The sequence below is a fragment of the Cupressus sempervirens genome, chromosome 5 (assembly GCF_028749045.1).
Source record: "Cupressus sempervirens isolate cs-2001-9-10 chromosome 5, ASM2874904v1, whole genome shotgun sequence".
In the NCBI taxonomy this organism is placed as follows: Eukaryota; Viridiplantae; Streptophyta; class Pinopsida; order Cupressales; family Cupressaceae; genus Cupressus; species Cupressus sempervirens.
In genome coordinates, this window is record NC_143122.1 from 710,976,670 (window position 1) to 711,120,848 (window position 144,179).

Below are 144,179 nucleotides of genomic sequence, written 5' to 3' on the forward strand. Positions count from 1 at the left end.
GTGTGTCTGACTGGCAGAGTAGTCTGCATCCTTGGGTTTATGAGTCTTGAGATTTGTGATCCATTTTAATGTTTATATTTGAGAAGTTTTTAGGATGTTACTGAGGTACTTATTTCATCTCATATCCCAAGAGTAAAATGCTATTAGTATTTTTGTTGGAGTCTACTTATTCTTTTATGGTAATTATGAAGTACATGGTTCTAAATTTTTTAGTTCGCAACTTATTTTTTGATACTTGAAGTTGTATGTTCACAAGTATATCATCAATTATAATACATGGTTTTAGCAATAATAGATTAATGAATGGTGGTTTGGCATATGGTGTTGATGTTTATCTTGCTCCTGAAGATTTCTCCTACCTGATTTATGAAAGATTATGTTCAAGGATGATGTCTTGGTGGGGATTTTTTTAAATGTTTGAATTCTAGAATATTCTTTCCTTTAATATGCATATTCTTTATTTAAGAAGGAATGTTTGACTTACTATTATTGCTTATTCTTTATAGTGTTCCATTTTTAGACCCGAACATTAATGAGGAATAGTATGATGTGTTGTGCTGAGTTATTTTGGGGAATGTTGAGGAAGTTCCTCTTGGTTCTCTTTAGTTTCATTTGAGTTGTGAAAAGTTTGATTTCGGCATTAACGATATCGCCATTCCAAAGCATTACATTATTTGGAGCACTCACATGAATACACACATTCTTCCAGAATATGTTGTCAATTTTAAGCCTCCTCACCAGTCTCAAGGGGAATAAAACCTCCATATTCCTCATTTTCAAGAGGTTCTTTCTCATTTTGAAAGTTAAATACAAAGGAGAAATTCCTTTGATTCTTGTTGCTATTTTTGATCTAGTGAAACCGGTTCAATGCCTTAGAATCAATGAAATTACCTTGTTCTCATCTCCTCACACTCTTTGTGTTGTTTAATTATTTTTACCTTCACATATGAATGAGTTGATTGCTATTTTAGATATGTATGTTGTCTATAAACTATTTGCAGGAAATTCCTATGGTTTTCTCTTTCTCTTGGTATTTGTAGATTCTTTACATATTTGGTGTTATCCATGAACATTCCTTGACATTCTACTTGGACATGGATATTGATGGTAGAGACAACTCCTTTGTTCAGGTGAAGATGGAAAAGCATAGGGTGAAGGATGGATCAACTCCAAGTAAAAGTTTCTAGATAGCAAAGATACACATTGCCAAAATAGAGAAGGATGCTCAAATTAAGCTGAACCTCGATCATCCATCCAAGTTTCATATGATCAATCCATTGAGGAAGACAAAGATAGGATATCTAGTAGGATACAAAATTGTCCCTGGGGGCATAGCCACAAGCTTGCTTGATCACAATGATCCTCCTCAACTCCGAGGTTCCTTCACTAACAACCAGGTCTACACCAGACTTTGAATTTCATTTTTCTTTTAAATGTTGGTGAAATTTTTCAGTAATCAATGATGCTAGCATGGAACCCTTCCCATACATGAAAGGTTTTTGACCTAAGCTATGAATCAGTGAGGTCACAAACAAGGGACCTCATCCCCAATTATCAATACCTATGCTCAAACCTGCGAGCACATTAGAGCATTGAAGGTGACTAGTGATGTTGGCATGACACTCTTCCAATACATGAAACATGAAATGCTTTTGACCTAGATCTATAAATCAGTGAGGCCACAAAAAATGAACCTCATTCCCAATTATCAATATTGATGCTCAAACCTACTAGCACATTAGATTGTTAAAGGTACAAAACTATGAACACAATGAGTCAATAGGAGTTTGAGCCTTTATGGTCAGCTTGTTGGAAGGAGTGTACTTGAATTGTCAACTTGGCGAGCTGACTAGGGGAGTCAGCTTGGTGAGTTGACATGGCGAGTTGACTTAAAGTGGTGAGTTGGTGGGGCAAGTGGGGGTGACTTGGTGAGCTAACCTGGAGAGTTGGCCTAGGGGGAAGACTTGGTGAGTGAACTTAGAGAGTCAACTTGGAGAGCGTACTTCATTTTTCAGCTTCACGAGATGACTAGGGGAGCCGACCTGATGAGCTAACATGGTGAGTGGGCTTAAAGTGGTAATTTGGTGAGCCGACTTAGCGAGGCCACTTAGAGACATGACATGGTGAGCTGACTTGGTGAGCAAGATAAGTGAGTAGACCTAAAGACTAACCTTGATGAGGCACTTTGGTGGTGTGACTTGATGATCAAACTCAAAGAGTCAACTTGGCGAGCATACTTGAATAGTTGACTTGGTGGGGCAAGTTGGTGAGATGACTTAGGGAGTCCACTAGGTGAGGCAAGATGCTAAGTCAACTTGGTGCAATGACTTGGCAAGTTGAGTTGGTGAGGGGACTTAAAGACTGACCTTGATGAGGTGCTTTGGTGGGGTGACTTAATGAGTGAACTTAAAGAGTCAACTTTGTGAGCATACTCGAATAGTCGACTTGGTGACATGACTTGGTGGGTTGGCTTGATGATCCAACCTAACATGTGTACTTGAATAGTAGACTTGGTCAAATGACTAAAAGAGTCAAATCACTGAGGTGACTAGGTGGGAGTGACTCGGTAAGTTGACTTGGAGAGTTGACCTAGGGGATGGGCTTGGTGAGCAAACTTAAAGAGTCAATTTGGTGAACGCACTTGAATTGTCAGCTTGGCGAGTGGACTTGGGGACTTGGTGGGATATGTGGGCAAGCCAACTTGGTGAGGTGACTTGATGAGCTGACTTGGTGAGTAGATTTAACTACTAACCTTGATGGGGCACTTTAGTGGGGTGACTTGATGAACGAACTCTGAGTCAACTTGGAAAGTGCACTTGAACAGTCGACTTGGCGAGCGTACTTCAATTGTCAGCTTGGCGAGTTGACTTGGGGAGTCGGCATGGTGATCTAACATGGTGAGTGGGCTTAAAGTGGCAACTTGGTGGGGCAAGTTGGCAAGCTAACTTAACAAGGCCACTTAGAGACGCGACATGGTGAGCAGACTTGGTGAGCAAGCTAAATGAGCAGACCTAAAGACTGACCTTGATGAGACACTTTGGTGGGGTGACCTGATGACTGAACTCAAAGAGTCAACTTGGAAAGCATACTTGCACTAGTACATTTTGGTTCATTTTTCAACCTTTGTTGGTTGAATTTTTTACCCAATTTTTGACCAAATTCAACCAACCCATTGGTCGATATTTTTCTGCTCAAAATTTTGACCAATTCACTAGTACATGATTTTTCTCAATCATATAACTAATCATATATTCTTCATATTAGTTATTTTTGGTGCTTTTTAGGCATTCTATAAAATAGTTCACATGCCTTGCATATGATATGACATTTTGCATGCATCCTGCACTCTCTCTCATTCGACTAATGATGGATAACACAGAGTGATCTAAAACCATGATGCTAAAAAAAACACAATCAAATCCAAAATGAACTTGCACTACAAATGGATTGTGGAAATATGATATTGGTAAAATTGCATGCATGTCTACCAGGACAATCACAACTTAAACATATATTTGTCCTAGTAGACATGCATGCAAAATTAACAATATCATATTTCCATAATTCATTTGTAGTGCAAGTTCATTTTGGATTTGATTGTGTGTGTTTTTTAGAATTATGGTTTCAGATCACTCTACATAATCCATCATCAGCTAGATGAGAGAGTGTAGGATGCATGTAAAATTTCATATCATAGGCAAGACATGTGAACTATTTTATAGAATGCCTAAAAAACATTTACACCTACCTGTTGGTGGAAATTTCCACCTTCATTGGTTGAAATTTCCACCAATGCTTGGGTTTTTTCTACCTTAGTTGGCGGAAATTTCCACCAACGCTTAAATTTTTTTCTACCTTTGTTGGTGGAAATTTCCACCAATGCCTAAATCTTTTTCTACCTTTTTTGGTCAAAATTTCCACCTTCATTGGTCAAAATTTCCACCAACACCTAACTTTTTTTCTACCTTTGTTGGTGGAAATTTCCACCAACGCCTAAATTTTTTTCTACCTTTGTTGGTCAAAATTTCCACCTTCATTGGTCAAAATTTCCACCAATGCCTAAATTTGTTTCTACCTTTGTTGGTCAAAATTTCCACCAATGCGCAAATTTTTTTCTACCTTTGTTGGTTGAAATTTTGACCAATTCCTATATGAAGTTATACAATGGCTTTGGTGGGTTTTTGACCAATCGATTGGTCAAAATTTCAACCAACCAATAAGTTGGTCAAAATTTTGACCAAAAAAATATTGACCAATGGGTTGGTTGAATTTGGTCAAAATTTGGGTCGAAAATTTGACCAATAAAGGTCAAAAATTGAACCCAAATGTACTAGTGTAGTAATTACTCCTCCTAATTCTCAACACATTTCAAACAAGACAAAACATAATAGATCTACTAATGAACATCGTAAGAAGTGTCATTCTCAAGCTAAAGGTCATAATTCTATTCTTCAAAAATGTTTTCCTTCTTCAGATAAAACTATACATGATGTGTTAGCAGAAGTTGTTACTATAACGATGTTAAGATGTCTAATTATGATGATTTCATTTGTATTTTAAATCTTATTTTGATTAATCTAGATGAAAATATACTCTTGATGATACTAATTATGTTAATGATGAATATTAAACTATTGACATTGACATTGATTTACCTAATATTCTTTCATCACAATTGACACTTGCATCTAGTATCAAACATTATGATTCTTAAGAGGATCCTTGTTTGGAACTAGCTACCATTCCTACTATGTTGGATATAGTCCCTCTTGTGAGTTACCCACCTTCCCTAAATGATATAGATGAGATGGGGAGAGTAAGCGGCATGATTGATTGGCTTGTCCTTTATGGTAGCTCCTTTGTGTGTTTGTTTGTTGTCTGGGGCTTATCCCGTGATGTGTTTTCTAAATGTTGTTACATTCTTTTATACAAATCTTGTTTCTATGTTGGTGAAAGGTGACAATGGAATCAAACCTAATGTACTATTCCTCTCTATGTATCTCTATTCTTCCATATGTTGTTTCATGTTATGTTGTACTTGTACTATTTTTCATAAATGTTTCCTTTCGTAATCTACTTGGATTTGCGACTTGGCAGCATTGATTCTTTTTAGTCTCTAGGTCATGGACCAAAAAGATTATTTTTCATATATCTTTTGTGATCTTTCCTACTATTTTAATTATAGTTCTACTTTCTTTTGGGGAATGATGTCAATTCATTACCAATAATATCATATATATATATATATAAGATCATACTGACCCCATAGTAGGTAGATCCCTTTATGGTTCTTTGTATGTTTATGTGGTATTTCCCTTGATTTGTTTTCCTCTAGGGGCATTTTGTAGTGGAAATCTAATCACTGGAGTTTTCTATGTTTCTGTTAAATCCAATTCTCTTGTTAAAGTGTTAGAAATGACTTTAACATGAGGCATACACTCTGCGTACCTATTCCACACATGTAATTTTTGATACACATATAATATTTTTCAAGATACCTTTTCTCCCTTTCTAGATTAGTGACTAATTCTTAAAGAATAGATTTATATTTTAAGATCTCTTGATCTCTCAAATTTCAATTGTTTTTGATCCCTAAAGTTCAAAGGTTTCCTTAAGATTGGATCTCTTTTTCTTTTTAGTTTTACTATTGGGGAATAGAATATTCTTGAGGGTGATTCCTTGATGGGTTGACTAGTGAGTAGCCATATTCACCAATTCTATCTTTCCTATTCCACCATTTCCTTGTGTGGTTCACAATGTGACATAAGTTATCATTGGATGAGATAATCTCTTTCTCTTTTTCTAGAAATGTCTTTGTTATTGTGATCTTGGATTTGAGGAAGACTTGAATCCATGGAAGCTTGAGGATCCCCTTTGTCCCTTTCATTATAATAAGATTATCTTTTCATTATGATATCCTTTACCAAGAGTTTACATTGAGTCCATACTCTTGCTAAAGATGGGGCTTAATGTATCATATTAAAAAGGAATAACTTACTTAGTAAGAACATTTAGACCTCTAAATAAGTGGTCTGGGGTCATGTCAAGCACCTTGATTAGGTCTTTACATGGATTAGGTCTTTAGGTCTTTACTTCTCTCCCACTATCTCTAGCCTCTTTCTAACAACTTTCACTATGAAACTAAAGACTGAGACATTTTGGTTCAATGATGACTTGATGGGTCGAGGTCAACCTCAACCTTAACCCTAGGTCCAAATTTCATGTTCTGGAGGTTTCAGGATATCAGGCTTCAGAAAGTTTTATTTTCCCACTTTTGGGTAAACTGTTTTGGGTTTTAGAATGGTAAAACCTTAAATTGCATTTAATCTAGGTCCAATTCTAGGGGTTAATATTAATTGGGATTTAATTCTTCAATGTCAGCCTCTCTAGAAGTTTGTGCCTTATATCACTATATAAAGAAGCCTCCTCCTCTCATTTTCTCTAAGACTATCCATTATCTAGACATTCTATGATATTGGATGATCCATTATCAAGAATTCAAGAAGTCAAATATTCAACCATTCAAGCATTCAAGATCCAATTCATCGAGGAGATCCATTGTTAGCCATTGAAGGATTCAATCTCTATGGAGCCCTCTTGTTGAAGATTTCTCCATCCACATTCATCCAAGCCTCTTCCTATGCTAAGATCTATTCAAAATTGGTGTTGAAGATCTAATGCCACTAATTTAAGATATCCTACATTCATTTGGAGCATCCATACTTATGGATTCAAGGATTCAAATCCTCCACAAGGATTTCAACATAAGAAGGTGAATAGTTTCATTTACTTTGTTTATACATATTACAATTTCAATTACTTTTCAAGGTTGATTCCAAACTAGGGTTTGACCTAGGAAAATTGCCCATCCAAATAAAAAAATCATTTTTCTTGTAGGTATAGGTATAGAATAGTAAATTGAAGTTTAGATTTGGATATCCTTTTTGGTGAACTTCCAAGATCCAACAATAGAATTTCTATAAATTTTGTTCAGCTCAGGGATGACCTTTAGTGAGGGGTAAGATTGGGCCCTATGGTAAGATTGTGCCCTGCCATCTAGGTCAAAGGTGATCTAACCTTAGAAGGACAAAAAATTTCTAGGTTTTCTCGATCTTGGTGTTTCTAGTCTAGAGCAGGTGGCAGAATTCCCCAAAACCATGCACAGACATTAGAAATTAGAATTTTCTAGATTTTTCCTACTTGAGGTTAGTATTCATATTCTATTCAATTATAATTTCAAGTACATACTTTCTATAGTAGATTATAAGATTTGTTCATGTTAGGATAAACCATAGACAGAAATAAAAAACTACATGCAAATATAACCAATAACAAAAAATAATAGAACAAACAGAAATGAACACAAGGCACCAAGATTTAACGTGGTTCACCCAATCCCTGGGCTACATCCACCAAACAGCAAGTCCGATCTTATTACAATCCAATGATTACAACCTGATTACAATCTGTAATCCCTTACAGCTCAATACCGCCGCAAGAACCAATTTCGTATCACCACATATGAAAAAATACCCAACCCTAAGCCCTTTTTATACAAGTATTAAACCGCTTTAGGGTTATAACATGTCGGCCATATGTCGGCCATAATATGTCGGCTACCATGTTGGCTACTTCCAAAAAAAAAAAAATTTCAAACCCCACTATTTATGAAGTATGTACAGTACTTTCCTGATCAGTCACCACAATCTAACAATCTCCCACTTGGGGACTGATCAGGCTCCACACTAAACAACAATCTCCCACTTGGAGACTGATCCTGTAGCAATACAACTACCGCATGGGGCTCCCACTGGATCAAACCACCCTAGACTCTATTGTTCTTTTATTCACATTTAGTCTAAAAGACCAACTAAAGCTGAAGAGGAGTTCAGCTTCTCCCTTGTTACAACCTTTGTCAACATATCTACTAGATTTTCATTGGTATGTATCTTCTCCAGCTTTAACTGTCCATCCTCCAAAACTGACCGAATGAAATGGTACCTCAACTGTATGTGTTTGGTCTTAGAATGCAGAGCTGAATTCTTAGCAAGATGAATGGCACTCTGACTATCTATGAACAAATAATTATCCTTCTGAGGATGTCCCAATTCTTCCAAGAAGAACTGAAGCCATATCATCTCTTTGGTTGCCTCTGTAGCAGCAACATACTCTGCCTCTGTAGTGGAGAGAGCATTAATCTTCTGTAGCCTAGAAACCCAGCTCACGGCTGCCCCACCAACAGTAAAGACATAACTTGTAGTACTCCGCCTGGTATCAATATCTCCAGCCAAATCTGAGTCAACATAGCCCTGTAAATGAGTAGTAGAGCCCCCAAAGTGTAAACACTTATTGGATGTTCCTCTCAAATATCTGAGAATCCACTTGACAGCATTCCAATGCTCAAAACCTGGATGACTCATATACCTGCTAACGACTCCCACTGCATGTGCAATATCTGGCCTAGTGCATACCATAGCATACATCAAACTTCCTATAGCTGAAGCATAGGATACCTTGGACATCTTATCCTCCTCTTCCTATGTCTTGGGACACATCTCCTTAGTCAATTTCAAATGACCAGGTAAAGGTGTGCTGACAGCTTTAGCATTCTCCATAGAGAAACGTTGCAACACCTTCTCAACATAATCAGCTTGAGATAGCGTCAATGTTCTGTTCTTCCTATCTCTGCAAATCTTCATACCAAGGATTTGTTTTGCTGCCCCCAAATCCTTCATAGCAAATGCATGTGTTAATTGGCGTTTCAGTGCCTTAATATGATCCATGTTAGACCCAGCTACAAGCATATCATCAACATATAAACATAAAATAATGTAGCTATCATCATCCAACCTCTTAAAATAAACACAGTAATCTGAATGACACCTATTATATCCATGCTCATGCATAAAACTATCAAATTTTAGATACCATTGCCGAGGTGCTTGCTTCAAGCCATATAAACTTTTCTTCAATTTGCACACTAAGTTCTCCTTACCTTTGACCTCAAAACCCTGTGGCTGAGCCATATATATTTCTTCATCCAAATCACCATGAAGAAAGGTTGTTTTAACATCCATCTGCTCTAAATGAAAATCTTCAGTAGCCACAAGACTTAAAACAGTACGAATAGAAGTCATTTTAACAACAGGAGAAAATATCTCATCAAAATCAATTCCCTTTTTCTGTGCAAATCCTTTTACAACTAACCTGGCCTTAAATCTTTTCTTACCTCCTTCCTCTTCTTTCAACCTGTAAACCCATTTATTCTGTAAAGCTTTTTTACCTGTAGGCAACTTGCACAAATCCCATGTCTTACTTTTCAGCAAAGAGTCCATTTCATCTTTCATTGCAGACTCCCACTGAATCTTAGTATCCACCTGCACAACTTCATCATAACTTTCAGGTTCACCAGCATCAGTAAGTAAAATAGAATACAAAGAGGGAGAAAACCTTTGTGGAGGTCTAATTGGCCTTGTTGACCGTCTAACATTCACTGGTGTGTGTGGTATTTTTTGTTGCAGTTGTTGCACATCATGAGGAATGGATGGAACATCAACTTTTGGAGTATCATCCAACACTACATAATCATCTTCTTTCTTCTCATGTTGCTGCAACAGATCTTTGTACAACACTTTTTCATTTAATATGACATCCCGACTTCTTATAATTTTATGATTTTGAAAATCCCAAAGCCTATAGCCAAATTCATTAATGCCATATCCAACAAAGACACATTTCTTTGATTTAGCTTCTAGCTTGGTTCTATTTTCAGAGTCTATATGAGCAAAAGCTTCACAACTGAAGGTCTTGAGAAAAGAATAACTCACCTTCTTACCAGTCCATGCTTCCTCTAGAATACCACAGCCCAAAGGAGTAGAGGGGCCTCTATTAATCAAATATACTGCAGTATTGACAGCCTCTGCCCACATGTGTAAGGGCAACCCAGCATGCAACCTCATGCTCCTTGCGCGCTCCATTATAGTCATGTTCATGCGTTCAACCACTCCATTTTCCTGTGGAGTCCTTGGAACAGTTTTTTGTCTACGAATACCATTAGTGGAGCAATAATCTTCAAATTCATGACTGCAATACTCACCACCATTATCAGATCTGAGACATTTTAATTTCTTACCAGTCTCATTTTCAACCAAGCATTTCCATTTCTTAAAAGTTTGAAATACATCAGATTTCTGTCTAAGGAAATAAACCCATACTTTTCTAGTTGTGTCATCAATAAATGTAACATAATAATGAGAGCCACCAAGGGAAGATACCTGAGCCGGTCCCCATACATCTGTATGCACAAGCTCTAATTTCTCCTTATTGTTTTCCTTCCTTGTCTTTACAAAACTCACTCTCTTTTGTTTTCAAAACACACAACTTTCGCAGAAATCCATATTCACACATTTTAGACCTGGTAAAACTTTCCTTGAATGAAGTACTTTCATACCTTTCTCACTCATGTGCCCAAGTCTATTGTGCCACAGCACTATATCAGAATCTACAGCAGCTATTTGTTCTCCCTGCTCAACTGCAGTAATTGTTCTTGAATATTCATTTTTCTCTAAAACAATCAAAGTAGAAGGAAAAATGTGACCTGTACAAAGATATAAGGTGCCTACTTTCAAACCTTTTGCTACTACAAGGGAACCTTTTGAAACCTTCCAATTTGTATCATTAAAAGTAACTACACAACCCTCATCACCGAGTTGCCCTGCTGAAATTAAATTTCTACTTAGTTTTGGAACATGTCTTACCTCATGTAGTAGCCAATGATTCCCATTCTGCAACTTAATCTTAATTTTTCCCTTTCCAACAATCTGACAGGGTTCATTATCCCCCAAATAAACAAGCCCAAAATCCCCTTGGACATAATCAATGAAATAACCTCTATGAGGTGTAGCATGAAAACAAGCACCAGAATCTAAAACCCATGAATCATCAACACTCTCTAAAGACAGAAGCAAAGCATCCTCTTCGGATTTGTTACCACATTTGCCTCTTTGTCTCCATCTGATTTATCTCCTTCATTTTTTTTTTCGAGTCCAGCAATCTTTCTTTTTGTGCCCTGGTTTCCCACAGTACCAGCAATCATTTGGTCCTCTCAATTGAGACCTCCTCCCCTTTGACTTTCCTCTTGATTTCCCACGATTTCCAGAGTTACTTCCTCTTTCAGTCGTTCTGCCCCTGCTTTGTGCATTTAAAGAACTTCCTGATGTAGATCCACCTAAGGATTTTCTACGAGTTTCCTCACTTAAAATAACACCGATCACATCATCATATTTTAGGGTACTAGATCCAGGAACAGAATTACTCACCGCCATTACCAAGCCATTCTAGCTTTCAAGCAAAGAACACAAAATCAAGAGAGCCCTAATTTCTTCATCAAAATTGATACCCACAGAAGATAATTGACTATTAATAGTATTAAACTCATTTAAATGATCTGCAACAGATCCACCTTCTACCATTTTCATATTAAATAAACGCTTCATGAGAAATACCTTATTTGAAGCGGAGGGCTTTTCATACAGTGTCGCTAGGGTTTTCATCAAATCTTCTATCGTCTTTTCTTTTGTAATATTAAATGCCACCGATGGTGCCAAGCATAAACGAATGCTTCTGAGTGCCTTTCTATCCAAAAGATCCCATTCAGCCTCTGACATAGTTCCTTGATTCTTGGCTTTTCCTTCCAACGGCTTCCATAAATCCTTCTGATATAAATAGTCTTCCATTTGCATCTTCCATAACTGGAAGTTCTTCCCATTAAACCTGTCAACCCTCAACTTACCCTCATCTGCCATCGCTCCCACTCAACTATGAGACTCCCACTTAACCGTGAGACTTTCCTGCAGAGGATAAGTGAAAGACAACCTTGCTCTGATACCACTTGTTAGGATAAACCATAGACAGAAATAAAAAACTACATGCAAATATAACCAATAACAAAAAATAATAGAACACACAGAAATGAACACAAGGCACCAAGATTTAACATGGTTCACCCAATCCCTGGGCTACGTCCACCAAACAACAAGTCTGATCTTATTACAATCTAATGATTACAACCTGATTACAATCTGTAATCCCTTACAGCTCAATACCACCGCAAGAACCAATTTCGTATCACCATATATGAAAAAATACCCAACCCTAAGCCCTTTTTATACAAGTATTAAACCGCTTTAGGGTTATAACATGTCAGCCATATGTCGGCCATAATATGTCACCACAATCTAACAGTTCCTTTCTTCATATTCTTCATCATTTGATTCATTTGTGCATTGATCACTTCTTTGTGGTTTATCAATTTGGATCTTTCCTTTTGAGAATTGGATTAAGGGTAGGTCCTATATTCCCCAGTTTATATTATACCCTTATTTTTACCCTATTCAACTATAAGAAATGAGAAGAGATATATGAAAGAACATGTACAAGAGTGTAATGGAATAATTTTCAAAGCTAAGGATCCAACAAGTTGGAAGTTGTAGTAAAAAATCAATCAAATCCAACACTTGAGAATGAGCTTAAGTTATTTATAGTTTCTAATCCATCCTAATCAAATTAAGTAACTTATTTCATGATGAAATTTGCATCAGAAAGTTATTTGTACCTCTAGGTGAAGAATTAATGTTTGCATAGTACTTATAACTTAGATAGACATGGATGAGTAGAAGATATGTTTAAGTCTACATGAGTTTTAGAGGTCATATCTAAGCATGCGAAAGAAATTATTTTTATTATAAATTAAGGAAAGACATTTTTGTGTTTGCGTACTTGCACAGTTAATGCAAAAGTCAATTCGAGAAGATTTAAGGATCAGAATCTAATTTATGAGTCCCCCTTGATTATGTGTGAATATAAGAATTCAATTAAGAGAGAATTGAATGCTATCAAGGAAAATTTGAAGTGTGTGTAATAGAAAACCCTATTTCTATGGTATTTGAGCTATCTTACAATCTTGTGAAGGTTAAATTATGGGATTGTGTTTAGTTGTTTTTTTCAGTAAAGCTGAATAATTTTATGATTCATAATATAGAAGATATACCTTGAAGTAAGTTGAAGTTGATTCCTACTTCACCTCTAGAAGATGACCCTATACCCACATTTTTTTTAATTCTAGATAGTTTATTATACATTAAAGATATTGGTAGTTATATTAGAACTAAATATGAGAGTTTAGGAGAAGAAAAAAATTGAAAAGAATTTGACTATTTTTATAAACAATATATGTCATTCAAGGAAGGTTATGAGCACCTATGGATGAATGAACTAGTTAGATCTACTTATTTCAATATGAGTTTGACAAGGAAGAATGGACTAAGATCATATAGAGTAGAATTCAAGATGCAAAGTTTTGGTTACGAGAAAATATGATAGAGATTTTATATAACCTAATTCATGATATCATTGGATTTATTTATGAAGGAGCCATCCCTCTTAATGAGAAAAATATAAAGAAAACAATACTTGAGAATACTAAATCTGAGTATAATGATAGATGAATTGTGTTAAGTAAGATAAAAAATTATGATGTGAGGTTTGTGCTATATTGTTTTATGGCTACAAAGATTTTTTCTAGTTCTAGAAAAGATTACATGGAAACAATATCCATACACACAACATACTAGATATATGTTAAGAAAACTGAGGTCAATTTTTGTGAGATATTAAGAGTACACTTGATAGAAAAATTTAAAATTCAATTGAAAAAGTGGAAAATGGGAGATTTAGGCTTCAATGATTAATTATCTATAATATGATTTTTCACTTTGAAGGAGATCTCCTTTTCTATCTATTTCTAATATTAATAACAATGACAAATACATAGTGGAGAAAATTATCAATTTGTATAAGAGGCATCCGATGATAGAATTATGAATAAACCATAACTAATTGTCAAGATATTTCACACTAATTTAAAATAGAGATTCAAGGTTCCTTCATTAGTAGTGAGTAAGTACATGAAAGGTATATGTTTCATGGTTGATTTAGATTCCAAATATGATGTGGCAGTTGAACCAAATATTCTATACCTTGACCCTCTTGGCTATGATGTTAAAGAAGAGGAGATTGAAGGGTATGTGAAGGAATTTCTTAAGTCAAATAAAAATGAAGAGTTTAACAAGTTTGGAATATTTTAGATAAAATTTAGTTGGCTTAGCAATCCAAGCTTGAAAAATTAGTTAGAAGACAACTTGAGAGTACCAAGAAGAATATTATGGAAGTAGCCTAGATGACACCCCAAGAGTTTGCAACAGTCAAGAAAACTATCTCTAGAATGATGTTGGTTAGTCAAAAAAATCTAATGTATGTGCAAGTATTGGTAGTAGTAGGACCTAGCTTTGAATCAATACCCTTGGCAATGGGATTTATAGTTGTTGAGCTACTAGAAAAAGCACAATCAACTCCATATGCAACACTTGCATTAGTGCAACCAAAGTTTATGCCACCAATTCATCCTAGAAGAGATGTTTAGAGGAAGAATTTAGCATCACTAAGTTTAGGTCAGCCAAAGAAACAAGGAAGTCTACTAGATTGGCATAAGTAAAACACCAAGAAATTGAAGAAATGAAGTACAAAAGAGTAAGAATGTTTGCCAATGGACCAAGAAAAATGCCAAAAAATAAATATAAAATTATAGAGGGGGAGATCAAAAGTAGTAGAGTCTAAATCTGAGCCTGAGGAATTAGATAGAGAGGAAATAGATGTAGTAGAAGTAGAGATAGTAAAAGAAATAGAAAAAAAATAGGAAAAGAGAAACAAAAGGAGAAAGAAAATGAAGAGAGGTAAAAGTAAAAGGGCATGTCACCTTTCATGCTAACTTGTTAGAAAAAATTAGTTTGATTATTTCTATTTAAAAATCAATTTTTTTTAGACATATAATCTAGATAAATTGATTCTAGCTAAGTTATACACGTTCTCACACTTTTCCAATTGAAAATGTCTATTAAATTCATGTTTTATACTAGTTTGCATCCAATTACTAAATAAAGACAATTATATCTGAAACATCATGTTTCACAAACTCTTACTCATTTTAATATTTATTTTTTAATAATATATAAACACTATTTTATAGAGCTCAAAGTTAAGAATATTCTCATATAGTGTTTACAATGTTTTAGTTAGATATACTATATTGTATTCAAAAAATACCAGAAGTGCATATTTTAACACTTGAGAAGATGTTGATTTTGAGAAATAAAAAAATAGTAAATCTTATTAAAGTTTTTTAAAAAGAATAAGATGTTCTAGAAGAGAGAGCCCCCTTCCAAAATGCATAATTTTTCTTTTGGTTAGAATAGAATGTTTTAATAAATGTCGTAGGAGATGAAAACTATCAATTTCAAGCATGTTGAAATTTGAATTATTATAAAAGAGAAAAAATAGGTCAAAAGGCTTTTTTTTTTATTGATCTAGCTATATATGTCATCTATAACATAATTTGAGATCAAAGGAAAAAAAGTGTTTATTTACATATAGTTTTCTGGTGGGAACTAGACCCCTCATTTTCAACATTTAAAAAAACTAAAAATCCATCCTTAAAAATTAAGAAAAATTATATATTCTTGTTCCCAATAATCACTAAAAATAATAATTCTAAACTTTTCACATTTCTACACATTTCGTTAGTTTACTTCATTTCCAAATTCTAAATAATAATACTATGTTTATATCACTGAAGTTGAATAGTTATATTTTTGCCAGCCTTTACATTTATAAAAGGTGACATAGGTTTGTGCCTTTACCTAGAGTTAGCCAACAAATAGAGGAAAAAATGGAAACAAAGGATAGAGAAGATAAGTTGTTCAACTATTAATGAAGATAAATTTTTACAATTAAACAAGCAATATGATTGGAACAATAATTTTGAAACATTTCAGCTAGAAAATATTGTAATAAGATATGTGATTGTAAAGAATTAAAAAGTTCGTTGAAATACAAATACTTTTTCCTAAGGACTTGTATGCAAGATTTGTGAATTGGAAGATGAGAGTACATGAAAAATATAAGAAAATTACAAAAAAAATGATAAGAAAATTGTGTGAAGTAAATAGTGAAGAGAACTTAGAAGGTTTGATGAAAAGTTCTAAACCATATCTGAGGAACAAGACAAGAGATATTTTGATTATGGGAGTAACTATGAGGAAGTGAATAAAGAAACTAGGGTAGCCATAATAAAGGTGCTAATAGAACTTAAGTCACGAGGTCCCCATCAAACAATAGTTAAGGAGATGTTTGACTAAAGGGAAATCATAATATGGAAAATATATTTTGTCACATAATTTTATCAATGATATCTCATAAGAGCTAAAGGATAATCTCTAAGAATTGAAGACTTTTGGCAATGAGCTACAAAGTGTGAATGTACAGATTATTTACTTGGAAAGTAGAATTAGCAAATTTCATGATGATATTACATTGTTAGAGCTTAAGAAAGAAAGGATAGTGGGAAAAAAAAATATTTTTATGGGAGAACCTAAAGTAGATAATTTGCAAAGACAATTGGATGAATTACTTGTAGCCAAGGCATCATATGACACATTTACACTCACAAACTTAAATGTAGTCTAGATTATGACTTATGGACTTGTTGGATACAATTGATAATTGCATGATTGTCTTTGATGTTACACAAATGTCATATCAGTCATCAAACAGAGTCTACCGAGCTCAGAAGGTAAGTACAGCTATTGACAGAGTTTACCGAGCTTGCAAGGTAAACAAAGGAAGTTCAGTGTTTACCGAGCTCACTCGGTAATCAAAGGATTTGTTGCCGAAAGACAGTGTTTACCGAACTCACTCGGTAAACAAAGGATATGAGATAGGTTGTCAGTATTTACCGAGTTGACTCGGTCATCGAAGAAAAGTAGCAGACAGTGTTAACCGAGCTCACTCGGTCATCGAAGAAAAGTAGCAGACAGTGTTAACCGAGCTCACTCGGTCATCAAAGGAAAGTCAGAGAAATCGGTGTTTACCGAGTTCACTCGGCGACTGAAGGATTTCACAAAATTTTCTGTATTAACCAAGCTCAGTCGGTTAACATAGGAATTATTTTCTGTGCAGTATTTACCGAGTTAAGTCGGTCAGCGAAGGATTTCTCGAAGGTTAAGTAATTAAAGTTAATTACTTTATGTAATGTATGAAGCCGACTTATAGCACAATTATTTATAATTGTAACTTGTATTTGAGCCGACTTGATAATCTGAAAGGTATATATGAAGGATCAAGTTGCGAATTCAAGTATGGAAGTATGAATGTGAAAAAGCTAGCAGATATGATTGAATATCTAATATGCGAATTATAAGGAAGGTCAGAGCAAATTTTTGAAGGATCAGAGATGTAGAGTTGCATTTGATCAGAGAGGATCTAGAGGAACAGAACAGAGATCTGTATCAGCAAAGATAAGTTGTATTTATTTCAGATCACTCATTGTTACTTTCTAACAATTGTAACAGTGTTTTCAAATCTCTTAACAGAGTGGGTTTAATAGCCTTTTGTAAAATCCTCTAACAAGGTGGCAATTCAGTTGAATTGATCTAAAGACCTCTAGCAAGGCCACTCCTAGCAGGGTGATTAAATCCTCTAACAAGGTCGCACCTAATAGTTTGTTTTGTAACCTTTAACAAGGTTGGCTCCTAACAGGGCTCACTTCAGAAGAGTGAAAAATAGTAACTAGTTACATTGGTGGTTTTTCCCATATTGGGTTTCCACGTTAAATCTGGTGTCTCTTGTCTCTTGTTTCTTGTGTTTTCAGTTTGATTATATGAGTATCAGCAATGAGTATTTCCTTTGACATCTTAAGGGACTTGTGGGAAAAGTTTTTGTAGTAACTGATTCACCCCTCCCCTCTCAGTTACTCCATTCTCATTTCCAACAGGACTATGTGCATTGATAAGAAAATCAAATGCAGAAAAAGATAAATGGGACATAAATTTCTCAATTATTAAGATTTTTTTTATATTATATCTCATAGATATCCAATCAACAACCATATAAGAATAACTTCACATTTTGGATTTGTATATTAAGTTTTGACCCAAGTTTGTCATTGATGTCAAAGGGGGAGAAATATGTAAGGAAAATTATATGTAGTAGAGTATAGTCAAAGGGGGAGTAATATTGTAATTAAGAGATTTAAGGATGTAAATATGGTATAAATAATAATTGATCCACATTTTTTAATTTTCTAATGCCAATAGGGAGAACATCATAGTTTTTTAACAGTTTTGGAACTTTGAGTTTTTGGAATTAGCTAATATTCCCATTTGTTTCCATCAATTCCAAAAAATTTGGCTAGGGTAGATAGTATGAGGTTACCATTTATGGAAACATAAACTCACTATGAAGTGAGAAAAGTCTGGAGATATGGTTTTGGTTGTTAGACTTAGGAAACTGTCTAAGTATCATACAATTTATCTAGCAACACCATTAGAGTTTTGATTGGTGTGGTTCATAGAGGAAGTATTGAGATGCAAACTCTTATCTATTTCAAGTATACTATTGTTGATTTTTTGATGTGTAAACTTGATACTGAGAGGGGGGTGAATCAGAATCTTTAACACTTCATACATTTTCTCAAATTCATCTACATCTATCAATAACTTGTACATGTAAAACTTTTAATGTAAAATTGTTGTAATATGTAAATCAATTCAATTACATGCATGAAAGTAAAAACACATAACACAATATTTGTTATCCAGAAACCCTCCAATGTGAAGGTAAAACTGGGGTGGGGATGACATCCACAAATCTTCACTACTAGAGTAATAAAGTTAACCTATTAAAGTTACATGATTGACCATAAAATATGATCTACCCTATGAGAAGTCTATCTTTTTAATGACTTAAGAGACTCTTAGGTTTCACCTTGCTAGAGGATTTAATAGTTAAAACTAAGTAAGGACTCTGTTAGGATATTTATGAAGATTCATTAGGACCACTCTATTAAGAGATTTACCCTAATTCATGTCTTTTAGAACTAATTTAGTACTTGAGTCTTTCTATTCTCCGCAAGCTAATTTTGAGTCTTCTCCTTAATAACTAATCCTCTCCTCTGATTTGATAACAATTTTCTTTCCCTTTCACTTCACTGCTTGTGAATAGGTCACTTGCTTTGTTAGATGATAATAGAAACTTTGAATGATTTCTGGTCTTATGAATCCTTCATAGTATAATGATTCATGTTCACACATATACTCTTCTCTTCTTCTCTCTTGTCGTGTATGTGATCTAAGTTAAGACCATCACTATTTAATTTTTTTAGGAAAGAGTTTTCTGCATGGTTCCATAGTTTTCCTCTTCATCTTGATCATTGAACAGACACCATAGGGATATGTGATATACACCATTTAAATATTTTTTAGCAACCTCATCCAGTATTAAATGATCCTTCCAAGTTTGCTTGAATATTTTACCTCAAAATTTGTTCCATTTCTGACTTTTATGTAAACTATGCATTGCTTGGTCTTTATTATTTCTGATTCTCAACATTGATATTTCTTGATCTTTGTTAGCCTTTTGATTTTAGCATATATTGTGCTTGGCACATACTATATCACTCAGTACTTGCATAATTGGAATTCACTCAGTTTCTAATGACTTTCTTGGTCTCTAATGAGCTTGATCTATATAGAAAATTACTCTGTTACCATATACATACTCTGCTCTTATAGAGCTTCTCAGTACATAATATCTTGTGTACATAACTCAGCCTATGTAGAGTAATTTATTTGGAGTGATGATCATCTAAATCTTCCTCGTAAATGACTAAGTGGTTGACAGTAATTGACAAAAATGGTTAGAGATACCAGCAATCTCCCCCTTTGACATAGGGGAAAAAACACTTTGGCATATTTACATCACTTTGTCACATTGAAATATATACAATATAATCTGATAAAAATGAGCTCTCCCCCTAAGTCTTATGACTTATGAATAATGAATAAAAAATCCATTTCATCCTTTATACTTTACTTGTATATTTTTCTCTTTCCTCTTTGACTCTCTTTCCTCGTCAATTATCTTTCCCCTTTGATAGTTCTTTTCCCCCTTGTTTTTTAACACTATATGCCATTGTTGTTGGGGTTGAATGTGTTGAATTAAACCATATGTTTTAATGAATTCATTATGAACTTTGATAATAATTTTCAATGCATGATCCCATGTGGTTCTTTCTAGGTCCAAAATTTGATTTTGCAACTATAGTCTTGCAGCTAAATCAATTAAACTCTAAACCAATGATAACTTGTGATCTTCTATGATAAGATCCTAGTTTTTTTTCAGCTCTCTTTGCATGACCTCCAAATGAGGTATCATCATTTCTTGAATTGAGATCAATTTGGATATTGTGTTGTTGTCAACTGCCTAAAGCTGGGCCAATATGCCTTAAGCATTCAGTAGAGTATTATAGTGATCAATTCTAGATCCTACTAACTTTGAAATAACACTACTAGATGCCTTCATCTCAGCCTGAGTCTTATTTATTTGTGCCTAAATATTATATGTAAACCTTAGCACATCTAAAAATATTGCATACAAATATTATTATCTATGCATAAGTTCAATCATAACCTGTTCTCTCTCTTGCAATAGCTCTTTCTTCTTAGAAATAGTTACGGAAAATTTGTCCACAACCTTGGTTTAAAATATTCATGCTAACCAATCTATTAGCTTCTCATTGGATTTTAAATTTTCAATATTTACTTGATCAATTATATTTACAAGTTGGTCAATGATTGGTGTCCCTTCATCAAAATTTTGAATGCCAAAAGTATAAAAGAAAATGCTTTACATTCTGTAATACCTAGTTTTTCGTTATCTCTTTCCATAGCTCTACTTGTCTCTTTTTATTCTTCAAAATTTCTTGTGGAAATTTTTTTTTCTCTAAGATGAGATTTTCCAAATCAAGTTGTGGCATCTCAATGATTTAATCTAGACTAACCTCAATATCTGGTGAAACATCTTTTATTGTTTTTCACTTCATGTTTGGTGAAGGGGTGTCATTTCTTAGCATTTCCTTTGGATTAGGTGAGAGAGTGTCACCACTTAGTCTTTCTTGTGCATCCTTTCTTGAGACAACAATAGTCGCACTTGGTTTAGCCTTATTTGATTTTTTGCTTTCCTCAATATGAGGTGCTAAAACAATCTTATCATTTTCATTTGTCTCTCTATCTTAACCATCTTCATCTTCATTTGTGAGTCTTGACTACTTGACTTCTAGAGTGTTAGGAGTGTCAACATGTATAGAGGATATGATGCCTTTTCGACTCAGCACACCTAAGCTTTCTTGACTACTATATTCATTGTCATTTTTTATAGTTTCTACCTTCTTTGTAGTTAGTTGAAAATGTTCTTCCAAATAAATTCCCTTTTTTATCATACAACTTCCTCCTTATTTATAAATATACAAAATTCTCTATATTTTGAGACAATTTTTTTTCTTGTATTACTCCAAAAATGTGTCCTTTTGACTTTGTGACACATCAAGCATAAATTTGACTAATGTGTAGTTCTTATCTATTTCTCTATTTCCTCTACATGTTGCCATCTTCTTCCAAAAGCATTGTGAGGTATCTGTCCCTCTATATCACTAGGAGCTAGCTTGAAATCATAGCCTCCTCAATTATTTCCTTTCATCATTATCTAGTGTGTCATATTTCACAAATTTAAAACTATATAATCCTAGGGAGCTTTTTATTTCTGAACATACCTCATGAATGGACTTTTATTTCCTTTGAGATGGTTCTCTAACTAATCTCCTTCTTCTGGTTCTATGTGCACTTGGCTTGGTAGTCTTTGGTACTCTCTACTTTGCAAACTATTTGGCGTTAGCAGTTGCTCTGGTCCTTGGCTTATTTGGTGGTGGAAGTATCACTGTCTACTTCTTCTTTGTTCTTTTAGCCTTCTTTCTTGATAGCATGGAAAGAACTAGGGCTTTACTCTTATCACCTTCTTCTATTTCATCTTCCTCATCAACACTGTCTTGTTCTTCATCTTCACCAAGACCTTGTGTCGATTTGAATTCTCATTCTCCTTTTCATTCTTATCTTGAATTCATCAAAATAAGCATTCAACGTATTTTCAAACTTATCTCCCAATCGAGTATTAACCTCATTGATTTTCCTTGTCACTGGTTTGTTATGTTCCCATAAACATTACCTATAATAGTAAAATACTTTTAGATATAGCATAATATAAAAATAATTAGGGCACCGAACTTACAAATTGAATTCTTTGCCTTTCTTATTGATGATAGATTTTCTACTAGTTCTAACTTCTGTAGATTACCAAGATCATAATCATGATCTTTCATCACAATCTTCCACACTTTATCCAAAACCATACACGACACACTATTCAATCATCTTGATTGGTTATATTTGTGAGCAATGACTCTCATTGAAAATTTTGTAAGCGGATCCTTCGAATGGGTAGACCATGTCCATGCAATCACCTCCTATATTTTCTTCAATTTCTTCTCAACTAAAGCATCACATGGTTTTATTCTAATGTAGGGTTGGATAACCTATAATCATGTGTGTCATTTTATTTGTGATTTCCATTATTCCATTATGTAACCAGTACTTCATATCATGAAGTCTTCTTAGAATAACTTTAATCTGTTCAATTTTGAAATCTGTCAAAAATTATAGGATATGAGTTAACCCTTTCTTGTCAACAATCTAAAACTCATCCTTCAAAGTTCCTTCATTGCATAGCTTCTTGTAAGCTTCCCTAATTTCATAATCATCGACTTATCTAATTTCACACATATAACATCTTCTGACATCATAGATCATAATGACTTTATGTGGTATTGAGGATAATGCACCAATTGAGTCTCCTTTCACAACCATCTATGGAATAGCATGAAACCTCAGTGGAGGATAGGCATCACTATTCACTAGTTGAACTTTACTAACCTCTTGGCCAAATCTAGTGGTCAATAAAGATACCATGATTATAGCAAGGGTTTGATGTTCTTTCTTGTTTGGATACTTGAAATTTGTTCACACTCTTAACTCATTCAAACTTCTTGATCAAATCACTCTTGATATCTCTACTAGTTTCTTGATCTTAACTCATTCAAACTTCTTGATCGAATCACTCTTGATATCTATACTAGTTTCTTGAATCGCTAAATCACTCTATGCTTTTCAAAATTATAAATGCAAGGTATGAAATAATTTCTTTGAAATTTTTTATATACCTATATTTTGATTGATTAGTGTCTCTATGATTGTTGTGTACTTTTTTGAGTTGAAGCTAGTTGTCATAGTTGATACTAGGATATTTTCGTAATAGCTTAGTCTCTTCTATAACTTTCAACTTTGATCAGATTGCTTGGTCTCCATTGGAGTGTTCGGTCTATGTTACAATGCTCAGTCAACATAGACAATTTTATTGATACTCAACAAACTTTCAAAAATATGTTCTTATGCATCTTGTATATGTAGATATGAACTTGTGGCACATTTATGTAAGGAATTGTTGTATGATATATCAATTAGGCATATAGTTCCATATATACCTCCTTTTCTTAGTTAGAGATGACATGATCACCTTCTCCATTGGATTGGGTGATCTCAGCTCCATTAATTCCACTATTTCCATCTTCTATTTTATTTTTCTATTTTTGGTTCATTTTATTCCTCACTTTCTCAATGTCCACTTTGCTTTTGTCTTTACCCTTTGTCTGATTTTTTGAATGTACTTGAGTCCTATAGTTCTTTCTTTGATATCCAAGCTCCTGACACTTGGAACATGTAGTGTTATGTGCATAATTATTCTTCCTCTCATTTTTCTAGTAGGATTTTATCTCTAATTTACATTCAAATGGTATATTCCCATATTTGTGATAGTTATAGCAACATCCTTCAAATCTAGGTGTAGTAGGTGTATTTCTCAGTCTTGACCTACACTCATGTATTTGATGTCCTTGTTTCTTGTGGTAAAAATAGTAACCAATAAAATTGGGTTTAGAATTTTCATACCATATTTACTTTGATAGATATTTGCAGTATGACCATTATTTCCATAGTGATAGCATGCTATTTTTTCCTTTGGCTTTGCATTTCTCATTTCTCCTGTGAGGCCTCATCCCAACCCATCCTAGCATCGATAATACATTATTATTTTGATACTCATGACTCAACACATAAGAACATTATTTGATGCATTGAACATTATTATGCTATTTTATGATGTGTGATGCTTTACTTCAGTTATTTGATTTCATCATTTAATGTTTTATGAACATGTATAATGATGAAATGAATGCAAAACTAACACTTGGATTATGCAATCCTAATGGTCAGAAATATGAGTAGAATTAGATAAACAATTGATTATTAGAAAATGGATGCTTTAATTTATATGATTTTTCTGATACATAATTTACATAATGCATGTGATTTCTTGATCTGCTGATGTGTGCAATGAGTGTGCAAGAAATTTAGCTGAGAAAACTCAATGGAAAGATGGAACTAAACCACTTGTTAATTTTGTGCTATTTTTGTATTGTAATTCTCTAAGGTTGTAATTGGTCTTAAAATTCTCCTAGCTTTTGTTGGGTTCTATTTAAGTCTTTAAGGCCTAAAAACATTAAGTTTAAGAACCCTAGGGGTAAGGGTATGGGTGGGGAGTACTTTCCACCCATTTAGCCTTGGTTGACTCTTAGGGTCACTCAAAAACCCTACTTTTGGTTGATTGCGAAAATGGATTGTCTCTTTACTTGAGTTGGTGAGGCAAAACTCCATCTTGAGGTTACTTGAAGTCTAGTTGAGTTAAGGATCATACTTAGAGGCATTTTGGAGTAGTTTTGGTTTTGTCACCCAATCTCTAGTTTTTGAGAAAGTTGGAAGATTGAAGGAAGAAAAGGAAAAGCTCTTCTCAAACCACCATTTTTCCATAACTCTTTTGGTAAAGGTAGGAGTTCTTCACTTGTTTGAATTGTTTTCTTCATTTGTCATGCTTGAATCTTGCTTGAAACATGTATAAGCCATTGTGTTGTTTTTGTATTGTTTGCTTGTGTGTTGGGCTTGATTTGGAGGGATCTTAACTTTTCTTTCTTTGGATGTTATTCTCATGCTTGCTTTGATGTATTGTGTTTTGAGGGGATTTCATAGGGATTTTTTTGGCATCACTCACCCTTGGATAGGGAAGAAGTGGCCATGTATGGGGGAAGGGCCTTAGTTGGACCTCAACAATGTAGAGTCTTCTATCATGGTGAGAGGAGGGAAAGAGGGTAGGGTGTATGGGCCCCTACTTATCATCCCATACCTTGTGTGAAAGTTTTGTGAATTCTTGAAGAAGGGAAGAAATGAATACCCTTATTATATTGGCCCAGAAAGGGCATTTATAGAAGAATGGAAGTTCTTGAATATTGGCCCCGAAAGGGCTATGTTATGGTATGGTGATTGACATCTCCTATTGAGAAAATCCACCTCCCCCCTATTTTGGTTCATTGTTGAACCGATTGAACAAAATCGGGTTGGGAATGCATGCTTGAATTGTTCATCTTATTGTGTTGTTTTTACCTTCATGTTGGTTCTTGTCTCTCCCATGGTTTCCTTGATGCATTGAAGACTTTGATAAAGATCTTTTGTGAAAGCCCTTGAAGAGAACTCAATTGAATTGTAATATTTGCAAAATTGTATTTTAAACTTTGATGTATTGGCAAAGACATCGGGTTTTCTTACTGGTTCTTTCCCGATGGAGCCTTGAACTAGGTTAAATAAAAGAGAAAGGAAAAGATTATGAAAACCTCCTTGCATTACTCTTATGTGTTTTCAAACTATGTATATGTATGTGAGAAAATAGATTAATGGATAATGTTATTGAATTATGAATTTCACATTTTCAAATATGTTAAGGAGGAGTAAATTGGATATGTTGAATTTTTCAATTCAATGTTATATGTATTAAGAGGAAATGAACAATCCTACATTGTGAACAACATATTCATTCATCTCCTTGTTAAATTATATAATTGACAAAATCAAATATGGTTAAGAATTATGCATCTCCTTGTATTCTAAATAAAAAGGAACATACACCTTGTTATATGATGATTGATGAAACATAAATTATAGGAGAGAAAAGAAAATTATACCGATATACACATCCTTGTATTAGTATGCTTGTTCAAAGAAACCTATGTTGTCACTAGGAATGAATATCACTACTAGTATAACTCAAAATATATAGCAAAGTAAAACATATCAACACTTAGAAAAATTTGGCTTCAAAGGAAAATGTGCATCTCCAGGATTGAAAAACTTCTCTGGAAAATGTATGGGGAAAATTTTAATTCCCCCCTCCCCTAAGTCATAGAGAATATTCTCTAAATTATTCTTTGTTTTGCAACTAAAAATCTTTATTAAGTCTTTTAAAAAGAATATAAATCAAATGGATTTGAAATTCAAATATTTAAGTGGATATCTTGTTGACATACCTCACCCATAAAACTTTTGCATTAAACTCCTAGTAGCTAAGTGGGCAGGGTACTAGCCTAGGCCATCATTCCATTTATTTTATTAATAAATAAAAAAATCAACTTACCTACTAAATTAATTCCCCCTCTCCCCCGCCCCCCCCCCCCCCCAACCCACCTCTTAGCTCTTATTTTCACTTCCCTCTTTGGCCAAGCGTGGACCCCACCACCTACTTGCCATGCCATTTACTTGGTTGAGGGTATGTTGACCTTGTTTTGCAAGGGAAGATCAAGTAAAGTTTTTTTTAGAAATAATATATGCTTAACTTTATCTCCCACACACCATTCCCCTTCCCCATATTGTCTCTTGGGGATTCGTTACCACTCACTCACGCAGGGTGAGGAGGACAAACTTGTGGTGGTAGGTTTGGGGTACTGTGAAGCTAGATGTGGGGCCATGGGGGGGCTAAGTAGGTGTAGGTAGTTAGGGGTTTGAGTGGATGTAGTCTAGGTTAAGGGGGGGAAATGGGTAGTATTAATGTTATGCTATTTTATTTTTTTTATTGTTAGTATAACTTGTTAAGTTTAGTTAGTATGTAGTTTTAGGATAGTTTATTAAATGATAGTTAGGATTTAATTTATATTTAATTTTAAATAAGAGTGGTATTAAAACTTTAGTTACATTAGTAGATGTTTGATAACATTAGGAAGTAATATAATAATTTTATGTTAGTAATGATGTTAATATCAAATAGTGTTTTAGATGTTAGAGTATTAAATTAGTTTAAATTTAAAAATTTTTAACTTGAAATTACAATATTTTAATTAAAACAATTTTAATGTTTTATTAATTAGCTTTATACTATTGTGAGCTCGTAGATTGATTTTAATATGTAATTAAATTTATGATATTCTCAAATAAAGTTTAGCTTAATTATAGATTTAGTGAATTTATTTTGGTCATCAATTTTAATGGTAAACAATAATTTAATTATTAGATTGTTACAAGTATGTTAGAGAAGATTTTAAAGTTAGTTTAAACTTGGGAATTAAAGTTTTTTAAAGTAAAAATAAAATAGTTAGCATATGTGGAATAGTTTGATTTAAATGGACTTTCTAAAGTATCAAATCCTCTTAATGTTAGATGATTTAAATTGTAATGACATTCAAGTTAATGAGTTAATGAAAGGGTTTAGTTAATTAGATCATTTTTTAGGGTTAGTGGTATATTACTCACAATTAAATTGTATCATTAAAACAAATTGATGGATTATGACTTTAGTTAAATAGATTAGTCATTTAATGGATTTACTAAGAGACTTTCAGTTTACCCAAATAATCTCTTTTACGAAATGATCAAACTGCGTCATAACCCTATTAATTATCTATGGTGATCTTGCATTTAGCTTCACAATACCTTTGACTATTTGAATCTTAAACTCCTCTGACAATTAACTCCATTGTAGTTAAACATCTAAACCTTGTCGATTGTATTATCTTATTGAATCATAGTTCTTAAATAAAAAATTGTGTGCGTTTTTGCTCTTATATTTTGGCCATGACATCTCCATTCATGGATAATTCTCCTTTCTCAATGCAAGATTGTCCCTACCCATTAGAAAAACTTGATGACTTCATAAGTTCTTCAAAGTACTTCATTACTTCCTTTGGCTTGTTTAATTTCTCCATAGATTCCTTCTCATTATTTAATTATGTCTTCAATATTTCATTATGTAAATTAAGATTTACAATTTCCATATCCTTGTGATTTAGTTTCTGATTTGCATGCATTAGTTGATTCATAATATCCATTAAGTATTTGTGAGTTTATGCACATTTGATCAGTTTTTCAACTTTTGCACCCATTACCCTTTTGTCTTCTTCTTCCATAGTCATGTCTTCTTTAGCTTTATTTCTTTCACATAGTCTCACTAATTAGATTGCATGTTCTCTTTTTAGTGCTCTTATTTCTTCATTTAGGAGTTTTTTTTTGTCAAGTAGATCAACATATGCTTTGTCATTTGGATTGATTGGTTCAAATAGTCCTTCAGTCTCAACTCCTTCATAAGATTATTTCTTTATCTTGATGGAAATTTCCTTTCTCCTTTTTAAAAAATCCTTTAGATCTTATCATTCCTTCTCAATTTTTTGCAATGTGAGTTGGATGTCCATCACCTGATTATCAATAGTCTTGTCCAGTTTGAAAGTCTCCATCTCCAAGATCTAATCTCCAAGCCTTTAAGCTTCTTTCAAAGATCAAGTGCTTTGATAAAAAAATTTGATTTATGGAGGCATAAACTAGATACTGGGGGGGATGGGGGGTGAATCAAAATCTTTAACACTTTATACTTTTCTTATATTCATCCACATATATCAATAACTTATGCATGTAAAACCTCTAATTTAGACTTGATGTAATATGTAAATAAGTTGAATCACATGCATGAAAGTAAAAACACATAACACAATATTTGTTACCTATAATCCCTCCAAGGTGAATTTAAAATTGGGGTGGGGATTACATCCACAAATCTTCACTACTGCAATAATAAAGTTAACTAGTTAAGGTTACAATGTTTGACCATAAAATATGATCTATCCTATAACAAGTATGTCATGTTAAAGACTTAAGAGATTGTTAAGTCTCACCTTTCTAGAGTATTTAACACTTAAAACTAAGTAAGGAATCTATTAGGATATTTTCAAAGATCTATTAAGACCACTTTGTTAAGAGATTTACCTTGATTCAAGTATGTTAAAACTAATTTAGTGCCTAACTCTCTATTTTCTTTGCATGGTAATTTTGAGTTTTATCCTTACTAAATGATCCTCTCCTCTGATCTGATAACACTTGTCTTACTATTTCACTTCACTTCTTATGAATAGGTCACTTTCTCAATTAGATTAAATTTGAATGGCTTCTGGTCTTCTCAATCCTTCGTAGTATAATGCTTCATTTTCACACATATACTCTCTTATTTTCTTCTCTATCATCATGTATATGATCTAGGTTAAGATCATTGCTATTTAAATATTTCCATAAAGAGTTTTCTTGATGGTTCCATGTTTTTCCTCTTCGTCTTGATCGTTGACCATACAACATAGGGATATGTGATCCATGTCATGTAAATTTTCTATAACAACCTCTTTCCAATATTAAAAATCATTCCAAGTTGACTTGATAAATATTTTACCTCAAACTTTGTTCCATTTCTAAATTTTATGTAAATTCTACATTGCTCAGTCTTTATTGTCTTTGACGCTTGGCATGGATGTTGCTCAGCCTTTGTTAACCTTCTGATGTGTGACACATACTATATCACTTGGTACTTTCATACTTTGAAATCAATCAATCGTTGATGAGCTTGATACATATAGAAATTTACTCTGTGACCATACACTTACTCAATTCCTATAGAGATGCTTGGTACATACTAACTTATGTACATGACTTGGACTATGTAGAGTAGCTTAGTTGTAGTGATGACCATTTGACTCTTCCTTGTAAATGACTAAGTGGTTGAAAATATTAGACAACAATGGTTAAAGATACAAACATACTATGCCAAGATAGCATAGCTATGTGCACAAGGTAGTACTTAGAGTATGAACAAAGATATTATAGTTTTTTTGAGCAGCAGTAATGAGATGAATGACCAAAAATTAATTTCAGGGAATCAAATATTTTATGGTAATGATTTTTTTTTACCAAAATAGTTACTTGACCAATCAGGGATGACAACCCTAATGTTAACCATAACTAGGTAAGGTATAATTTTGTATTTTGACAAATGTGTAAAGATATGAAGGCTGACAGTGTAAAATATTATGAGATGTTATGGTGGAAAGGGAAAGATTTTTAATGTTAAGTTTGTAGTGGTGATTTTTGATAAATATGTGATTATTTTGTGATGCAAACTTGATGCCAAAGTAGTGTTAAGGTAAAAAGTATGCAAAATTGGCATAGTGGGCCACAAAGATCATATCAAACATTGTAGATATCAAGAGTTGTAAAAAGGTTTTTATATCTAATCTTTTTCATATTGAATATCATTTTATATTTCATGTTTGGGTAGGGGGCTCATCTTGGATACATTTTTGTAGTTATATTATAAACTCCTTATAGGGTTGAGGCTTTCAACAAGGATTGAGATAGTATATGGATGTGATAGTCTCCTAATAGGCCAATATCTTTCCCAATATACTTTTGATTAGTGGATCATTTTGTTGGTACCATCTCCACCATGGTTTTACCTTAGCTAGGGATTCCATAATTAACAAAATATGGTAGAATGTGTTGCATTGTTTTGTGGTTGTGTTTACTATTTAGCTTAATCTATTTATTCATTTATGCAACTTGTAAGATTGTTAATGATATCCATAATTTGGGAAAAAAAGGTCTAAAGTACTAATTCAAGTTATCAATTGCATAAATTTTATTTGTGTTGCAAGTAATAAATTTTATGTTTTAACAATTTGTTGTGAAACTCAATAATAATTAAGTAATCACTAGTTAATAATTGGACATTTACTATAAATCGGTTATGAATGAAACAATTTCTAAAGAAGTCAATGAATAAAAGTATTAAGTTGAATGACTTAACCAAGTGATTGAACTTAATTTTTATGATATTTACTTGGTACTAAAATGTTTAAAGTGATTGTGACATAACTAGACATAACTCAAATCCATGTGTATAACTCAATAAACACTTTCATATGTAAAAAGCATTTAATCAATCCCTATGATTGAAAGATAAAATTTAAAATGTACATCTCATAACACGATAAAGAAATAAGGAAATAACTATGTTTTATTTTAGTCAAAATATTTCTAATTATAGAAGTAGAGAACTAAATATGAAATTTATTTCCTTGAAAATTCATATTAGCTCTTAATTATAATAAAGAAAACTCAAGAAATTCTAAAAACTAGACAAAGACAGAATACACTTTCTTCTAGAAAATACTATAAATGTTGATCATACAATGAACAACTTGGTTGAATGGAATCACAAATTTGTAGAGTAGTCCAAAAATTTGGAACAAACCCTAGACACTGAGAAGGGAAGAAAAATAGTAATGAGAATGTCAAATTGGATCCCATAGTGCCAAATTTCATCCTCATTATTCACTCATCTATTGAAAATAGCTTCATCTGTCATTCCTCTTCTATTGAAAGAATCAAAATTTCATAACTTTTTATTGTGAGCAACTAAAAATATCTCTCAAATGTTTATAAAAAAATACTCTAGAAGGAAGCCCAATCTACCCACTAAAAGAAATGCTAAAATCTCTAATAAAAGACTTCAATAGAAAAGATATATCACTAGTAGGACCTCTACCAATTTAGGGAGAAACCTAGATGACAGTTTTGATAAGATTGCCTCTAATTTCCATCAAAATATTGTGAAAATACCTTTCTAGTGGTGAAATATAATATATTTTTATATAATAACCTTCTGGTAAAATATCCCAATAGACCTCCTAATCGTATTTCTTTAATTTACTAGTTGTTACCTCTTTTTAATAAAATCTGAAGGCTCTTTGAAATTTTATCCATGTTTCACATAGTTTTTAATTAGAAGTAGCATATGGATGAAATTTTATTACTAAAAACTGGCATGTTAATTATTGATGTGTTTAATAAATAATTGTCTAAATAAAATCCATGATAGTTTGACAAGTAGAAAAAATAATTCATTGATTAACTATTCTATGGGATAGGAAATAGAGAAGAATTTCATGTTATCAAAAATATAAAATGTTAAAATTGTATTAAATAAATTTGATACATCAAGAGATAATCTTGTAAGAACTACTTTAGCATCCCATTTTGATTAATCTTTTGAAATATATCCTAAAACAAATATCTCCTAAAACACAAGATGGTTAGAAAATTATGAAAGCAATTCCTTGTCTGATAGTTTCTATTCATTTAGATAATGCTCATACAATGGGAGTAACTATGAGACTAATGAGTTATGCTTGTAAGATAAATTTGGAAGTAATACAATTTTATTATGAGATTTGATTATATCTTGTGAGATTAGTGACACACTTTTAATGGATCATAATCTTGTAGTTCACTGTTAATATAACCATATTAATAAGTAATATCACTTCATTTGTCACATGATTAAAGAGGGCTAGTTCAAAATTAAAAACATTGGTGTTAATGTTAACCAAGGCAATATTTTGACCAAGATAGCAACTACATTAAATTTTGGATTTTGTAAGTGTTCCATCCACATTATCCAAATGCACCACTAGTATCAAAGTATGGGTATATCTTTGATTAATTGTAGAAATTATGAGATATTTTTGAGAAATAAAGCCCAAATATTTAAACTCTTTAGTTGAAACTTTTCACTAATTATCAAAAATCCTCATAATCGAATGGATAATGTTTTCTTATTTCAATTGTGTATGTCATGTTTTGGTCCACCTAGATGTTTATCCCTACAAATTTATAATAAAGAAAATATCCTTTCATGAAAGTAAATATATCTAATTGATTGACCACTATAAATCTATATATCAAGTTTTGCTTGTTTCATTCTTATCCCATTTCTTTTAATTCGCATTGCTCTTCCAATGTTCACCTGATGATGAGCTATACAACCAAAGTGTACAATTGCTAAATAAATACAATCTTGTAAAATAAATAATCAATAATTAATAGAACAAGGAGGTAAAAAATATAATTCAAGTATCACCTAAATATTTAACTTTTACACTTACAATTAAAGAACTAGTATCTTTTGTATGTTTGCATATTTGTGATTCTTTTTGTAAAATTATCAAGAATCATATGTGTAATCTTATATGTATGAGTATTTTTTCTTGTACTCCATTTTGTTGTTATTATAAATATCATCTTTATATTAGAATTTTTATGAATAGTCCTTTTATATTAGATTTTCATAAAAGTGTTCAAAATATTATTCCTGTGTTATAACATAATTTGATGATAAAAATCTTTAAATTTACAATAGAAAATATAATTAACATACAATTCAATATATAATAAATATGCAGTTCAATACTTCAATACTATTAAACTAGATAGAACTTATAAGATACAACTTATTAAAAACTAGAATTCATGGTATTTACATATAAAACCATTATTTTGTAAGTAATTTGGAACTATAAATATTTTTTAAATTTCAATGTAAAACAAATAAAATGTCTTCCTACTTTCTCTAACATTAGTAATATTTACATCCACTAAGAAACCCCAACATAGACTAATTATATCTTCTTTTATTAAAATTAAAAAATACTATTAGACAATAGATTTCTTCAGCTCAATTCATAGAAAATTAGGTTGTTCCAATCTATAGAACATGGCAATAGATTCAAGAAGAAGCCACCTTAAAATGCTCTTTGTTACATCATCGTTCAACATAGGCCACATAGAATTTTCAACAAGCACTTTAGGTTTCATGTGTGAAATGTTCTCCACCATGAGAATATTATTAAAATATCTAAGATGTTTTATGTGAGTCTCTTAAATGAAATCAATATTAAAAGTATGCCAATTGTCTCGACCAAAAGGTTGAGGGGCTAACTTGTGGAGACTTTTTTTTTGACATGTTATTTTTTATTTTTAAATCTAGATAAAATTATCAAAAACATTTTAATCATGGCAAGTATATATTATCTTTTATTTAGATTATACTAGCTTATATATATATATATATATATATATATATATATATATATATATATATATATATATATATATATATATATATATATATATATATATATAAGTTGAGAGATATGCTTCTCGAGGTGCCTATTGCACTGCATGAGATTATGAAAATAGGCACCTCAAGAAGGATATCTCTCGGTTTATTTTATATATATATAAAAGCTAGTTGCACTTGTGATGCAAAATGAAAGACATTATTTTTAAAATTATAATTTGTTATAGTTAATATATTATGAATTTTTTTAATTAATTAATATTTAATATTATTATGATTTAATATACATTTTATATAATAACTTTTAAAAATTTGCATAGAGACAAATAATAATAGTAATTTAAAAAGATATTTAAAAATCATATAGATAATTATTTAATGTTATAAAAATTGAAGAAATGTTATACATTCTATTGCTAAACAATTTGAGTAGATTGAAGCCATATATAATTTTTTTATACAAACATGTGTAATAAGAAATACTTAATAATCATTGAAAGAAATGATGACATAATCCATCACAAAACTTAATAGTGCAATAGTTAATAGTTATTCGAAAATTAGGTATAATAAAAATAGTATTATTCAAAATGTTGACAATACATTGACAAATAATATGTAGAATATTTTTACTTTTCCAATCATGGATGGACTGGTAATAACTCTACATTTCCATGAAGAATTTTTTGTACCTTAATTGAAAGAGTAGACTTTACGTGAAATAATGTAGCTATGCCATAATTTGCATGAAACAACCTAAAAGATGGAATGACTTGGTGTATTGTGAATGTGATTGTGTGACCAAAATTAATAGTAGCTATCAACCATTCTTTGAGTGGACCCTTGTGATAGCTAATTTTAGATTCTCCTTTAAGAAATTTTATAAACTTTATATTGAGCTCATCAAAGAGAGTGTGCTATTCCTAACATTTATTGTTGGGGTAATGATAATTTTATAAATGCATCTTGCAAGATAATGATCATGAATCTCATGGTACAAAGCATCTAGCCATCCACAAAAGTCTACAACCTCGATCTAAAGGTGATGAAATTTGACATCTAAGTTCATCTTCACTTTTGTGGCATAATGGTAGTTGAAGTACAAAGCATAGTTATAAAATTTTAATTGATTATTCCTTGGTCCATTGTTTATAATTCGACTGGTCACTCTACGCCTTATCCAATACCAAACAATCAACTCCTCTATACGAAGGATGACATTTTGTGGAAGTCTACGATGAAAGTCTTGCAACCACCAATAAACCCATTCCAAACATAATTTTTTTGACATCTTCGTAAGCTGCATGGAAATTATGAAAATAAATTATATCATTAAAACATGATAAAGAATATGACTTTTTCAAAAAGGAAAGAAATGTTGCATCAAGAATAGTAACCATAATCATTAAACTAACGTATGTTCGTATGTTACATGAAATAAACATCAAATATATTTGATTAAATTGATATCTTGACACTCATTTTTTTAATGTTAGTATTTTTTGTGTTGAAAAAAATTATTTGACATAGAGTGATTTAAACTTATAAGGGCATAAGAAAATAAGTTCTCATTTTCTTTAATGCAAGGATACTAAAAATAATTTACAAGGGTATAATAAAAGTCTATTTATATATTATAGATGTGAAAATACATATTTAAAACATTTGAAATGTGATTCATAGTAGTATCCAAGTAAATGAAAACTGTATTTAAATACTGCAATCATACAATAGTATATTAAGTATAAAAAAAATTACAAAATATTAAAGAGGAAAATTAAAATTGTACTTGTATTGGATAAAGTATTGAAAAAAAATTATTGCATCAATTTTCTTCTAACAACTTAAGTCTATTTTCGTCATCCTTGCACTTGGCGACTTGTCTACTCTTTTTCATTTTCTCATATCGATCATACATGAATAGTCATTATTCTTAGACACTGTAAAGATTGAACATGATAAATCACCACAAATGTCAATCCTATTCTTTCTCTTGGTCTTATATCAATTGTTTCTTTTGGAAGAGTCAAACCCTGAGATTTATGTATAGTCAATGCCCATGCCAATCTTAAAGGCAATTGAATTGTTCTACCCTTCTGTATTGGTGTTATTGGAATTGTTTTTGGATGATGGTCTTCAAATGGTAGTCCATAATAGTTATCAAACTCAACCATCACATATGTTCGAGGTTTAGTTGGAGTGTTGCCTTGTTTGTAGATTATATTTAGAATGTACCCCAAAAATCTATTTACAAGACCTGCTTGTACCCATATATTTGAAGTTAGTATGACCCTTGGATTCTTACAAATTAGAAAATCTAGATCAAGCTCATCATTTGAATAATCTTTGAATGCATTACCATGTCCTGCTTTTGTTGCAATACTACATCCAACAAGATGCTTCAATGAATGCAACATATTTTTATTATAACTATGAACGTTTTTATTTGTTGAGAATAGGTGGAAAAAAATTTCAAACTATAAATTTTTTGCAAGATCTATGTTGATAGGGGTTCTTGTCATTAGCAACCTCCAATCATCAATTTGTGGATTTGTATCTCTTACATTCATCAAAAGTTGACAAAATCTTTGTTGATCGTCATTTTCCCCATCTTGTCTAAATATCTTATCCAAAATAACAACAATCTTGAATTCCTACCATAGAAACTTTTACCTCCTATTACTATCATATGCTAGTTTGTCACTAACTAGAGGAAGCTAGCCCAAATCTCCTACAGATGTAATAGATAGACCGGAAATATAAGAATGAAAATATTTATGTTAGAATGAATAATTTGTAATTATATTTTAGTAATGTATTAGTCTATATTTTGTACATGGCGTACTTGTTAATGAGGAAAAGTGAAGCCTTTTACCTCCAAAGCTTATATCTGCATTTTGTGGGAATGCTTGTCGAATTCAAGAATCTATGTTCTCCAACATGTTCTAACCAATGAAGCTCATTTCATCAATCAAAATATACTTGATATGTGTCATTTCTTCTTGAAAACTGGTGAGTCTTGTTCCTTCCAATTAAGAAAAATCTTGTATTCGTATTTTTAATTTTGAATGAACCATAGAAGCTCATATGTTGAATTTTGCAACTCCTATTGGAGCAAGTAATAGAAGTGTATATATAGAGGGCATTGCTGCATTTTGAAGAGATTGACTAATGATACCAATTAGATATGACTTTTCAATGCCTACTGTTTCTTGAATTATCATGAGTAATGGTTCCATATTCTAATTTCCATGATAGTGTGTCATAATAATGTCAACTACCATTTTCTATTTGTCACCAAGGGTCATGTGCTTGATGCATTGGTGAATATCATCATATATCAGACAATCATGATTCTTTATATTACCTATAAAATTGATTGCTACAGTAATGTACTCTTCTCCCTTATAATCAATAGAAAAATTTATATGTTTGTCAATATTTCTTCTCCCCAATGTGTCTATTTTTGAGCACTCTATGTTTTGACTGCAATGCAACCTAGATATAATCTCCCATTCATGTTCTATTGTATCTCTTTGAACATTTTCATTGTCTTCAGTGTCAAAATCACTTGGGTTTTCATCATTTTCTATCACCATAAGACGTTCAACATGCCAAGGAATGTAATTAAATGTCTCCCAACTTTGAATGATGGTGTCATCATTATGACCAATATCTTGTTCTATATCATGGAATGGCTTGTAAAGCAATAATTTTGATAAACAAAAGTCAACCCATTTAGCTAATTCATGTGAAGGAATAGATACAAATCTAGGAAACACTCTAACTATTATTTCATTCTTCCTTGGCTCTTATTTATTCTCTCTTCTTCTCTTAGGATTATATATCAATGATCTTGTTGCATCAATTAATGTGACAAATTCCATACATAGTGGCCTCTTTTTGAACCCATCAATAAAAGATTTTGTTTGTTCTTCAATTTTCTCTTCATCATTTCCATTTTCATTATTTATAGTTATAGGTTTGAAGATCTCACACGATAAATTAAGATTAGCATATCTTCTACTACACTTTACCAATGGAAGCTCTAATAACATATGATATGTTTCTTTAGCACCAATGTCTCTTTCTATAATTGTCTCAGCTAGAAGTTTCCTATATACATGTATAGCTAAATCATCTAAGTTTTTGATGTTGGAGAAGCACATTAACATTTGGTGGTATGTTTCTGAGCTTTTCTCTACTTTTGCTCCATATTTGGCAATGCATTTGACCACATCATGTTTGGAATGAACAGGTTTCCAATCTATAGTCGCTCTCTATAGTTATAGTACATGGTGATTATGTGAATTGAATCTTTCATCATTTCTAGCTAGTTCAAATTTCTTTTCACCTATTTCTCTATCTTCATATAATTTTGATCCCTCTAGGTTTAATGGCCAAGGTGCATTATACCTATAATAAATATAAGAGAGATATGTAGTTAGTCATGTAATGTTTGTGACCAATTTGTAATTTTGGTTTAAATATTGCACTGTAACAAAATGATTTTTTGCAAACCATATGCCCCTTTTATTTGCAAACATGCACCCTCCTTACAAATTGTGTGTCTTTCTACACAATTTAGGATCTCCTCATAGTCATGATCTAGATTGACCTCTACAAGTTGTCTTGTATTTTTGAGATATGGGTGTTGTTGAAAATTCATGAAAGGCTACAATTCAAAATAAGTTGAATGAGTAAATTAGGTCATATCAAATTATACCATAGAATACATATTTATAAACATACTTGTATATTTCACTGGTGAGGATCTTCTCTAGGGTTTCATGCATGAACAATAGAATGGAAATATCTTTTGACACTTTTACGTTCATCCTCATTTGATAAGTCAATGTTGTCCATATTAGGTGCCCCTTCGATCCATATGAATCCATGTACATGTGGGGACCCCCTTTTTTGTCATTCATATCTACACCAAAAATCCTTGACATTCATTCCATTTTCTAGAATCTCTTTTCTAAACGTAGAGTGTCTCAAGCACATATAGTGTGCCACAATGTGAGGATAATCAATTATACTTTGCCTATGCCAATTTTGAGCTTTGTGTGGTTTAGTTGGCATTGTTCCTAGCATTAGCATGTGTAAATCAAGCAAATACATATGTGCTACACTCAAAGTGAAAAATATTGTGGGACAACCAATTTGATGAAGCAAATCTATCAATTATGCACAAGATTTTACCTAATATGACCTTTTCCCCCTTAGTGTTGTACCAAACCGCATCAATTTATCTGCCAATCTAGAGTGAGCTGTAGTTACCATATGTTGTTGCAACTCATTGATGGTGATTAACATGTCTTTAAAGTTTCTCTTTACAAACACAGAGGATGAATTATATGCATGATGTCTCATGATCATGCTATTCGCAAAATATCTAAATCTAGGATGTTTGCCAAAACAATGATCCCTATATTACACAAGATGCTTTAAAAATTTATGAAGATATGCATGTCCCAAACATGGTTCTAACCTATCATAGATACCATTAGGGAATAGTGTTCAAATGCCATGTCCAATAATCTTGATGTGACATACTCATTAATAGGTGGCACACCAATACTTGACCAATCTATCAATGATGCTAGGTTTGCATCAAGATTATTAACCCATACATGGATAGGTTCCATTCCTTTTGTGCATTAGGCGGTCTTGAAGCCATTTCTGTTGTGTGTTCAATTACATTCCCTTCATCTGTCTCCATAACTGGACCTAGAAACACAATATCATTTGCATCTGTATCAAATTCCATATTCACCATCTTCAATCTATGAAAAACATTTATATCTCTATTTCTTGGTAGATCATTGAGAGAATCTTCATTAATTTGAACATCAGAGTAAAATTTATCATGCTTTACTTTGTATTTGAGTGCTTTGTATACATGATCTCTATTCATAGTAAAGTTATACTGTGTCCCATGTTCATCTCTCCTTCAAACAATAATAATCGAAAACTTATCTATTGTGTGTGGAAATATGTTTGAAACATGATCTATATTTTGTGGGAAACTTATTGTGTGTCCTTTGTACTTAAATTGGCTAGGTTAGTTTCATGTGTCACTTGCAGTATGGGACTCACACATGCAATTAAAATTTTCTCTACTTGTGTCAAGTTTGCAAGCTCCTTAGGTTGAGGTCTTGGATCCATATTATTTGAAGTTGAGAATCTTGGGGCCATTTTGTTGTAATTAAGATACATATTTCTTTAAATAATTGAACAAATTGGAAATAGATAAAGGAGAAAGAGATTTTCTCCATAGGAGAGATGCATACATAAATATATGAAATACTAAACTCTCATTTATATAGAAACATATATTTAATTTATTCAAGAATCCATACCCTTTAAAGATGAACTATATAGAAGAAAAATTTCCCTAAATATTATAATTCCAAAATATAAGACTGTTCACTATTTAAAAAGAGCAAGAATTTATCGTAGTAGTGTAGAAACGCTTAGAGTTCTTTAGTAATGAAATTAAAATTTTCTCCATAAGAGAACTACATACATAGATATATGAAATACTAAAAACTATTTTATCTAGATACATATCTTCAATTTTCCTAAGAATCCATACCCATTAAATATGGATTGTACAAAAGAAAATGTTCCTTGAAATTATTGATGCAAAAACATGAGAGTGTTCATTATTTCACTGGAGCAAGATTTCATTATAGTGGTGTAGAGACACTTGGAATTCTTCAGTGAGGAAACTAGAATTTTCTCATTCCTTATATTCCTCATTGTAATGCATGTCTTTCATATATTCACAAAATAGGACTCATTTCCTCCTTGCCTCGTGAATCCCCTTTGTATAGTGTTCCATTTGCTAGGATTTGAAGATCTTGCACATCTCAAACATTTAGGCTTGGGACATGAATTTTACTGACCATTATTTTGCAACACTCTGCAATGAATCTTCCCAATCTATCCAAATAGGTTTCATCATTTCCATCTGATTCGATAGAATCATCTTGAAGCAATGGGCTACCAATAGTTATTTTAGATTCACATTTGTCATTATGAAACACATCAAAAATGTTAGTTAAAAATAATAATAATCAACTTACATAGAAATTAAATTACTTTTTATATATTTAATTTATACATATGGGAATGAATATAAATAGAAATAAAAAGCATACAAATATAATTTTAATAATCGATAGAAGAATGAAATTAAATATCCAATAGAACAAAAAATATTTACTAATTAAATATAGAAAACAAAATTGAAGTTAAGTACATTATTTAACAAGTAGTTGAATGGATTTCAAACATACTTGATCTCAATAGAAAAGGAAATAGTGAGTGATTTAGGAATACTTCAAATAGTAGTTTTCAGTTCAAAGACAAAAAGAACTCAAAATTATCTATAAAGTAGTTAATCTCAATACAAAAATATTTTCAGTTGTTTAATATGATTGTGCTGGAATCCATCGACCTCCAACCCATTCTTTTGTTGGTCATAATTAGGAGTGTAAAAATGGTAGTAGAGTATGACTATCAAGGAAATATACTTCATATAACTATTTCATGCTAAGATGTGACTCAAATGTATTAACAATCACTCCCCTCCACTAACATTTATTTTTTAGTACTTCGACATGAAGGTCAGCTTGTATAATTTAAAGCAATGCTAGTTGAGGTAGAATTGGACGCATATAGTTAGGAAAGACCTCTTCCACAAGGGGCTTTGGAACCACTTCATTGGTTATTAAATGCTCATATCTAACATAATACTTGATTTTTGTAGTATTATGAACACGTCCTATGCCAATTTCTTCAAACCAAGCACCCTAAAAACCATTCTGATTAGAAGAGACTTCAACCTTCATCCCTATGTGCACATCCATGTCTTATACCTTTTGTATAGTTAAAAAAATAGAAAACTTTACTTTTTAAAATCATAACATAAATATAATTTTTAATAGTAAATATAGTTTATATTATTCATATTAGGGGGAAAAAATATTTTATAAACATAGAATTTAACAAAAAAGTAATAGGAAAAATATTAAGTTTATATTAGTTTTTTTGTGAAGTAAGAGTCTCCTAATTCAAACTATACTAAATTATGCAATTATAAATAGGATTTTAAAAATAGTAAAAAAATGGAATAGAAAATAGAAAAATGGTATCAATTGATTCAAAATAGGATGCTACCTCATACAAATGGCATAAAAAAATTCATCCAAATAATGTTTCTAATGCTTCTTACTTTTTAAACTGAAATTGAAGATGTTTGTAAAGTAGTGAAAAACTTTCTCTTTTTCTAATATGAATATTAGAAAAAAAAAATCTTTTAGTAAATACGTAAATAAAAAATATATAACAACTTTATTATTTTTCAATATCTTATTTTTAAAAAGTTTACAGAATATCTGAAAAAAAAAATACGAAAATAAGATATTTCTAATTTTTCCATTGCATGATATTTCTAAATTATTTATCCTATATACAAGATACAAATTGCTTTAATGTCAAATTATATATATTCAAAGATATCTCTCGCCTTATTATATATATATATATATATATAAGGTAGTACATTGTTTACCTACATGAGAACACCCAATCCTTTTCAATTGGAATACACTCCTTTTTTTTTGGTTATTAATTATAAGAAATATAAATGTACTATGTATTAACAATAGTATACTTATACTTCGAATAATTTTTTTGAGCGACTATTTGAGCATTTCTATATGTCTTCAAGAAATATTCAAAGAGATTGAAGTAAATGATTATTGCAATATCTTCAAGTAGATATTTAGTTATATCTTGAAATGACTACAATTTTTATTCTTAAAATATATAAAAAGTTTACAATATAGTCTTACTATCCAAACAAAAACAATAGCTATAAATAATTAAATTTGATAAAATGATATTTTATATTCTAAGTTAATTTAATCTTTATGTGCTCCTAATATTAAATTTATAAAGTTCTATATTCTAAATTAGATAAAGTAAATAGATATATGTTTAATATGGTAATAGTCTCACTAATTTTTACATTAATTAGTTAACAAATCACATTAAGAAATTTAACTAAAACAACCAAAATAAAATAAAAAGCATTCAAATTTTATTTTTTTATAAGTTAGAATTTAAAAATTTGCCTTACAAGTTATAAAGGAAGTTTGAAGAAGACAATTGTGTAAAAATGTTTATTAGGTTGATAGTCAGAGCTTGTCATACATCTGATGTTTATTAGGTTGATAGTCAGAGCTTGTCATACATCCGATTCATAGTCTTTTCAATAGCCATCCACATTGTCCAATACGGTCAAATAGAGGATGGCATTGCTAAAGGATTATAATATTGTTTGGAATTATATTATAGACATGTGCTCAAACAATTTGTGAGTGGGATGGTGAATGTAGATAAAGCTCTTCTTTTCTAGGTCCAAGCATAAAAATGTTGTTAACTTGAATAATTGTTGAATCAATTTGGCCATATAAATATTTTTAAAGATCTTTGAGAATAATTTGCAAAAAAGAACAAAAAAAAAACTAAATTACATGAAGGCTACAATTGAAAAGAGTTGTAGATAAACCAATAGTTTGTGGTCCCTCTTGGAAAGAAAATAGTCAAGTCAGAGAAAGGTGGCACATGCCATGTTTTTATGGAAGAATTAGGTCCATTTATGTCATTTTCTAAACATGGTTGTTAAGGCTAGAATCATTATGAGAGTTCCTATGTTAGACAAAATTTAAACTTGAAAATCATGGATTCCAAAAAATTTATAACTAACCTTCACAAAAGCTTGTCTTGTTGTAACAATTATCACAACTAGCTCTTTGCACCACTTCTCTATCCTTGAGAACTTTTATCTAGAGAAACTAATAATCGAGAATGCTACTGCTATCCCATCTGAATAGTAAGGCTATGGGCCAGCAAAGGTGCCCATAAAATTCTAGGCAAAGGTTATTGAAGCAGAGATCCCTTGCATGTATATTGATGTAGGGGAGGGTAGCTTCGATGTAGATTAGCCTTTAGAATAGTAGGGCTCCTATAGATAGTAGGGCTGAATGAGAATTATAGAGGAGTGATTGAATTCTAACTTACGACTAAATTCCCCTAAATAGATTATTCCCTACTATTCTAATGGGCCCTAAACAACTAAATTATTGTAATGGCTATCACAACCAACTCTTTGAAAATTTGTACTAAAAAACCTATCACAAAAGGGATGTGTATGTAAGATCAGAACAGATATGATTACTTGTAGAAAAATGCAAATGTAGAGGATCACTTGCTATCACTTCAGTAAGATAAATTGCCTTACATATTTAATAATATATATAAGATTTTTCTTCCCACTCTTGTAACCGATCAATTAAAAACTGTTTGCTTTCATTTCAATGAATTCAATTCAATTTAATAAAGGTTTTCTTCAATGTTTCAAAAAATGTAGCAATTTACTGTTGTGTTGGCTTTCAAATTGCCACCTATTAAAAATTGTATGGAGATGTTTTTTAGAATGTTGGTATAAATTAAATAAATAACGTCCCAGGGAAACAATTGAAATACAATTATAAACTAACCATTTTGGGGATGTCATTATTGGAGTGGGTGGGTGGATGTGTTGTCCCATTAACCAATTCCATTTCTTTCTCAATGATCATATTATCATCAAATTTTAATTTATTTATTATTCAATTGATTAAAGAATAGGAAATGAAAGTTGTTGGATTCTTCTAATTTTGGCAGTCATCGGTGTTGGGGAATGTGTAAACAATATTTAAAAATAGACATAAAATCATCCACCTTATGAGATGCTTGTTGCTACTATATTTGCAAATTCATTCTTGGTTTGTAACTAATGCGTTTGGTAAAGAAAGAAATCAAAACATGCAACATATGGTAGTATGTAATTGATCCACTGTTACTTTTTATTTCTTTAAATTCTATTTTCACCTCACATTAAAAACACGTAAATGCCTACCAATTTTTTTGAAAAGTGCTTATTGTTTACATTGATATTTGCTCCCACTTAGGAAAGCCTCTTGGCTTAATAAAGGTGTTTATTTTTCAAATAATTGTATATTTTAAATTTAAAAACAAGGGTTGCATTGTGGCTTGGAATAAATAGATAAAGTTCATGCAATATCTCTATAATGACAAGTATTGGGAAGATATTTATCATGAATCATCAAGAAAAATGTCAAGTGTACCTATTGAACATATAATAGCCAAATTGATACATACACACTCAACTACATAGAATAATATATAAATCATATAATCATGGAAATATAATCTTTAATGCTTATCACACTACACAATATACAATACTAAATATAAATGCCTCAAGGTGAAGTATAGATGGGAATTACAAGAAACCTCTATGTCTTTCACTAAATTTGTATCCATTTTGTGTTAAAAAAACCATTGGAAAAGGGGTAATGTATGTATGTATATGTATCAAATCTGTAATGCATGTATGTATATATATGTTACATGTGGGTGTGTGGGGAGGGGAGGTAATTTGTCCAGCCTTCCTTGTTCCCATAATTGTGGTGTAGGGTTGACTCTAATCCTATGCATCACTTATGTCTTTTATTTATATAATATTAATATTTGGATAGCCTAACTACTAAATAATCATGCATTAGGTCTTTTTACCACATATAAGAGATTTAAGACAAGTTGAATTCAAAATAGAAAATAAGATTCTAGAAAGATTGTATTTAAATTGATAACCTCTTCAAAGAAAGAAACAAGAGAATTTTTTTTTGTAGGATGCATTTTATTGTACAACTCATTATTTTTCCATTTGTGAAATAAGAGGTTATGTAAGGTGACAATGGTGGAGGTGTCAGATTTAGAGAAATATTTAAAGACAACAAGAGCTATGAGGTGAGAGTAATGAAGAGAGAGTTTCGGTGATAGTTTAGAAGTTTGAAGGAACAAAAAATCACATCTTTGCTCAAATATTTTTATTTTTTAGTCAATAATAAATATTTTTTTGTATTTAAAACTATTTAATCTCTATATGCTTGTATGTGCCAGATATATAGTCTTGATCCTTAATGTGAATTAGTTTGAAAAATTTGTTACAACTACTGGAATTATTGCATGTGTGTGCTCACCTTTTTGTGTACTTATGATGTCTTTATTTGAACTAAAATGTAAATGAATTATTTAGGTTGTCACTAGATTGTGTCCAAGAAGTTAGATGTTATATATAATAGACAAGGGAGAAGAATTGTGACATTTCATTGAAGCTAAAGAGTTGTCTAAAGTAACATAGCCTTTTATTCTTCAAGGTACAAGTGAAGAGGACTTGCATGAGTTTTCAAGGAATAGTAGTGTTGGAAACAATATCAATTTTAATAAAAGAACATTAAATATATACTTATAAACTAAGCATTTTCATGTTTTAAATTTAACATAAAAAATCTATAGACAAATTTAATTTTATGAATTTAGAAAAGTAAATTATAAAATTGAAAAAATTACAACAAAGACAAGAATACTTATAGTTGTAAATTTTTATAACTATAATTGGATATAAATGAGAGATTAAATCTATATATTTGAATAGGAATGTGAGAGAAATTGAAATAGATCAACAACAATAAAATTTATATTGATTAAAATGAAAACCCCTAATAATTATCAAATTTAGTTAGATGGAAATAACTTGATATTTTGGAAAGGAGAGGGTTGATAAAAAAAATATTGCTAAGCTAAATTAAAAGTGTATTTTCATATTTCTAGCATCTATTATAACAAGGAAGCACATTAATTTATAGAGATTCTAGTTAACTCTAAATTACTACAAAACTCAAAATCTTGGGAACATAAATCTAACCAATACGAATAGAAATCATAAGATAGTATAAGTTCAACACGTCTCCCATATTTTTCAAGTTTGGATAGTTCAACATATGTTAGAGATTGCAGGCAAAAATATAGTTCAATAAGATGGCTTTGTAGAATTCTTCAAATCTAATACAATTTCATTCACCATCATGATTGTACACATCATAATATTTAATTAACTTCTAAATTTAATAAATAATAAACTAATAATATATAATGTTATAATAATTAGATAACTAATAGTTAATAAATCATAAAAAAATATACCATAATCAATTTTTTATAGATACTCTAATCAATTATTAATATAAAAATATATTAATCTAATATTACATATAGTGCTAACCAAATAGACAATCTAATAATAATATGATTATTAGATAATATATTAACTTAATATTCATAATTCAAAGATCAAAACATAGCATATAATTATATTATTCAATACTCATATATTAAATACTATTTTATATAAATAAAGTAAATAAATACAATATCAGTAATATGAAGGATTATGAATAGATAAATGATTATCAAAGAATGTGACATTGTAGTCACAAGCTTTATAAAAGAATGGGTGGTTAATCCAAAAGAGGGGGAAAGTGAAGACTTACGATAATTTGTTAATTTTTGAGCATGTAAGACAAGAGTAGTCTAATATATAATATGATGTGGTATAAAAATGTATATTAATACATGCAATAATTTATGTTAACGAATTCTAGTATCTATGTATAGAATTCCCCTTCCCTCTTCCAACATTGCATTATATGGAAATACTTATCCTCAATAAAAAATAACTAGATATATATTTATTATATAATTTATATGTATGATCAATCTCTTTTTACATCATCGATATCTTCTAAGCTTGCAATTACATATCTGGCTGCCAATGAAGAAGATGTTATTCATCCCTCTTAGATGGATTTTTTTGTCAATGAGATTGCATTTAACAATTAACCTCATTCATTTTTTTCTATATTAGAAGCTACACCAATTTCCTAAGGACATTCATTGTCTACTCAATATGCCCAAATTTTAGTAGAAGAGCGTAGTGTACCAATTTCTCCCCAATTCTTTGGTGAAGATAGCATGCCACATGACCTATTTGTGAATACCAAAAAATTTAAGTTGGATTCCCCTTCAACTAGGATGGAGGGCTTTAAGAATGTTCCTAATCTTGCTACGATGGTCAAAAAGTCTCTTGCTCAAATGGATAGATCAGGTCAAACTAGGTCCTAATTTGTTCATCCACTTGCTAATGTTAGTTTTGAATTCTCCAAGAAATTGTTCATGTTGTGAACCCCCCTCCCATCCTCTATGAGCAAGAAATCTTAAAATCCTAAGGGTAGGCCATTGAAAGATAAAAAAGCTAAAGAAGAAGTTGATGCAGGGATTCAATCAGCTTGGGACAATAGTTTTCTTACCTATATATGATCGACAAGGAGTGCCAAGAGTGCTCCTTGTCAGTTATGAAAATCCTCTCATGGAATGTTAAGGGAATTAATGCCCCTATCAACCGCAATAGGATCAAGAAGTGTCTTGATTCTATCTAATGTGATCTATTCTCACTTTAGGAGAGTAAGTTATCAATAAATAACTTTTAGAAATCTATTGGATGTTGGTCAACATAGAGTTCCTCACATGTACCTAGCATAGGTGCCTTTGGAGGTCTTATGTATTATGAAATCATAATATTATGAAGGCCCAACATCTTCATTAGGGAAATAATTGGAAAATGTTATCCATTCAACATTATAAACTATCATTCCACTTGATTAATTTTTATGGCCCTACCCCTATGTTAGATAAACAAAGTCTATGGCTTACCCTTACAAGTTTTATCTAGAAAGTAGTAGGAGCCAAATTTATTATCGTCATCAACACTAATTTTATTCTTCATCCTAGGGATAAGAATGGGGGTATTATTCCTCCTCCTAGAGCTACCGAGGACTTTAATGAATTTGTTGATAATAATGCTTGGTTTGATGTTCCCCCACAAACTAGGTCTTTCACTTGGACTAATAGAAGAGTTGGGTTCCACCAGATTGTAGATAGATTGGATAAATTTTGGTGTTCACAATGTTCGAAATTGGAGAATTATACTATTCAATTGGAGATATTACCATAATATGAATCTAATAATTTTCCTATTTAATTGTCCATTCTTCCATCAGATTCTCCTCTAACTAGTCTTTCAAAACCATCCTTTAAGTTTGGATGTGTCTAGTATCGTCATCCCCATTTTGACGACCTTTCAAAAAAATGGTGGAATAATGCTCTAATAGAGCTAGGAACCAAAATGTTTCAGTTTCACAAGAAAATGTATTATGTCAAAGGGCTTATCAAAATATGGAATAAACATATTTTGAAAAATATTTTTAATGAGAAAAAGGTAGTAGAAGAAAATCTAGTTGAGAATAATATGCATATATTTTACTCCATGGTTTAAATGTTGATATGCTTTCAGAATAGAAGATATTGAAAGAGGAGTGTTCTAAATTATGTAAGTGGGATTAAAGTCCATAGAATTGTGGTTTCAAAAAGGGGATTAGAATACTAAGTTTTTTCATGCATTTTCCAGAAAAAAGAAGGCTAAAAATACAATTTTTACAATTCATGACCATCTAGGAAATTTTATCTCTAATGCTAAGAGAATCCAAAATGAGAGTGTAATGTTCTTCTCTAATTTACTTTCCCCTCCACCTGAGGATCCCCCCTTCTGACCTTGTGGATGAGATCTTGGATTCCATTCCTTCATTGAGTACAGAACAAGACAATTTGGTTGTAATGGCCCCATTTACTCTTTTAGAGATATGTGTTGTGGTTTTCTCTATGCCCCCTAATAAGGCACTAGTCCATGATTGGTTCACCACATTATTTTTTCAAAAATGTTGGGATGTCATTTTTGTGAAGAGTTGCATGAGGTGCTTGAAGAATCTAGGAAAAATGTTTCCATTTTAAAGAAATTTAATACAAAAGGTATTGATCTCATCTGAAAGGTCAATGATCTGTATTCTTTTTCTAATTTTTTCCCTATTTCTTTGTGTAATACCATCTATAAGATTATCACAAAGGCTATTTATTTTTTATTTAAGCCTATTATTCCAAAAGTCATATCAATAGAGCAGTTTTGTTCCTACTCAAGAAACAACTAAGGGAGCCATAATAGCCCATGAGACCCTTCATACCATTAAAGAACATAATATTACAAACTTTGTTGCCAAACTAGATATGATGAAGACATACACTAAACTGAATTGGTCTTTTCTTCTTCTAGTCCTTTGTTAGCTTGATTTCTCCTATAGGTAGTGTAAATGGATCAAATCTTGCATTTTGGTTGCTCTTTTTTCTATTCTCATTAATGGAGCAATAGTAGGCTTTTATACCTCTTCCTAAGGAGTTCATCAAGGTGACCCTCTTAGTCCATTCTTGTTTATCATTATGACAAAGGATTTCATTAGACTTATTAATTCTTTTAATCAAAAGGGATTATGGAAAGGTGTCAACATTGCAAGTATATCCTTGTCCATAACTCATTCTCTTTTTGCTGATGATACTTTAGTCTTTCAATCATCTACATATTAAGAAGTACAAATTATGAAGAAAGTCGTTGATCTATATACACAATTTTTGGGACAATGTATCGCTGCAACTAAATCTAAAATTTATGTTTTCAATACATCCTAATTGGTTACTCAAAGAAGAATCCATCTACTTGGTTTTCCCCTTGATCATTTTACTTCTACTTATCTTGGTGTTCCCTTTTTTAATGGGATTAAACAAACCCGCTTATTAGAAATTTGTGGTTGATTGTATCAAATGTAGATTTGATGCTTGGAATGTGTATTTGTTATCACTCTCTGGTAGAATTCTTCTTATCAAAACTATTATCTAGGAGCTTCCATTCCTAATTATTATTTCTCCGAGTAAAAGCACAAACATGTGTCACCCTTTTGTAAAGGAAAAGGCTAACAAAAAAAAATGGTATTATTATTTTGAATTTGGAAATGAAGTAAACTAATGAAATTTGTAGAAATGGATGAAGTTTAGGATTCTAATTTTTAATATTATTTGGAATAAGAATTGACATATTTTCCTCATTTTTATAGATAAATTTTTAGGTGCTAAAAAATATTGAAAATTAGGGGTCTAGTTCCAACCACAAAACTATATGGAAAGAAACTTATTTCCTTTTGATCTCTGAATATATATATATATCTATATATATATATATATATATATATATATATATATAGAACAATAGAAAATAAAAAATGGCTTTAGAACTATATTTTCTCTTTTATAAGGATTTAAATTTGAGCTCACTTGAAATCAATAGTTTTCATTTTCCACCACATTTCTCAAAACAAATCTATTCTAACAAGGAGAAAATTTATACATTCTAGAAGATGAATCTCTCTTGTAGAACGTCATATATTTTTTAGATTTTTTTTATATGATCTAATATTTTTTCTTTCTCAAAATAGACATCTGTTTTAGTGTTAAAATACGTGGTTGTAGATTTTTTAATTACAATATACTTATATCTAATTAAAACACAATAAAATCTATATCAAAATATTCTTGACTCCAAGTTCTATAAAATGGTGTTTACATATTATTAAAAAAAAATCATAAAAATGGTAAAAATGATTGAAACACCCCTTTTTTGAAATAATTTTATTTCTTTAGTAATTGGATATGTAAACTATTATAAAATGTGCATTTAATAGACATTTCCAATTGGAAAAATGTTACACCATATACAACTTAGCTAGAATAAATTTGTCTAGATCATATGCTTAAAAAAATAGATTTTTAGATAGAATTACTCAAATTCAATTATTCTGATAAGTCATCCCGAAAGGTGACACAACTTTGTACTTTTACCTCTCCATTTTACAAGCCCCCAAAGGTATCAGCTCTCAAACTGAAACTTTAATCCATACCTTTCATTGGTTAAAGAATATGAATGGATAGAAGAAACTAACTCTAATTTATATTCATGCCATGTAAGCCTCTTTGAAAATAGGAGGTGTTGGACTTCCCAACATTACTAATAGGAATAGGGCTTTTGGTGCTAAGCTAGTATGGCATATTTATGAAAAATACTCTACCAAATGGTGTCACCTCTTACAAGGGAAATAGTTAGATAACTTGGAACCTTCCAAGGTTTTTATTGTCCTAGACCCACCAAAGGGCTCTATAATTTGGGATTTCATGATGGCTTCTCAAGAGGTTATTACTTCATACATATCATGGGAAATGAACAATGGGGATAATGTCAATTTTTTTTTTGGTTCATGGAATGGATTCCCCCCATCCCCTCCACTATTGATTCCTTAAAGGATTTCTCAAATATAGTGATTCAATCTTTGGAGACATATTTTATTAATAATATCTCAGTTATTCATAGATTCATAGAGCTAGTCATTTGGGAAGACCCCTCAATTGAACTATATCCCACAATTAGGATGTTTCTTTCAAATAAGTATTAGTTGGGTAAAAGCACAAACCTGTGTCACCTTTTATAAAGAAATGGGATATCAAAATGTGAAAGATCAACATTAATGTCCAAAAAAATGGTATTTGTGTTTAGAATTTGAAGATGACGTAAAATGATGAAATGTGTAGAATTGGATGAATTTTATGCCTATAATTTTTATATTTTTTTTGAGTGAGAATTTATTCATTTTATTTTATTTTGAAGTCCCTTTTTTAACTGTAAAAAATATAGGGTGTCTAGTTCTCATCAAACAAGTATATGCAAATCATCTTTTTTGTTTTGATTTGAAAATATCTTACAAATGACATGTATAGCTAGGGAACAAAAAATAAATAATAATTTTTGATGCGTATTTTCTCTGTTACAAGTACTCAAGTTCGACCTTATCAGAATCCAATAGTTTTTCCCCCCATCAAAAATTCCCTATCAAATCTAAACCTTCTTTATAAAAAAAAACATATTCATGAAGAGGATTCTCTCCTCTAGAGGTGAATATGATTTTTTAATTTTTTTGATATGATTTACTATTTTTTTCCCTCTTTAGAGGGAGCATCTTCTGAAATGTTGAGATATTGACTTATAATATTTTGAGATTATAACATATTATAACTAATAAAAACACTCAAAAATTTATGTGATGATGATATTGGATCTAAGATCTATAAAAGGGTATTTTTAGTTTTTGAAAACAATTGAGTTTTGATAGAGAAATGATATTTGACTAAAGCAGGTTTTGGTATCCTAAACGGTGACACAGATCTGTGCTTTTGCCTATTTGAAAGGAATGTTTTTATGTCTAATCAACCAAATTACCTCTTTTGGGTTCTGTCTAAAGGTGGTAAATACTCTGTTAAACAAGTAGACTTAGCTCTCCAATACAATCATTTTTTTTTTATGAATAGTCCTTTTCTTTTACTAAATAATATACTATGATTAAAATACACAAAAAAGGGTCAAGGGATACAAGATCAGCCCGCAAGAGTTCACATAGCTGAAGCTAGAATTAACAACTATTCATCAAAAAAAGAAGAAGAAGCAACCCTCAAGTAGCTAAAGCAGTGCTAGCTGAGGGTGGTGGTCTATCTCAATCATCAAATCCCCAATCATCTTTGGGATTGGTAGCGAGGTTAGAAACAATCCAACCATCAGTAGCAACATCAAGGGCCTAGTTAACATACTTTGTTTTAGGTCTCAAAAGGTGATATAGCCAATTTTAGATGAAAAGGCCACTTCCAAAAAATCACTCACTAAGGACCAATAGGAGGAGTTGAGGACCAACCAGTGCCACCATAGGGTAGGGAGACCAAGTAGTGCCTCTATCCACCATCACCACTACTGCCAGAGTAGTGGCAAGAATCTTATGATTGCACTATGTGTGAGCAATGGTCTAAAGAATTGTACCTCTAGCGATGGCCTCTAGGTGTTGAGGTATCAACTAAGGCATCTAGATGTACCCTGGCAATAGTGCAAGGGGTATTTCCCTAGTGATTAAGAAGCTCTTGAAGGTGGGCTGCCTCTAGGGCCACCTTGTTTTCTTGCACTTGAATCTAAATTCATTACATTATTACAAATACATGCCTTAGTGTACATAGTAATATGTATATCAAGAAAACTTTGAGTGAAAAGAATAGAATTTCTATCTTTGCACAGAGTGAACAAAATATCTATCCTAAAGGTATGCCAAATCTAAGTAAATTTTCTAGGTATCCCAGGGAAGTCACCCAAAATAACCATGTACCAAGAAAAGGGTTCAGGTCAAAATGGCTTAAAATAATCATGAATCTAGTGCCAATAATTTTGAGCATGTCTACACAATAATTTTAATTAGATCACATATCATTCTTTTGAATTTTATTGGAATAGTTCAATTCTTCCAAAAGTAGTATAATTTACATGACTTGCATCAAAGAATGAAATTTTAACTAGTGATTGACTTGATAGATTGAACATTTCTTATCCCTTTAATTGTGTGTTATGTTTGCAAGTTATGGAAACAACATATCACCTCCTCTTAAACTATCCTTTTGTTCAAGATTGTTGGAATTTTGTTCTTAATAAGATTAATTTTAATATGTCATTACCTAACTCATTATAGGATTTATTCCATGCACGATGAATCCTACATCGTGAATCAATGATTTCATGTCTTTGAAAGTGCATCCCTGAATTTATGCTATGGACAAGTTGGTGGGAGAGAAACAAGAGAATTTTTAAATAGATATCATCTCCAATCCCTCAATTTTTGGAAGGATTAGAAAGATCAATTGTTGATATTTTCAATGCTACCATAAGTAAATACAAGGGTAAAACATACCTTTTCTCCTTGGGATGGCTGCATTATTCATCAATGGAAGGGTATATTTTTTCATCATCTTCCTACTCCATTGTATCCATCCAAGGTCCCTCTTCTCCAAGGACAAAACGAGTGGATTCCCCAAAGTGAGGGTTATTAGAAACTCAATTTTGATTGGGCCTCTAGGGGAAATCCAGGTAACCTTGGCTATGACATAGTCATTAGAGACTTTAAAGGTCATGTAATTGAATAAAAATCATCTCCTCTCCCTCCGAGTACTAATAAAAAAGTTGAGGTCTTACCCTTGCCTTTTGGTTTAGAACTTGAAAAATCACTTTTTATATCTAAGTTACATGTTGAAAGGGATTCAACCATTATTATTAATGTGCATATTAAACATCATGCATATAATTGGTCCATACCATATATATTGCATCAAGTATGGTCTCTTGTTGATTCAACCTTTAAATGTCACATCATGCATACTTATAGAGAAGGCAATCTATTAGTTGATTGTTTGGCTAATTTGGATACTAATGGGATTTATATTAACTCTTTTTTTCCCCCACTTAATCTCCTTCATTCCCCCAACTTGGTTAACATTATAAGAAAAGAATATGTTTAAAGTCCTATTGATCCTTTCTCAAATATTATTTCATAGTAAATTATGGCTTCTCTACAATTTCACATATTTTACTTTTATGGATCTCACTTGTTCTTTTGAGATGCTGTATATAGTTCAGGGTCCTAGATTGCACTTGAATTAGATGGTTTTTTTCCCTAATATCATAGTCTCAATTAGAGTTTTGGATGAAGATCAATGATTACAACTTTTATGACAATTGTTGACTTGGCTCTTACTGTTGTCTCTGACACCAAATAATGAATTGTAATCATGTGATTTTTGGACTCTTTGTAATCACAATTCTCTAGATTTAGAATCCACAATTACAGGATTCATTAGTGTTGATAGATACAATCTCTAGATGAATTCTTTCTTATTCTGTGTCATTGTTGTATCACACAATAACCAGAGTTTTTCTTTTCGAGTTCTTTTCTCCAAGAGCCATTTTTGAACTAGTTATTATTATTAATAAAAATATAAAGTTTTGCCATATATATATATATATATATATATATATATATATATATATATGTACATGCATGGTTTTTATGCAAGTTGCAGGTACCGAGTATCGACTTCCCTGAATTGTTAGGATGAGCATACCCTATCACATTATCTCAATGATAAGAGAGGGGAGATAAATTTTCAAGTCCAAATCCCAACCCTTTAAACCATTTGTTCTAATTGGAAAATTAGGACAAGTATCTGAGCTGAGTACCCTCCGAATATGTTGGATAACGTAATTCATAATTTAAACCCTTGGTTTGATTTTGTATGTATTTTTGCTATGATGGGTTTTCATATTTTTACCTTGAGAGTCTTTGATGCATTTTCTATTAATTAAGACTAATTAAAAGATTTAATTAATGGTTTAATTTAATGGAGAATTAATATGGTATTTTAATATTTATTTTATTTAATTAATTGAGAAATTAATTAAATAAAATAATTAAATTTGAAAATAAAAAGTTAAAAGTTTAAATTTGGAATGTGACAATATTTATTTTAATAATAATATATTTGGAGTTCATTTTTCAATAAATGACTAAATAATATTATTAAAGCTAATAAATATTTTAGCAATTAAGTTTTGGAAATGAAATTTAAAAGTGGAAAATATATTAAAATTATTAAAAGATTCTAGATTTCATGTGATTAAAATATAAATATATTAAGATAAGAATAAGTGGAATTATTAAAGTAAGTGCATGAGATTTAATAAATAAATTAATTAAATTGGAAAGAGTAAATTAAATATTATATTAATGATTGTGCATTATTTTAATATTTTCTCACATAGGAGTTGGCAAATTTTTGGGAGTTGTCATGTAGACAACACAGGGGTTTGTACTCTAAGAATGCACAAGTTGTCTACACTTAGAAGTTAGCATTTTATTTGAGCACATGGTGTCTACAACCTTAAGACTCATCTAGAAGGTTGGAGGAGACTCATGCTTGTTTGTCATTCTTATCTTCTAGTTGCTTCTAGAGACACTCTAGATGCATCTTAGAGGCCTTTAAATTGAGGCTCTCCTAGTGTGTTTGGACAAGCTGAATGGAAGCTACAAGCTACAAGCTTAAATGGAAGCTTCAAAGCTTACATTCATTGAGAAGATCATATGCTTCTACATGCTCATATATTTTCTACATGCTTCTATGCTTCTTCTAGCACTTCTAGTCACTTGGAGGATTCGGTTGGCTTGGATCTTGGAGGAATTGTGAATGATGGAGAAGGAAGAGATTTTCTATGGACTTCTGAGCATGGAAAATTTAGCATCAGTGTCCAGGTGTACTTGTGATATTTGCATACTCTCTTTGCACTATTTCTCTTCCTGTCTTCATCGTGTTTGTTATATGTGTCTGAATACTCTCTGTGATTGAATCTACAATTTGAAATTGGAATCTAGATATTTTATTTGGTTGAGAAGAAAATAATAGAAAAACTCTAGTTCCAAATGAGAAAGAAATTAGATCTTAATCGGGTTTGGGTTCGAATTTATATTGTGAAATTAGATAGACAAGATATGAAATTAAAATAGAAATTATAAGTTGAAAATTTGAATGGTTAGATGTAATCTTTCTATCAAATTATATTTTTAGATGCGTATGGATAAACCTATTAGATGGATGAATGGGAAAATTTAGAGAACAATTACCTTTTAGGAGAAATTCTTAATTCATCACAAACTGCCTTTTTGCTACCCCTTGGATAGACCCGAACTTAGTCATTCATAACTTTTTATCGTGATCAAATTTATTTGATCGCTCCTGTCAAAACTGGTGCAACTTGGCCCTCTCTAACATATTTCAATTTCAGCCCGATCCAATGGTTCATTAGGAAGACATGGCCCTCGTACTAGGACTATTTTATTCAAGGACAGATATTTTTCCATTTCCCATAACCAAGAGTTCTTTATGCTTAAACTTCACAAAAATAATATATCAAAGCATGGAATGAATTAAAGATATTATTGCAATCTTCCTTTAGTAGAATCTTATTTTTATGCATTAGTTTTATATGATTTATTAACTAATCTAATTTAATTAAGATTAGTTAATAGTAGAAGAAGTATAATTAATCTATTTATCAACCAACATAGGAGGTATTTAGTTGAGATATTAATATTGGAGATTTATTATAATTTTTATTAGTAAAGTAATAATTTGAACATTGATGGAATGATACATAGTTGACTCTTAATGAATGAAACTATTATCAGCTAATAATCATGTAGTTATTGACATAGCTACTAGTTAATTTAATCATAAAATTCTTCCTAACTTTTGATTACCTTATAGCCATGAAATTCTTAATACTTGTAAATATAAATGACAAGAATTTCCAATAAGACTTGCAATAAATTTTATATTTTCTTTGTAATAATATATTTTTTCAATACTCAATTGATTCCTTCTTAAATGAGGAAATGCTATAGTAAATGGTTAAGGTGGTCTAATAAGGGACACAATGGCCAAATACATATGAAGATTAAATAATGAAGGGTGCTCCCCTTAATACTGCAATGAGGAATAGAAATAGAGAACAACATAAATTAATAGAACAAAATATAAGCTTATAAGTATGGGAGATAAGGTAGAGGGTCAAAGATACAAGGTAGCATTCTAGAGGGAAAATAAGGGGTCAAAATATTAAGATGAGGGAGCAAAGATAATGAAAGATATAAATTAACTAGGAGAAAGAGACATGTGAGGTAGATAAACATGTCAAAAGGGGGGAAATATTGTGAGAGTAGGTAGAGGAGAGAGTGTCAAGGAATAGAGACACAATAGAGAGATTTTGAGGTGGTAAGGGTGAGAGACATGAGGTATGGAAAAAGAGGGAAAATATGTGGTAAGATATATGATAGAGATCATTGGAGAAAGTGAAGAGGGTGATAGACATGAGGTCTAAAGATAGAGAGTAAATAGGGGGAAAAGCCAAATTAAATTTAAGGTATAACAATAGATTAAGCATCAAACATAATACTATTCTAAAATTTAAAACCTAACTCTAATAATAAACAATATTATATATACTATATGCAATGTCCATGCTATTCATAGTTGTCACTATTTGTTAAAATAATTAATATCTAGCAATATTAGTGAATGGAACTATATTAAATTACATAGAAGTAAGATGAATTTAATTATATTTTGCTGAAACCAATTGAAACAAGAAAGCACATTGATGTCCAAATATTCAAAATCTTATTTTCAGTATAATATAAGTATAACTTAAATTATTAAATTTGATTAAATTGAATAGTTTTAAATTATATTTCATAAAGCAATTTAAATAAATTAATTTTTAAAAAACTAAATTAGTTGAAATATTTTAATTAATATATTGTTCATAAGAGATTACACTTCAATAGTTTTTATTTTAAATCTATAATAATCTTTAAACTATAATAATCTTTTTTTAAAATGATTTAATAGAATATAAAATTAAAGCCCATTCAATAATCTATAGCTTTTAGAAACATAAAATTGAACTACTCAATTCCATAGCAATCACGTATGATCCAATACTAATAATATGTTAAAGTTAATAGAGTCAATGTTTGACAAAGATATCTACATTAATGTAGTAGTTTTGACAAAGGTAGAAACTACATAAAACATTATATTTTATAGGTTTTTTTAAAATATTTTTCAGCTAGGGTAATAGGATCAAAGTATGAGAATATCTATAATATATGTTTTCAGAAATGAAGTTCAATTCTGGTGAGTCTTTAAGTTGAGTCTCTTGGCTTCTACTAGGAGAGGCTTAATAAATTAAATAATATAAATGATGGAAAAAAATTAGCATTTTGACAATTCAAATATGGTATTTATATATCAAGTTGTAATTTTTCTTGCTGTAACATTATATTTATATTAAAAATATCTGGTTCAAAAACGGCTCTTGGAAAAAGAAAAACTAAAAAAGAAAAATTCCAGTCATTGCCCCATATAAAAAGGATGCAGAAGAAGAAAGACTGCACGTAAAAAGAGTATCTATTAACGCTAGTTAATCTTGTCATTATGAATCTCAAATCTAAAACATAAAGCCCAAAACTATATGAATACAATTCCTTGTTTGATGTGTCAAATAGTAATTTTATATATAATTTAAGTTAACAATAGATTAGTTTATTTAAACTATAATATAAGAATCTAGCATTACGCAATCGAAAATTACTGCAAAACTAAATCAGGCCTCAGCTCCAAAACGTATGCATTGGCGACATTTGACAAGTTCTCTATGTTAGCAACCGCTGAGAAGCCACTCCATGATCTCCTTTCTGTATTTAAGAAGACCAAATTTTTACCTCGTATTCTCACGAAACAGATATGCTTCCCTACTACGATGCACTTGAATCGGTACAACGTTGGTATATCGGATCGATCTAACTCTGCAGTGGCAAAATCGAACACCACTTGGGGCATCATTCCAATCGCCCTCCACGACATATCTGCACTTGTAATGTTTAGATTCTCCTGATCGTACTCTAGCTCCCACAAATCTACACGAAATAGATCCTGCGTTGCAAGGAAAAATGTTGACCCGCAGACACAAAAGAGGGGAGGCATTTCAGGATGTGAAGCAGGCATTGGCAAAGATAAGCTGACCATGTGACATGTGCGATCTTCTTTAATTCTAAAAACCATCAGCTCATCATGACTTCTTAATACACCGGGGATGATCATCAAACAGAAAAATAAACCCTTAATGGAAACCAGTTTCCTTGGAATCCGTCGGGGAAGTTGACGTTGTAGAGTAACCCATGACTGCTCCGAACGGTTATAAAACTCTATGGTGGTCTCGTAAACCGCTACTACTTGATACTGGTCGTCCCTCCATAGAATGTCTGCCACTGTTGTCGCATGCGCTCTATTAAGTCTCATAAATGGAAGCTCCACAAATGTCTCTGCTCTTGGATTGTACACTATAGTGCTATTATTTATGAAATCCCCTCTTACAGTGTTCACGTCCTGAATTGGGGTGCGTGTTTTGTTAAGTGGGTTGTACAAAGAAATACCCACACCTCTTTGCCAACCAGCTGTCATATGTATCAATCCTCCCACTGTTCCCAATATCTCCCCATCAATAGGAAATGCTTTCACTTCCTTTGTGACCACATTTAAACGGTAACAATTAGATCGGTCACTGATAATGAGGAGCCATGGATGCTCTTTGATGTTTTTCCTCCTCCAAGTAAGGAAATACTGAGAAGAAAGTATGTTGTTCCACTCCTTGCAAACTCGACGGAACTTGGCAACAGATTCAAGTGGAAGCAGCTTCAAAATGCTCTCTGTTATATCATTGTTTAACTCAGACCACATATAATCTTCAACATTGTCCGCCATGAGGATAATTATTAAAAGAATTGCCATGTGTTATATGATTCTCTAAAATCCAAGCCATATAAATAGCGAAATGGCTATGCAGCCGACTCAATGGTTGTTAGTTATAATTTATTAATTATTTAAAAATTATTATACAGTCAAACGTTCTAATATTAAATACAATGGTTGTAATATTAAATACAATGGTTGTTATTTATAATTTATTAATTATTTAAAAATTATTATACAGTCAAACGTTCTAATATTAAATAATAAATAAATATCCTTTCGGTCGGCTGGGTAGACACTGCCTATAAATTAGTACGCCGATTGGGTGCACCAAAAGGGCAATGGGCTATAGAGATAATTTTAATTATGATGTTATTTTAAATATAGAAGTTTAGTTTACAATTACTAATGGAATTTCATTCCGGTCATCTATACATTATTTTTCAAACAATTAGTTGGTAGGCTCTTCAGTACTTACTTCATCATGACTTAATCACGTATTATGCTTTATATATAATATGTTATTATCTACTGTATTATAATTATTTTTCTACAAAAGTTAATATTTTAAAATGTCTTATAAATAATTTATTTTATCATATAATTTATTTATAATTTAAAATAAGATAGAAAATATGGGCAAGAGCCCACACTACAATAAAACAAGAATTTTTAAAACTTTTTTAAAAGACAAAAATCTATCATTGTCTTAACTTTTTCTTTTCTATTATTTTTATTTATTCCAGAAAAATAAAATTAGAGCGGTGTATGATACCACACTGCCATAAGGATAAAAGGTGTATGATTCAGCGAGAAAGGGAGCACATCAAGGCGGGCCTTTCAATATTGGGTTTCGAGAACCCTAGATACATTTCCCTAAATTTTGAAATCCCTTTTGTCTTTTTAATGTGGAGGGTTTCTAAAAGGACAAACTAACCAAAGCTTCCTATTTTTGGGTTTGCATGTGTTGCCAGCTCAACAGATTCGAAGTTGGTGGCATCAAAGAAATTTACCATTGAGATGAGTATTTTAGGAAGTGAGTAGAAATTTGATTTGAAGAAAATCCAAAGAATGATAGTTCAAGCTACAGGGGTTTGCCAAAAGTAAATTTTGTCAATCTTACTAACTTCATCAAAGATTACATATAGAGGCCTTCTCAAAAATGCCAGTTACTTTGAATGATTTTTCTTGTAGAGCATCTCTGAATAGAATAATCTAAAAATAGGACAAGCATGAATCATTGTTTGTTATAGAGATTGACAAAATGCAATGAATGGCAACAAAAAAAAGAAGATGTGAAGAATGATAGATGTCTAGAAAAGCATTAGAGCATCATGTTTTTTTAGAAGTAACTAACTTAGCTCTATAAGATTTTATGGCTTTGGTTACTTTATCCAGCTCTTCAATACCTAGAATGAGAATATTGTCATCTCATATCATCCAATAGTCATGCATTTTCGTCAGTTCATCAATTATGGCCACTCTTGATTGGAACTTCTCCATTTCTCTTCTTATGACTACATCGACTACTGAGAGTTCATGGATCTTAGACACTTGGAAGTTGAGGGGGTCAACAGCTTCATCGATAAATGCGAGGAACTTGGAATTTATTCTCTCAATGTCCACGAGCTTTCCATTAGTTGGCACAAAGGACTCTATGTGTAAGATATTGAAATAAGTTTTCAATGATATTTTGCACTAGGTCATTCACATCCTTGAGTTCACTTGCAGATCTCACAAAGTTTTCTATGATAGAATCCAAGGATTGCTTCCAATGGAATAGTGACTCTTGGCCAATCTTTAGAATCCCATGAGCAATGGCTACATTAGTCTTTATGTGTATCACTTCTTGTAGAAGGGCCAATTTTGCTATCGGCTTGTCTACTAGCTTTTGTATGGTTTTTTGATGATCTGAAGCTACCACACTAAGCTTGTAAACATCCAATACTAGGCTTCCCAAATTCTCAACTAGCAGGGGACCTTGAGCCTTTATTTGATCCACCCATAGTCTGCCTACTTGCCTAAATTGTCTTTCTTGTTGCAACTTGAGTAGTAAGTTTTTGTTCTCCTTTGCATTTGGGTTGAATTGACTAGAAGAAGTACTCCCAAGTGCAAACTTTATGTAATCCACTAGCTCTCCATTTGAGGTTTTCAATATCTCCTTCTTTGCTCTATGTTCCTCCAACTTATCCTCAATATTTTCATTAGTTGACTGCCACATGTTCACCATGGAGTCATGAACTAGAATGCCAAGATCCAATGTACTAATTTGGAATTCATCCTTTGAGAGCTCATGAAATCTTCCTTTTTTTTTAGGCTCAACAATCTCAACTAGCATGTGGCAAGTTGTTGAATCTGTGGCTAGTGCGGCAATTGTCTTATGCTTCTTTGCTTTCTTTTATGACCAAGAGGAGGTGACTTGTGTGATTGATTCCTTTGATGTGGTTGCATCCTCATATCTCCTCTTCTTCCTATCAATGGTCTCCTTAATCCAAGACTTTGTAGAGGGCACATTAATAGTAGATTGTAGTGTAGATGGGTGAGGCAGCTTTCTCGGTTACCAAAATGGCTAATGTATCCCCCTACTAAGATTCTCCCTATTCCTAGCCATTCGTGGGGTTAGTATTGTCATCCAAATTGATGACTTCAACAAGAGATGATGGCTTAGCCACTGACTTTTCTTGTTCCTTCCCTTTATCCTTGTCATCCTCATTTTCTCTAGTCTTCCCAATGTTTGGAAGAGGGGCAAGCTCTGCAAGTAGGGGTGAGTGGCACATTCTTCTCTAGAGGCTGGTCTCCTCCTTGACCAATGGATTGTGATGGCCATTTGGATGTTGCAGTGGTTGTTGTGGTCATAGCTATAACTAAATGGGTGGCTTTAACTAATACTCCACCCATAGAACTAGTGCTTCCAATTCTCTTCTTTCTCTCTTAGGTCCACTCCATCCATTTGTCTATTCTTTTGATTATACCTTACATGAGAACCTCCATTGGTGGGGTAGATAGAATTGGTGTATTCTTGATCTTCTCACAGGATGTGGGTTGCATGTAGGCTCCATCATCTGTAAGGTTAGAGACATCAACATAGTCATTATACAATTTTATTTCATCAATAGTTAGTCTTGACCAAAATATCTCCTGAGTTTAATAGTATTCATCGAGACACCCAAACCAAAAAGCTTCAATATCTGGGACATGCCTATAGGCATATTCCAACATTAGATGATCCCTAAGAAAATCCACTAGATTATATTGAATCCTGAGCACCTCATATCTAACAATTTAATCTTGTCATCAAAACTCTTCGCTAGATTTTGAGCATCTAATTTGGAGGCACATGAATACTAACCTACCACTATAGGAAATGGAATCCCAACAATCTTCTTCACATTGAAACACAGGGTGTTCACCTCTAGGATATGTCTACATAGTTCAACTAGAACTACCTTGTCCTTTAGATATTTGGGAAACCTCTTGGAAAATCCATCATAGGCTCCTATTGAAAAATAGGAGAAAATCATAAATTGGATGAATGAGCATACAATCTGGCTTATAACCAAAATATCCTCTGGTGAGAACCTCCTTTCTAGGCATCCTTGCAATTCTTGGCATAACCTCACTGTAAAAGCATCATTGATAGCAATGTACTCCTCATAGGTTCTTTTCAATTAAATATGTGGGTAAAAGTCATAGACTTTGTTGTGTTCATCATCATTTGGAATGCTAGGAAGTCTAGTCCACAAGTGGTGGGTTGCCTTAGCATAGATAAAATAAGAGGACATGTAGAACTACTTGAATCCTTTGGCCAACCATAACCATGAGGCGAGCTCATCATAGATGATCTATACCCAATTGATCTTCATATCATCAGCACATATTGCTTGTACTAGAAAAAAGTGGTGCTTGATGAACTTCAAAATGTCCTCTCTTCCTTTCAATCTAAGGAGAAGTGCAAGGATATCCACAATCTCTCACTTTAGATTTGTGCCTAACAATCTCTTCGACATTTTTCTCTTCCTTGAGCAGGCCGTTTGGAACCAGGTCCTCTACATGTCCTCCTATCTAAGGGTCTTCTTCTCATTCAACATGGATGTATAGGAATCGAAATCAATATCAGATAACTACTCTTGAATAGGGATGCCAAATGGTGACATCATCAACACCTTGTTATTTGATAAAAGAATGGACTAGTCTAAAAACAAAATCTTCTTCATTTCTAGGTTGTATCTGATCTTTATGCATTCCTTCAAAAACTCAGGTGCATGAACTACCATTAGAAAGTTGACTTCTTCTACCAATCCACTCTCCTTGAGTTTTAGAGTGATTGGGTGAATGGGTTGGGAATTTAGCCTCTTATGTAGATCACCTAGATCATAGAACTTGAAGGATGTATTTGTATAATCTTTTAACTCACTTTCCAAGCCAGTCAACCTATCATAACTAGTAGCTCTGATTGCCATTCACTATGATTGCACATGATGCAATTCTCGATAAATAGTCGCTAAATATACTTGTATAAACCAATTGCTTGCAATTTTGATGAAATGGGTTTAGAAATTAGAACACTGTAGCACCAAATGAAAGAAATTAATTCTTGAAAGAACTCTTACTTTACTTAAGGTAAAGTGATATAACTAAAAATCATTAAACAATAAAAATACTTAGCTTTGTGGGAAATGCCTTACTTTGCTTCAAAATCTAGAATGTAGTATACTTGATGATATTTAACATATGAGGAAGAGAAAGAATCACTTACCCTTTTCACAAAGCCATTTTCCTTTTATTCAAAATCATACTACAAGGAGTAATCCTTTTTTCTAGCTTGCACATTTTGTTCTCCCACTTTCCACCCAAGGCTTTAATACTGTATTTCCTTCATAACATATTCACATCTCCAACATTTACTTCTCTAGAAGTATCTTTTGGGAATCTCTCAAAGATATTTGCATTTTAGGGTAACTTGATTTCTATTCTCAAATCCCCCAAAGAAGTAGCCCCTTTTGTTTCTTTGGAGCAGAAAACTCCTTTGTTAGCATCATTTCCAAGACTGAAGCACAACAAACAACAATCAACCTTATACTTCAATCTAATGGCCTCAAAGTTAAATCTAGAGTATGCCTTCCTGGTTATGAGCCTTTAAATAGTTCTTTTAATATTATGCTCACACTTATTTTATCATTTGAATTGAGTTTAGCCTCAAGTTCATATAGCCTCGAAAACATAATGAAATGATATCAGCTCCATGAACATGTAGTAGAAAAATCATGGACCCATTTTTCCTAGTAATAATTGATCTTATCTCCATAGATCTGAATGAGACCACAACTTTTCAAGCTTTTGGGTGTAGAAAAAATCATATCCTTAGCTTATTACTCACTATTATGGCTTCACACTTTGGATTCACACTTGATGTAGTTCGCACAAGGGAAAAGTTAGCTCAATAGCTCAGAATCCAAAGGATATGAAATATTAAGCAAGATATCAAAGAATAAAATTTAGAACACTTCTTCTCATCAGGAGGATGCAAAATTGCACCCCAACCATGCCTAAATCACCTAATCCCCATGGGCATCAGATAAACATGAAATCCTCTTAGATCTTAGATTAGGTAAAGGGAATGCAAAGGGAGATCCTAAAAACAAATATTGCAGAGTACTTCAGGAAAGATGAGAAGTAAGTGACCTAAAATAGACTTAGACACTTCTCACTCAGAACACACTCACTTTAACCAATGACCTCAAGCTTTAAAGGGGGAAGACTAAAGCTTGGCAACATATCTATAAAAAAGTTTGGGATTTGGGTGGTAGTAATATTTTTTAGTTATTTCACATTCAAAGTGTCAATTTGACTTATTTGTTCAACAATTTTTTCCTTTTTCTACAAAACATCTAAGGAGATGAATTTGAAAAAAGAAAAGAATAAATAATGTTGAATTGATGTTATTTTTTTAGTGATATGTTATATGCTTGGTTAAAGTTGGATATATGTTTGTAATATGTATAATTTAACTACTTTTGTCCTAAATAAAAAATATACAATTGTAAATAGAAGAATACATCTTTAAATGCCCTATTATAAAATACAAAACAACGTACCAAGAGACTAAAATTATAACTAGTTTTTTCACCAAACAATGGTGTTCATAAGGATGGTTTTCCTTATTTGGAGCATGCAATTGCTAGGGATTGAGATTTAGTTATCCTTATTTTGGGTCCCATTGCTAGTTAGGGTGTCATGTTTATATCAAAATTTTGAGTTTCATTTCACAATTCTAAAAATATTTCAAGATTTGGATGGTTTGATTTACTTCTAAAACTATAATTCTTTTAGTGCCGCTTCTATTATATGTAACGCCCCGCCAAGGGATCCAAAAGAATTACCCTAAAGTTTCAGTAAGTTTGCTAAACATTTTTTTTTTTTTTAAAGTAAGAATGTATAACATACACATCAAACACATAGTAGCGGAAGCAATAACATGTAATCATCGACCAACATACATTGCAAGTTACATTTCTTAAGGATCCCAAGACGTTGAGTTACTTTTAAATTTAATTAATTCTAAGTCTAACAACTATCACATACATATGAAAGAATAATCAGAAAGTCCCATGTCCATAATATACATTTGTTCCAAATGCCTCTTGGCAAATTAATTCGGAATGCTCAATCATCCACTGTACAAGTCACAGGGTATGAAAGGCTTAAAAGAATATACATACGTCAAAATAGAAATGCATCAACCTCCACGAATCCATGTTACAAAGTACAGTAAAATAAATGAAATCATCCACCATACATGATACATCAATACATCCATAATGATAAAACACCAAGTACAGAATGAAGGTAAATGCCAATCAAGAAAACTCCAGCCACGGTGACCACAGAACGAATCTCAATGGTAAGAGTAAAAGCACTACCACCCGACCGCGTGGAACCTAAATGGTCCACTCCCACCGCACTGAGGAGATAGTCTCAAGTCCCAAATAGGATAACAAAACCTATAATCATAAATACTCTCTAAGTCCAGGAAATCCTATAAGTATGCTAACTCAAGGGTTCCTAAAAAGATCGACATCTAAATCCCAAAGGTACCACAAGACACGTAGGAAACCTAATATGCAAGCGGGAAAGTGTCATCGCAAAAGTCACATAGAAGTTACCTGAGCAATCCCTTAGGAATCCCGAGTCCCTACTGATCCCTGTGGCCACTAGTATCCTCTCGTACTGACGAGGCATACTATGGAGTGCAAGGTCATAACCAAGCGTTCTCTCTACCCCATCCTAGTCTGTACTAGCACTCAAGGCATGGGAGAGAACATACAATTATCTTATTAGGTTCATTTTCCCTTATTTAGTGTAAATGTTTTCACTTATTAAAACAACTTACAATGGGTTACTCCAAGCAGCCTCTTAGGGCCCCGATCCCCATTGCAAGCCACTTCCCAACTCTACACATAGATAACCTACCCTAGGCTCATGAAATCATAAATCAAAGAATCATAATAAAACCACCTCAGTCCTATACAAGCAACTGAAAAGACATCATAAAAGATAAGCCACAAAACTACATTAGTTCTTCATGAGCAACAGATAAGCACCAAATAATAATCATATGACCACGACAGTTCTCTATCAACAACTGAAGGCATCAATGATAAATCACAAAATCCAATGGTTCTCCAATGAGCAACCAGAAAGTATCCCAATAGTAAATTACAATACTGATCGAAGACTCCAAAATGGTCAAGTCAAAACATGACATCATCAAGAACATAACCACCACTTCAGTCCTCTCAAGAAACCGAAAAGCAATCCAAGTATAACTGATCGAGACTCAAAAATGGTTATCAAATATAACTGATCAAGACTCGAAAATGGTTAAGTCAGGTATCTTAAATACATACATCTTAGCTTTACGCAAGAAAATTGGAAAGCAATAACAAACAGTAAATACAATCATGTCATAGAGCACTTCATCACATTACCATGGTCGGGTTAAGAAAGATCGAGACCAAATCATCATGACATCACATTCACAATCCCGAGCCTCTGATAACAACCTAAACTCGTCAATACTAGAACAACCCCAAAACACAGAGCACACAAAGAAAATGTCAAAGTCTCAGAGATTGGATTTGAAAGTATATTATTGAGTTAAGGTAAGGTTTATGTTTTAGTTTAATGTCGAATTCAGTTAGCTAGGTTTTCTCAACTACCCTTTTACGATTAACCCATTTCTATAATAACTTCCATTAAGTCAATATTCTAAATCTGCCATTTAATCATTTGATATTCATTATTAATTAACTTTAATTAAACTAATTTTAATTAAATTAATCAATAATTACTTGTTCTAATTACTTATTTTAATCTATTCATTAATTGTTAATTTATTAATATTTAACCAAAATTATTAATCAATTAATATTCACAAACTATGTTAAATGTATTATTATTTAATTATTAAATATTAATAAAGATTAAAATATTTATTAATTTAAAATATATTAAAAATTTATTAATTAAAAATTTTAAATAATAATAAATTTTGTTTTTATAAATAATAAAAATTATATTTTAAAAAAAATGAAATAAACAAAACTTTAATACATACGTTTAAAGCCCGTCGGCTCTACCGCAGGCCTGCGGCGGCAGGTACGTTGTACCTGTTGTCGCAGTAACTGCGACGCAAGTACTGTCGGCTGTTGGCAGTAGGGGGTGGGTATGGGTGATCCCCTCCCCCCCCCCACTTAAAACAATAATTTTATATTTTTTTTTTCGTATAAAAGCAATTTGTTTTTAAATCGTTTTCTATAAATAAAGTCATGTATTATATATCGATTTCAAGTAAATTTACTTTATTAAATTTTATCAATCATAAAATTTAAATAAAATAAATCAATCATATTTATTTTCCAACTTAGAGTTTTCTTCATCCAATTTCAAAACCCTAACCTTATTAAATTTCTCAAATTCCATTTAATTCAAACTCAAATCTTGATTTAATTCTTATTTATTTCAATTGTTGACTGAGGTTTGTAAACAGTTTTTCAATCTAGATTTACAAATGAAAACGAATAGCAAAAAATTCAGAACGAAGAAATGACACATTCGAGAAGGCAAGTTCTTACAATCACGGAGTAGACAGGAATATCAAATTGTATAATTCAATCAGTGATCAAAACACAAGACCCTACCTGAACCTGATGCTATTATGCAATCTCCAGGAACTGTAAGAGAATTCGCTCCTCTCAATAACCTTCTTCTGGAAAACTTTCTTGGTATCAGCCTTCTGAAATTCGCTTCCAAAAGTAGTCTCCCAAAAATTCTCGTCCAAATACGTGTCCCAATTCGTGTCCCCCAAGAATGAACCCCCAACGTTTGTGATAAGCAAATTTTCTCCTCAAACCGGGGCACTTAATTGTGCGTTCACCCGAGAAGACTCTTTGCACAACTGAGTTAACTCTAATAAACCTTTCTTATCTTTTCTTTTCTTTTGCATTCATCTTTCATGCACATTAAGTTGATTTATTAAATAACTTTATTTAATATTCTACTTGACTTCTATTTTAGATTAATTTATTACTTTAATCTCATGTGCACTTCATGAAATTAAAATAACATTATTAATTTCTATTATTTAATCTTTTAATTTATTTCTCATATTTAAACTTATGCTTAGATCATGCGATCTAGAATTCTTAATAATTTAATATCTTTCAACTTTTAATTTATTTTAGAACTTAATTGATAACATATTTAATTAATTTAATAACAATAATATTTAGCATTTATTTAAAAATGAACTCCAAATATATTATTATTAAATTAGATAAATATTATCCTGTTCTAAATTTATCTTTGAACTTTAATCTCCAAATTTAGTTCTTTTATTTAATTAATTTCTCAATTAATTAAATATTAAAGATATCATAATAATTCTCTATTAAATTAAACCATTAATTAATCTTTTTAATTAGACTTAATTAATAGAAAACACATCAAGGACTCATATAACAACATACGAAAATCCTACATAGAAAAGCATATTCTAAATCAAAACAAAAAGGGTTATAATCACGAAATTACATCTTTTGATGCATTCAGAGGGTACTTAACTCAGATACTTGTCCTAATTATCAATTAGGACAATTGGCTAAAGGGTTTAGGAATTGGACTTAAGAGTTTATCTCCCCTCTCTTACCATTGAGACAATGCGATAGGGTACGCTCATCCTGGCAATTCAGGGAAGTCGATGCCTGGTACTTACAACCTGCATAAAATCCACGAATGTACAAACACAATATTCTAAGCTAAACAGACAATGGCAGGAAGTGGTGCATCGTGTAGATCCCGACTAGCAGGTGACTACGACTCCCTTCCTTAACCACATCAGAAACACCATACATAAATAAAAACAAACACGCACACCATACACATGCAGTATGGGGTAAGTATCCATAAGAAAGCATGTGTGATAATAAACCATCTAACTAATCATCATCAATAACTGAAAACATTGAATAATCATCATACATGCATGAAATATAGAGTACCAAGTAATCTCATCATATAATAAACTGAGTGTAAAACAACATCTGATCATCTCTAAAATAATAATACTAATCATCAAACATAAATTGGCCTAAAAGAGTTTGGCAAGGATGACAGAAATGCGACTTAGGGGTAGGCACTGCATTATAATCTTTGGTTCTATGATGAAATTTGGATTTGATTCAATGTTGGGTCAAGATTCTTGTTCTCATTTAGTTTGGAATATAATTACTATTATATTTGAATATAACAATCTTTATTTGTCAAAAAATAGCTCAAAGACAATTCAAAGTTGGCCTATTAAACTTTGATCTTCTTTTCAAAATCTTTCAAAATGTGATTGTTGCAATCCAAATCACAACCTTTGTTGAAGGGATTTGATCCACTCTTCTTGATTTTATTGCAATCTATATCTATTTTTAGCCAAAGTTAAGATTTAAAATGGTTTTAACTCCTATCTCTTGTAGAGGTTGAACTCTAAGAATGTCATCTCCATATTTAGTTTGACTTGTCTTATTAACTTAAGATGTTAAAATTATTGAATTGAGGTTGTGTACCCATATTTATGGCCTCATGAGGCCACACATTTCATGTTTTGAGGGCCTAATTAAATTATTTAAGTTTGATCCTTAATCTAGCTTGCATGTTTCTCAAAAGGCATTCCTAATTCAAAATTTAAACACATTTTCAAGTATTTAAGCTTGTGTATTTTGAATAGGGAAGGCTTCCATTCATTTAATGCCCAAATCTAGGTTTGTTCTAGGCTCATAGGGGTGACATACTACATGTATAGACCTTGATTTTAGTCCCTAATGTTACATCCCATATTATAGGGCTTGGCTGAATCAAAGTAAAGTCTTACTTGAATATTTGCCTAGAATTTTGGTCCACATTTTCCACACACAACATGAATAAAACCCCATACTTTAATTTGAAGAAGACCCTAAATGAGGTGAAGCCTGCCCTATTATTTCCAAATCTGCACACTACATCTCTAGGCCCTATTTTATTGAGTTTTTCCCAATATCTGCCCTAGTTTTAACTCAATCAAACAGACTTAAGCCTAATTTAGCCAATCAAGACCATATGTTTTAAATAAAATGATCAATCATCCAAAGGAAGGGCATTTCAACTCACCTTAGTTATCCCTATCAGTTCTTAAACTCATACGCTAGACTTTGGGAGCCCAATTTGTCAAGTTCTAGGTATTATTTTCCTTCAATCATATCAAACTAGAACTTGATTTAATTATTTAGGTTTACATATTTCAATTCTAAAGCGTCCACCTCAAGATTTGACTCTGTTTCCTTGAGTTGGAGGGCCCGCATCTTATGTATTATCCTTTCCAATCAAATCTTGGCCTCAGCCTCATGTGCTAGCCTTTGGGGCGGCCAATTGAAGCCTCGTCGCATAGAATTCTGGCATGATCCACTTGTGAATTATGTATGAAATTCTATGCTTGGAATTTCTTGGAAAGACTTAATTTCCCAGAGAATATTTTTATGGCATTCTATGATGATATTTGTCTTTGCAGTACATTGATTTATTTTAGTACCTGTCTTCTATCATAATCCTACTAAATGGATGAGGAATAAGAGGTTAGTCTCCACAAAATGAATACGAGAGAAAATTCCCTCAACTGCGTTTCTTTATTCTTTGTCACTTGTCTTTATTATCTACGACATAATAAAACTGATTAATTGGTGGTAACAGAGTAGGTCATTATTTTGGAGAGGAATAACTTGGGAATCTCTAATGAAAGTATTGAAAATTTTGGTTGTTTAGGAAGGTGGGTGTGATTCAAAACAAATCTAAGGGCTAAACAATGGTGAAAAATATGGTTGTGAAATATGTTTAGAAATAATGTGAGGACATAAAGATACGCATAATTTGGTAAAAATGTGATTATTGAAAAGATGGGAGAAGCAGAAGCAGTGGAAGAGTCATTTGTAGGCTTTGAAAGGGTATGATAAACCTGTAGATCTATGCATAGAGTTAGAATAATCAAAGGGAGCTTAGGTAGATAGCTTGTTTTATAGAATGCCTCAAAGAATTTTCATGAGGATTTTTTTACATGCATAGAGGATGTTTTGGCGTTGGCTCCCAAAGTATGATTGTTGAGAAGCGTATATCCATATAAACAAGGTTGGTAAAGACTCCAATCTAGGATTATGTTTGAACTCATTGATATCATGAGAGTGTGGTTTCTCTTATATTTCCTCTTCAGTTTGAGTTCCTTGAACTGCAGTGTCTAAAGTTGTGCCTTTGTTGATTTGGCTCCAATTTTCTATTTTGGTCAATCTAACAGTGTGTTGTAACCTTTAATAGGGTAGGCCTTTCATAGGGCATCACTTCAGAAGAGTGAGAATTGAGTAGCATGTTACTAGTAGTTTTTCCCAAATTGGGTTTCCACATAAATCATTGTGTTATGTGTTGATTCTTCATGTTTTATTCTTGCATGTTGATTTTACGGTAACTTGCTAAGTAGGAAAGTTTAAGCTTGGATGCATTAATAGTTTAATGGGCTCACTTTAATTGGTCAAAAGTTTTATTAGGACATTTGGACCTTAAATAATTGATTCAACCCCCCTCTCAGTTATTCTAAAGCATGGACTTAATTATTTGACTTGAGAATATAACTTGACTATAAAACCCCCTTTCCTTTCCTTTTTCATATATTCTCCTACAAAAATACAATATAGAGGAATTTATTTTAAAAATAAAATTGATCTAATAGTATTTGACAAATAATTAGTTTCTTTTTCTATACAATGCTCTTGTTCTATTCTATAAATAGCATTTTGTTTCATTGTATTTTTTTAATCTATTTTGAGGAGCACAGTTATGTACATTTCCTTATGTATATGAATAGTAATTTTTTTAATGAATAGGTATGTTCTTTATTAATTTAATATTAATTTTACATTTTCACAAAAAAAAGGGTCAAGGGATACAAGATTATCTTGCAAGAGTACTCACAGTAGCAAATATGAGTAACCTGTAAACTATTTTAAAATGTGTATATAAGAAACCTCAAGTTGGAAGAGTAGTACCAGCTAAGAGAGGAGGATCATAGAGATCATCAAAATCTCATATATCAAAGGGATTAATAGAGTAGTCTTGTAGAGACCACCCTTCACCAGTAACTTCTTTCTCTTTAATATTTTTCCTCATTCTTGAGAGGCAAAATAGTTAGGGCCAAGAAAAGAAAGTACCATATGGAATAAGTGGTCTCAAGCCATACAAAACAACCACCATGGCTAGAGCAACTAGAAGCAATAGGAGTAGCATGAGTGGGACTTGGGGACTAATCGAACCCATGCTATGACAGAGAAGCTAAGACGTGACCCAATTCATCAGTCCCATCACCAAAAGAGTGGAGGGTAACTTGCAAATGAGGTCTCTAGAAAAGGAGGACGAAAAAGTTACGACCCTAGCAACAGCCACTAGGTAGACTATGGTCAGTAAAGCCAAAATTTGGTGGTACTTTGGCTATAGTATAAGGGACATTATCCCAATAATTGATGAGGTCATGCAAGTTGGCCACCTCAAGGGCCAACTTATTAGCTTGCATGTGTGTGTATAAGCATCATTACAGTGTTATATATTCAAGGTTTAGTGTAAAAAGAAACATTTATATCAAGAAAGTTGTGATAGAAAAGAACAACAATCTCATCCTTCCAAAGAATGAATTGAATCTCTATCCTGAAGCCATTCCAAATATGTGTATACTTAAAGGGAATTTTGTTACATCATTGTTTAACTCAGACCACATGCAATCAGTAACTAGTGCTTTAAGTTGCTAGTGTGAAACACTCTCTGCCATGGGATATTATGAACAAGAATCTATGATGTTTTATGTGATTCTCATAAATGAAAGCCATATAAATAGTGTGTGGATTGGGTGTGCTGAAATGGCAATGGGTCTACTTTTATTTATTTCTCAATAATTTATTGAGGTCATTTTAAATATAATATTATTTTAAATTTTAAAATCATTAATTATGGTGTTCATTTTTTTAAAAAAATATAATTTTTTATTAAAAATAATAATCACAAGTTTTGTACAAAAAAATTCTAATAAGTAATGAAAACATGGTTGAGACAAAAAACTCAAAAAAAAAAATCACATAGTTTTTAAGCAAGAGTCTACAACACAGCATTAAAATAATGAGTCTTTAATCTAGGAGGTCTTGAGTTTAAGTCTACCTGAACTATGCAAATAATAGTAACTAATAAAAACATATAATTTAATAATTTATATTTTTAAAAAAAAAAATTAATAAAATTTATTTACATAAATGTTTAAGATTATTAAATTATTTGATTAATTATAAGTTAGGTACCTCTCGAAAAGGAGTATGAGGTAGTCTCGTATCAGTGTCACCATATGTCAACCAAAAAACTATGGGTGGTGTCGTGAACTATAAAAGCCCCTTTCCTTTCCTTTCTCATATATTCTTTTACTTAACAATGTAATATATAATTTAAATAAAATATTTACTAGTTTATATATACTTTTTTAAAACAACTTTGAATTTTGATTTCTTCAAATTAAAGCTCTAGTGACAACTTGGGAGAGTCCCATAGGACAAGTCATGTACTTCTTACAAAAAATATTATTATACTTATGAATAGTTTTGATTTTTTTTATTTTATTTTTTAAATAATTAAATTTCCATGAAACTTAAAGTATAGAGTAATTTATTTTAAAAATAAAATTTATCCAATAGTATTTGACAAATAATTAGTTTCTCTTTTTGTACAATGGTCTTGTTCTATTCTATAAATAGCATTTTGTTTCATTGTATTTTTTTAGCTATTTTGAGGAGCACAAATAGGTTCATTTCCTTATGTATATGATTAGTAAATTTTTTTAATGAATAGGTCCATTCTCTATTAATTTAATATTAATTTTACATATTCACAAAAAGGGGTTGAGGGATATAAGATTATCTTGCAAGAGTACTCACGGTAGCAAGGACGAATAACCTATAAAAAAAATTTTAAATGTATAAGAAACCTCAAGTTGGAAGAGCAGTACCAGTCAAAAGAGAGGATGATCTAGAGATCATCAAAATCTCATACATCAAAGGGCTTAACAAGGTAGTCTTGTAGAGACCACCCTTCATCAATACCTTCTTTCTCTTTAGTCTTTTTTCTCCTTATTCTTGGGAGCCAAAATAGTCAAGGGCCAAAAAAAGAAAGGACCATATGGAATAAGTGGCCTCAAGCCATACAAAATAACCACCATGACAAGAGCAAGTAGAAGCAATAGGAGTAGCAAGAGTAGGACTTGGGGACCACTCAAACCCATGCTATGATAGAGAAGTGACCCAATTCATCATTCCCATCACCAAAAGAGTGAAGGGTAGCTTGCAAATAAGGTGTCCAGGAGAAGAGGGCAAAAAGGCTATGACCTTAGCAGCAGCCACTAGGTGGGCTATGGTTAGTAAAGCCAAAATTTGGTGGTACTCTAGCTACCATACAAGGGACATTAACCCAATAATTGATGAGGTCTTGCAGGTTGGCCACTTCAAGGGCCAACTTATTATCTTGTACGTGCATAACCATCATTTCATTGTTATATATTCAAGGTTTAGTATAAAAGAAGCATTTATATCAAGAAAGCTATGAGAGAAAAGAACAAAATTCCTATCCTTCTAAAGAGTGAATAGAATCTCCATCATGAAATTATTCCAAATATGGGTATACTTGAAGGGAATTCTGGGAAAATCTCCAAGCAAGATGACATGTTAAGAAAAAATGGCTCAGAGCTAAATAGTAAGAAAAATCATAAATCCAAAGCCAATAGTATTGGGGTCTATGAAATAACCAAAAAATATGCAAAAATGACTCAGATTAAAAAGAGGAGTACATGGATACCACTTTCACTCCTCCAATCATGGCTTAGTTGGTTGACTACCCAGCTTAAGGAGCAAATGAGGTGGCAAAGTAGGGCGAATAGGTTAAAAGTCTAATGATCTAAATGAGCTAGATAAAATTGGACCTACATGTCTTCCCATGTTTAAAGACTCATGGTAACTCTAAAAAATAGATCTTGAGGCATATTAATGACATATCTAAATAAATATAGTGCACGTTCACCCCTTATGCTACAAAAAGGGGAGATCACTAAAGATTAAGTTGGTTCATAGATAACCCATCCCTAAAACCATCACCAATCCAATAAAGCCATGACTCTGTGGCTTCCTAGGTTCTCCAAATGTTTTTGACAACAAAAGTGCCCTAAATTTGAACTAAGGCATGATGAGAAGGGTTTCAAAACCAATTATTTTCTAATTAGGTCTATTATATGGGAATCTAGAAGAAATTCAGTGCGTAAGAGGAATCTCCTAGGGTTGATTTCTAGTGAGAGCAAGGATGACCCATTTTGAACATAAAGAAATGCCCTACTTCTGAGTAGAAAATAGGCCAAGGCCAATAGACTCCTATCACAAATAAAAATACTCCCAGATGACTCTTTGGGATCCGTTATGATTAGAACACATAGCCCAAAGAATCCTAATTGAGATTCTCCAAGTTCAAGTGAGAGGCCTTGGAAGGAGCCCAAAAAGAGAAATAGTACACATGGGTAATATCCAAAACCTTAGAGAAAATATCAAATTTGTGAACCAAAGAAAGAGGCTTGATGATCCAATAATCAAGCTTCTTGGCAATCTTGAAAAAGGATAATATTTAAAAATCCACAACTAAGTCAAGGAAGGAAAAGGGCATACCCAAAAAATGGAAGATCTCTCTTTGCTGAATCCATTTCCAATTGTGTTGTAGTAGTCATGGCGTCCACTAAATAGCCAACCCAGAAGCCAGACAAAAAGTATCAAGGTATTGCAAAGCATTGTAAACATTTTCCTCATCCTCAAGGAGTGTGATCATACTAATATATCTAAGTAAACTTACATTATCTTAGTCCACTTCTTGCATCCTTTCCTAAAGCTAGATATCTACCAAATTCTTAACAATCAATCTCAATATACAATCTATCTCATTGCTAACCAATAATGATCAGATCTTAACATAGTAATAAACTAAACTACAATCCAAAAAAAATTATAATATCTCAAATAATCTTCAACAAAATATGCTTTCATTGGTTGTGATGCACATCATTTTTATTACATTTCTTTAGAAGCTTTCAAATAAGCTTAATCAAAACTCATCTATTAATTATTTTCATTCACAATATTTTCATTACCATTAATGAATTCTATTAAGGTCATTCGAGTTATCCTTGTCATAGAATCCCTTATTATTAACTCACTAGTTGGCATATCATTTTCATTGTCATCAAATTCACTAGCTTCACCATCATGTTTTTCATATGTCAACATAATAATATGAAAAATACAACACAAAATAATGATCTTAGGTAGAATTTGTAGAGTTGGATTGCCGATTTTTTAATTCAAAATTTTCCAAATACCTTTTCACTTTAAAAATGTCCTTTCATTAGCATTTTTTCCATGTGCATTATTTGTCTCTTTCATTAGAATTTTTAGGTTTCTCATAACTCTCTATGTTTGGCATTTTAAGTTCATGCAATGGTTCATCTTCATCCAAAAGATTGTTCTCATCTAATACAAAAAAAATAATTAGATGAGTTAATAGTAATATTTCTTGGACTAATGGCTAGATCTTTAACAAATTTGGTGTCCATTGCATCATAAATTTCAACAATGAACTTTGTAGCTAGTTTCTTTTCAATCCTTTCTCAACGTGTCATGTTTCGATAACTATCATATCTAGATGGAATATTTTGTAAACATGGTCTCTAATCCTTTTGTAATCAAGCTAGATGTGCTCCCAATGATCACGACATTATTTTATTGTACAATGAACACCACAAGAAGAGCAATACTTTTAAATAACTTTCCATGTGGCAAAACTAGTATATTTCACATTGGTATTACTACATTTCACATTGAACAACCAACTAATTATGTTTCTCTTTCAATTCTTTTAGCTTCAATACGAACCAATGTTTTCCAAATGGTCCAATAAACTTTGATTTTTATTGTGGAGTTGTTTGAGAATGTACAAAATCTTGACTTTCTGTAACATCTATATCGCTAGTTGGAATTTTCTTTTCAGTTTTCACTTCTTCACTGGCCACTTCTTCAATGTTCACTTGTGTGCTAGGAAAAAAAAATCTAGGCAATAATCATCATTAGAGGAAATAAGGTTTCCATCCACACTATCTTCTGAAAGCATTGCAATGAAATTCAAGTATCCTTGTTGAAGAATTGGACAATAAATGGTCCTATCCATGAAAATTATTTGAGAATACCTACATTAGAGATACTAAGTTTGTGAGAAATATAACTAATAATCCCATGAAATTATCATCATTAAATCTATAATGTAAAAACTACACCTCTCCTTTATTAACTCTTAAATAAGCTCTTTAATAAAATATTATGCTACCTCCTCTCACACAAGAGACCTCTAACCATGCCAACTTATATGGACTATGATGTAATGGAATCAAAGATCATGTACATGTACTAAATTAGAAATGAACTAATAATTAACCAAATTTAAGCATAGATTTGAGGTTGCTATTTACAACAACAAAGGATAACCAAACCCTCAAAGTATCCAAGCATAATACAACCACAAATGGCTAGAATGGTGAACATCACATTTTATTAGATCATAAGGGGTAATTAAAAAAATATCTTAGCCAGTTCAATGGTTCATATAACAAGAGATTCTAAAATCCTAGACTTTAGATTCCAATTTCATGGTTTAAGAAGAATCGTAGAAAAAGAATATTTAATAATTATAATCTACAATTGGAGGAGAAAAGATGTTCAAATGTCAGAGTTAGCATAGAGAAACTATAGAAAAACCAAAGTGATGTGTAATTTGAGGGTTTACTCATTATGATGCTACAACTTTCTTACAATTGTGACAGAGCACTTGAACAATTTGAAGACCAAATATGAAACATAGACTTTCCATTAAGAAATTGATTTTTTATTTATTCTTTTTCATGGTTAATAACACTCTTTTTTAATTAAGGATCGGATACAGGGTGTTGTTTCCATCATTTTGACCTCATTGTAACATGTGAAAAATTGTCGAAGAGAACTAAGACACTATGGAGGAAATATACTGAAAAAACAAGGCAAGCTCTATAATATACCTAAAGATATGAAGATAGATAAATGGGATAGGAGCTTAAGTAAATCTAGATATTTCACATCATATAGCCAAAATAATGGTTGTAAAAGCATAAAGAGTGGATTGTAGAGTGGTATCTTTGTGCATCCTCTTGACATGTTTGTAAATGGGAATGATCCTGAGCTCATTATTAGCACAAGCTCTAAAAATAGGGGATAAATTTTAAACTTGACTATTGATTCATTACTATAAATTGTTAACAATCCAACTTTGCTAATATCATGAGAAATATACCAAAAATCATGAAGATAGCTCCGAATTTGAGAAATAAAAATAACTAGAGACAAAGACTTACAATTTAGATGAAAATTCCTATGAATAAAAGTATAATTTCATAACCAAATGGGTCCTCAGAAATGTAATACCCCACTTCCAAACTTTACAGAAAATTTCAATTTCTTTGCATCGTGGATATGCATCAAACCAACTATTCAGATCAATTGAATTCCAAAACTTGTGTTATCTAGCATAGTTGCCAAAAATGTGACGAGGAAGTCTCATTTCCTGTTTCAACAAATGAAAGGGGTTTCCCATCATGAAACCCCCATTTTTGGTCAATTAAAATTCCAGTATTTGAAATTTGTTTGATTTGATTCATTTTTTTAATTTCAAAATTTAAATTAGTTTACTAGCAATTTTACTAAAGTTTATTTAAAAGCCCATGTCAAGTGAACATCTTGAATTACAATTCATCAATGCAACTGAAGTTTAACTTTATCATTCAATTAAATACTAAAGTTTTTTTTTTTTTTTTCTTGGAGTTTAAGATTAAATAAGACATGTTAAAAAAATTAATTCAACAATTAGTTACTTACAAATGTTTTATATATGAAATTAAAACATAAATATTTGTATTCTCAAGTTAAAGTTAAAATATTAGTTAAAGTATGAGTTGAATTTTTTACTTAAATAAAATAAAATATTGTATATAAAAATTTCATGCATATATATAAATTTAAACATATGTTATACACACACACAATTTCTTTTACACAACATTCAAAATTTGTGTTTTCCATCACGTTTTTCATCACATTTTTTGTTTTTCATTTTTGGTAACTATGTTATCGAGAGGGTAATTTTTAGTTGTTAAAAAGTTTTTATCATGCTTCCTCCACAAAGTGATCAATAGTCAAATGAGTCAAGGATGTGTCAATAGCATAGACTGTCCACTCATGTTTTTTGTTCTAATTGATTCATATTTTAGATAACAAATTTCATTTTTTTAAAAATTACTTTATCCTAGAAATAAATCCTTCCTTTTTCTACCAGTACCCTTGTTTCTCCATAACTTAGCTAAGGGCAATGTTATAATTTGTGTTTTTCATCACGTTTTTCATTTTTCATTTTTGGTAACTATGTTATCGAGAGGGTAATTTTTAGTTGTTAAAAAGTTTACATCATGCTTCCTCCACAAAGTGATCAAGAGTCAAATGAGTCAAGGATGTGTCAATAGCATAGACTATCCACTCATTTTTTTGTTCCAACTGATTCATATTTTAGATTAAAAAATTCATTAAAAAAATATATTTACTTTATCTTGGAAATAAATCCTTCCTTTTTCTATTAGTACCCTTGTTTCTCCATAACTTAGCTAAGGGCAATGTTATAAATATGATATTGAGGGATTTTATAAAGATGCTAAGGGAAATGTAAGATGAGGATGACCCCAACAACCAGCGTAATGATAACTAGTGGAGATAATAACTATTGAAGGAAAAATATATTGCAGATGATAACTAGTGGAGCTGGTATATTTCACTACATTCACAACAATTAGTTTCCTCCAATGCATATTTCTCTTGTAAATGGATTTTTTAGAGCTCAAAAACCTACCATGACATTACTTTTCTAGCCAGACATATCCTTAAATCAAAGGAATTGTGGATGTCAACTCTTCCTCTTTTCCACAACTTTCTATAAATAAAAATTCTCAAAACTAACAAATAATCCTTGAAGAACATTTTCATTTTCTATTTGGTATGACAAGGAATTAGACATTTTGAAGGATTATAATTGTAGCTTTAATTGTACTTCATCAAACTCAGTTCTTAATAATATAAAATTGAAGTTGTCTTTCTAACATTTAGAAGTCATTAAATAATTGTAGTAATTATGATGGTGTAGATTGACAGTTATAACATAGCTAGTTGAAAATGGAATGATCTATGTACCTATAGGATATACATTTGGATCTGGCATTTTTGAGATGGAACAAATCAAAGGTGGGAGTCCCTATGGTTATGAAACTTATGCTAGAGATAGTTCATGCCATCCCACTAAGTTAGAATTAGAGTAAGCTTTTTACCAAGGAAAACATTTTGCGCTAATTATCTGACACAAAGAGGACAACATTTGAATGTCTTGAATCTCATTAGTTTTTATTACCATATTTTTGGTATTTTTTGATGAACATTTTGTCCTTCAACATTAGAATATCTACTTCAAATATTAACTCAACATCCTTTAGTTTGAAGCCTTTTATTGTGATGGTGTTCATTGTGTTCAAATCTAATTATCTGATGCTTTGTTACATTTTTTTCATTGTGACACTATAAAGGATTTTAATGGGCTTATATAGGATTTAGTTTTTCTCAAGTTTTTTTGAAATATTTTGAGACAAAACTAAAAAGATTTTGTAGATTTATTAAAGTATTGTTAGAAAATAAAACATAGCATTTTTTTTGTTTTTTATCCATGATTTATGGATAAAGCTTATTTTCTTAGTGTGTAAGCTCACCAAGGAATACTTCTGATTTTTAAAGTTTTATTCAGTTTTTCCTCTACTTTATGCTTTGAGGAATCCTATATTATTGTAATTCTTTATTGTAATTAATAAGAAGTTTATCTTTCATCTTCTATTCTAAAAATTTTCTTTGTATAGTTGTATATTTTGTTCTATCATTCTATCTAGATTATTTGTCCATCACACACAAGCCTAGATCATGCTCTTTTTTCATGGGTCTTGCCTTTATGTTCTTCTTAGCAAAACACAATTTCAATGGACCTATAATTCCTTTCATTTAAATATTTTGGAGGGTGTTCTACTATTACTGTTTAAATGCTTCCTTTGTTCCATAGTTGATCAATTTTGTAGACAATTATCACCTGTGTTTTCAACTAGCAATTTATTTTTGCATGGTTGAGTAGTGTTGTTTGAGTCACTCATATAGATTTATGTGTCTTCTACATCCTTAAATGATATATGTTTTGCCTTTATTTTCTATCTTTTCATTGTTTGGGGTCTTTTATGTAGATTATTGTCTTTTATATCTTTGATTGATAGACATGTGTTGTCTAGTTTGCCATCTGCTCATTGTTCAAGTAGTGTCATTGGGAGTACTCATGTAGATTGATCCTAATTTTCATCTTGGTTTCAAAGGAGGTTCTTCATTGACCACTATGACAATTATCAATTGATAGTCATCCATACGTTTCTTGTGTCTCAAAAGATGCTTTTCTAATGCATGTTTTGAGGTGGGGGAATGTTGTTCCTACTGGCTTTCCCTCTTTTCCTCTTTCCTATTCTTAGGGTTTTATCTCTTTAGTTGGACTTAAGGGGGGTGTTATAAAATAAAACTTTCCATGTTTTTGGTTTTTTATCCGTGTTTTATGGATAAAGCTTATTTTCTTAATGTGTAAGCTAAGGAATACTTCTAATTGTTTAAGTTTTATTTAGTTTTTCCTCTTCTTTATGCTTTGAGGAAGCCCATATTATTGTAATTATTTCATTGAAATCAGTAAGAAGTTTCACCTTTCATCTTCCATTCTAAATTTTTCCTTTGTATAGCTGCATATTTTGTTCTATCATTTTAGCTAGACTATTTGTTGTGTTGAGCTAAAATTTTACAAGGATCTAGGCAATTTTGGGCAAAATTCATATAACTCAATATTTGGATCTAAGCTAAAGGAAACTGATTATCATCCCTCTAATACAAATACTGAAATTTTGGAAGTGAACTAAAGAAAAAAAATCATTCCAAACTAGTTTTTTTTAATTGGAAACCCATTATCTTTGACTTGGGAATTATAGTAACAAAAAGCTCCCATGAAAACTTTTTAATATTGGTTGAGGTGAATATGAATGGGGTAGACAAAGTATCTACTAATCTATGAGATGGATAGGAATAGGATTTTCTATTCTTGCATATTACTACCATTGATGTTTTAAAACTTTATACAAAACATTCAATAGAAAATTTTCTGAGAGTTGTACTCTACACTATTATGCATATAAATAACCAATTGGATATAGAGTCTCAATTCATCCAAAATAGTACATTTTAAATTTATTTAACAAATGCAAAGATGTGATTGCTAGTAGTGACAATGATAATGTACAAATAAAATAAAGAATGGAAAAACCTAGATATTGAAGGAAGGTCCAATGTCATAATAGTAATGTGTAACAAAAGAAGAACATAGGAAATAAATGTGGTCTAACCCATTGTATCATACAACTACATGTTGGAATGTGTAATTTCCTCCTCAAATGAATACTAAAAGTATAATAGAGGATTCTAGAAATTCCAAGAGGATTCCCAAATAGGGTTAGGTCAAATTAATATTTAGGTTTGTAAATTTCTAGAAGTTATTTATGTTTAGATAGTTCTAGAAAAGACTATTTGTTCTATGTCGGCTAATTTAGATGGTTCTAGAAACAATAAAAGCCCTCTATAAATAGAGGCATCTTGTAATGTTATTGAAATGGAAAAAATGGTTAATGAAATATATTAGTGCTGCAACACTTTGAGTATTTTTCCATTTTAGTTTATTTTGTCCATCCACCTTTCACAAGGTGTATCAAAGTTGTCCTAGGTTTCTACAGGTGGTATCAAAGCAAGGTTAAGAAAATCCTATCACCATTTGTGATAGATGAATCAAAGCCAGATTTATTGGGAGAATCTTGTCACCTAATTTGATAGAAGTAGCTAATCAAGGGATAGATGAAGAAGGAACAAATTTGTTTGTCATCATTTGTGATAGCAAAGAGATTTTTTTGTTTTGCAAAGGAAGGTTAGTTGGAGAACCCTATCACCATTTGTGATAGATGAAGCAATCAATGTGTAGCTAAAAGAAAACATGAATTTGATCAAGGTTATTAGTGAATCATGTCACTAACATTTGTGATAGATTAGGGAAAATTATCAGTGGATCCTATGAAAAGAGGAAATTGTTGGCAGCTAATTACTGACAAAATGTTTGTAGAAATTAAAGGTCATGTCCTTGGAAGACAAAAAGAAAGAATTTGGATAATATCATTTTGGCATCAGGAAAAAGAAATTATTTAGATTTGTATGCAACAACATTTGAGGTTGAAATTAGGGTGGAGTGTTGGAATGTGTAATTTCCCCCTTGAATGAATTGTAAAAGAATAAAAGAGGATTCTAGAAATGCCAAGAGGATTACCGAATAGGATTAGGGAAAACTAATATTTAGGTTTGTAAAGTTCTAGAAGTTATTTATGTTTAGATATTTCTAGAAAAGTCTATTTGTTCTATGTTAGCTAATTTAAATGTTTTTGGAAACAATCAAAGCCCTCTATAAATAGAGACATCTTGTAATGTTATTGATATAGAAAAAATGTTATTGATATGGACAAGATGGTTAATGAAATATATTAGTGTTGCAGCACTTTGAGTATTTTTCCATTTTAGTTTATTTTGTCCATCCACCTTTCACAAAGTGTATCAAAGTTGTCCTAGGTTTCTACACTACTACATCAACTTCATATATAAAATTCATTAGAACTCCACATATAATTATTTTTAATACATAGAAAGATCTAATTATGTACAGAACCATGATGAAGCCAAGAAAGTAAATGATATTTTCATAGAAATTCAAAGAAGAGCATAATGCAAAGAAAGAGTACAGGTTATATAATTGTATTTCTAGACTTCTTCCATGTGTTCAATCCAACAAATTACAGCTAGATCTTTTCCATAGAAAAAAGCATGTTGGGATAGAAAATATGGTAGATATCATACAAAAAATCAAGCTCCAATTCAAACAAGTAGAACAATATAGGAAAAATAAAAAAATAATTCTAGATTTTATATATAGAGTATTAAAAAGTAAAATAGTGTAACAATATACAAATTTTTACTTTTATGATAGTGAAAATATATATAAAGTTAAATTTCGTAATACATATCTCTTAATTCAACCTCTTTGAAATGATCTCCTTCAACATACAAATTCTAAAATGACCTCCTTTGACACACAAATGGTGTAATTTGAAAAGTAAAGTATGCTTTATATATAGTAATATGTGGTGAATATTGAAGGCCAACAATCACATGGGTGTTTTCCCTGCACTTGTATTGTGCCTCTTCAATTGATAATTTATGATCTATAAATGTTGATGGCATCTATTGTAAACTTATTCTATTTCATCAATATAATTCCTCCACTCTTAGTGTGGATGTAGCTAGGATTTGTGGTGAACCACAATAAACATCTGTGTTTATGCATCTTGTTGTTATGTATTTTTATTTTGTATTCTTAATTAACTTATAATTGGTATCAGAGCTTGCAATCGATTTTAGTGATCAAATTCTAAAGTCATAGAGGAATCAAGAGTATAGAAATTCTCAGGGAAAAATTTGAGTTTTTGGAAGGTACATATGTGATCATTACTGGTCAAGCATGTTCTTGCAATAGCAATCAAAGGTAAAAGCAAAGAATACTACTACCATGACAGATGAGACTTGGAATAAAACTAATGAGAAAGCAATGACAGAGATTTTTCTCTTGTTGTCTGAGAATGTGTTATTAAATGTGAATAATGAAAAGACAACAAAGGAGGTATGGGACAAGCTTCATAGTATGTACCACATAGCATCTATTGCAAACAAAATCTTTATCATGAAGAATCTTTACAAGTTGAAGATGAAGGACAGAACAACGATGTCAAATCATATAAATGAGTTAAATACTCTTTTATGCCAAGAACACTCTATTGGTATGCCTCAAGATGACAAAAATAAGGCCATCATCTTATTATGTTCCTTACCAGACAGCTAGGATGGTGTAGTAATAGCAATTAGCACTTTCATTATTGCCAAAAATAAGTTGGTCTATGATGAGGTGGCTTCTACATTGCTTCATGAAGACATGAGGAGAGCTAATAAAGAGTCTTCATTCGGCAATGCACTAACAGTGGTTAGTGAGGAAAATAGAGGAAGAACTCAACATAGAGGCAAAAATAACAACAACCAAAGTTCACAATCAGTTAGAATATCACAATCCTAGGGTGGATAAAGCAATTTTTGGTTTTGTGGAAAGGTTGGTCATGTTAAAAAGAACTACAAAAAATATAATAGAGCTCAAGAAAGGGTTTTGGACAAAAAAACAAACATCATTCATGATCATGGTGATTGTGTTTTCATTCTTGTGACAAGTGCCACAACTTCAAATTCATCAGTTATTGACTCCAGGGCTTCATTTCATAAATCTTCTTGTAGTGAAGCCTTCATAAACAACAAGGAAGGTAAATTTGGGAATGTTTATTTGGGTGATAACAAGGCTTATGAAATTGTAAGAAAGGGTGATATCTTGTTATCAATAGAAGGAGGTGCTCAATTATTGCTTTAGGATGTTACAAATGTTCCTAAATTGAAAAGAAATTTGATTTTCATCAGTCAATTATATGCTCAAGGTTTTCTTACTCTCCTCGTAGACACATGGAAAATTACCAAGGGTTCCATGATTATCGCCAAAGGGGATAAAGTTGGCAACCTATATGTTGTAGAAACTAATGATGAGGTGGGAGCTGTGATGACTATTACGGACAGCAATATTGCACTTTGACATCAAAGATCACGCCATATAAGAAAAAAGGGGCTAGAGGTTATGCTTAATCAAGACCAACTTCTAAGTCTCCAATCAGCAGATTTAGAATTCTGTGAGCATTGTCTTCATGGGAAACAAAAATGTGTCAATTTTTTGAAGCATGGCCATGACAAGAAGACAAAACCATTGGAGCTAGTGCACTCAAATGTCTTTGGTCTAATAGAGGTAACCTCTCATGGAGGCACAAATTTCTTTGTTTCCTTTCTTGATAATTGTACTAGAAAGGTTTGGGTCTATATGATGTCTAGAAAGTCTGAAGTCTTATCAAAATTTAGAATTGTTAAGTTCTCATTGAAAATTATAGCAGGCACAAAATCAAATGTTTGAAATCAGATAATGGAGGTGAATTCTATTCATTGGAGTTTGATAACTTTTGTGTGGATCAAGGTATTTGATGGGTGAAAGTTGTGTCATTAAACCCTCAAGAAAATGGGGAAGTAGAAAGAATAAATCGAACTGTACTTGAGAAATTTTGATGCATGCAATCTACTGTCAATTTAGGCAAAGAATTCTAGGTGGAGGCCTTCAATACAATAGTGTACTTAATTAATCAAAGTCCTTCATCTTGTTTGGACTTTGGAGTTATGGAAGAGGAATGATTGGATAGAAGGATTTCCTACTCACATCTTCAATTATTCAGGTGTCAAGCATTTGTTTATATTCCTAAAGAAAAAAGGAGCAAGCTAGATTTAGAATCACAGCAGTGTATCTTCATAGGTTCTGGTGAAGAGCAATTTGGATTTCGGTTATGGCATCCTAATGAAAAAAGGATTGTAGAAAGTAGAGATGTGGTCTTTAATGAGATGAAGTTTCCAGCTCTTCAATTAGCACCATTGGAAAGAGTTGTTGAAGATTGCATTCCTATGTCTTTGTTTAATGAGAATAATTCCTCATTAAACCTAGAGTCTCAGCCTATTCTTTCCAATCCTACCTCTATTTTAGCTCCATTTCTTGGTATCAGTAGTGATTTAGAGCCTTCTTCTCATACGCTACCATCACCACAATAGACAAAACACGAAAGAAGGGGAGTCTTTGACCATGTTGGGTAGTTGGGTCAAATTTTTAGTGATTCTACTATTGTAAGAAGATAAGAAGAGATTGATGGTGATGTCACATACATGACAACTCATGTTGGTTTGTAGTCCACTCTTCCATGCAGGAGGAATGATGCTCTGACTCACGATGGTCATCATGCATTGAAGGATGAAGGAAGATTACTTCCAAATGCCCCTACATATCTCTTCCATCACAAATGCAATATACAAAGCCACAATGATGAGCAGGTTTATGCAAATTTGGGGATCTTTCACCCACATGGTAGATGGGACAAGAATTCAATACAAGTTATAAAGAGAAAGAAATTATTAGAATGAATAGAGATTCTTTATAATTGACTATTCCAAGTCATCGAATGTTGGACACTAGTTTTGGTAGTAGCCATGAAATAGGGAGTGGTGGGAGTCAGCAAAGAATGTTGGCTCCTCCTTTGCAAGATTCAATTTTTAAACTTCCTCACACCGTTCCTCACCAAGTAGCAACAAAGCACATACATGCTTTAGAATATTGTCTACAATCCTATAGTCATAATGTTTCCATTGAAGAATATGACATGTGGATGAACAATGATATTGGTAGTTCAATTGGAGACAGAGGCATCCAAGAAAAAAAGCAATTGATCAGAGTTAATACCTAGAACCATTTGAATAAATAAAATTGAACATCTTCACATGGAATAGACCATGAATTATTACAAAATAATTTTGAGGAGACAAATATTCTAGACTTAAGGTGATCCACAAGGCAGAGACAGATGCTTGCCAACTATTCAGATTATGAGTTACTTTACTCTAAGAAGGCAAAGCCTGAGATTTTAATCTTTGATCAAGTAGAGCCAGCTAATTTTAGAGATGCTTGCAAAAGTAATAATAAAAATTAGTGGATGATTGCAATGCAAGAAGAGATGAACTCTCTTAAAACCAAAAAAACTTGGGATCTAGTTCCACTTCCACCCAACTGTAAAGCTCTAAAAAAAATTTGGGTATATAAGGTGAAAGAAGAAGATGGTGGTAGAAAGAGGTACCATGCTCAACTAGTTGTCAATGGGTATGCTTAGAAAAAGGGGCTAGATTTTGTAGAGATTTTCACACCAATTGTGTGGATGACTACAATCCAGGCAGTTTTGGGATTGGTAGCCATTTGGAATCTTGAGCTCAAGTAGTTTGATGTCAAGATAGCTTTTTTACATGGCAACATCAATAAGGAATTGTACATGGAACAGCCTGAAGGCTTTGTTCAAAAGGGGAAAGAACACCTCTTTTTTTGGCTAAAGAGGAGTTTGTATGGGCTCAAGCAAGATCCAAGATAGTGGTACATTTAGTTTGATCAGTTCATGGCTGAACATAACTTCACTCAGTGCAAATTAGATCAGTGTGTCTACTATAAAATACTTCCTAGTGGTGATTTTGTTATTCTTCTACTTTATGTTGATGACATGTTAGTTGGTGGTACTTCTCAAATAGTTAGCAAGCTAAAGAAAGATTTAGCTTCTTGGTTTGCCATAAAAGATTTAGGGGCAGCCAAAAAGATTCTTGGGATGACTATCACTAGAGATAGATAGAAAAAGGTGCTTACTTTGTCATAGAAATCATACATTGACAAAGTTGTAGAGCAATTTCATATGGCTGAAGCTAAACATGTTCATATTCCTCTTGCTCCTCACTTCTACCTAAGTTATGATTTGTGTCCCAAAACACAAGAAGAGAAGGATTTTATGCATGTTGTTCCTTATAAATCAGTGGTTGGTAGCATAATCTATGTTATAGTTTCTACATGTCCAACACTTCTCATGTGGTGGGAGTAGTTAGTAGATCCACAAGTGATCCTGGGAAGCCTCATTGGGAAGCAATGAAGTGGATATTGCAGTATCTCAAGGGCATTTCTGATTATGCATTGTGTTTTGGTAGAATTCATGCTCAGCTATTAGGATTCAACAATTCAGATCTTTCTAGAGATAGAGAAAAATGCAGGTCTACTATTGGTTATGCCTTCATATTTTTTAGGGTTGCCATTATTTTGGCCTCAAGGATACAAAATTGTGTTGCACTTTCTTTTGCCGAAACCAAACACTTGGCTCTTTCTGAAGGAGCTAGAGAGATGATTTGGTTGTAATGCTTGTTCAATGATCTACATTAGCAAAAAGATGACTATGTTTTATTTTAAGATAGCAAGAGTGCAATTTTTATGGCTCACAATGATTCCTCTTAGCTATGCTCCAAACATATTGGCAACCGTGCTCACTATGTTTGCTATGTGGTAGAAGAAGGGAGACTAAAGGTTGCCAAAATTGATACAAAGATCAATTCGATAGACATGTTGACGAAGGTTTTTCCCAAGGAGAACTTTGAATGTGCTAGGACTTCTCTTGGCCTTGTTAAAAAGTAGGTTAGCATGTAGAGCAGTGGAATGGGTGATCAACTAGCATGTCTATTATCTTCAGATGGGAGATTGTTGAATATTGAAGGCCAATAGTCACATGGGTATTTTCCCTCCACTTGTATTGTGTCTCTTCAACTGATCATTTCTGGTCTATAAATATTGATGGCATCTATTGTAAACTTATTCTATTTCATCAATATAATTCCTCTGCTCTTAGTGTAGACATAGCCATGATTTGTGGTGAACCATGATAAACATTTTTTTTTATGCATCTTGTTGTTATGTATTTTTCTTTTGCATTCTTAATTAACTTACAACATGCACATACATAATAGCCTTGAACTATTTTGAAACACTACACTTCTCCTTTCTCCAATAATCTGATCACACCTTGGCCAATAACTCAATGTCAATTTCTTCTATGATTAAATCACCTAATAGCCATAATCTATCTATAAATAGCTCTATCTAAATCTTGCAAATTGTTTAATAAAAAATGCTTCTTTGTTCATGTCACTAAAAACACCTAAAGGGTAGGGTGGATGACATGAGTCTTCATAAGCAAACAAGTCTCCTAAAAGAAAAATCTCCCATAGATCTCTTTCTTATATAATCATCATCACTTGTTAAAATTGTTATTTTCTATTTAGATTGTGTTAGTAGAAAATATCCCTAACCTCATTTACTATCTCTGTGGGAGATGTCATGGCAGATGGAAAGAGATGAGTTCTCCTAGATGTACCATATCGCGTTGGTCCTCTACAACCAACTCAATCAACCTTCCCCCATGTATACACATCAAAAAACATTCCACATGTCATTAGAGTTTCCACATCCTTATAGGTGTATGTGTCTATGACAAAAGCCAAAGAGGGTTAAAAAGTGATTTATATTACTGATGTTTATTGATGTTTTGAAAGGGTATCTAGGACAACTTTTCCTAGCTTATGATATATAAGAAAGGTCAAGTATCATAATATGAAAAATATGGATATGTGAGTGAAGGAAAAAAGGAAGAGAAAGAAAGAGTGAAAGATAAGTTGCAAAGAAACATCTCATTAGGAAGGATCCAAAGGTCAAGCTAGAATAAAGATCTAAATTTGCAAAGAAATTTTCTTTATCAATCAGGTCAAAAAAAAATTCTTCCTAACCATTATAGTAGTAAAGAAATCTCTTAACAAAGTTGACTTAACAATCATTTTTTAAATCCTCTAATCAGGTGACATTTTAAGATTGAAGATTTTGAATACCTCTAACTAGGCCACTCCTAATAGGGTGATCTAAATCCTCTAACAGGGTTATACTTAACATTATGCTTTCTAACCTTTAATAGGGTTGGCTTCTAATAGGGCTGACTTTGGAAGAGTAAAAATAATTGTGATTAGCTGCAAGGTGGTTTTTCCCAAATTGGGTTTCCACATCAAATCTTGGTGTCATATGTGTTCATGTTATTTTATTATGTTTTATGTTTTTGCAACAAAGGTACTAAAGGTTAAAAAAGTTTAATAATCTTATGATTACCTTGTTAATCGAGTATTGGTAATATTATAATGTTAACCAAGTTTTCCAATATTTCACAGTAAGTGAAAGTTTTTTATTGACATCGAAGGGACAAGGATTTGTTTTTGTAGTAACTAATTCACCACTCCCCTCTTAGTTACTCTTTTACATTTCCAACATGTTCTTCATCTCAGTCATCACTATGTAACTCGATACACAATATACTTTCTGACTAAGAATCAACATTCTCATCCAGCCATAACTAACACTTAGTTGAACTATTTTTCTCAGCTTCTATATGAGTTCCTTAATCTTTTCCATCAACTCCTTCATTGACCATGCAATACTGATGCTCATTCAAGCTTATCCTTATGACTTGTTAAACTCTTAGCTTCATTAAACTATCTTCTTCACTTCATGTATTTATTGAACAACACATTATCTTTTCAAGGACTAACTTATCAAGTGCCCATTGTATTTCCATGATACTTAACACATCTCAACTCAACATTTCACTAGGTCATCTCATAATCTCTTATTTTCAAATCTTATTCATCAATCAAATAATATGTCACTCTACACTATTAGTAAAATGTCTCTCTAATAGGTTTGACACTCTATCTTACCAATAGGTTTGACGTTAATGACAATATAGCAATTCTCCAATAGTAGTTTTCAACAAGAACTTGAAGCAACTTTGTGGAATGTCAAGTGACATCCATTGGGGCATATGAGGAGCCTCTCGAAATTTATAAAATAAAGGCTCCTCATTTAATTTTTATTTTTTGTTTTGAAGACATGGAGATTTTTGGAGTAGATTGGAGTTTTTGAAGAGGAGTAGATTGAAATTTTGAGAAATGTTTTTTGCAAGTGCGATTTTTTTTTTTTTTTTTTTTTTCATTTAGATTTTGTTGTTCTTTTAGATTTAGATTTAATTGTGTATTTAGATTTGGATGTAGATTTAATTTCAAAATTAATTGTGAAGTTCTACTTTGATTTGGATTTCAATTTCAATTTGTTTCATTTAAATTTAGAATTGTATTCAAAATCTATTTAATTTTTATTTATGTGAATAGTTTTCATTTACATATTTTTACTATGTATGTCTCAAAATAGTTTTAGACTTGCATGTTTCATATTACTTTTAGAATTCCATATTTTAAAAATTGTTTTAGTTTGCATGTTTTAGATTTTTATGTTGCATAATAGTTTTGTATTTGTATGTTTCAAAGTATTTATATTTGCATGATTCATATTTAATATTATCATTAATTTAGATGGCAATACTGCCATGTTAATGAATTTTTTTAAGCTGATTATTTGTTTACAATAAACTAACCATATATTAGTTTATTAGTTTACATTTTTATATTATTTCATTAGATTAGGTATGTGTTTTATTAAGTATTTTTATATGTATGTATATATATAATATTTATGTTTGTAATGCTTGATAAGTGGAAGGTAGTTTTGCCATATTTCAAATATTACAATCTAAATATTTCATTTAAAATAATTTTTATTATTATTTATCTTATTTTGAGAATTATTCATTTCAAAAAGTTTATGCTAAATACTAATTTTTTTTTTCTAATTATTTTTATATATTTATGTTTGTTTATAATTTTGTGGATTATTATTTGAGCTCTAGATGTGTCAAATAGACCTATGAACAATTAAATAGTTATGCATAATTATAGTTAAAGTTGTGAAGAACTTAACATTATAATTTGACTATGTCAATGAAATTGAAATAATATAGATGGAAGGTGTTGTAAAGTACATGTATGATAGATTTGCAAAAGTGGATGGGTTTTTCTTAATGATAAAGAAGTCTTTTAGGATTACTATAAAAATAAAGGTCTCACTATAATCATAATCATCAAAGAGCATGTCATATATTTACACCATTATGGATAAATATTTTGTCTATATTTCATTCTTGTCTTCGGTTTTAGACTCTTACTTATTCTAATTAGTTGTGTTGGAATGGTGTGTTTCCCCATTGTTCTATGTAACTTTCGTAGATAAGGGGAAAAGAAAAAAATATTTATTTTTTACAAAATATGTCATGTCTAACTAGCTTATATATACTTATATATATAATACACTAAGAGTAATCATTCTCAAGGTGCCTATTTTTATTAAATCCCAAGGTTACATTTTCAAAGTTGGGACTGATGAAAAAAGGAGCCTTGAGAATGAATACTATCAGTGCATTAAATATATAAGTCTATATAAGTTAGTGACAGACATGGTGCAACAGGGAAAAAATTTTTTTTAATAAGGTTAGTATCACATTATTAATTTTTTTTTATATTATTTTTATATTTTGTAAAGTCAGTATAAAATTATTCTTCATAAATTTATTTATATTTCTATAAGTTGTGTTTAATTTATGTAACTTTAACTTTTTAATTTTATGGATATTGTTATAGAAATGTTAGGATTAGAAGTAGAGTTGTGGAAAGGATTACAGTTAGACATAGTAACAAAAATATTATTAGGTTTGTAGTTAGAGTTAGGTTTACAAGCATGGGTAGGGTTCAAGTTATGCTTAGAGTTATGGATATAATAAGATAATTATTAAGGTGATAGGTAGGCTTATATTTAGGGTTAGGGTTTCTCTTTGGGTTGGGAGTAAGATTATAGATAGGGTTACACTTAGAGGAAATATTATAAATATAATTAGGAGTAGTATTAGGATTACAGTAAGATTAGGGTGGGACATAGGATAAGTGAAGGTTTAGACAAAGTGTTACTATTAGGATCATGATTACTCATTAAGTTGGGATTGGATATAGAGTAATGGTTACTGACACGCTTATGATAGGGAAACTGTTAGGATTATAATTAGTGTTACACTTAGTAGTCAACTAAGGATTAGGGTTTCATACTTAAGATAAGAAAAAATTTCACTTATGATAGGGAAGTTGTTAGAATCATAATTATTTTGATGCTTAAAAGAAGAGATGGGCTTAGGGTTAGATGTACGATAAGTGAAGGGTTGGGAATATGATTAGGATTGGGACTAGGATTATTGATATAGTTAGGGTTATATTTAGGGTTTAGGAGTTATGATTAGAAAAGGATTATGTTTAGAAGTGGGGTTAGGGTATATACTTAAAATTATGAGTAGGGTTAGAGTTCATACTATATTAGGATAAGGGTCAGACATATGGTGTTTAGGATTTTAGTTATGGTTATAGATAGGAGTAAACTTAGGGTTAGGGTTTTAGATTATATTTATTATTATATTTAATCTTCTATAAGACTTACAGAAAGGATTAGAATTAAGAGTATTATAACGGATGAAGTATGTCTATGTTTAGAATTATTGTTAAGGTTAAATACATGTGTATATTGAGGGTTGGAGTTAGGGTGTAGTTATAATTAGGGTTATGGTTAGGTATAAAGTTGTAGTCAGGTTTGTGATAAGGCTTCAAGTTAGAGTGAGTGCCAAAGTTATAATGAGGAAGGAGTTAGACTTACAATTAGGGTTAGTTTTAGGAGCAAGGTTAGGGTTAGGGTTAGGGTTATATTTAAGGCTTAGAATTATAGCTAGAGAAAGTGTTACATTTAGTAGTATGGATAGGGATAGAGTTAGACTTATGATTATGAGTAGGGTTGGGGTTGGGATGAGGATTAGGGTTAGACATAAGACAAGGGTTAGGACCAAGATTACTTATTGAGTTTGGGTTATATATAGATTTATGATTAGGGGCACATTTACAATATTGAGTTGGGTTAGATATAGAGTTATGGCTAGATATATAAACCCCTAACCATTAAATACCAAGGTTTTTTTTGTATGGCTTCCATCTAAATCCTTACTCATTTGTCACCTGTCATAGTACATTTATTGTGGAAAATATTTTTGGTTATAATGACCTCAACCTTCTCTAGCCTAGCAGTTGATATTGGTGTAGGAGCTACTATTGTTGGAGAAGTGCAAGTTCATTCCCAAGGTGCTCTATGAGGTAACTCCTCTACTAATATTGTTTTGAATGTTAAGGATTTGATAGTGCATGCACTTGGCTAGAACAACAAACCTTGATTGGATATTTTGTGGGTCATACTCATGAAAGCATGTTGTGAGAATGAGTTTTCAAGGTCTAGACACCTCAAGGTGTTCGCCTTGAAGTTGTTCAAAGCCTTATCAAGGATTTTTTTCTTTTTTGCTTTGGCAATATTTTCCAAGCTGAGCATGCATTTGTTCAAGGCTCTTGGTCTATTAGGTCCTCTCTTCTATTTTTTCAATGTTGTTCTCACAATTTTTTATCTCTGATGACAACAAACTTAAGGTTCCTATATGGGTAAAGTTCCCTAGAATTCCTATCCCATGCTAATCTTTCCTATAAGAAATTTTGCAAACTGTCAGCAAGGTTGTTTTCTTTGATCCAGAAAAGTTTTTCAATGCTCAACCCCTATGTATGGTTTGTGTTGAGGTTGACCTCTCCAAGGACCTCAAAGAATCAATGGTAATCTAGATAGTTGGTACCACCTTCACCTAAAAGGTGCTTTACTAAACCTCTTGAATACTTTCTATTGGTGCAAGTCTGTAGAACACAAGATTAAGGATTATCCATTACTGGAACATAATATTCCACCAATCAAGGAAGCCAAACTGACTCTGGCCACTAAAAAAGTTAAATGGGCTACTGTTGTGAAAAAGATAAAAGGCTTCACTATGGATAAGGTAGGTTCTTTACCTTAGGATAATGGTCATCCTAGCTCAAGCCTAGTGCCATTAGGGCCTTCAGTCCCTTGGGTGATCCCACAATAATGGATTCCACTTTTTGACAAATTTTGACATTGAAATCAATATTTTTGAAGCAAACCTCACATTCAAGTGACTACATCTCTAAAACTATGAATAATTTCAAGATGATGTAAACTAGTGATTTCTAGTACTCTGTTCCTACTTTGTAACCATATTTTTTAATTTTTTTAAAAAAATATTTAAGTTAAATTTTTCTTCTCCTCTGAAAAGTGGTACATATGAAAAATCAATATTTTTAAAGAGTGACAATATGTTTGACACGAATAACTTTTTTTCTAGAAATGATAATGAAGTAATTCTTTTGATGTTGGATTTGTAACATCAATATCTAGAGGAAGCATTTGGTTTGAATCAATTTTATAGAATATTGTATAGTCTATTATGTTTCGAAGTGCCATCAATCATATTTCAAACATACCTTCATTTTGACATAGATTACTTGAACTTAATTTATCATAAATCTAATTTATTTTTTAATAGAAATATATCTTAGCAACCTATTTCCTAGATATTTTTCAAAAAAAATTTGACCTAATTTACCAATTTTCCTGAAGTGTTGAAGTCAATTGATGTTCAACTGTTAATGAATCTATAATGAGTTGGACTCATATTTGAAAGTCTTAATGAATATAATATGTATTATAATTATAGTCATTGGAAAGATTTCTCTAAGCAGCACAAATTGGCATTTTTTATTTTATAGTAAGAGATCATTCAATCTCAATTTTGGGGGTCAAAAGAGCCAATTTCATATCTTCTTAGAAAACAGCACCAAAAATTTGTAAATTGACATGCTCACATGAACAATATGTTTGTGTGAACATATAAGACATGTTCGCATGAACATATGAGAAAAACTAATCTAGTGATCAAAAATTTAAGTTAACGTATTTACACAAACATGTAAAATAATTTGTGTTTACGCAAACATACAAAAAAAGTGAATTTATTAAGGCAAGGGCAATTTTTTTTTTCATCTCAAATAGAAAAATGAAGTTTTAATCACAAAATCACCATTAAAATATGTTCATGTGATCATATTAATAAGGCATGTTCGCACAAACATACCTTATTTAAATTCAATATATTCGCACGAACATATAATTGTTTTATGTTTGCACAAACATAGTTAGCATGTTCGCATGAACATACATAAAATTCAATATGGGAATTTTTCATCATTTTGAGATTTCTTTCGTCCCCGAAAAGTGGTACCTAGTATTGTGGGTTCACCCCCTTTTCTCTCACCTCTTCCTATTTCAAGCCCTCATGCTCAAGAGACAGTGGAAATTCATAACCCTAACTTGCACTCTTCATGGGTCCGAGCAATGCAAGTGGCTTTGTTGATTTTGTCACATTCCCTTTGTTGTTCACGTAGCCTTGAAGACCATGATGTGGTATATGATAATAAGAAGAATATATGGTGGGTTATCTCTCTTGGAGACCACTCGTTTGATGCCTCCACATTTTTACACAACTTCTTCTCTCTTGGGGATTAGGAAGATGTGCAAGTTGTGTTATAATGAATTTTCTCTCATGGAATGTGTGGGGGCTAATAGACATCCATAGAAAATATTATGTTCTTGATATCAGGCATTAGCTTGGCCATCTTGATGTTTTATGTCTTCAAGAAGTTAAAGTTGTGGATTTCTTCTTCACTCATCCTATCATGTTATTTGGCCAGATAGTGCCTTATTTGCTTCTCAACATGAGGTTGGACGAGGTGGTGTTGTCACTCTTCTTTCTCCTTGTTTACATTCATCAATTATTTTACATGGATCTGACCCATGTACAAGTTTATTTATATTTTTTTGTCTTTTTAGAATCATTCCTTTATTATTTTTAACATCTATGCTGCCAATGATGTTGTTAAGCATTCACACTTGTGGTATTGGTTGGTAGATCACTTGCCACCTACCACCTCGGCCTTTTGTGAGCATTTAAATATGGTCAAGCTAGCTACTGATAAGGAAGGGCTTATTCCTTTTTGATGGGTAGTTGGTGAATGAGAAGCCTAGTTTTACATGCAAAACAAGTTGTGCCTTTTTTATCCCAATGTTGACTATCGTCAGTCTAATGGGGTTTGGAATACTTGGTCCAACTTTCAAGCTGGGGTCTGATAGGATGTTAAGACAGGGCTATTCTTTTAGCACATTCCTTTTTTCTTTTCTCACCTAAGCATGCATTACCTATCACCCCTTTTCTAGATGTAATCTTGTCAGATCATTACCCCATCCTCTTTTCTATCACCTAACACACAACTCAACCTCATCCTTGTAAAACTCAATTTTTTCTCAATAGTTCCTTGTTGTCCTATCTACCCACTACTACTTCTATTCTCTAAGTCTAGAACCTTGGGCCTAGATCCCATACTCATATTGGATGGATCTAATGGTGGAATGATGCCATCCTCCATACTTGTGTGATTTCTTTCCATTTATGGGAGACTGTTGGCTAGATATCACAAAATATCTTATGAAGCCACTACTAAAGATCTGCATGCAACCACAAAATCCCTCACCATGAATCTGTTTGATACATATTTAAAGATCTAGCTTGTCAATCTTTGATAGTAGAAACAAGTTGCAAATAGTTATGCCACTAGTTGAGTTGAGATCAAAGCCCATGTCCATTGCTTGGAGGTTGGCAATTAGGCTTCTAAGGAAATTTTCAATGTTGTTTGGGCTTGCCATTCTACGATAGGCACCAAATGCATAAGGGAAAACTAGTAGGTTCTTTCTGACCTTCCTAACATCCTTCAGGATTTTGTACATAATTATGAGAAGGTCTTCACTACATAGGGGTCCTTTGTAGTGCATGACTAGGCATTACAAGCCTTCCTTGCTACTACTCCATATAGGTTTTCTCTAGAGAAATATGCCTTTTGTGAGAAAAAGCTCACACGTGTTGATCTCAAGGAAGTTTTCATCTCCATGGTTGATGGTAAAGACCCTAGATGCGATGGCTTCCTATGTGAAGTTTAAAAAAGCTCTATGGAAGGATATTAGACATGATCTGAATTAGGTATATCAAAAAGCATACAATTCTCATTATGTGTGAAGCATTATTAATAGGGGTAATATCAAATTCATACCTTAAGCTGGTGATCCTGAAGAAATATGCAATTGGAGGCCCATCACTTTGTTGAATGTCTCTTACATGATTATTGCCAAGGCTCTCTCCTTTAAAATATGGCATCTTCTCCCTCAAATTGTTCATCCTGAACAAACTGGCTTCAAAAAATCCAAATATATTCTAGATAATATTATTATTGTTTGGGAAGGTGTGGAGTGGGCCCGTCAATCCAAGCGGTGAGCCTTGTTTGTTAAGATTGATTTTCTAAAGCTTATGACTAGATTGAATGGCCTTTCATTTTGGCCATGCTTCAAGCTCTAGTTATTGGCCCAATCTTTCTACAATCAAATTGAAGGCTTTTTGGCGATGCCTCTACTTGTATTACTATAAATGGCTAGTAATATAAAGCTTTTGGATTTTATAGATCTATTTGTCGAGGTTGTCCTTTAGTGCCATCTCTTTATGTTTTAGTGACTGAAGAGCTTGTCTATCTTCTTACCAACACTATCTCTCAAGGTCTTGTGTGTGGAATCACTCTCCTAGATTCCACTTCGTAGCTTTTGAATGGACATTTTATAGATGACTCCTTTCTCACCCTTCTAGAAGATGAAGATAATATTTCCAATTCCTTACAATGCTTGGATATTTTTTTCCTTTCCTCTGGGTCTACTATTCAATGGCACAAGCCCTTTGCTATAAACAATCATTCTTGTTATGCCCTCAATGGTTGTAGCGTTACTAGTGGAAATGGGCTTACCATGGAAAACTCTTTTGATTTCTGGGCATTCCTTTTTCTTTTCAATCTTCCCCTTGTGAAGCTATGGAATGTTGTTCTGGTATGGATTGAGAAGAAATTGGACTATTGGATCACCAAACCTCTCTCTCTTGTAGGAAAATTTTAAATTTTTTCTAAAGTATTGGCTTTTATGAATTTCTATTACTTATCAAGTTTGGACCCTTCCAAAGCTTCATACCTCAAGCGTGAATGCCTCTTAAGGGATTTCCTCTAGGCCTCTGACATTGTACATTATGTATTTCATAGAGTTTCCTAGGACTTTTTTATCTTCCCAAAGACTCTGGTGGCCTTGGACTACTTTCCACTCATAAACAGGGATTTCCCTCTTTGCTAAGTGGGTCATTCAAGTTCTTACTAGTGATGAGGCCTAAAAAATCTTGTTGTGTCATTGTATTTCTTCAGGCTTTCTGGCTAACTAGTCATCCTAGTAGGGGATTATCTTTCAAACCCTTCGCATGACCTTTAAACTAGTACAAATTGAAGGCACTTTTGTTGCTAAAATTATTTGGAAAGCCTAGGAACCTATCAACTCATGGCTTCCCTGGGAAAGAAATTGGTTTAGAGATGGGCTCACTATGAACCAACAAAATTTGTGGTTTGTCTCCCTTATTTTCTCTTCAAGGTGTTCCACTAGCTAAAATTATATGAGCTAGTACATTGCACTTATTTTGAAGGGGAATCAAGACACCCAAAGATCTCTTTTCTAGGTTTACTATGAGCCTTCACTCATGGGAGGACCTGTAGGTGCAATTCAATCTTATCTTTCTAGATTAACAAACTAGATATATTCTACATAATATTATTATTGTTTGGGAAGGTGTGGAGTGTGCCCACTAGTCCAAGTGGCAAGCCTTGTTTCTCAAGATTGATTTTTTCAAAGCTCATGACCAAATTGAATTGTCTTTCATTTTGGCCATGCTTTAAGCCCTAGTGATTCACCTAGTCTTTCTACAATCAGTTTGAATGCTTTTTGGCAATGCTTCTACTTGTATTATTATAAATGGTTAGTAATATAAATATTTTGGCCTTTATAGATCTATCTATCAAGGTTTTCCTTTAGTTCCATCTCTTTATGTTTTGGCAACTGAAGGGCTTTTCTATCTTCTTACCAACCCTATCTCTCAAGGTCTTGTGTGTGGCATCACTCTCTTAGATTCCACTTCATAGCTTGTGAATGGCCATTTTGTAGATGACTCCTTTCTCACCCTTCTAGGGGATGATGATAACATTTCCAATTCCTTACAATGCTTGGATACTTTTTTCCTTTCCTCTAGGTCTACTATTCAATGGCACAAACCCTATGCTATCAACAATGGTTGTAGCATTACCAGTGGAAATGGGTTTAGCATGGAAAAACCTTTTGATTTTTGGGCGTTCCTTTTTCTTTTGAATATTCCCTTATAGAGCTATGGAATGTTGTTCTGGTGTGAATTAAGAAGAAATTGGACTATTGGATCACCAAACCTCTCTCTCTTGTATGAAAATTTCAGATTTGTTCTAAAGTATTGGGTTTTATGCATGCCTATTACTTCTCATGTTGGGACCCTTCCAAAGCTTCATTCCTCAAGCATGAATGCCTCCGAAGGGATTTCCTCTAGGCCTCTGATGTTGTGCATCATGGCTTTCACAAATTTTCTTGGGATTTTTTTATCTTCCCAAAGACTCTGACAGCCTTGGACTACTTTCCACTCACAAACAGGGATTTCCCTCTCTGCTAAGTGGGTCATTCGAGTTCTCACTAGCAATGAGGCCTAAAAAATCTTGTTAGTTCATTGCATTTCTTTAGGCATTTTGGTTAATTGGTCATCCTAGAAAGGGATTAGCTTTCAACCCCTTCTCATGACATTTAAACTAGTACAAATTTAGGGCACTTTTTTTGCTAAAATCATTTGGAAATCCTAGGAAGCCATCTACTCATGGCTTCCATGGGCAAGTAATTGGTTCAAAGATGGGCTCACTATGAACCAACAAAATTTGTGGTTGGTCTCCCTTATTTGTTATTCAAGGTATTCCACTAGCTAAAATTATATGAGCTAGCACATTGCACTTATTTCAAAGGAGAATCAAGACACCCAAAGATCTCTTTTATAGGGTTACTATGAGCCTTCACTCATGGGAGAACCTGTAGGTGCAATTCAATCTTATCTATCTAGATTAACAAATAGTTGATCTTCTAGTTTCTATGGTGCCTCCCTATTTGTTTTACAAGCTTGGTATTCACTCATCTTGCCCTTGGTAGAAATATTGAAAGTGGTATCATGTCACTCCTTTGACCAGCTATAAACCCAAGTTGGGCTATCGGTGGTTGATTCCACATCTTTCAGTGGTTGACACTCTCAACCAACATTGGCATTTGTAGTCCTCTCACAAGACTTGTAGCCTTAGATTTTCCATAGTTTGGAAAACTATCATGGAGCCTAAAATAGCCCACTTTTCCTAGTGTCTTTTTTAAGGGCTACCAATGGGCCCTTGGCTCCAACATCTGGGAATCCTGGACCCTAAATGTGGTTTTTGTGGCCAGCCAAAAAGTTTCCTACATTTTTCTAGTTTTTCATGTGAGCCTAGAATTATTGGCTTTGGATTCATGATTTTTTTAAGCCTTTCCACCTAGAGGCCTTTTCTTGGCATATGGTTGTGTTAGGAGATTTGACCAGACTTCCTTTTAAGTATCCAAAATATGGCATACTTTCAAAATAGAGATTTTATTACTATTCAAAAGGATAGTAATTTTGTTTTATTCTCTCACAGCTTTCTTAATATACATTTTGCTATGTACTCTATAGCATGTATTATTAATAATGTCATGATGTAGATTTAGGTATAGACAGATAAGGTGGTGCTGGAGGTAGCTCACCTACAAGAGCTTTTATCTCATTGGAGTAATGCCCCTTATATGATCAATCAGGTACCATGAGATACCTTATTTAGTGATCATAGCCCTCCTCATGGTTTCCAAAGAGGCCAGTGTAGTTCAACACACCTCTTGCATACTCCCAGGTCATAGCCTTCACATCATTCTCCTAGTGGTAGTTTCGGTGGTCACCACCACTTACCCTCACCTCAATGGAGGATGGGTTTGGCCTGGTCCCTAGTAGCTCCTCTTTCTTCCCCTAATGTGGGTTGGCCTTCTACACATACAGACCCTAAATGGGCTTTCCCTTTCCTAGATTTAGGTATCTCTCTGCCTAGGTTGGAGGGAGTGCAAGAGACAGATAATGTTATTGTCACCCTTGCTAATGATTGGGCTCCCCCAAAGCCATTTTCCAACCCCATAGATTTTTGGGGTTCTCATGATAAAGACCCTCCCTCAGATGGCACTGCTCTTGCAGCTTGAGGGCTTTATTTATTATGTTAATGTTTTTTTTTACGAATAGTTGTCTTATTTGGTTGCATGTTGCATGAACTCATGTGGTGATCTTGTATCCCTTGGTACCTTTTTTGTGAATATGTATCTTTAATATTTAATTAATAGGAAAGTTTTATTCATAATATTTAAAAATTAGAATTTTTTATAGTTTGTTCTATTATTACAATTAAGGTTATTATTAGGTTACTACTATTCTTATGGTTAATCCTAGTGCTATGTTACAATCAAGGTTAGTCTTAGTGTAACTTTTAGGTATTTTAATGTTGATTATTGTTATTGTGACACCTAAGGTTGGTTTTAGTATTATTTATACACCAAAGGCTAGTGTTAGGGAAATTTTTATGCTATATATAATAAGTTTTTTAGGTTATAGGTTATTTATATAGTTTAGGTTTCTATTAGGGTTTTTTTATCATATATTATGTTCAACATTAGTACTATTGTTATACTAAAGATTTGTGTTAGGTTTATTGTTTGGTTGTGTTAAATTGATTAGAATAACTAAGAGGGGGATGAATCAGTTACCTTAGGTTTAGATGTAGCAATTATAATTTTAACAACTTCAAACAACTTATTTAAACTTAATAAATCACTTGGTTTATATAAGATCTCATTGGAAACTCAACAAATGCATTCATCACTTAATACTTTTTTCACTATATGTGTCAACTAATAGAAATAAAGAATTGTAAAATAACATGCATCACAACATAACATTCACACATGTTAATGACACCAAGATTTGATGTGGAACCCCAATTTGGAAAAAAAAAATGCTTGTAACATGCTACCAAATTTTCACTCTTTTGAAATGAGATTGGCTAAGATCTAACCATGTTAAAGGTTAAAAAATACACTACTAAATGTGAGCATGTTAAAGGATTTAATCACCCTAATAGGAGTGGCCTAGATAGAAGTCTTTATTTCATTCCATTAGAATGTCACCTTTTTTAAAGGATTTACAAATTATTGTTAGGTCAACCTTGATTAAAGGAATTTTACTACTACAATGGTTAGAAAGAAACAACTAGGTTTGATCTATAAAAAATTACTCACTTTGCAGATGTAGATCTCCATTTGGCTCATGTTGGTTCATTGACTAGACTTCATCATATTCTCCATCTTTGGTCAGCTTGGAAACCCTTCAAGCCATTGCACTTTGCTAATATTCTCACTTTTCTTTTTCTTATCCTTTGAAAATTCATTGATCAGCAACAAACCAACCTTAAAATATTCATAGTACCTCCTTAAATAGGTAGCTTTAATATTTTGTTGCTTAAACATCATGATAGATCTTAGGGTTTCATTAGGTTCAACGAATTTGGTCACCATTCTTCTTCTTCTTCTTTCTTGAAACTTCTAGAAATTTTTATTTAAATCCTCACTATAGGTCAATTAGAAAACTCAATTCTTGAATTAAATACACCAACTCATCAATCCTTATCTTTCATGCATATTGACCAATTTCAAATTTCAACTTTGTTGGCCTCAAATCTTGACTCTTTCACAAACTATTATTTTGTTGGCACTCAGTCATTATTGTGTTCTTCTACTCATTCATCACTGGATCACTCAGTATCTACTATTATTTCCAACACTTATCTTACACTAGCTTACTTGGTGTTTACTACACTTGGTTACTACTCCATATTATGTTTCTTTTGCTCCATCATAACTATCAGTTAGCTAATACTTGTTTTCCAGACTATCTCTTAAGTTCCTTAATCTTTTTTTGAATCTCCTTCATTCATTAACCTTGGTTTACTTGGTCATGCTTTTTTTACTCAACTCCTTGTCTTCCTTCAAACATATTTTCCATACTTCAACTCAACTGACTTCTTTACATTATATAATATTAAACAATACTTTATCTTGTCAAAGACTAACTGATCAAGCACCCATTATAATTCCATCATACTTACTCCTCTTTTCTCATCAACTTCACTAATTCATCTAGTTATCTCTCTTTTCGAATCTTCTTCATCAATCAAATAATATGGCACTCTACATTGTTAGCAAATATCTTACTAGTAAGGTTTGACATCAATGACAACATAACAATTGTTTCAATTATAATTTCCAACACATTTGTTTATGTAAGTTAGTGTTATTGTGAAACCTATACTTTGTGTGGTCTGAAATGTTGATGTTGGAAATCAACATTTCCAAATCAAATCAAATCAAATCTCGAAAAGAATTAATTTAAAAATGGATGTTGGAAATTTGATAATTTTATCAAATAGTTAGTGTTAACTTGTTATTATTATGCCTAACATTATTTTTAGGGGAATTCGTAGGTTCTATTTTAAAAAATTGCTAGGGTTTGTGTTATTATTGTACTTAAGTTTATTTTTATTAGCATGAATGATAATGGTATTCCTTTGGAGGAGTATGCTAAGCATTTTTAAAACATTTGGGAGATCAAAGTATTACATTTATAAATGTGTTTATCATTGACATCAACATAGTATTGGTTCTATAAAGACCAACAGAGTAGCAAATGGAGAATGAGATCATACAGACTATATATTAAGGATATATTATATAGTATGTCCTACTAATATGGACAATTGTGCATGTAGAAATTCTAAGACATGTGATAGTTATTTTGATTTATAGATGACAATGTGTAGAAAGAGTACCTAAGAAGTGGTTTTTGGTGTTCGGATTATATCTCTTGACAAGTATAAAATCGTGTTGTATGAAGTTAGAGATTGACCATAGATAGCTTGATGATGGCTTCAACAAGTGTGTAAGGTTTATGGTTGCAGATCTAAAAAATTGTGAATACTATGAGCTGACAATGTTTTGTAATTGTGTGAACATGTAATCAATTGTATTATCTTGATGAGGTCCTATTATAATTAATTGGAAAATGTAGTGCCTACCCCTATCATTGTCAAACTCTTTTAGGGCTAATTTTATGTTGATGATTATTAGTAACATTATTTTGAGATTATCAGATATTGTTTCAGATTCAGTTTATTATATGATGAGATTACTTGGTACTTTATAGTTCATGTATGCATGATGATTATTCAAGTGATTTCAATTATTGATGATGATTAGATAGATGGTTTATTATGTGTGTGTTTTCTTATGGATACTTACCCCATACTTGCATGTGTATGGTGTGTGTGTTTGTTTCCTTTTTGTATGGCATTTCTGATTTGGTTAAGGAAGGGAGTCATGGTCACCTGCTAGTTGGGATCTACACAATGCACCACTTACTATCATTGTCTGTTTAGCTTAGTATATAACTAAAAAAATCAAAAAGGGATTCAGTTTAGAAAGCTAATCTAAATTTGTACATGCATGGATTTTATGCAGGTTTCTGGTACCGGGTATCGACTTCCCTGAATTGTCAAGATGAACATATCCTATCACATTATCTCAATGGTAAGAGAGGGGAGATAAATTCTCAAGTCCAAATCCCAACCCTTTAAGCCATTTGTCCTAATTGAAAATTAGGACAAGTATCTGAGTCAGGTACCCTTCGAATATGTCAGATGACATAATTCATGATATTAACCCTTTTGGTTTGATTTTGTGTGTTTTGCTATGATGGGTTTTTGTATTTTACTTTATGATTCTTTAGTGTATTTTCTATTAATTAAGCCTAATTAAAAGATTTAATTAATGATTTAATTTAATGGAAAATTAATCAGATATTTTAATATTTATTTTATTTAATTAATTGGAAAATTAATTAAATAAAAGAATTAAATTTGGAGATGAACGTTATAAGTTTAAATTTGGAACATGACAATATTTATTTTAATAATAATATATTTAGAGTTCATTTTTAATAAATGCTAAATAATATTATTATATATTTTATCAATTAAGTTTCAAAAATAAATTTATAAATGGAAAAGAAATTAATTTATTAAAATTTCATGACTACATGACGAGTGCATAAGATTTAAAATTAATAAATTAATAAAAATAAATAAAGCAAATATTAAATAAATTAATGTGCATTATTTTAATATTTATTCACATAGGAGTATGTGAGCTCTTGGGAGTTGTCATGTTGACAACACAAGAGTTTGCACTCTAATTATGCACGTGTTGTCTACACTTAGGAGTTAGCACATTATTTGAGCACATGGTGTTTACAACATTTTAGAGACCTCATCATGTCTATCTTCTTGTCGTGGAAGTTACATGCTTAGTTGTCATGTTTATCTCCTAGTTCTTTCTAGACACATTCTAGATGCATCTTAGAGGCCTTTATATAGAGGCTCTCCTAGTGTGTATGGACAACCTTACATGCATTCGAGAAGCTCATATGCTTCTACATGCTCATATGCTTCTACAACCACTTCTAGTCACTTGGGGGTTTCGGTTGGTTTGATTCTTGGAGGAATGGTGAATTTTGGAGAAGGAAGCAATTTTTCTATGGACTTATGAGGCATAGCAAATTAGCATCAGTATCCAGGTGCACTCATGATTTTCGCATATTCCATTTGCACTCTTTCTCTTCCTATCTTCATCATGTCTGTTATATTTGTTTAAATATACTCCATGAAAAAATCTTCAATCTTGAAATTGGAATCTAGATATGTATGTTAATTTGTATTTGGTTGTGAAGAAAACATTAGGAAACCCTAGTTTTATTTATGAAAGAAATTCGTTACAAACTACCATATTGTTGTCCCTTGCATAGATCCAAACTCAGACATTCATAACTTTTTACCTTGACCAAATTTATTCGATCACTCCAATAAAATTTGGCACAACTTGGCCCTCTCCAACATATTTCAAATTTGGCCCAATCCAATGGTTCATTAGGGAGATATGGCCCCCATACTGGGACTATTTTATTCAATGATAGTCATTCCTCCATTTTCCATAACCAAGAGTTTTTTGTGCTTAAACTTCATAAAAATAATGTATCAAAGAATGGAATGAATCAAAAACTAAACTAACATAGATCTAAGACATTTATACTCAAGATTTTATCCAAATGAGAAGTCTTTTCAATACAAAAAGTGGACTGTGCCCTTATGGCAGCAAGCTAGGACTTTGTAGAGAATTTAATTTTTGTTATTGTATGAAACTTTGTTACATTGTATCATTTAGACCACAGACACCCTACAAAATCCCTACCATTCCTCCCCTCCTAAAACTCATTCTCATCAATGCTAGTAATACATTTCAAACTAGTTGCAACTTTCTCAAACCGGTTACAGTCAGTTATGATTGTTTACATTTAGTTGAATGTTTTGTTGTGTAGTTGACAACATGATTGTCAACTTTGATATCCTTACATCATTATGCATTTTATTAATATTCCAAAGTATTTTCAAGATTTTTACCCCAACTTTAAATCCTCAAACCACTCTTAAATCTCATAAACCCTCTACGAGCCTTCTAGGCTTCATTTTGCCATTTTTTGGCAATTTACATTTTTAGGCACTTCAAGTGCATTCGACACCATATAATGGCTCTACTTTCCATATTAAAATAAATTGTACCCTTGAAGGTCTTTAAATAACTCATCTACCTTATAATCCCAAAGTGAACCCTAGGTACACTAACTCCCAAAATGCTTTTAAGGCTACATCATTGATCCTTTTACAAAGTGATCAATTAAAATATTTAAAACATAAACAAAACATTATTAAGTGACCATTGTGGACTTATTACAATCAAATGACCCTTCAAGGTCATGTTCATCCTTTGATTCCCCTAAGATCTATTTAGTGGCCCTAGTTCCCCTAGGCCTTTTGTTCTTGGCCCTGGTGCTCCTGCACCAATTAATAGTAGAAAAAGTGTAATTAATTATTAGTCAATTTAAGTAAATGGATTTTTCAATGAGGGAAAATTAAAAGAAAAGAGATATTAATAAGTGGAATTAAATAATTGAATTATTAATGAGATTGATTTTACTTAAAATCAATTAGGATTATTTTAAATAAATGATTGTCCTTGAAGTGTTTAAAGGAAATTGTAAACTAAGTATTTGAAAGTTGATAAGTATTATTCTAATGTTTTGAATAATGTGAATGATTTTATCTAAAAGTCAATGGGAACTAGTTCAATGATTTAAATAAGTAAATAATTATCTTATGATTATTTTAGAAAAAAAAATTAAAATAATGGAGGGATAATTCTATGTTTTATTCCAAAAAAATAATTGGTTGATTAAATGAAGAATCTTATACACTTGAAATGTACTTGAAAACGAAAACTAAAACCTAATATTTGGCTTAACCATGTGATTGTGAAAGAAAACTAAAATATCTCTTTGTATCTTGTTCTTTATGCAATCCATGTTTGGGGTTTGGGTGGTCCTAGAGTGTTGACCAGTTAAGATGTCTACCAGAGGCTTGGGAGTTATGTGAATGTGATGGCATGTTGATGTTATTTCATCTCGATTCTTTTAAAACTCAACCATGGTAATGTGATGGCATGCTGTATGAGATGTTCGTATTTTCTGATTGTTATTGTTTTCCAATCTTCTTGTGTGAAGATGAGGTGTATGTATTTGAGATATTTGACTTAACCATTTTTGAGTCATCGATCAGTTATCCTTGGACTACTTTCCAGTCGCCATGATGAGACTAAAGTGTTGATTTATTTCTTGATGTTGTCATGTTGTGGCATGTTTTGACTCGACCATTTTGGAGTCTTCGATAAGTATCATTTTCTTTGAGATGCCTTTTTGGTTGCTCATTGAGAACCAATGGATATGGTGATTTATCATTGATATGGATATTGATATTTATACGGTTGCTCGATGAGGACCAATAGATATTGTGATTATCTTTGGTATTGTGGATATTTGATGTTCTTATTGTGGATTATCTTTTGGTATTTTTTCAGTCACTTGTATAGGACTGAGGTGATTTTGTGATTTATGATTCCATGAGCCTAGGGCAGGTTATCTACTTGTAGTGTCAGGAAGTGGCTTGCAATGGGGGCCAAGACCCTAAGTGGCTGGCAAGGTAACTCATTGTAAGTTATTTAATAAGTGAAAACATTTACACTAAATGGGGATTAAAATGAACCTAATAAGATAATTGTATGTTCTCACCCATGCCTCGAGTGCTAGTACAGACTAGGATGGGAGTAGAGAGAATACTTGGTTGCAACTTTGCATTCTATAGTATGCCTCATCAGTATGAGAGGATACTAGTGGCCGCAGAGGGATCACTAGGGGGCCAGCGTCTATTGAGAGACTACTAAGGTAACTCTAGCATGATTCGTGCGATGACACTTTCCCACTTACATAGTAGGTTTCCTACATGTCTTTGTTATCTTGTGTTATGTGGTTTGATATCCTGTTTGGGACTTGATATGTAGTGTCTGCCCCTGGATTGCATTTTGTTATCATTGTCAACTCTTTTAGGGTTACTTTTATGTTGATGGTTGGTAGCATTGTTTTGAGATTATCAAATATTGTGCTATGGATTCAGTTTATTATGTGATGAGATTACTTAGACTCTACATTTCATGTATGCATGATGATTATTACATAATTTCAGTTATTGATGGTGATTAGTTAGATAGTTCATTATCACATGTGTTTTCTTATGGATACTTACCCCATACTTGCATGTGTATGGTGTGTGTGTTTGCTTTGCGTGTTTGCTTTTGTATGGCGTGTCTGATGTGGTTAAGGAAGGGACTCATAGTCACCTGCTAGTTGGGATCTACACGATGCACCACTTCCTACCATTGCCTATTTAGTTTATTATATATTGTGCTTGTACATGCATGGTTTTTATGCAGGTTGCAGGTACCGGGTATCGACTTCCCTGAATTTGCCAGGATGAGCGTACCCTATCACATTATCTCAATGATAAGAGAGGGGAGATAAATTCTCAAGTCCAAATCCCTACCTTTTAAGCCATTTGTCTTAATTGGGAAAAATTAGGACAAGTATCTGAGTTGAGTACCCTCTGAATGCGTCAGATGACGTAATTCATGATATTAACCCTTGGTTTGATTTTGTATGTATTTTGGCTATGATGGATTTTCATATTTTTACCTTATGAGTCTTTGATGTATTTTCTATTAATTAAGCCTAATTAAAAGATTTAATTAATGGTTTAATTTAATGGAAAATTAATATGATATTTTAATATTTATTTTATTTAATTAATTAGAAAATTAATTAAATAAAATAATTAAAAATAAAAGTTTAAAGTTTAAATTTAAAATGTGACAATATTTAATAATAATATATTTGGAGTTCATTTTTAAATAAATGACTAAATAATATTATTATTAAAGCTAACAAATATTTTAGCAATTAAGTTTTGGAAAATAAAATTTAAAAGTAGAAAATATATTTTAAATTATTAAAAGATTCTAGATCTCATGTGACTAAAATATAAATATATTAAGATAAGAATAAGTGGAGATATTAAAGTTTGTGCATAAGATTTAATAAATAAATAAATAATATTGGAAAGAGTAAAGTAAATATTATATTAATTAATGTGCATTATTTTAATATTTAGGAGTTTGCAAATTCTCGAGAGTTGTCATGTAGACAACACTAGAGTTTGCACTTTAAAAATGCACAAGTTGTCTACACTTAAGAGTTAGCATTTTATTTGAGCACATGGTGTCTACAACCTTAAGACTTATCTAGAAGGTTGGAGAAGACCCATGCTTGGTTGTCATGCTTATCTTCTAGTTGTTTCTAGAGACACTCTAGATGCATCTTAGAGGCCTTTAAATAGAGGCTCTCCTAGTGTGTTTGCACAAGCTTAAATGAAAGCTTAATGAAAGCTACAAGCCTCAAGCTAAAATGGAAGCTTCAAAGCTCACATGCATTGGAGAAGCTCATATGCTCATATGTTTCTACATGCTTCTATGCTTCTTCTAGCACTTCTAGTCACTTGGAGGATTCGATTGGCTTGGATTTTTGAGGAATAGCGAATGATGGAGAAGGAAGGGATTTTCTATGGACTTCTGAGGCATGGCAAATTAGCATCAGTGTCCAGGTGCACTCGTGATATTCGCATATTCTCTTTGCACTATTTCTCTTCCTATCTTCATCATGTTTGTTATATGTGTCTAAATACTCTTTGTGATTGAATCTACAATTAAATTGGAATCTAGATATGTATGGTTGCAAAGAAAATAATAGAAAAACCCTAGATTCAATTATGAAAGAAATTAGATCTAAACGGGTTTGGGTTCGAATTAGAATCAAATTGAGAATGATGATTTCAAATTTATAGTTAATCCTATTGGATTGTTTAATGGATATGTTTAGTAAATAATTATTTAAAAAGGAAAATTCTTGTTTAGAAAAGCCTTTTTAAATCTAAGTATATATATACATTTTAAATGCTTTGATAATTGATAACAATCTGCGTCTGTATATATATATACACATACATACATATACATATACATATATTTATATATATATATACACATATTTATATATATATATATACACATATGTATATATATTTAATTTAAGAATCAAATCATATAATGCAGTGGAAAATCATTTTGAAGCAAATCGAATCGCGTATGCGATAAACATTTTTTATTAAAAATGTTATAAATATATATATATATATATATATATATATATATATGTTTTAATGCACAGTGGGGGAGAATGGATCCCCATGCCCACGCGCTATGCATATAATGCAAGGTACCTATGATCACAGGAACTGCGACGTCAGCAGGTACCAAGTACCCGCTGTCGCCGCAGGCCTTGCGACAGCAGGGTACCTACGTGCCACGTGACAGCGGAGTACATATGTGTATATGATGTGGCATATGAATGACTGAGTTCTGAATTGAATTCAATTTTTATGATGTTGTTAAAACGTTATTAAAATTGTTAAATGATGATAGTTTTAATATATATCTATATATATATATATCTATATATACTTATTTATATTTATATATATATATATTAATAATTATTATATATATATTATTAGTATATATATATAATGTGAATGAAATTTTAAATATGTGATTTAAATAAATAATATAGTTTTAAATTAATCAAAATATTTAATTAGAATTTATTCTAATTAAGGTTACTAAGAAAATATAATGGAGATGAATTCATGAATGAAATTAAGTTGGAAATTATTATATTTAGAATTATTAAAGATTATTTTAGATAAATGAATTGCCTATAAGGTGCATGAAGGGAATTATAGATTATTTATTTGAGTATTTATCTTAATGACTCGTATATTGGGATTGTATCTTAAATCAAACTACTAGTGACATTGTTGTTAGTAAAGTAATGAAGAATCTACCATCATAGATTGTTATTAGCTATTAAATTATTATCAACTCAAATGTTAATGAAATAGAGTATAGATGATTATCATTGATACGAGTATGTTAAGGAGATATTGGTATGATGATTGTGGTCATTATGGATAAGATTTCATTATTACTATTAGTATTATTGAAATATTAATATTTGTATTGAAGTTGACTTTCTACGTACAAACTATTGTAGGTCAACTGATATTCTTTAGGTTGATGGTATGGTTGTGCAATTATTAATTAAATCAATTAACTAGAGTTGATTGGATTTAATTAATAATCATGTAATAGAGATTTAATTGATATAATTCTTTTAGCGAGATTGTAAAAAAATTGATATCAAGTTGATATTATAACTATGATATTAATAATTAAGTTGTGCGATAGAGTCTTATTTGAAATAATTATGGATAATACAAATTTGTCAAGGGAATGTTAGTTTTCTTTGAAAGAATGACATATGTGGTCATTATAGATTTCCTATAACTTGCTATTAAATAATAGCATGCTGTTATTGAACTATTAATATGAATATTGGGGATTTGAGTTATAGTTGACTTTTAACTTACCAGTTATAGTTAGTTATTAGTCAATTGATATCAATTGGAATGTTGCCTCGAATATGTAATTATTAATTAAATTAATTAAAGTTAAATTAGATTTAATTAATAATCAAGTTATGTAATAGTGTTTTAATTGATATGCTAATATCGATTCCTCTAGCAAATTTGTGAAGTATTTACATCGAAATTGATAAGTCATACTCTCATGACTTGAATAATAACCTTAGATGTTTTAATGGTGAGACTTAGTAATATTGACTTGGAAACTATTAGATGTTAATAGGTCATGGATGGTGTACCTATGTTAATTAATTGATTTAAGTGATCATATTAATAAAGTTATAATCTTCTTATTCGAAGATTGATAATTGGCTCTTTTATAAATGAATAATGATCATTTGATTATCTTGAAAGTTGTAGTAACATTAAAGGAGAGTTAATTAATTAGAATATGGATCTAGGTTAAATATAGAGAACAATTTAATTAAAGGTCAATGATGATTAGTTTAGTGAATATTTATCCTTAAGTTATCCTTAGAATGTAATGCTTAATAATGGAAGGATAATGCTATCGAGGACAATGGGTTGACTTGTAGGTCAAATGATGAAACATATACACTTGAGGTATACTTGCAAACAAAAAGCTGGAAACCCCTACACATTATTCAACTATGTGAATTTAGTAAATCAAAATATGTGTTTGCATCGTGTATTCTATATGCTTCTTATTTTGGGTTTTGGGTTGACTAGTGTTGACCAGTCCTAGGTTGTTACCAGAGGCTCGGGGGTTATGAGATGTGTTGGCATGTTGATCTTATTTGGTCTTGATCTTTATAAACCCAACCATGGTAATGTGATTGTATGCTCTATGAAATGTCTTCATGTGTGAAGCTAAGATGTATGTGTATGAGACACTTGACTTAACAATTATTTTTGGTCATCGATCAGTTATCCTTGGATTATTTTCTAATCGCCATGATGGGACTGATATGTGGATTTATTTCTTGATGATGTCATGTTGTGACATGTTTTGACTCAACCATTTTGGAGTCTTCGATCAGTATGATTTTGAGATATTCTTGGTTGCTTGTTGAGAACCAATGGATATTGTGATTTATTTTGAGATATATTTTGGTTATTGAGAACCAATGATTATTATGATTATCAGTGATGCCTTCAGTTGCCAATAGAGAACTGTTGTGGTCATGATTTTCTATGGATGCTTCTCCAGATGCTCATGGAGATTTGATGATTCTTATCTTGGTGATTTGATGATTCTTATTATGAATATTTGATGCTTTTATCATGGATATTTGATGATTCTTTTTATGGATTATCTTTTGGATTCTCTTTACAATCACTTGTATAGGACTATGGTGATTTATGATTCCATCAGCTTAGAGTAGGTAATCTACTTGTAGTGTCGAGAAGTGGCTTGCAATGGGGGTCCGGGCCCTAAGTGGCTGCCAGGGTAACTCATTGTAAGTTTGGATAATAAGTGATAACATTTACATACTAAATGGGGATTAAATGAACCTAAAAAGATAATTGTTTTGGTTCTCACCCATGCCTTGAGTGCTTGTACAAGCTAGGATGGGAGTAGTGAGAACACATGGTTGAGACCGTGCATTCCGTAGTATGCCTCGTTAGTATGAGAGGATACTAGTGGCCGCATGAGATCAGTATAGACCCATGGACTTTAGCTAACTACCAGGGTAACTTGTACATGATAAATGTGATGACACTTTCTTGCTTGCAGAGTAGGTTTCCTACATGTCATTGTGTGCCTCTGGGAATTAGATGTCGATTTTGCGTGATGGAACCTTTGGGTTAGTATACTTTTAGGATTCCTAGACTATAGAGATTTATACTTTGTGGTTTTGATAGCCTATTTGGGACTTGATATTATCTCCTCAGCACGGTGGGAGTGGACCACTTAGGTTCCACGCAGTCGGGTGGTAATGTTTTTCCACTCTTATCATTTGAGATCCGTCTGAGACACCATGGCTGATGCTTTCTTGGTTGGTATTTATCTTCATTATGATCTTGGAGCATTATGATAGATGATATACCCTATGATGAATGTATTTATTGGTATGTTTCTTATATTGATGATTTGCATATATTAGATGATGGTATCCTATGCTTTACTTTGCATGTTAGTAGGATGTTTTATTAGTGACATTCCTACTATGATAATACCGATCATCTCTTTGGTGCTTTGGAATGTTACGCACGGAGGGATGGCTAAGATCCGTGATGGTCTAATGATGCTATTTACAGTTAGGAGGAACCATGCACTTAGTTATTTATGTTTTGTGTTATATGGTTATATTTTGTGACGATGTATCATGTCTGACATGTGGTTTCATTTACTTTAATTGCATCATGGATTAATATTGGATGATGATATACTTTATTTATATGGATTTTTATTCTTTTAAGCTTTTCATACCCTATAACATGTATGGTGAATGGTTGAGCAATCTGAAATGTAGTTACAAAAAGGACACTTGCATATTGTTTAAGAACATTGGATGTAACATTGCTAAGGATGTGATGTTAAATGAATAGTTAATTTAGATGTGATTCAACGTTAAGGGATCCTTAAAGAAAGTAATTTGTTATGTTATGTGTACTTTTATTTGAATTGTTGTTATTTCTTTCGCTATCATGTGGATGGTTTATCTTTTATGTTTAAAAAAAAAAAAATTGTTTGGTAAATTTAATAAAATTCTTTGGATCCCTTGGTGGGGCATTACAAGGATGGGAGTAAAGAGAATACTTGGTTGCAACTTTTCATTCTATAGTATGCCTCGTCAGTATGAGAGGATACTAGTGGCCGTATAGGGATCACTAGGGGGCCAGCATCTATTGAGAGACTACTAAGGTAACTCTAGCATGATTCGTGCGATGACACTTTCCCACTTACATAGTAGGTTTCCTACATGTCTTTGTTATCTTGTGTTATGTGATTTAATATCCTATTTGGGACTTGAGACTATCTCCTCAGCATGGTGGGAGTGGGCCATTTAGGTTCCATGCAGTCGAGTGGTAGTGTTTTTTTCACTCTTACCATTTCAGATTCGTCTGAGACACTGTGGCTGGAGCATTCTTTGTTAGCACTTATCTTCATTTTGTTCTTGCATTATGATGATGGACACATATCCTTATGTTGATGTTTAGCATATGATAGATGATGTTATTTATTTATCTTATGCCTTATTTTGCATGATTAGATTTCTTATGCATATGTTGTAGCATGTTAGATTTCTTTATGCATACATTATAGCATGTTTTAGGAGTGACATCCCTACTATGATAATATCGATGATCTCTTCGATGACTTGGGATGTTACACATGGGGGATGGCTAGGGCCCATGATGGTCTAATGATGCTATTGACAGTTGGGAGGAACTGCAAACTTAGATTATATGTGTTTTATGATGGATGGATATCTTTTACGATGGTTGTTATATCTTTACTTTTACATATGTTTAATCTTTTAAGCTTTTCATACCCTGTGTCATGTACAGGGGATGATTGAGCATTCTAAATTTGATTGCCAAGAGGCATTCGGAAAAATGTGTAATATGGACATTGGACTGTCTATTTATTCTTTCATGTGGATGTGGTAGTTGTTAGACTTAGTATTAATTAGATTAAATATGATTCAATGTCTTGGGATCCTTAAGGAATGTAACTTGTTATGTATGTTTTTAGTTGTATGTATGTTATTACTTCCACTACTATGTGTTTGATGTGAATGGTTTATCTTTCATGTTTTAAACAAAAAATTGTTTGGCAAACTTAGTAAAATTTTAGGTTAATTCTTTTGGATCCCTTGGCGGGTCATTACAGAAAACCATCACACCTACTGAAAGAATTAATTTGAGGATATGATATAAAGAAAGATTATTTTCCTTTTGATGAATTGTGGAATTATGTGTGATTGTGAGAAAGGTCAAGTGATATACAAAGTTGGTGAATGCGAGTAAGCAATCAAATGGATCAGTGTAATGTGAAGTTGGAAATTTGGTATTGATATCAAACAAGTATCTGGTGTTGTATTGGCAGAGTAACAAGATAGAGAAAGTGTTTGAGTTGTAGAGGTTAGTTGAATTTCTATTATTCTGAAAGGAATAATACAAAGGCTAGTTGGACAGTGACTTCGGTGGTCTTACACCTGAAGTTATTTAGATAGTGGGTCCATATGCCTTATACAGCTCCTAACAAGGTATCTCCCCACAAGGATTCAAAGTCTCCAAAAATAGACTAATATGTACTAAATGTATTTCATTAACTACTAATAGAGCCCACCCACTTAAAAGAAACATTTATATTAGCTGTGATCAGTTTGTGGGTACTATTCCCACCATGGTTTTCCCTCTGATTAAGGGTTTCCCTAGTTAAAGTATCTGGTGTTAGTGTATGTGTATCTTCTTATAGTTTTTTAGTATATTGATCACATTTTTATGGCTTAAGGAGGTTGATAAAATTTATATAGATATGATAATTAGTTTACACACCCCCCCCCCTCCTAGTTATCTTCATAAACTTTACTTCTAATAATTGGTATTGGAGCATTACGTCCTTAAAGAAAAATCTTAATAGCTTAAGGAGATCAATGGAGGGTCATTTCAAAAAAGAAAGTCCTAATTTTGAGGGAGTTAACTATAACAACTAGAAAGAGAAAATGAAGACACATCTTCTATGCATGGATCTAGGATATTGGCTAATGATAAAGAAAGGAAAGAAAATTGTGGAAGAAAAAAACCCTGAAGAATATAGTGAAACTAAAAGAGATTTATTTGTGCATAATGTGCTTTCCAAAGAAGCAATTTTTCCATCTCTTCCTGAAAATTCAATACAGTCAAGTAAAATATTTGGCATTATCTCATGAAATTTGGGAAGCTTTGGAATCTAGTTTTGAAGGTGATAAGCATTCTTAGAGAATCAAAGTACAAAATTGGATATTTTATTTCAAGAGGATAAAATGATGGAAGATGACTCAGTAAGAAGTTATAGTGGCATAATATTAGGAATTGTTGCGGGAATCAAGTCTTGTAGTACAACTAAAGATGAAGATGAGATCATATAAAAGATCTTAAAAATCTTGACACCACTATTCAAGAAGACAACGTAGATGATTGAACAAGTAATACCTTGCACTAAGAAATCTACAAGAGAAACTCTTCTTGGAAGATTTGAACCAGTAAAAGTAAGCTTGAAATAGTCTAGAAATTTTCCTAGGGTATAAAATTCTTTTAGTGCATTGAGTGTTTACGTTTCCTTGTCAAGAAGTGCAAGAACCAATTGACATTATGCTAGTAGTAGCATATCCAAATCTAAGAAATATAGAAGGTTTGAAGACAAAATTGCCTTTATTGTAAGGAGAGAACCATATGGTAAGGAAATCTTTAAATGTTGGACTTGTGATGAATTTGGTCATTATGCTTCTAAGTTTCCTAGAAGAGTGAAAAAGTTTTTTTTTTTTTAAATCAGTTCTAGAAGGCCTAAAGAATATATGTATGTAAATGAAGATGATGAGTCTGATGAGAGAGTTTAGAGTGAAAGTGATGATGAGTTAGGATTTGTATCTATAAAAGAAGAAAATCCTTTAAAAAAAGTTGGAGAAGAGAAATCCCTAGTGTCACGAGTTGAGAAGAAAGCTAATTGGATCATAGATAGTGGTTGTTCACATTATATGACTAGTGACATGAATAAATTTGTTGTGTTTAATATCTAGGATGGAGGAATTTCCAAAGTTGGTAACAATGTAGCTTGTCATATGAAGGGAATAGGATCTATTACTCTTGATAGGAAAACTAACACATATGATGTTTACATTATTGATGGATTAAAACATAACCTATTGAGTGTTAGATAGTTGGTTGATAAGGGATTCCAATTATAATCCACATAAAAGACATGCATTATTAAGGAAAAATATATGGTAAGTTGATTGGTATTGGTACAAGATCAAGAGGAAATGTTTTTCGATTGAACCCTATAGAAATGACATGTTTGTTGGAAAAAATTGATAATAATTGGTTGTAGCATAGAAGGTTTTTTCTTATTAATTTTGATAATATTGTGAAGGCAAGTAGTAAATTTTCTATTAGTATTTACCAAAAATTGTGAAGCTTGCTAACGTTGTATGAAAGGAATATGCTATTTCTAAGTAGAAGAAAATATCATTTCCTCACAAGAAGTTTACTACAAAGGAAATATTGGAGGTTGCACATACAGATCTAAGTGGTCCCACTAAGAAAAGAGTAGTCTACGATGAAAGGTACTTCATCATTATTCTTGATGACTTTACTAAGATGATGTGGGTGAGTAAAAATACAAAGTTGTGTCACCTTTCAGCTGACTTATAAGAACAACTGAAATTGAGTATTTCTATCTAAAAAATTATTTTTTTAAAAATAGGATCTAGATAGATTCATTCTAGCTAAGTTATATATGGTCTCACACTTTTCCAATTGGAAATGTCTATTAAATCCATGTTTTATACTAGTTTGTATCCAATTACTAAAGAAATAAAATTATTTCAGAAAAGTGGTGTTTCATTAACTTTTACTATTTTTTATGATTTTTTTTAATAATATGTAAACACCATTTTATAGAGCTCGGAGTCAAGAATATTCTCATATAAATTTTATAATATTTTAATTAGATATAGTATATTGTAATTAAAAATTTCTACAACCATGTATTTCACGCTCGAAAAGATGTTGGTTTTGAGAAATAACAAAATATTAGACCGTATCAAAAAAATATAAAAATTATATGTTGTTCTAGAGGAGAGATTCCACTTCTAGAATGTATATTTGTTTTCCTTATTAGAATAGATTTGTTTTGAAAAATGTGGTGGGAGATGAAAACTATCAAAAAAATTTCAATCCTTACAAAAGAGAAGAATATAGGTTTAAAGCCAATTTTTATTTTTGATTGTTCTAGATATATATGTTATCTATAACATAGTTTGAAATCCAAGGGAAATAAGTTTATTTCCATTTAGTTTTGTGGTGGGAACTAGACCCCTAATTTTCAACATTTTTCAGCACCTAAAAAATTGTCTATAAAAATTAGGAAAACATATCAATTTTAATTCCAAATAATTATTAAAAATTATAATCCTAAACTTCATCAGTTTCTACACATTTAATTAATTTACTTCATTTCCAAATTCAAAATAATAATACCAATTTTATGTCATTGAAGGTGAATAGTTATACTTTTGTTAGCATTTTCCTTTACAAAAGGGTGACACAGGTTTGTCCTTTTACCCGAGTAGATTTTCTTAGAGAAAAGTCTGAAGTATTTGAGAATTTTAAGTTGTTTAAGAATAGAGTTGAGAATGAGTTTCGATTAAATATTAATTTTTTTAGATCTAATAGAGGTAGATTATTTACCTTGAATAATTTTAACACCTTGTGTAAAGTGAATGACATTAAGCATCTATCAGCTCCAAAAAATCCTGAGAAGAATGGAATTATTGAGAGAAGAAATAGGTATGTAGTAGAAGTAGAAAGAGTTATGATTTTTGAGATTGATGTATCAAATTAATTTTGGAGAGAATTAGTCAATATAGTAGTATATACAATGAAAAAAGTACATATCAGAAAAGGTACAAACAAAATAGCTTATGAACTATGGTTTGGACATTCGTCATCAATGAAATATTTTAGAATCTTTGGAAGTAAATGTTATATCAAGAGTGGATGACACTGGTAAGTTTGATGCAAGAAGTGATGAAGGTATTTTCCTTAGTTATTCATTGAAAAGAAAAGGTTATAGATGTTTTGATCAGAGGAATAAGACTAATTTTTAGAGCAAAAATTTGAAAGTGGGTGAGAATTTTGGAGTTAAAGAGAGACTACTTAATTATAATTCTAATGATGAAGAAATTGATCCTAAGCCTATCCAAGAAAGTTTTGAAACTTTATTTGAGACTACTAATTATTTTCATAATGAAATTTCAAGTTGTAGAACAAAGAGAAGAACCAAGATCTAAACCTAGAGAAGAAGTAAGAATTAAGTCAGTGACACCAATGCCAAAAAGGAATTGACAAAGAATTACCCTACTAATCAAATTATTGGATGCAAAGAAAGAGTGGTTATGATAAGAATTAAAATAGGGTTCATGAAGAATATTGTTTGATTCCTCAAGTTGAACCAAATAGTGTAGATGAAACATGCAAGGAAGATCATTGAATTCAAGCAATGAAGGAAGAACTAGATCATATGGTGATGAACAATACATGGAAATTAGTCCCTAGACCTAAAGATAAGAATTTTATACGAACTAAGTAGGTTTTTAGGAATAAGATGAATGAACAAGGTGAGGTTGTGGGAAACAAATTAAGATTGGTATGTAAAGGATATTCATAGCAAGAAAGTATAGACTATAAAGAGAAATTTGCACCTATTTCTAGAATTGAAGCAATACGGATGTTTTTGGCTTATGCAACAAGTAAAAAGTTCAAAGTATATTGGATGGATGTGAAGTCAGAATGTTTGAATGGAGAACTTGAAGAAGACGTTTATATTGAGTAGCCTAAAGGATTTCCTTTGATAGAAGAAGGGGATATGGTATGAAATTTTAAGAAATCATTGTATGGACTAAAAAAAGCACCTAGAACATAGTATGTGACATTGGACAAGTATTTGGAAAATCTAGGATTTGCTAAAATTATTGCACATAGTAACTTATATTTGAAAGAAATTGAGAATGACTTATTGATAATTGTGGTATTTATAGATGATATAATCTTTGGATGTAATAAAATAGAAAGTGACAATTTTTTTGATGAAATGAAGAATAAATTTGAGATGAGCATGATTGGTGAGATGAAATATTTCTTAGGTTTAAAGATTGTGGAGAACACTGATGGTATTTTTCTGTCACTGACTAAGTATTAGAAATATTTGTTAAAGATATTTATCTTGGGAATTTTCAAACCTATTAGTACACCTATGATAATTGGTCACAAGTTATCAAATAAAGATGAGACACCTATACTTGAGCGGAAGAAATACAAATTCATGATTTGTTGTTTCCAATATCTGACTCACACAAGACCATATATAGACAATGTAGTTGGTATAGTAGCAAGATTTCAAGCAGACCCTAAGGGATCACACTATGAAATAATAAAAATAATATTTAGATATTTGAAGGGTATATCTGATTTTGGGTTATGGTTTGATAGACCAAATGACTTTACTCTATGTGCATATATTAATGCAGACTAGGTAGGCAATATGGAAGATAGAAAGAGTACAAGTGATGGATCATTTTCCCTTAGAGGAAGATTGGTTTCTTGTCTAAGTAAGAAATAACATTGAATCTCACATAGTAGAGTAGAAGCAAAGTATGTAGTAGCAACAAATAATTGCAATTAAGTCATCTGGATGAAATAGATGCTAAATGATATTGGTATAGAGATTGTAGAACTTTTTATCATACACTGTGATAATACAAGTATAACAAGTATGTCTAAGAATCTTGTGTTACATACCAAGACAAAGCATATATTGAGTAAGTATCAAGTTTGAGAGAGAAATTTACAAAGAAATAAATCATATTAGAGTATGTTAATACAAAGGAGAAGATTACACATACTTTTGTGAAGCCTTTTCCTAAGGATAAACTTTATTTTTTGTGAGGTATGCTTGTAGTTATGCCCCTTCCTACTTTAGTTTAGTTGATGCAAAGATTGCATCAGTCCAATGGTATAGAGCACTATTATTTATCTAGACTTAATATCGATGCTTCTTATACAGGGGATTATATGTGGTTGAGAATGTTGGAAATATAAGAGGAGTAACTAAGAGGGGAGGGGTGAATCAATTACCACTAAAATAAACCCCATATCCCTTAGATGTTAGTATAGAACATAAGCATTACTAAAAATATTGATGCTCAATAAACACACAAGCACTTAGATTACACTAGTAAATGATGTAACTCAAAAAATTTGTAACATGCAAATCTTTAAGATATTATATGTGATTAACCTTACTTAACTTAGTTTCATACATATAAAATAAATAGCATGAACACAATTGACACTAGGATTTAATGTCGAAAGCCAATTTGGGAAAAACCACCAATTGCAACTAGTTACTAATTTTCACTCTTCTAAAGTGAGCCCTATTAGGAGCCAACCCTATTAAAGGTTACAAAACACAATGTTAGGTGTGCCCCTATTAGAGGATTTAATCACCCTATTAAGAGAGACACTTCAATCTAGAAATGTCACCTTGTTAGAGGATTTACAAATAGTTGTTAAGAAAACTCTATTAAGAGATTTAGATCACTTCTAAAATGGTTAGAGAATAACAATAAGACGACCTAATTTTTGATGCAAATTAATTTATGATTACAAATCTTAATTTTAGCTTGCATACTTTATCTTTTTTGATCGAATGCATCTTAGTAGCTCCACAAGGATATTCTGCTTATCCTTTAAATTTGTTTCCTCTAAGCATCTTCAATTCTTCTATTCACTTGCACTTATTCAATCCTCAACTTGACCTTATATTTATATCATATACATTGTCAAGTTAGCTTGAATACAACTTAGAATAATTAATATTCATCTCCTCAATCAGCTAGAACTAGCAAACAAATCCATTGAACTTAATATGCCCAAACAAGAAAATCCTTCATTAGCCAACCCTGCTTGGTAGACACTAACTTTAAAAAAAAATTCCTATATCAACCAAGTAAACTTGGTTAACACTACATCTTCAAAAAATTCCTTTGGTAACTGAGTGAGCTCAGTTAAAACTGGTTCCATCCAAATTTTCCTTCATTAATTGAGTGAGCTTGATCAACACTCAGTCTTCTATGAACTTCTCTTTGTCACCCGAGTGAACTCAATAGACACTATCTTCTGAACTTGGAAAACTCTGGAATGCTAGACAAGCATACAAAACTATCTTCATCAACCAAGTGAGTTTGGCATATACTAATTGGCAAAGATATGATATTTTTTGTAACATGAAAGATAATACACAATTAACCAATTGTTTTCAACAATCTCCCTTTTTGGCATTTATTGCAACACCACATGTCATAATACAATGAAATTTTAGAGAAAAAATAAAGGAAAATATCCTTAGTCTCATTTTGATTCTCATCCATGAGAACTCCATCTATCACTGTGAACTCCCTCTATCTTCAATTTCTCTCTCTATCAACAAACTCTACCTCTTTAATATTAGACCATGTTCATTCTCTCTCTTTGACATCTTCAAGAAAATTCTTCTTTATAATTTTTTTGTGAAATGTATACTCTCCCTCTTTATAAAATTTATGTGATATGAAAATAAAATTTCCCTCTTTGACAGCTCATGCCAAAGACAATATTCAGTGAATATCGATGTACCTCATGTACTAATTCATATATACTATGCCCTTTTCAATACTATATCAACTAACTGGTTTTCAACATGTTGTAGTTGATGCATTACTAAACTTCATTTTAGTGAGCTTCAGATAGGGGAATGACCCCTAACTTATCTCTTAGATACAAAAATTCATCCTTAGGTAATGGCTTAGTGAATATGTTTGCAATTTGTTCTTTAGTATTCACATATTCATATCTTACCTCTTTATCTTGCACCAATTATCTTTGAAAATGATATTTTATAGCAATGTGCTTGGTCTTGGTATGCATCATAGGATTCTTTAATATATTAATTACACCGGTGTTATCATAGAAGATAATCACTAGATCCTTGATCTCTATCTTCATACCTGCCAACGATTGCTTGAACCAAACAACATTGGAAAAATTAACTGTTTCTACCACATACTTCGCCTCTGTTGTAGACTGAGAAATACAATAATGCTTCTTACTTGTCCAAGACACTAGTCTTTGACCAAGCAATGCTCCACCACTAGTGCTCTTCCTATCATCAATACTTCCTACCCAATCAACATATATGAAGGATTTCAAATCTAGATTGCCTCCTTTCTTGTACCATCATCCATAGTATTTAGTACCCTTTAGATACCTCATAATTCTCATGATTTCCATCATGTGACTTTCTTTAAGATTTTTTGAGAATCTTGCCACCATACCAACTGCTAATGCAATATCAAGCCTTGTATGCACTACTTCTTGCAATATTCCAATCATTGATCTGTATGTGGTCTAATCCACCTCTTTAGAATCATCATTCTTGGAAAGCTTATGTACAATAGACATAGGTGTTCCAGCTGGTCTTGAATCCTCAGTTGGCTTGGTTTTTTACTATAAGTAATTTGTTACACCCTATAGTGAGAAAATCATAGCTTTATGTTTAAAATTTTATGAAATTTGTTAAAACCCTAGGTAAAATATTTCAAATTTCATAAACTCTTGTTCTGGTGCCCTAGCCCTCAAAATAGTGGAAAGTAATATTTTAATAAAATTTCATGGGAAGCCTTTATCCTAATTTTTCATTTTTTTTCCATAATTAGTTTATTACTTTTCACAAAATAAAACCCTTTACTGTAAGCAACGCCCCAACCATGGTTATTTTCCTAAGTATTTGGCCAAACATTTTAACTATGGTGGTTTGTTTTTGCTGACCTTTGATCTTTAGAAGATCAATGGTGGGTGCATGCCCACAAGATGAATTTACTCAAAGTTTATGTAATGCAAGCAAGAAACTTTATGCCACATAGCATTTCATGACGAAATTTCATCTACTGTACCACAAAAGTCTTTAGATGTCAAAATTGTTAGGGCATGTTCAAATTTCTAGCAATCTCATTGGTTGAGCTAGATAGTGGGGTCACTTTGGGACATCATATCATTGATCCATTGATCTTGGGAAGATCAATAGTGGGTGCATTACCACTTTGTAAAGATGTGTGGAGTTTAACCAAAGTGGTAAAGTGCCCTGGTAACACATGTCTTCAATGATGTCAAAAAGGATCTTGATAAAGTTCAAAGGACATGAGATATGTACATTTTTTATCTTAAGGAGATCAATAATGTGAACAAGCTCAAAGTTTAGATAAAGCGGGAAAGCATCTTTATGTCACATAGCATTTCATGAGGTCATGGGCCCATAGTTTTAACAGGTAATAATGCAACATGTACACGTGAAAACTATCAAAACACATTGGAAAGAAGCAATGCATTTATTGGTTAACAATGCTAACTAGGTTTAAAATGGCATGATCTATATAAACTGTTGATCTTTGGCAAATCATTGGGTAGTGCATTCCCACAAGACAAAAGTGAAGGAACATTAATCAAAGTGGTAATGCACTTGCACACCATGTGGCAAAGTGGGATTGGTCTTTGAAGAGATTGTTGAATCATGCCAAGGTAGAAAAGTATGATGATATGGAGCATCACAATTAGTAAGACAATACATCAAAGAGATCAAATTTCTACAATCCATTAAAATTGCTATGATTGCTTCTAGAGTAGATTGTGTTAAAAAAATTTATCATCAATGTTTCAAATCACACTATGTGATTCATCATCAGGATGAGAGAGCAAGAGCTACAAAAAATTGAGTGAGTTGTAGATATTCACATATTGATACATGTATTCACCAAGCTAGAAAATGAGTATACTAGTGGGCCCATGATTCTAAAAGTATGAACTACAAAGTTATGATAATTTTTGTGATCGTCGATCTTTGGAAGATCAACGATCAACACTTCACCACTTCATGAAGATGCATGAACTTTACAAAATTTGGGAATGTGGCTCTTTGATATGTGGAAAAATTTTTAAAGTGTTAATGTTGCTTTTTTAATTTCAAATCAAGTCGTCTGATGCTTTATGATCGATGAAGGAAATTTAAATTTCAAGGTTCAACATGAAAACTGACTGTTAGAAGCATTAAATATTTTTAGTGCCACTTTGTGTGACCTTAATGCTATAGTAAATTTTTTAATTTTCCATTTTTGAGCTAGAAGATCACAAAATTATCACAACACCAATATTTCTAGAGCTAGGGAATGAATTTTCAAGGTTTTTAGCAATTTGTAGAGTGATTTATAGAGATGAAAGGGCAAAGAAAAGGAGCAAGTAAGTTGTCCAAAACTTCTAAGAATTGAAAAATTATTGTCATATTAGGGTAAATAAGAATGCCTCCTTGCAAGGATTTTTTTGGCAAAGTAGACTATTATAAAAGAGTAGTTCATGATGATTTTCTAAAGAAAATGTCTCCATCAGTAAATGAATTAACTTAGGGTAGAGAATTTATTCTAAAAAAACCCTAGGTTATTAGTCAATGAGGGTTTCTATGATAAGGAAAATTATTTGAGGGATGTAGAGTTCTCTGTGGGAGGCTTAGAACTTTTCAAGAAGTGGTTTGGAAAATAGAATTTAGATACTCCAATGAGCAATGTATGGGAATTTGATATAGGTAAATTGATTATCCCTCGAGTCTTCTTTGATTGTGACCTGCTAGTAGACATGGCCAAGAAATATGATCCAATCACTAGGGTTGTAAAGAAGCATGTAAGGGATAACTTTTTAAGGGTTTTAGCTGAACTAATTAGAGAAGTATTCAAGTTGAACTCTAACCATGTTGTTCATGAGAAAATTAGCATGGAATGTTTTCAAGCCAGGTATGATGTGTGAAGGGTATATTTAAGGGAAGGACCAATACAATAGCATTTTTTTAAGATTGGATCATTGCCTTTAGTCACATTGAATACCCCCAAGCCCTTATTAAAAAAGTATTTTAATCCTAGGGCATAGGCCTTATAAATTTCTCTTTGCAAAATCTTTGGTTTCGATGAGAGAGATCACATCTAAGGTTCTATTGTTCTTATCATAGCTCCAACTCTATAGTATAGAATGAGTTCAATTCTGGATTTTACTTCTTTCTTAGCTGAAAAAATTCACAATGGTCTAATTGGAATAGCACAGGCTAAGGTTAATAGGCCTTTATGTTGGTTCTCAATATTAATGTATATCTATCTATATAAAGGAGTAACTTTTTTCTCCAAAGAAATAAAACTAAAATTGGAAAGAGATGGAGAAAGGCTCCCAGTTCCATTGTAGAGTACAAACATACCATGGGAGGTCACTGACGCTAGTTTTGTAAGATTTAACAGATATTTTGCTTCAAGGATCATATTTTTGTTGAGAGGGGATAGCCCTAGCATACCACAACCCCTATTAGAGCTAATCAAACTTAAAGATCATGCCAAAGGGTTGTTGGTAAGCCATAATTCAAAAGATATCATCCCATATGTTATTTCTACTATTTTTAGAGTTTATGGCTTCTTGGGAAAACCCCATGTATTACCTTACCAAGTGCCTCTAAAGGTAGGAATTGTAGAATTATTATGGAAAATTGGATCATTTGATGAGATGGATTTGTTAGGAAGATACAAAGGCACTTTTTTCCAGTAGTTACTGTTATTCATGATTTGTTGTTTGTTAAGAAGGGATGGAGAAATTGGGGGAAATTTCTAGATAAATATTAGATGGAGCAATCTCATGCCTATTTTTTTAATTTAGAAGGATTCTATGACCTCCTCAGGGAAAGGAGTAAGGCTAATGTTCAGACACAAATTGTATATTTTCCTGAGGATGTAATCAGATATAAGTTCTCTTTGCAAGAACAAGAGGTCAAAAAAGAAAAATAGATAGTCTATAGAAAATTCTTGGACTTTATAAATGCTTTTGAGCCAAAATATGATCCCTTGTCAAATAAAAAACATTGGAGAATGAAAATAGATGTGTTAATGAACAACTTTGTTGGGATCATGCAAATGTGAAATGAGAAGAAAGAGCTTATAACAAAAGAATATCTCGATAGGGCTACTGAGGTGGAGAGGAGGTTAGCCATTAAGATGGTTGTGACTCTAGGCCAATATATATTGCAGAAAAGGTTTGGGTATGTAGTGGCTCAGAATATATAGTATGTTCCTCCATACAAGAGGCCAAGATCAGAAAGCCCACATGATACAAATGCCTCCAAGAAGTAAAGGTTGGAAAGAGGATCATATTCTCATAGTGAAGAATATTCACCATCCTAGACTCCCCTCAAAATAGATGATGAGGCATCTCTAAGAGAATAGATGAGATAGATTGGAGGGGAAAGGGACATTGTTATTTCTACTACTAATATTGAAGGAGGAGTACCAAAAGAGCCTACTATTCTATCTTTTGACCTTGTTGTAGCTGACTACAAAGGTAGGGAGATAGCCTCTATGATTGTAAAAGCCTCTCAAAAATTTATTAATGATGAAAAATTTGTAAAGTATACAGCCTTTGCACAATTTTTGTGGAGAAGGAATATTGGTAATTTTGAGGCTAAGTGCAAATCAATAAAAGCAGAGCAACCAAATAAGTTGGACTCTAAGATCAAGGAAGAGGTAAAGGCCAACTTCATGGAGGAATTTGCACAATTGACCCCTAAAGGGGGAAGATAGTAATTGAAAGAATCAAGAATTTTGATATTACCTGAATCGGACATAGCTAATGCTATAATTTTTCATTATGTTAGGAAAGAAAAGGATATTCAGTATAAAACTGAGGAGGAAATTTTGCAAGCACATAGAGGAATTAAGTACAGCAATGATCACCAAGAATTGGTGATTTGGTCTATTGAAAAAAGAGACAAAACTAGAATACAAGAAATCTTAAGTGTTGAGCATATAGGCAGTATCATTGTGTATAGGTCAGATGAAGTAGACAATGAGAAGGTGAATTAAATGACTAGGGAAATAATGGATTTTGGGGTGGTAGTTGCTGGGAAGGAAAAAAGTAAATTTTTGGAGTTGAATTCCAAGTTTAAAGAAATACTAAAGGTATATGAAGAAAGAGAGATAGGATACATCAACCAAAAACCTAGGTATCCCAAATGGATAAATAGATGGCGAAGAGAAAACTGGGAGAATCTAGCCGGCCCCAAATTACTTATCCTTACCCACCAATGGAACCTTTTAAATCCAACCATCTTGTTGAGATTCCAAATACTCTTGAAAGGCTAGAATTTTATACTACAGAAGACTGTGAAGAGCAAAAAAGTAAGCTATGGGCATTACATGTAGAGCTTAATGTGCAATATGAGGATAAACTAAGGAAACCTTTCATGTATTTAGTTAATAAAATTGATTGGCCATCATTTTATGAGCAACTAATGAAGACAATAATTATTTGGGATGAGATAAAGACAAATCATGAAGCCTTGAAGCCAATTGTCAACAATTGGAGTAAAAGGAGTAAAGAGGTTACTCTTTTATTTATTTTTGTTATCAATTTATCCTATGAGCATATAGAAAAGACTTATGATGTTGGTAGTGATCTCTCAAAATTTGATGATAAAAGAGTTGAATTACAAAAGAGAATCATTGATTATCTAGACAGATATAGGAGTGTTAATTTTAGACTCTTCTCACATGCCATAGACAAAAGGGATAAATTGAAAAATAAAGAAGAATGGGCTCAAGAATTGAATGACTTATTCTATCTTCAAATGAATAATGTCATAAATTAGAAAGGGAATGCATGGTGGGAAAATACAACTAAAGAAATTGTAAATGTATAGTTATTTTATGATTCTCTGAGGAAAGATTTTGTTAAATTTGATAGAATTGGGGAATATGTAATTAAAAGGCAACAGGATATTCTAAGCTTTAACTAGCCAAATGACAGGCTTTTTAGCAAGTGGATGGTATAATTTATCCATGCTAGATAGTTAGAACTTGATGAAATTGATTATAATCAAGATGAAATCCAAATAATTGATACATTGGTACAAGTGAAAGAAGACAATAATGGACAAATAATTTCAGCTATCAAAATTGAGGCTCAAACTGGTAATACAATAAAAAAGAATGAGAGGTAACTATAATTTTTGTAGTATGTGATGATGAGGATGGAAAATCTTGAGTTAAAGTAACCCTGCAGTCATCTGAGTTAGATAAATCATGTGCAGTTCCTTTGGTTATATCTTTTGAGGAGCTACAATAGCCATAAAGCCAATCATTAAATTCTTAGCAATAAAGAAGAAAAAAAGGGTGAAATAGAAGTGGTCCCTACAAAAAAATATTCATGATATAAACAATTTTTTTTACACCAATTTTTGTCTTTTATGACACTAACAATGTAAATATCTTTCTTTCATACTCTCTAAGCCTAAATTTTGTTGCATCTCACACTATATAAGTGAGATCCCAAGGCTAGAGAAAGGGTCCAAGTCATTTGCATAATTTTAGTTTTACTAAGCTTTGTTTTGTCCAGTCTTGATGCAAACTTTATGATGAATTTTTCTACAAGTATCTGAGAATACATTGATGTTACAAGATCTTGATGTCTTATCTTGAGTCATTTTGAGCTCTAATACAATTTTTCTTCCTAAAACTTGTCTCCATTTTTATTACCTGGTTATCTTGAAATTGCATGAGCAAAGCTTGTTCAGTTGAATGCAATTAGGCTACGTTGTATATCATTTTCAGTATTGCTTTAATTCAATGAATTAGGTAAATTCTTTAGTGAATATGATAGGATCTCCATGGTAGTAGAGAGTATATGTGTAAGAATGATTTTCAATAAGAATTGCTGATAACATTGATTGTAATGCAGTCAATTAGGTCTAGAAATTGGGTAGACTTTGAATCCAAATGGATGAGGCACTGATTAATTAGTTCAATCTACATATGAAGAAACCACAAATAAGCATCAAGCTTAAACTCAAAATCAATTTTATTTTAATGTTTGAAGAATGTCAAATCTGGTCAGCAATTGTTTACATTTAATTTCTAAGTCTTAGTTAGCTGCTATTGCCTAGAATTACCTGTAGATCTAAGAAGAATTGTGACTAGTCTGCTATTAGGGATGTTTATTATTTTAAAAATGTCATGGAATGATTAAAATATATTTTAGTATTAGATTTTAAATCTTTCATCCCTCAGGTGCACCAGCCTTGGTTTTGCAAAGCCAAAAGAGTAGAAAATCTTTCGTCACTTTGTTGATGTTGGGTCCAAATCTAAAGCATTTATAATTGTTTATGGGAAGTAGCTAATCTTTTGGTTGTTTCAATCTTTATGATCTTTTTATGAAGTATATTGTTTCTTAATAGTCTAAAAACACCAACATCCTCCATCCCAAACTTCTTTAGTATCTCCTTGATATACTTGGATTGAGTAATGTAGATACCATCTTTATTCTATTGGATCTACAATACAACAAAGAATTTTATCTCTCCAAACAAAGACATCTCAAATTCTTTACTCATCTATTCTAAAATTGATTTGCATAAGTCATCATTTGAATTGTGAACAATGTGTCATCTACAAAGATTTTTGCTAATACAATTTTCTTGTCTAGTCTGTCTTTCATGTACAGGCTATTGTTATCATTTTCTCTTTGAAAACCAATATTTATCAAGTAGTTATGAAGTCTTTCATACCAATCTCTAGAAGCTTTCTTGAGTCCATATAATTCCTTTTTTAGTTTACAAATCATATCCTTTTTGCTAGGATCTACAAAACCTTCTAGTTGTTCTATGTAAACTTCCTCTTCTAGAATTCCATTCAAGAATGCAAATTTTCCATCCATTTGATAAAGTTTAAAACCTTTATGTGCAATATAAGAAAGTAAATTTCTAACATCTTCTAATCTTGCAATAGGAGAAAAGGTTTCACCATAATCAATACCTTCTTCTTGAGAATAACCTTTGCCTACTAACCTTGTTTGTTTCTTGAGATGTCTCCATCTTCAATCAACTTATTTTTTAAAACTTACTTTGTACCAATTACATTCTTATCCTTGGGTCTAGGAAAAAGAGATCAATTCTTATTCCTCTCTATTTTTTCTATCTATCCATTCATAGCTTCAATCCAACTTTCATTATCCAAAGCATCTTTAACTGATCTAACTTCAAATTAAGTAAGAAAACATGTAGCTTCCAATTTGTTTATTGTCATTGTTAAATCTAACTTGTCTCCAATGATCTTATCAACTTCATGGTGCCTTCTAACATATCTTGCTAACATAGGTATTTTGGATTTAGAACTTGTTCCACTAGCCTCATCATTATTTTCTATATCAAGCTTGGGTCCCACTGTCTATGACTAAGGTCCTTCAAACTTAGTTTTTGTTGGCAGTAGCTCAATAGATTTTGACTATGACTCGGGTCCTTTAGACTGAGACTCGGGTTGCATTGTTCACAACTTAGTAACCTTTGGAGATTTTTGGGACTCAAAAGGTGAAGTCTGTTGACTTCCAATTGGATTTGGAAATGTATCAGGTTCATAGTAGATAAACTTTTTGTAATCCTCGGGTTCTTTATTGCTCTCTTCTTCACTCTTTTTTGCAAACTTGTCAATTCTCACATGTGCACTTTCTATGATCTTATGAGTAGATAAATTCAAACATTTCTATGTTTTACTTCAATAAGAATATCCTAGGAATATGCCTTCATAACCTTTGTCTAACCTCAAACACTTCAGCTCCTATTTCTTTCTCTACTCTTGCCAAATACCACTTAAACTTTTATAATGCTTTAGACTTATCTTTTAGATAAATTATAGTCATCATTCTAGAATAATCATCGACAAAAAGAATAAAATACTTATATCTGTTGCAGCTCTCAATTCCAATATGTCCACATAAGTCTGTATGAACTAGCTCCAAGACTTCTTCAAAATGATTATTTTTGTTTTTGAAACTTGTCTTTCCCATCTTACCAATTTGAAAATTTTTGCATAGGCCCATGTCAGGTTTCCTCAAACTAGGAATGCCTCTCACTCTTTTGGTTTTTCTTATCTTGATCAGATTATCAAATTTCACATGAAATATTATTTTATACCATAACCATCTTTTTTCTACATGAGCAATGAAACATGAGCTTTCACTAAGATCTAGGTAGAATAGATTACTTTTTGTTTGGTTACCAAACCCAACCAGATTTCCTTTTCCATCTAGCAACTTGGCCTTCCCATTCATGGATTCTATCTTGAACCCAATGTTATTCAACTATGTCACACTCACTAGATTATGTTTTATTTCTTCAACCCAATAAGCATTATCACATCTAATTTCATTGGTTAGTGAGATACAACCTTTTCCTTTTATACAACATGGTTCATTGTTTCAAAATCTCACACTTCCACCATCATAATATTTCATATTTTCAAACTTTGTTTTTTCACTAGTCATATGATGTGAGAAACCACTATCAATAATCCATGTATTAGTTTTGTTAACATAAGAGATAAGTGACATTTTATCTCCTTCATCATCATATTCATCTTTTATAGCAATAGGTACCATTTCATCATCATTACTACTTTTTGAATCTTTAGCCATAAAACAAGATTTCTTACCTTTGTCCTTGTAATCCTTGAAGTTCTTGAAATCCTTCTTTCCTTCATATTGGATGTGGTTTGTTTCATCTTTGTCTTCTCTATTTTGACATCTTGTAGCAATGTGTCCAACTTCTTCACAAGAGAAATAGATCAAAGGAATTTTACCTTTGTACTTTCATTTGCCTTTGGGATACCTTCTTGCAAGTAATGCCTCAATAGTTTCAATATCACTATTAAAACTATCTTCCTCTTCACTTTTAGATTTTTTGGCTTTTGAATTTTTGGCTTTTTTCTTGAGTGACAACTTGGCTTCAAATGTAGCCTCAAGATTGCTAGAACTAGGAACATAATTGCCATAGTTATCTAGCTCAAATATTGTCAATCTTCCAACTATTACATTCAATGTTATATCATTCTTTGGATTATATCTCATTTCTTGAATTTTTGATACTCTAATTGCATATATAGAGAGAAGTATTTTGAGAAACTTACTTACTATTTTCTCATCTTCAATCTTTCCTCATGAAGCTTTGATTGCACAAACACTGGCTTTGATTTTAGCACTATACTATGCAATTTTTTCATCTTCTCTCATCTTTATTTGATCAAATTCTCCTCTGATAATTTCATCTTTAGCTCTTCTTACATTATCATCTCCTCCATATATGGCTTTTATCTTGATCCACATTTCATGAGTAGTTCCACAGTCTTTGACTTCATCAAATTTGGTATAGTTGAGACATGAAGCAATATCAGTCATCATAATGTTATGAGTCTTCTTTTCTACAATTTTTTCAATGGTCATAGTTCCAATAGGTGTCATGTATTTGGTTTCTAGATACTTTAGCCCTGAATCTCCAATGGTTTCCAAGTGCAGCCTCATGAGTTCCTACCATGCTTTGAAGTTATCTATGTTCAACTTGGGGATCTCCCTTCTAAAAGACATCCTAATCTTTAGCTTAGGTCCTTAAAACCTTCTTAGAAAGCACCAAGAAGCTCTAATACTAATTGTTTAAAATATAAGAGGACTAATTGAGAGGGGCAGGATGAATCAGTTACCACTAAAATAAATTCGAGATCCCTTAGATGTCAACACAAAACATAAACTTTACTAAAAATATTGATGCTCTATAAACACATAGGCACTTGATTCACACTAGTAAATTCTATAACTTGGCAAATGATTAACATACAAATCTTTAAGATATTATATATGATTAACCTTACTTAACTTAGTTGCATAAACATAGAATAAATAAAATGAACACAATTGACATCAAGATTTAATGTGGAAACCCAATTTAGGAAAAACCACCAATTACAACTAGTTACTGATTTTTCCTCTTTTGAAGTGAGCCATGTTAGGAGCCAACCCTTTTAAAGGTTACAAAACACAATTTTAGGTGTGACCCTATTAGAGGATTCAATCACCCTATTAGAGGCCTTTTTAGAGGCCTTTAGACACTTCAATCTAAAAATGCCACCTTGTTAGAGGATTTACAAATAGTTGTTAAGCCAACTCTGTTAAGAGATCTAGATCACTGCTACAATGGTTAGAGAATAAAAATGAGATGGCCTAATTTCTTATGCAACTAAATTTTAATTACAAATCTCAATTCTAGCTTGTATACTTGATCCTTTCTAATTGAATGTATCTTTGTAGCTCCACAAGGATATTTTTCTTATCCTTCAAATTCACCTCCTCTAAGCATCTTCAATTCTTCTATTCACTTACACATATTCAATCCTCAACTTGACCTTATATTTATATCATACACATTTTCAAGTTAGCTTGAATATAACTTAGAATAATTTATATTCATCTCCTTAATCAGATAGAACTATATAAAAAAATCCACTGAACTCAATATACCAAAACAAGAAAATCCTTCATTACCTGACCTTTCTCAGTAACACTAACTTAGAAAAAAAATTCCTCGTTAACCAAGTGAACTTGCTTAACACTATATCTTCACAAAGTTCCTTTGGTGAACAAGTGATCTTAGTTAACATTGGTTCCACCCAACTTTTTCTTCATTAACCAAGTGAGCTCAGTTAATACTCAATCTTTTGCTAACTTCTCTTTGTCACCCGAGTGAACTTAGTAGACACTGTCTTCTAAACTTTGAAAACTCTAGAATACTTGGTAGAAATAGGAAACTATCTTCATCACTCGAGTAAGCTCAACATAAAGTGACTAGAAAAGATATGACATCTTGTGTAAAATCAAAGATAATACACAATTAACCAATTATTTTCAACAAAACAAAGTTAGCAAGGACTCTTGGTAGTTGGTATGAAACAATGTCTTTGAATACTTGATCTGGTTGAACACTTTGATTAGTTTGTTGACATAATGATGTCTTTTTCATTGATGTCAATGGAGGAGAGAGTGCACAAAAAACATCTTCTAATATTATAGGGGATATGTATAATCACATTGACTTATATCAATAGGGGAGAAGTGTGAAAAATTGATTCCAATTCATGTAAGCATGATGAAGCACTGATGAAGATTGTTCTTATAAGCTTCATATTTGATTGATGAAGAGGATTTATAATGAGAGTAGTAGCAACATTAGACATAGATTTGGTATTCATGGACTTAGATGTTTTTCATCTATGTTTCTATCAATGCCAGAGTGGGGGATTAGTAGCATGAATGTTGATGGTATTCCTTTGGGGGAGTATCTTAAAAATTGTTAGAATATTTAGAATATTGACATATTGCATTCATGACTATGTTTGTCATTAATGTAGACATGGTATTGTTTCTTTATAGACCAGTAGAATAGTAGAAAGAGAATGAGGTCATACAAACTATGAATTGATGATGAGGTCAAACATAGTTGAGAATATGTTCTATAATATGTCCTGATGATATGGACAAGTGTGCATACAAAAATTTGAAGACATGTGAAAGTTATTTTATAATTTATAGAAGATGGTGTGCAAAAAGAATACCTCAGAACTCGTTTCTAATGTTCAAAGTGTATATGCTAACAAGTGTAGAATCATGATGAGAAAAGTTAGATAGTGATAGTAGGCAACCTAATGATGACATCAATGAGTGCATGAGGTTCAAATTTGTATGTATGAAATTTTTTGAAGATTGTGAGTCGACAATGCTTTGTAATTGTGAAAAGATGCAATTGAATTATCTTAATGAGCTCCTATTGTAATTAATTGGGAAAGCCTCAAAGCCAACTCAAAGAATTATTTTCAGGACATGGTATAAAGGAAATTTATTTTCCTTGTGATGAAAGATGAAATTGTGTGAAAGTGAGAATAGTATGCAAAGTTGGTAAATTCAAGTAAGTGATCAAAGGGATCAATGTAATGTGAAGTTGAAAATTAGGTATTGAGATGTAAAAGTATTTGGTGTGGTATTATCATAGCAATAGTATAGGAGAAAGAGTTTTAGTTGTGGAGATCAGTTGAATTTCTATTATTCTAAAAGGAATAATATAGAGTCCAATTAGGTAGTGAGTTTGGTGGTCTTTCCCCTAAATCTATTTGGATAGTGGGTCCATCTACATTCTACAAATCCTAATAGGGTTGGCAAAAATCCTAACAAGGTTAGCACAACTCTTAACATGGTTGGAATCTCCTCAAAGGGATTTAAAGTCTCCTAATAGGGGCTGATGTGTACTAAATGTATTTCATTGGCTCCTAACAAAGTTCATCCTCTTCCAAGAAACATTTATATTAGTACATCATTTTGTGGGAACCATCCCCACTAGGGTTTCCCCTCTAATCAAGGGTTTCCCTAGTTAACATATCTGGTGTTATTGTGTATGTGTATCTTCTTATGATTGTTGTATTGATTGCATGTTTAAGGTTTAATAAGGTTGATAAAAGTTATATAGATCTAATCACTAATTCAACCCCCCCCCCTCTCATTTATCTTGGTGAACTTTACTATCTAACAATTTTAAGAGTTACCACTCCTATTACAATTAACAATAGTATTATTATTACACTACTAGTTAGTGTTGCTTGAATTACAAGATTAATGTTTATGTGGGTTAGTACTATTATAACACATTTGATTAGTGTTATTGTAACACCTAAATTTTTTTATTGTAATCCCTCCCTTCATCTTCTCTTTCCTTCTCCGTCTCTTTCTCCCTCCCTCACTATCTCTATCTCTCTCTTTCTATCTCTCCCTTGCTCCCTACTCTCTAGATACAACCCCTCCTTTCTCTCTCTCAAAAGGTGCACTTTTATGGACGTTCACTTTTTAGAAGGTGCAAAAACTAGAAGACCTTGACGCTTTATCTCTATTTTAGAGAGAATTGGGGTCTTCACCTAGTTGGCATGAGTTCTTAGAACTTAGTTACTTTAGCAAGCCTCACAGTGACAAGGGGATACCTAGACTCCAACCACTAACATTCCAAATTCCATCATCTTCATCTATTCAGCATTCAAACTCACCCCTGCATGTCATTCCACTAAATCCTCCACCTATGGTTTTCTTTGCAAATATAGTAGATTCAACAATCAACCTACTAAGCCCACTTAATGACCTCCCCAAGAACCATGAGAATTTTTTCCCAAGATTCATCTATAGAGAGACATGGACAACAAAAGATTACATTAAGGTTTTCAAAGAAATATGCAATCAAAGAAAAATAAAAAATAAAACATTGTCCTTTGTTTGTTCCCATAAACATTGGGAGAGGATGCATTTAACTAGTACATAAACATGTAACTAGGATCAATTCCAAATTGGGAAGCTTTTGAGAAGTTCTTCTTGGATCAATTCAAAGCATTCATCAATCTAGTGTGTTACTTCACTAGTTCATATCTATCAAGAGGGATCCAACAAAGACTATCTCACACTTCAATCATCATTTTCACATGGTACACCACAAGTTGGAAGCCCCTTATACTATGCCAATAGGGTTTGCAATTTGAATCTATCTAAACTCTATCAATCACCTCACTGTTATCTTCCAAAGGAGATTGCTTGGTGTAACATCAATACTTTAGAAAAGGTTTTCAAAGAGGTCATCACGTTCATCAAATGAGATAACCCCAATGGAGAAGCCATGATGATTTCAACCAATTCTAATATGATAGTACTCCTATACCCTGTGAGAGTACAATCAATGCCTAATCAATTCATTCTAATGAATCTAGTCCCATTGCAATAAGCATTAACTACTTGGACTCTAGTTATAGCCTACCCATGATATGAACCTACAAAAGCTTCCTTCATACCATCTGATGAGGTAGAGAGTAATGTTAGGACTGAGCTAGACCAAATGAAAAAGACCATGAATCAGATAACCAATGAGTTAACCCATCTTCAATTGTTGCAAGGGTAAAATAATAGTTTCCAAAGAGCTAATGCAGCCCCAAACAACAATAGTTATGGTCAAAATTACAACAAGAATATCACTATAAATATTGTCGTGGGAAATAATTTCAACATTCTAGATCAAAACAATGGTTTTCAGAGGCAAAATTGACAATGGAACACTCATCCAAACAATGCAAGTATTCTTGAAAACCCTAATAAGAAAGCTCAATTTTTTGATATCAATCAATTCAATGAAAACTAGAATGGACCAAATTATGGTGACATGTTCTTTGGTGGAAATCAAGAAATGAATCAGAATTTGCACAACACTAACAATGAGCCCCCTATTAAGTTCAACACCATATTGTTAGAATATTATAATTCTCCATACAGCATGGTAATAAGGGGTCCAATCAATTAAGAATTTATGTTCATGTTCAATCAAGAACCAAATCCTAAACTATAATGTCCCCATCTTTTTAGCATCTCAGTAAAGTTCTTAGCCTTTACATTCTCCAAAGCCTAAGTGGAGAATTAAGGAGAAATTGATTAAATTGATTTTTTATAAAGTCATTAAATAAATTAAAATTAAAAGGTAACTTTATATTTAATTAATTTAATTTTCTAGAAGAACAACTAATTATTGTATTGGAAAGGGGGAAGCTTCTAGAGAGTGCATTTTCTAGAAATACAACTAATTATTGTATTGGAAAGGGGGAAGTTTCTAGAGAATGAAATTAAATAATATTTTATTTCCTTCTAGAAGTGTGAAGGAAAAGAATAAATAGGGAGGGCAGCCCCATTGTTGAGCATCAAATGTGTTGCCAGCTATTGTTCTGGATAGATTGTGGA

The 144,179-nt window shown here is 31.9% G+C and overlaps 1 protein-coding gene across 1 annotated transcript; it reads right to left on the reverse strand.

The window, feature by feature from the left end:
• Positions 1 to 60,135: 60,135 nt before the first annotated feature.
• Positions 60,136 to 61,308, reverse strand: LOC149557969 (F-box/kelch-repeat protein At5g15710-like). Its single transcript, XM_089830533.1, has one exon. It carries the CDS (start codon positions 61,306 to 61,308, stop codon positions 60,136 to 60,138), a length of 1,173 nt encoding a protein of 390 aa, XP_089686659.1.
• Between the last annotated feature and the right edge of the window lie 82,871 nt (positions 61,309 to 144,179).

Excerpts from the sequence above, each read along its gene's own strand:
- LOC149557969 (XM_089830533.1), bottom strand. The coding sequence starts at position 61,308 with ATGGCGGACAATGTTGAAGATTATATGTGGTCTGAGTTAAACAATGAT.